The sequence below is a fragment of the Cucumis melo genome, chromosome 3, assembly GCF_025177605.1.
Source record: "Cucumis melo cultivar AY chromosome 3, USDA_Cmelo_AY_1.0, whole genome shotgun sequence".
NCBI lineage: Eukaryota > Viridiplantae > Streptophyta > Magnoliopsida > Cucurbitales > Cucurbitaceae > Cucumis > Cucumis melo.
In genome coordinates this window covers 23,806,524-23,950,158 of record NC_066859.1, presented here as the reverse complement: position 1 = coordinate 23,950,158, position 143,635 = coordinate 23,806,524, and the positions used below count along the sequence as shown (strand labels likewise).

General features: G+C 32.5%; 13 protein-coding genes, 2 non-coding genes and 1 pseudogene across 17 annotated transcripts; 9 read left to right on the top strand and 7 right to left on the bottom strand.

The window, feature by feature from the left end:
* Nucleotides 1-15,146: 15,146 nt before the first annotated feature.
* On the top strand, nt 15,147-21,659 carry LOC127148697 (formin-like protein 3). The gene is made up of 4 exons (XM_051082898.1): nt 15,147-15,298; nt 15,384-15,488; nt 19,648-19,927; nt 21,651-21,659. The coding sequence occupies exons 1-4, from the start codon at nt 15,147-15,149 to the stop codon at nt 21,657-21,659; spliced, it is 546 nt and encodes a 181-aa protein (XP_050938855.1).
* Nucleotides 21,660-30,651: 8,992 nt separating this feature from the next.
* Nucleotides 30,652-36,340, bottom strand: LOC103496401 (protein NRT1/ PTR FAMILY 4.6-like). The gene is made up of 5 exons (XM_008458236.3): nt 36,207-36,340; nt 35,988-36,102; nt 35,680-35,897; nt 32,349-32,771; nt 30,652-31,696 (listed from the first exon to the last, which is right to left on the bottom strand). Exons 1-5 carry the CDS (start codon nt 36,207-36,209, stop codon nt 30,731-30,733), a joined length of 1,725 nt encoding a protein of 574 aa, XP_008456458.2. The 5' UTR covers nt 36,210-36,340; the 3' UTR covers nt 30,652-30,730.
* Nucleotides 36,341-50,545: 14,205 nt separating this feature from the next.
* TRNAL-AAG (transfer RNA leucine (anticodon AAG)) lies at nt 50,546-50,626 on the top strand. The gene has a single exon. It is a non-coding gene; the product is annotated as a tRNA-Leu (tRNA).
* Nucleotides 50,627-57,537: 6,911 nt separating this feature from the next.
* LOC103496402 (pectate lyase-like) lies at nt 57,538-59,830 on the bottom strand. Its single transcript, XM_008458237.3, has 4 exons — nt 59,364-59,830; nt 58,624-59,275; nt 58,293-58,535; nt 57,538-58,200 (listed from the first exon to the last, which is right to left on the bottom strand). The coding sequence occupies exons 1-4, from the start codon at nt 59,540-59,542 to the stop codon at nt 57,970-57,972; spliced, it is 1,305 nt and encodes a 434-aa protein (XP_008456459.2). The 5' UTR covers nt 59,543-59,830; the 3' UTR covers nt 57,538-57,969.
* Nucleotides 59,831-69,096: 9,266 nt separating this feature from the next.
* On the top strand, nt 69,097-72,362 carry LOC103496403 (mitochondrial outer membrane protein porin of 36 kDa-like). The gene is made up of 6 exons (XM_008458238.3): nt 69,097-69,302; nt 69,393-69,460; nt 70,381-70,491; nt 70,693-70,779; nt 71,101-71,309; nt 71,792-72,362. The coding sequence occupies exons 1-6, from the start codon at nt 69,254-69,256 to the stop codon at nt 72,096-72,098; spliced, it is 831 nt and encodes a 276-aa protein (XP_008456460.1). The 5' UTR covers nt 69,097-69,253; the 3' UTR covers nt 72,099-72,362.
* Nucleotides 72,363-73,268: 906 nt separating this feature from the next.
* Nucleotides 73,269-79,399, top strand: LOC103496404 (U4/U6 small nuclear ribonucleoprotein PRP4-like protein; annotated as a pseudogene).
* A 1,818-nt stretch (nt 79,400-81,217) lies between these two features.
* On the top strand, nt 81,218-85,858 carry LOC103496405 (probable serine/threonine-protein kinase PBL3). The gene is made up of 6 exons (XM_008458239.3): nt 81,218-81,429; nt 83,243-83,580; nt 83,676-83,811; nt 84,454-84,590; nt 84,684-84,807; nt 85,212-85,858. Exons 1-6 carry the CDS (start codon nt 81,366-81,368, stop codon nt 85,598-85,600), a joined length of 1,188 nt encoding a protein of 395 aa, XP_008456461.2. The 5' UTR covers nt 81,218-81,365; the 3' UTR covers nt 85,601-85,858.
* Nucleotides 85,859-86,697: 839 nt separating this feature from the next.
* Nucleotides 86,698-92,855, top strand: LOC103496409 (xylulose kinase 2). Its single transcript, XM_008458240.3, has 11 exons — nt 86,698-86,950; nt 87,090-87,744; nt 87,856-87,944; nt 89,376-89,440; nt 89,937-89,992; nt 90,846-90,966; nt 91,047-91,121; nt 91,200-91,253; nt 91,386-91,480; nt 91,590-91,764; nt 92,441-92,855. Exons 1-11 carry the CDS (start codon nt 86,892-86,894, stop codon nt 92,671-92,673), a joined length of 1,677 nt encoding a protein of 558 aa, XP_008456462.2. The 5' UTR covers nt 86,698-86,891; the 3' UTR covers nt 92,674-92,855.
* Nucleotides 92,856-96,401: 3,546 nt separating this feature from the next.
* Nucleotides 96,402-97,733, bottom strand: LOC103503223 (transcription factor PRE6-like). Its single transcript, XM_008467365.3, has 2 exons — nt 97,528-97,733; nt 96,402-96,830 (listed from the first exon to the last, which is right to left on the bottom strand). The coding sequence occupies exons 1-2, from the start codon at nt 97,663-97,665 to the stop codon at nt 96,678-96,680; spliced, it is 291 nt and encodes a 96-aa protein (XP_008465587.1). The 5' UTR covers nt 97,666-97,733; the 3' UTR covers nt 96,402-96,677.
* Nucleotides 97,734-101,256: 3,523 nt separating this feature from the next.
* Nucleotides 101,257-101,375, bottom strand: LOC127148730 (5S ribosomal RNA). The gene has a single exon (XR_007819805.1). It is a non-coding gene; the product is annotated as a 5S ribosomal RNA (ribosomal RNA).
* A 9,355-nt stretch (nt 101,376-110,730) lies between these two features.
* On the bottom strand, nt 110,731-115,924 carry LOC103496410 (hypersensitive-induced response protein 1). 3 transcript variants are annotated; one of them, XM_008458242.2, is made up of 6 exons: nt 115,652-115,924; nt 112,508-112,709; nt 112,245-112,365; nt 111,594-111,685; nt 111,410-111,506; nt 110,731-111,311 (listed from the first exon to the last, which is right to left on the bottom strand). In XM_008458242.2, the coding sequence occupies exons 2-6, from the start codon at nt 112,694-112,696 to the stop codon at nt 110,953-110,955; spliced, it is 858 nt and encodes a 285-aa protein (XP_008456464.1). In that variant the 5' UTR covers nt 112,697-112,709; nt 115,652-115,924; the 3' UTR covers nt 110,731-110,952. The 3 variants fall into 3 exon arrangements, with proteins under 3 accessions (XP_008456464.1, XP_008456463.1, XP_008456466.1); XM_008458241.3 differs by lacking the exon at nt 115,652-115,924 and adding an exon at nt 114,997-115,612; XM_008458244.3 differs by lacking the exon at nt 115,652-115,924 and adding an exon at nt 114,873-114,971.
* An 848-nt stretch (nt 115,925-116,772) lies between these two features.
* LOC103496411 (putative pentatricopeptide repeat-containing protein At3g49142) lies at nt 116,773-119,963 on the bottom strand. The gene is made up of 2 exons (XM_008458245.3): nt 119,485-119,963; nt 116,773-119,230 (listed from the first exon to the last, which is right to left on the bottom strand). The coding sequence occupies exons 1-2, from the start codon at nt 119,542-119,544 to the stop codon at nt 117,167-117,169; spliced, it is 2,124 nt and encodes a 707-aa protein (XP_008456467.2). The 5' UTR covers nt 119,545-119,963; the 3' UTR covers nt 116,773-117,166.
* A 3,786-nt stretch (nt 119,964-123,749) lies between these two features.
* Nucleotides 123,750-126,911, top strand: LOC103496412 (single-stranded DNA-binding protein WHY1, chloroplastic-like). The gene is made up of 7 exons (XM_008458246.3): nt 123,750-124,201; nt 124,385-124,488; nt 124,589-124,681; nt 125,177-125,271; nt 125,609-125,682; nt 126,346-126,434; nt 126,631-126,911. Exons 1-7 carry the CDS (start codon nt 123,958-123,960, stop codon nt 126,751-126,753), a joined length of 822 nt encoding a protein of 273 aa, XP_008456468.1. The 5' UTR covers nt 123,750-123,957; the 3' UTR covers nt 126,754-126,911.
* A 162-nt stretch (nt 126,912-127,073) lies between these two features.
* On the bottom strand, nt 127,074-129,317 carry LOC103496413 (formin-like protein 4). The gene is made up of 2 exons (XM_008458247.3): nt 128,470-129,317; nt 127,074-128,384 (listed from the first exon to the last, which is right to left on the bottom strand). The coding sequence occupies exons 1-2, from the start codon at nt 129,315-129,317 to the stop codon at nt 127,139-127,141; spliced, it is 2,094 nt and encodes a 697-aa protein (XP_008456469.2). The 3' UTR covers nt 127,074-127,138.
* Nucleotides 129,318-132,666: 3,349 nt separating this feature from the next.
* On the top strand, nt 132,667-137,302 carry LOC103496639 (AP2-like ethylene-responsive transcription factor At1g79700). The gene is made up of 8 exons (XM_008458577.2): nt 132,667-132,866; nt 133,086-133,168; nt 133,313-133,321; nt 133,431-133,519; nt 135,062-135,135; nt 135,322-135,372; nt 136,000-136,076; nt 136,764-137,302. The coding sequence occupies exons 1-8, from the start codon at nt 132,667-132,669 to the stop codon at nt 137,300-137,302; spliced, it is 1,122 nt and encodes a 373-aa protein (XP_008456799.2).
* Nucleotides 137,303-138,563: 1,261 nt separating this feature from the next.
* Nucleotides 138,564-139,416, top strand: LOC103496414 (germin-like protein subfamily 1 member 1). Its single transcript, XM_008458248.2, has one exon. The coding sequence runs from the start codon at nt 138,594-138,596 to the stop codon at nt 139,260-139,262; it is 669 nt and encodes a 222-aa protein (XP_008456470.1). The 5' UTR covers nt 138,564-138,593; the 3' UTR covers nt 139,263-139,416.
* Nucleotides 139,417-143,635: the final 4,219 nt, after the last annotated feature.

Here is a 143,635-nt window from a genome sequence, read left to right as displayed (position 1 = left end):
GTTTGATTATTTAGTATGAAGTAGTTATGTTTTGGTTGTAGAGAAAGGTTCATGAACATAGGTTTAGATTTGAAGTTTAAATTTGTTTTCTTGAATGTGGGATGAAATATAGTTTTTTTTTTTTTTAAGTTGTTTTTGTTTTTGATATGGTTTTGGTTATGTAAAGTTGGATTAAGGAGTTTTTAGTAGATGTAAATTGTTATGTTTTGGTATGTAGAGAAAAGTTTATGAACATAGGTTTAGATTTGTTTTTCTGAATGTGGGATGACAAAATGTAAGATGGTTGTCATTGTTTTGGTTATGTAAAGTTGGATTAAGGAGTTTAGTAGATGTAAGTTGTTATGTTTTGGTATATAGAGAAAGGTTTATGAACATAGGTTTATATTTTGAGTTTAAATTTGTTTTTTTGAATGTGGGATGAGAAAATGTAAGATGATTGTCATTGTTATTGTAAGTTATTATTGATTTGGGTAAAGTTTGATTATTTAGTATGAAGTAGTTATGTTTTGGTTGTAGAAAAAAGTTCATGAACATGGATTTAGATTTGTTTTTTCGGATGTGGGATGAAATATAGTTTTCTTTTTGTAAGTTATTGTTGTTTTTGTTATTGTTATTATTTTGGTTATGTAAAGTTTGATTATTTAGTATGTAATTGTTATTGTTTTAGTTGTGGAGAAAAATATGCAACTTGTTATTCTAAGTTTGTTTTTCAAGAAATTAAAGTATGTAAAGTTTTTGTGTATACATAGATGTATATGTAAAGTGTAAATTATACTTAGTTTATTAAATATATTTCTATTGTTTTTTTTTATTTGTTTTTCAGGTTCACCTTTCAATGGGGATCACTTCTATCAAATTAAAAGTTTATGTAGTTTTATATATTGTTGTAATTTTGGACAAATTTACTATTTTGGCTTATATTAATTGTGTAAGAAACAATTGTAACTTTTGTTGAAACATTAAATGAATTTTAGTATTTTCTATTTCTATAGTTTAAATTGTGTTTAGGTACAAACCAAAAGAATTGTGGAAAAACAATAAAAATGTCAAATATATATTTAAAAAAAAAAAAAGCTTCTGCCCACAACATTATTTTAAACCGTTGGCATTTCATGGATTTGTCGACGAAAATTATAACTGTCGGCGTAATAAATCAACACCGTCGGCTATAAATGTCGTTGACAATACGAGGATATACCGATGACATTCTTACACCGTCGACGTAATAAATGTCGACGAAATACTTTTTCCATCGGTGAATACCCCTTTCGCCAACGGTTAATTTCTAGTGTCGGTATAGCTCTGTTGGTTCCATTCCGTCGACGATTTCAGTATTTACCGACGGTCTCTTTTTTGTCGTTGGCGTAGAATCTTCCGACGGACCTACACCGCGATTTGTGCCGACGGCTGAAAATCGTTGGCAAAAGAAAAACCGACGGTTTTTTGGAGATATGCCGATGATTTTTGTCATCGGCAAAAGGTGAATTTCTTGAAGTGGAAGAAAAGAGAAAAGAGAGGTAAAATTTTTAAATCACCCATTATATGGTGGTATACATAGACTCAATCCATCCGTGTGTGTTTTTCTGTTACAGTAATGGTTCGTGCTGAATTTCACTGACCTAACACTTACTCGGTTTGTTGAGTATCAAATGCTCACCATGTGGAAGGAGTTCAAGGGACAAAACCACTGCCATTTCAAAAAGTTTGATGATCTTGGACATGCTCGTGCCAATCCACCCCCAGATTGAGAAATCGGGTGCAAGATTGGCACTTCCTTTGCGTCCACTACCTCACTCGACAATTTCAGGTGATTTAACTTTTAATGTTCTCGAAATGGTACTTCATTTGTTTTTTTTTATTTAACATTTTGATTGTTTGCATGTAGGAGGTAATATATTTAAACTTAATTTCGTGTCATTGTAGGTTTGAAGGCATGGAAAACTTTCGTGGGACACTGACGCTTAGATTATGTGTTTATGTTTCTGTTTTTAGTTTTCATTATTCATGTAAATTCTGAACTACGAACGTGCATTTTTTAATTAATTTTAATATAAATTTCATTTGATATTTTATTAAATTTACGTTAATCATTTTTAGTATGAATGAATTTAAGTCGAATTTGATTTTGATTTTTTAAAAAGAAGTTAAAAAAAAAATATTATAATAAGGTTTTCTCGATGCACCTTATGTGTTACAAATGGTTGTTCTGTCGACGCGTTGTCGTCAGAAGGTCGACGTCACGTTGTGGTTAATGTATGCTGACGTAGTTGGTGACGTCTGCAGTAACCATTCACGACACCTTTACTAAACGTCGATAGTGGGGAAATGTCGATGTATTGACCATGTCGGTGAACATGGTGTCGATAGTAAACCTTTGCCGATGTCATCCTGTTTGAATATTGAGAGTGCCTTTCACAATGCGTCACTCATGACACCCTTGTCGACGTCTTTTTCTGTGTCGGTGTAGTCTCTCCCAACGCAATCCTGACTTATGTGTCGACAGACCCCCTACTTCTTGTAGTGCATGCATAAGTACGTTAGGAATGTCTCGAGAGATATGTCGTCTATCGGGAAAAAAGTTGTCGTTTGCCGTTGGGGTCCTTCGTCGCTCCCGCCCCCACTGTCCTATTACACCACTGTCGCTCGTCATTCCGATAAGTTCTTTAGTTGTTTTTTTATGTTTTGTTTTAAAGAAATGTATGTTTAAAATTTATATCGAATGTTTAGAGGTTTAGAGTTGAAATTGTTGAATTTGTTGAAATATTTCAAATTATTGAGAATGGGCTATTAGCTTATAATGAATTAAGAAATTTTTTATTTGTTGGAAGTATTAGTTAAAGCATTTTAATTGCTTTGTTCTAACTATCTTACAGTTATGGTAGCCTTTAGTTTTTAATTTGTTAGTATGTTTTGTTTGTTGAAATTGTTGGAGGGGGCTACAATGGTAAAAGTGGGCCTATGATGGATAAGTTTATTGGAGGTGTTAGGTGTCACAATCGTAACCTTTCAAACACGATTGAGTGGCACTTGTTCTGTTCGATCAACAAGTCATCCGTTCAATATTCCAAATCTACAGACAAATTCGCGGTGTGATGTAGCCTCCCTCTACGTTCTCGGGAAAATGTTTTTATAAAACGGGAGAGAGAAAGTAAATTGTTGAAAACATCATAAAAGAAAGCATTGAAGACTGTCAATTGCAAGGAAAATAGCTTAGATTGCAAATAGTGCGACAAGGTTTGGATGGGGGTCGGACTACTCAGGTACTCTCTATAGTACATATTGAGATTTTTGGCATTGGCAGGCTTGCATATGAAAATGCCGAAATGTCACACTGTAGCTTGGCGACACGAAAATGAAAGAAATAACCTAGACTACTTATAAGACGTAAACACAAAGCGATTTAGGGGTGTTCAGGCATACGACCATAGGTAAACAACACCTTGAACAAGTATGCCTGTGACATTCTCCCCCACCTAAATGGTTGACGTCCCTGTCAACCGACGAAGCTGGAGTTCTTCGGTCTTCTGCTTTCACGCTTCAAGACCTTCGACATGTTCTCCGCTTGTTACCTCCACGAGGTGGTTCTTCCACTACACTAGGAATTTATGTATCAACCTCGTGGGTCTTCTTCCTTCCCTTACTCTATCAGTAAGGACTTCTTTGACTCCTCTATGTTCTTCCTGTTCCAGGTTGACAGATAATCGCATGACGTTGTTGCACCGTTGATCGATAGCTTGGTCATCCACTCGAATTCAATGGGGCATCGCTTTTGATCGACCCTCTCTTCCATCGGCCTTGAAGCTTCTTCTAAGCACACTCGGGCCATGTCAGCCATCTGCTTCCATTCTTTTTCAACTCTGTGAACTTGAGGGTTGTTCCCTACATAAGGGTCATCAGTGACTGGCGGCAAAACAAAATGTCTACTACCTTTAATCTCAAACTGACTTCTCTTGATCAGCGAATCTATTTGAGAACTGTGACCGAATTGGGCTACATTCAGCAGCGGAACCCAATTCTTTTGTCTGCCATCAACGAAATGATGCAGATTTTCTCCGAGCATACAGTTGAATTGCTCAGCTTCAATTTTGGGAGACTTGATCGCATCGGCCACCCCAAGACTTGGCCCCTCAATTGTGACTTGCTTTAGACCATCAAAGGCGGCCTGACACTCGAGGTTCCCACCCCACTGAATGTCTTCTTCTTCCAACCAATCAGTCCGCGAGCTTGCTCTTGTTAAGAATCCCTTCATGGACTGCCTGTTACTATTGATCGATTAGGAGCATGAGCGTAATATTGTGACTAATTTCGGTATTCTCCCCTCACACGTTGCGGCAATCTTCCTCTTTCCTACCTTAATTTGGTGAAACTCCACCACATGACCCAGCACATTTATCTGTCTTTGCACAGAACAACACTTTCCTTCCTTGGCATCAGTAAGACTAGATGGCGCCACGAGGAACTCGTATGCTCTAAGTCCAGTGACACAAGTTGTCTCAAGTCCCTCTGCCTCCATTGCTCTTACTCGATAGTACCTCGGTCGAATGTCTGACTTCGGAAAATACTTCACCCCACGTGAGCGATCAAACATGTTGGGGAGTAGGGAAAATGGATATTTGCGGCTAGCGGTGAGCTTATTCCGGATATTGCGCTTGATACGCTGTTGTGAATTTCTGTCCTTCTTCTTCAAGGAAAGGACTAGAGCTCCATATGGAGCTTGTACAGGTTTACTAAATCCTGTACTCAACAATTTCTTTAACTATTTTTGAAGTACAGCTAACTTTGGGGCATTGTGCGATAAGCATTCTTCGCAGGCGCTTTTGCCTCTGACGACGACTGTATCCCATGGTCGGTCCTCCTTCGCATCGACAAGGACTTGGGCCAACTATTTGGCATCACACCATGACACTTCTCAGGGACACAAAAAGTATCTTTAGGGTCTGTCTCCCCCAGTTTTCCCAATGCCCCAAGTAGGATCGCCGTGAATGGTGGTTCTTCTTGGACGGGACCCTTGTTTAGTTGCATGATCGATATCATTTTAAACCTGTTAGGCTGACGAATATCCGTTTGCACGATGGTGGGGAAAGATTCAGTAATCACTAGACATTTGGCTGAGGGCATTGGTATGACCTGATGTTCAGGAGGAACCCCATTCCAAGTACTACATCGAAGTCGTCCATCTTTACGACCACAAAGTTTACAGGGCCCTTCCATCCTTCCAACTTTATCATCGTTTGTTTCATTAGTCCGACGACAGGTAGGACAACAGAATTCACGACTTTCATTCTTCCTGAATCCTTCTCCCAACGGAGTCTTAGACGTCTGACCTCTGCCTCTGTTATAAAGTTATGAGTTGCACCGAGATCAACCATAGTGCTTTTTGTCTGTTTTTGGTTGATCCATGTGTCAACATACAATAAGCCCATTTTTGTTGGTACGTTTCTCTCCCCTGACTTTTTCTGGAGAGACGACAGGTATTTTATGGCCCTTATTCGAGTCTTCCTGCCTCCTTCTATCTGGCCCACTTCATCCTCAGCTTGATTCGACTTATCATCTGAATCCAGGATTAATGTGGCCTGAAACACATGGAAGTCAACTTTATTCGAACATTCTCTTGCCAGATGTGGCCCCTCGCATATGAAATAACTGAGGGGACACTTGGGTGGGCTTCGATTATTCAACCTTCGGCAAGTGTTCACTGTGTTTGATTGGTAAGCTTTGCGGTCTCTACTGGAATCTTTGCCTCCTCTCAGAGAGCTCGATTGACTAATCCTGTTTCTTCCAAGTGAGGAACTTTGATGACGTCTCACATCTTGAGAGTCACTGGTCAGATCGAACAATCGTTCGACTGCTGCATACACTGACGTGAGGTCTTGGACCCTTTGTTCATATAACTTGGTCTTGGCCCACGGTTTCAGCCCTTTACAAAATAGAAAACTTTGTCTTTCTTTGACATATCGCGAATGTCTAACATCAAGCCTGCAAACTGTTTCACGTACTCTTGAATGTTGCCAGTGTGTTTCAGGTCACGCAATTTTCGTCGAGCTAGAATTTCCACATTCTCGGGGAAGAATTGCGAGCAGAGTTCTTTCTTCAGGATGTCCCAAGTATCTATTGTGCAACCCTTTTCTGTATGTCCATGTATCGGGACCTCCACCACAATTTAGCATCCTCACACAGATACATCATCGTCAATGTCACTTTGGCTTCTTCGGTGATTGTGTTTGCGGCTTTGAAGTATTATTCGAAATCAAATATGAAGTTCTCTAAGGCCTTTGCATCCCTCACCCCACAGAAGGGCTTGGGTTTCAGAACCTTCACCTTAGTAATAGGAACTACTTCTCCTCTTGGTTTGCCATTGCTTGCATTGTGAGATTCAGTCTTGTGTTCACATCTGCGATTTTGTTCCTAACGACATCGAGGGTAGCTCGAAAATCCTCTGACATGTCGTTTATCATCTCCAAAAGCATCTTCTGAGAGCTATCTAGCTAGTTAACACGCTCCTCCATGTGGGCAACAATGCCCGACGAACTGTCTCCATATTCTAGTTAACACTTCTTCCAACATTTGCTTCTAGGGTGTCGACTCTTGCCAATAACTCTTGTATCGGTAACCCTTCGACACGGCCAGCTACCGTATCGATTGTATCAGTTTTCTCAGCAATCGCTTTGAGACGGGACTCCAAGAAGCGGATGGAGTCAGAAACTTCAGCTAGATAGAGCATCTGCTCCTCTAGCTCTACCAGTCGGTCTCTCTAGGCCTTGCCCGATGGATTCGCTGACGACATATTTCGGTCTTATTATCAACTAGTCGATTTGACTCTGATACCACTTGTCATAATCGTAACCTTTCAAACACGATTGTGCGGCATTTGTTCTGCTTGGTCAACAAGTCGATCGTTCAATATTTGAAATCTGTGGACAAACTCGCGGTATGATGTATCCTCCCTCCACGTTCTTGGGAAAATGTTTTTGTAAAATGGGAGAGAGAAAGTAAATTGTTGAAAATGTCATAAAAGAAAGCATTGAAGACTGTCAATTGCAAGGAAAATAGCTTAGATTGCAAAGAGTGCGACAAGGCTTGGGCGGGGGTCAGACTACTCAAGTACCCCCTATAGTACATATTGAGATTTTTGGCCTTGGCAGACTTGCATATGAAAAAGCCAAAATGTCACACTGTGGCTCAATAACACGAAAACGAAAGAAATAACCTAGACTACTTATAAGACGTAAAGACAAAGCGATTTAGGGATATTCGGGCATACGGCCATAGGTAAACAACACCTTGGACAAGTATGCCCGTGACATTAGACAACTTGTATAGATTTAAGTAACTTGTGGTTAGTTTGGCTGGCTATCTTGTAGTTATGATAGTCTCTTTAGTTTAAACTTAGCTTTAGTGAAAGTTTGGAGATTGAGTACTTATGAGATGTAGCTTATTCATGGAGTAAGTTTGAACATTTTACCAGAGCTAGGAATATAAGACTAATGAAACCTATTATGTTTTAGGTCTTTAACGATGTATAAGGATTAGATGAAACTTAGGAATTCTCAGTTGAGTATAGGGAGGGAGTGTCTCAATTTTAGAGTTTGCAAAGTTTCACGTCGATGATTATGAGCGAATAAGGTATCTATGCAAGAGATGTATAAACTCAAATTGGGACTCATTAGAGAGTGTGGAGCAACGTCTATTAACAGTTGGAATATCCTCATTCTGTATAGACGGGGTGTACCCTGAATGACTTTCATAGAGGTCACTACAAGAAAAGTGACTTTCCATGACACTTCTAAAGAAGAAAAATTGAGAGGAGAGAAGAAACAATTGTCATAATATGTGAAAATGCGCTTTTTTGGCAGGAAAAGACGTTGTTTTCAGAAAATATTTTCTGTGACAGTTATTTGGTGTCATAAAAGGGTTTAGGATTTATTAAAATAAAAAATCCCCAAATTTATTAAATTAATTAATTAAAACATAAAATCCCTAATTTCTCAACCCCTCCCATTTGCGCGGCCGCCTGTCTCCTTCTATCTTCTACGTCCGACTCACGCAATTCCGACCTGATTTGTCTTCTGCCCCAGGTCGAAGTTCTGTGCGCCAGCCCCGATTTCTCTTCTACCACGATTTGTCTTTCGCCCACGGTCGAAGTTCCACGCGTCCATCCCAATCTTCCACTGACGGTCATCCTTTCGCGCGTCCAGTCCAATCTTCTGTCGGTCGTCCTTCAGCGCACCCAACCTAATCTTCCATCGGTCGTCCTTCCGCGTACCCAGCCCAATCTTCCGCCTGTCGTCCTTCTGCACGCGATCATCATTCTGCCCACGGTTGGAGTTCCGTGCCCAGCCCAGCCCCAATTTCTCTTCTACCCACAGTTGGAGTTCCGCGCCCCCAGCCCCAATTCTCTTCCGTCCACGCAGTCAAACTTCCACCGATCGTCTGTCTTCCGCCCACGGTTCGTCGTCGGCCCACTATTTTACCTCTGTCCAATCTTCTGACAACACCCACGCTTTAACCGGTGAGTTCTCAACCCCTCCCACTCCTCCTCACAAATTTTTGTTCATTTAACGTTAGCATATGGTCACTGATCATGTAATAGTGTGTAGTTTGTATGCAATATTTGACCATTAAGATGCAAAAATATAGTAGGATTGCATAACATCGATGGGTTGAGATAACTATGCATATGATGAGCTACAAATTGTCAATATGTCCTTTAATTGTTGTTTGTATGCAATATTTGACCATATTTGACCATTGAGATGCAAATTGTCAATGTCCTTCAAAGTGTCTATTTTGTATGCAATATTTGACCATTGAGATGCAAAAAGACAATATATGGGGTGTTTTAGTTAAGAACAGGATTATCATTTTATCAATTGGCTTAAATGAAAATAATTCTAAGTACAATCATTGTGTCCTTATTCAAATTAAATTTAGTTTAGAATATATAGAATTTACATTAATTTGATATGTTGCCTATTAAATTTAGCTTATTTAAAGTCACTAAATTCCTTTTAATGCAACCTCGTTATTAATGCAATCATTATTCTGCGTGCTCTTCTATTTTGTAGTGGGTTCTATATGAAATATGTGTATAATAGGATGTAGTTACTGATACTCTTCCTTGAGTTGTCATCCATCTCTTTTGTAACCCAGGTTTGTTTAGAGGGCAATTATAGAAGATTTGGTGTTTGTAACACTACAGAATGGACAAATCATGGATGATAGAAAATAGGATGTCTAGAGAATATGATGTAGGAGTTGAAAGTTTTATTCAATTTGGTTTGTCTCATGCCAAAGGTTCTAATTCGATAAGATGTCCATGTCTGAAATGCGTGAATCGTTTACTTAAGGATGTCTCAATAGTTTGGTATCATTTGTATGTCAATGGAATTGATAAAAGTTACAAGATATGGTTCTGACATGGTGAAGATTTGAACTCAGAGACCGTTAGCAGTAAAATGAAAAATACGGTCGAGAAAAATATGAACACGACGATTTGTTTAATACAGTAAACATGTTTCAATCCGCTCATGACGAATCTTGTAATAGATCCAATACAATTGATGCTATATTTGATGATGCAAAGAAACTCTTATACCCAGGATGTAAGAAATTCACGAAGTTGTCAGCCCTCGTGAGACTGTACAACTTAAAGGTTAGATATGGTTGGAGTAACACTAGCTTCTCTGAATTGTTGTCCATAATAAGTGATCTCCTACCTGACAACAACGAAATACCAACTTCTTTATACGAAGCAAAGAAAACACTAGGTGCCTTAGGACTAAGTTACTAAAAAAGTGATGCATGTCCTAATGATTGTTGTTTGTATAGAAAAGAGTATGCAAACTCGACAAAGTGTCCTAAGTGTGGTTTGTCAAGGTGGAAGATCAATAAAAACTCAACAAAGGAAAACAGTGGAGTGACCAGTTATTACTACAATATACAATCTTCCACCATGGTTGTGTATGAGAAGGAAACATTTGATGTTGAAAACGTTAATATCAGGTCCGAAGCAACCGAGATATGATATCAACACCTATTTAGCACCCTTAATTGATGATCTCAAAATTTTATGGGAAGAAGGGGTTCAGTGTTTTGATGCGTATAAAGAAGAATATTTCACTTTGCGAGCTGTCTTATTGTGGACTATCAATGATTTCCCTACATACGGTAATTTATGTGGGTATAGTGTCAAAGGTTTTAAGGCTTGTCCAATATGTAAAGAAGAGACTACGACAATCAGATTACAACATGGAAAAAATGCATACATGGGACACGGGAAATACTTACTAAGACATTATCCTTATAAAATACAGAAAAAGAATTTTGATGGTAAGCAAGAGCATGGAAATCCTCCACAACCCTTGTCAGGAGAGGCCATCTGCTTTAAACTCAAAGAAATGATATTTTCATGTGGGAAGAAGTGTGGCAGGAATAATAACGAAGGTGACAATGACTATTGGAAAAGAAGATCAGACTTCTTCGAACTACCATATTGAAAGAACTTGCATGTACGACATTGTCTGGACGTAATGCATATTGAGAAGAATGTATGCATGAATATAGTAGGAAAATTTCTTGATATACCAAGCAAAAGTAAAGATGAGATGAATAGTAGACTTGATCTAATGGAGATGAATATAAGACCAGAATTGGCACCAATGGTTATAGGTAATAGAACTTACATACCTGCAGCATGTTATACATTGTCAAGAGAAAAGAAGTATCGGTTTTGTAAGACTTTGTCTGAAATTAAAGTTCCAGAAGGATATTCATCAAATATTAGAAGTCTTGTCTCTTTGGATAACTTAAAACTTAATGGCCTTAAATCGCATGACTGTCACATTTTAATGCAACAATTGCTTCCAACTACAATATGTTCAATCCTAGTGAAGAATGTGAGATACACTATAAGTAGACTGTGTTTTTTCTTCAATGCGATTTGCGCTAGAAGTTCTCCGTATCAGAGCTTGATGCATTGCAAGAAGATATAGTTATGACTTTATGTAATCTTGAGAAGTATTTTCCACCCTCTTTTTTTCACAATTATGGTTCATCTTGTGAAAGAAGTAAAACTTTATGGTCCTGTATATTTGCGGTGGATGTACCCATTTGAAAGATACATGAAAGTGTTGAAAAGTTTTGTTTGTAATAGAAATCGACCTGAAGGATGCATTGCAGAAGCACAAGTATGTGAAGATGCTGTTCAATTCTGTTTGATCTTCCTTTCTGGATTAGATCCAATTGGTCTTGGATCACCAAATTCAAGAAAAGACAAACAAACTGATAGACCGCTGTCAGCGGAAACCTATGTCCGCCTTGATAGACAACAATTGAAGCAAGTACATCTTCACATTTTATAGAACACTTAAGAAGTACATCCATATATAGAGTATGCTTTCTTATCATCATACACTAACACCATTAAATTACCATTCACAACACATAATTTATATTTATTACCTATTTTGTAGAGAACATATGAACCATCTCAAAATTGAAAATCCAATAAGAGAAAAAAATGAACAATGGCTACAATGTTGAACATAATCGATCATTTGGTGCATGGATATGAGATAAAGGTGAATGAATACTTCAAATCATCCATGTTGTTTTATTATTATTGGTTTCTAGTCTCAACATGTAACTCTTTTTTTGAATAGGTGATGTGTGAATTACACAAAAGAAAGGTAGTCTCGAACACAATATGATGGCTTGCACATGGCCCCAATTGTGGTGTAATGATGTATGAAGGGTATATGATTAACGGATGTTCTTACCACACTAAGTCCCGTGATGGCCATCGAACTATTCAAAATAGTGGGGTTATATTAGTGGCAATGACAATGCAGGTGTCTAGTGCGAAGGACAAAAATCCAGTGATTGGTGACATGTCTTTCTATGGGATCATTGAAGACATTTGGGAAGTTAGTTACAATACGTTCAGTATTGTTCTTTTCAAATGCAAATGGGTTGAAAATAAGACTGGTGTTCGAACAGATGATCTTCATTTCATGTTGGTTGACCTTAGCCAATTGGACATTCTTCAGATTCCTTTATTATTGCCACAGACGGAAAACAAGAATTTTATGTCTCAGATCCTGTTGATGCAAGATGGTCGATTGTTGTAATGCCACCACAAAAAGACTTTTCGTACAAATGTGCTAATGATGACCTTAGAGATATGTTGTCGCACTACCCCCCAGTCTCAAAATGGAATACAACAAGTGACATTGATGAAAGTGGGGATACATACACTAGACTTGACTGTGAAGACATATGGGTTACTACTTGACTTTCATAGGTATGTAAAGTAATTAAAGTTTCTTTGGATGTCCGTTTTTGGTTATGTTTAATGATAATGATCGTCGTTGTTTATTTGCAGAACAAAGTCAGTTCGAGATATGAACCCTACTGTTATGAAGCAAAATTATTTCCTGTTGAAGACTTTTTTTTCAACTTCGAACATTATTAAGTCTTTTATTTGCCATATTTAAAGTACTATGTGTTCTATTATTGTTAGTATGAGTTAATCATGGTGTTAGCGTTTGTAAAAACAATTTGTTACTTATTTCACAACCAACATTTGAGATCTTTTGAACTATGAACTTCCTTTTGCGGTTTTGAATCTAATTTTTTTCGTACTATTACATTAGTATTGTAGATATGGTTATTAACCGTTTCTTCTTTTACTATTACATCAGTATTGTAGATATGGTTGATTCGCAGGATGTTGCTACACCGAAGGAAAGAGGAGAAAGTAGTACACACAAAAAAACGTGGTCCAACTGAAATAAAGGAAATAACTCGTGCTAGGAGTGAGGGTCAAAGATTAGTGATTGAGTACAATGAGTTGGGTCAAGCAATTGGTCAAAATGCAACGAAACTGAAGAGTTTTATAGGAACGACTGTAAGGTTCTATGTTCCCATTACATACTCTGATTGGCCTACAGTGCCAAAAGAAATAAAGGACAAAATATTTGAACTAATAAAGGTAACAATTACCATCAACATTTGAAGTTTCGTAAACTATCCATTTCTTTTGCTATGTAACATGTTATGTGAATATTATGTAGGCTGGATTTGTGGTAGACCCTCGATCAAAGAAGACTATCATCCAGAACGCTAGCGTATGCTTTCGTCAATTCAAGTACAGATTGACGACAATATATGTCTTGCCATTTTTGGACAATGTTGAAAAACTGAAATTCCCGTCGAATGAGTACTCCTTCATAGATCAACAACATTGGACTGAGTTTGTTGCATCTCGGTTGAAGGAAGACTTCAAAGTAAGTATAACAATTCCGACCCTTCTTTAAACTTGAATTGCAATTTTATAAGCTCCATATGCTAATTGATTAAATTTGTATAATGAAATGTAAAGAAAAAGAATGAAACTGGGAAGGAGAAGCGGAATAAACATAAGTACAACCATAGAACCTCTAGGAAAGGGTATGCAAATCTTATAGAGGAGTTGGTAAGTTGATTTTCTTTAACGTTCTTTTTCTTCTTCTATAAGTTGTTGTAGGATTATATAGAGTTGGTAAACTAATTGGTAAACTAATTGGTAAACTAACTTCTATAAGATGTTGTAGGATTATATGTGATTCTAAATATCTTATTGTGTTATAGTTACTCTTTTGCCACATCTTTAACATTCGCTTCGTGTTTGAACTATAAATAGAAAGCATCATCATTGGATCAAATTGATCGATCCATAGTTTGGAAACAAGCTCGAATGGATCATAAGGGACAAATTCCGGATGAAGAGACGAAGAAAGTGGTGAATCTTATAGTAAGTACTTGCATTTTTTTCTACTTTTTTTTGTATAAGAAACTACTAATTTCCATTCTTCTCACTTTTGTAGGATGAACTTGTAGCCACCCAAAAGACAACTAATGCTTTCGGTGAAGAGGATATTTTAACAAGGACTTTGGGTGGTAAGGATTGTCCTGGAATAGTCTGCGGTATGGGAAAGTATGTCACAAAGAAAAAGTACTTCGATACCGCAACACAACAAAAAACAAATGAAAAAGAGGATGAGAAGGCCACTTCTAAAGAACACGACCAAATGGCAAAAAGAATAAAAGAGTTGGAGGAAGAATTGTTGAAAATGAAAGAGAAAGATGATTGCCTAGGCGACTTAAAAGAAGAACCAGGTATGGGTTCTAAAGAAAAATCATCCATGGAAGGGGCTGAAAATCTGAACGATTTTGAAGATCTATCAAATGATTTAGAATCACAAAAAGACGTAGAGGATGTTGTTGAATTGAATGAAGAAATAAAGGTATGTTTTTCTAAAAACCTTTAATCCATAAGGTTACATGTTCTATGTGTATACTGTCCTTACCATTGACTTGGATTCGTAAAGGTCAACATAGTGAAGGACGATGAGCAGGTGGAAGGTATGACGTTAGAGAAAATGAAGGTTAGTGAATCAAAAGTTTAACTTCATTTAGTAATTAAAATTTTGTGAGGTATACATATTTGACAAAGTCTTCTAAATAGGTTGGAACCCATGCAAGTTGGCGTTTGAAACGAAAGATCATGTCGTTACATGGGGGACCACATTTGATTCAGATGTAGAAGGTGACAATGTTAAAGTCGCAGTAGATGTCGTGGTGGATGGGGATTGAGCAATTCCCATTCCTTCAGGGCAAGGGATGTACAAAATGTCCCAGGAAGTTGGTTCACACATATTGTGGTCATGACATCTTGTCATTACTGACAATATAAAGGTAATGAATTTTTCATTGAAGGATATACATGTCGCATTTTGTATTAACCCTAATTGCAATATCTTTTGTGGATGGACTATGGGGAATTTACAAAGGATATGACCACATTCGCACCGACACCAATTCAAAATGCTCCAGCTACACTTCGATTCTTACTATGAATGGTTGAACATATGGGATCAACAATTCAAATCACCACACCATATGACGTATTTGGAGTCCGAAGAAAATATTACATAATGATAGAGTCGTTGAAGAATTTCACATTTATGCGACCAATAGCTATCGCTTGCCTTGATGTGTACATGATGTAAGATATGTTATTACAGTGTTACTCTTTAGTAAGTTTGTTTGAAATTTATCTTCTTTCAATGTCTTTGTAATGAACTCGTAGGTATCTATACACACGTATGGAATCGTCAAGAACTTTGAATCTATACAAGTTCGTTGACGCTGGTTCGATTAGTTGTGGGAGTTTTAAAGAAGAACGAGCTCAATTGTTGACTGCACGATTACTTAGAACAGATTACGATCAACTCTTACTGATTCCTTACAATTTCGGGTATGTCTATAACCTAAAGTAAAGGATTCAAATTGTGCTTACAGTAGTCTAAGATGTAGTATTATTGTTTCACACATACATTTAGGAATCATTGGACTTTGGTTGTAATAAACCTTAAGAAGGGTGTTGCCTTTTGGATAGACCATTTGAAAAATCGTATTGACCCAGATGTAACCGAAGTAGTTGAAAGGTATGTCATACTTACTTTTACCTTTACTTCTTTTTTTTCTTAATGAGACAATAGTTTAAGTAGTTCAAACTCCGATATTCTTTTGTAGGTCATTCAACATAATGAAGAAGAAAAAATGAAATTGGAGGATCGTGAACGTATGTGAATATCTATGTTGCTATGGGTTGTAAATTAATTCATATTTCTAACATAGGTCAAGTCATTTGTGTGTGTATCTCTAGTGTCCTAAGCAATCAGGAGTAGTAGAATGTGGTTATTACGTGATGTGGTTCATGCGTGACATCATATTGTTAAGGAGTACTTCTATCATACACATAGTAAGCACAACAGTTATAAAACTAGCGTGTATATATACTTTTTGTGAATGAAACTCATTTAGAACCACTTTATTGTCTACAGATGAAAGATTCACCCCGTGCTTACACACAGAATGACATTGATTGTATAAGGTCTGAGTGGGCTGAGTTTGTAGGGAAGCACGTACATTGTGCTTAGGATAAGATATTTTGTCACATATTTTTTCATATATTTTGTCACATATTTTTGTGTTCAAGCTGCCATGGAAAATACAGCTGTCATGTTCAATATCAATGAGGTAAGGTTATCTTAGAACTTACTAAAATGCAGTTTTTGAAGTTCATCAAATTATATACTTGCATATGTTGTTGATTAAAATGTCCATTGATTTAGTATCTGTAACTTGAATACACTTTTTGCTAAGATGAGACACTCTGTTTTACTTGCCAGATGCTAAAAGTTGATCTCAGCCTTCTACTTCAAATCCCAACACTTCATAATCCATTTTCATTCAAAAGGTTGTTTTTCTCTCCTTTTGTACTTTGTGCTAGTGCATCGTTTGATCAATTTTTTTACTTTTAGCCATTGATATGCTTGTAGGTGTTTTAGTTTTGAGTTTTCACTAGTACAAATTTGGGTTTTAACAACACTAAAAATCAAAACATTGTGTCGTTAAAAATAAAAAAGAGGTAGGGTAGGAGTAAAATGTGTCATTGAAAATAAAAGTGACACATTATTCCTTGACACAATTCTATTATCACAATTTAATTTTTCTTGACACATTTAAAGTGTCGTTAATTAACGACAAATGCTTTGTGTCATTAAATAAATTTTGAAATAAAAAATTCAAAAATTCAAAAATTTTCAATTCCCTCTTCGCGCGACATTAAAAAAGAGTTTTACAATTTGCTCAACATTCTCTCTCTCTCCCTACCAAAAAACGAGAAACAATGCAACTCATCTCCAAATCTAAGAGATTGTCGTCAAACCCACTAATCTCACACCATCGAACAAACAAACACCGTCAAACAAGCAAACACCGTCGAACAAACAAACATTGTTTAAGGGACTACCGTCGAACCTACAAATCTAAGAGACTGCCTCCGAAGAATCTTGGCCGCTTTGATTTCTCTTCTCCCCCGGCTACTAGAAAATTGGGTTTTAATGACACTACTAATCAAGGTATTGTGTCGTTGAAAATAAAAAAGATGGGGTGAGGTACAATTCTGTCGTTGAAAATTATTTACTAACACAATTCTATTGACACAATTTAATTTTTCTTGACACATTTAAAGCGTTGTTAATTATCAACAAATTTTTTGTGTCATTTAAAAAATTTCGAAATAAAACAACCTCAAATTTCAAAATTTGTTAATTTCCTCTCTCACACAATTAAAATTATATGACAATAGCATATTTTATCTCTCTACAAAAAATGCGAAAGCCTAGGCTCTCTCTACCTATATCATGCATATATTCATTATTTTCATAATTTTATACAGAATTAGAATCTAGACTCTATTACGAACCCAATGCAATGAAAAACACTTAAAACAAAGTCTGAACAAACAAAAACGGATAAATCGAAGATCAGAGACCAATTGGTAAATAACCAAAAAGATTCAATACTTCCACGCGCGTAAACACCTCAAGGTCGTGAGTTCGAATCCCAGCCAAGCGTATTCCTTTATTCCCCATTTTCGAAAGACTTCAGGTGCGCACCTTCCCCACTGTTCAGCCAATTTACGCATGCCACGTGTCGTCTTCTCCTCACGCGGGCGCCTTTGATGTCCTGTGTTCGAATCTCATAGCCTGAAAATCATTTTTTCTCATATATTTTCAATGGCAATCTTGTAAATATATAACAACTTTCCGAAAATCCTCTCCTTTTCGTCAAATTGAGCGCGCGCCTGGCCCTGAAGTTATGAGTTGGAAACCCATGAAGCGGTTATTTTCATTTCTTTTCTATATATAACTCATTTTTCTGTAAATCTTAATCGATTTTCAGTTATATTTGATCCATTCATAAATCCAACTCCAATTTTCACCCAAATTCTCTTTAAATATCATTTTTTCAGAAACTCTCCTATCTCATTCTGTCATTTTTTTTCTAAAAAAAATACTCCATCAATCTTTTATTCCAATAGAGGGGTAATCTTCTAAGAGGTAAGAGGATCATGGTTATTCAATTTATTTGAGAGTTTCTTCCATTTTTCTTCTAATTTAGCATGTTGATTAGCATGTTGATTCTTTAATTTTTGTTCAAGAACGAATTCAATTCCATGTGATCTCCATGAAACAATCTTTTAATTTGCTCTTGATTGTTTAATTAGTATGCAAGATACTTTTTGTTTAGAAAATTAAAGTGCAAAATTCAATTGAATATCTTTGTAAAATATTTTTTGATCCAATAGAGGGGTAATCTTCTAATAAGTTGTAGATACAACATTTTGTCCTTTATTTATTATTTTATTTCATTTATTTACTTTATTTTTATTTTATTTTGAAAGTTGGATCTGAATTTGAATTTAATTAACTTTTTCTTTTTTTAAAAAAAAAAAATGAGTATCAGACTCTTCCCTATTTTCCATCAACTCACCCAATTTTCTCTCTCACTCTCACCTTCTCCACTCTCTTCTGTATTTCCCTCAACTCACCCAATTTTCTCTCCACTCTCTTCCCTATTTTCCCTCAACTAACCCAATTTTCTGTCTCACTCCACCTTCTCCACTATAAAAACAAAGGAATGTTTTTTTGAAGAGTACGTTTGAGATCAATTGGAAGGGTAAAAAAAAAAAAGCTAAGGAAACTATTCTGTCAAAGGTATTTTTTTTTTAATTTCCCCTGTTTCCCTTATTAGAGTTGAAAAAAAAACTAAGTAAAACTATTCTGTCAAATTGGTCTTCAAATGTATTTTTTTTTTAATTTCCTCCATTTCCCTTCCCTTTTGAGAGTATGATCAATTACAACGATGTATTTTCAAATTTGTTTTTGTTGTAATTTCGTTAATTAATTTTAAAGTGACTTTAATTTTGTTAGGGTTAGGCTGGTAGGCTTAGGCCAATTGGGTTTACTATGCTTTGTTACTTCAAATTTAGGCCAATTGGGTTTATGTGCTTTTATTATGTGCTTTTATTATTTGCTTTTATTGTTAGTTCAAATTTAGGTCAATTGAATTTATTGTTGTTTAGGTTAATTAATTTCAACGTGCTTCGAATTTGTTAGATTTAGGTCATTTGAAGTTTTACTTTTGTTAGGTTTAGGTATGGTTGCTTCTAATTTAGTAGATTTAGGTCATTTTATTCTATATTTTTTAAATTTTTTATGTTTAAGCCAATTGATTTAATTTGGCTATTGTTAATTTTTTGGTTTACTGTTTATTAATTGATCAGATTTGTATGTAAAAGATAGAATAGTTTGTTAGGTTTGATATTTATTTCGTATTATTTCTCAACTTGTATATTACATTAGATATATTATTTTATATTATATTAGATATATTATTTTATATTATATAAGATATATTATTTTATATTATATCCGATATATTATTTTATATTATATCCGATATATACTACTACTACTGCTACTGCTACTGCTACTGCTACTGCTCCTGCTATTGCTCCTGCTACTGCTCCTGCTCCTGCTCCTGCTCCTGCTCCTGCTGCTACTGCTGCTGCTGCTACTGCTACTGCTGCTGCTGCTACTGCTGCTGCTGCTCTTGCTGCTGCTGCTGCTGCTCCTCCTACTACTACTGTTGCTGCTGCTGCTGCTGCTGCTGCTCCTCCTCCTCCTACTACTGCTGCTGCTCCTACTACTACTACTACTGCTGCTGCTGCTGCCGCTGCTACTGCTGCTGCAGCTCCTCCTGCTGCTGCTGCTGCTCCGCTGCTACTGCTGCTGCAGCTCCTCCTGCTCCTGCTCCTCCTCCTGCTCCTGCTCCTCCTCCTGCTCCTGCTCCTCCTCCTCCTCCTGCTCCTTCTCCTCCTCCTCCTGCTCCTACTCCTCCTCCTGCTCCTACTCCTCCTACTGCTGCTCCTACTACTACTGCTACTACTGCTGCTGCTCCTACTCCTCCTACTGCTGCTCCTACTACTACTGCTACTGCTGCTGCTCCTGCTGCTCCTCCTCCTCCTGCTGCTGCTCCTCCTCCTCCTCCTCCTCCTCCTCCTCCTCCTCCTTCTCCTGCTCCTCCTCCTCCTCCTCCTCCTCCTCCTCCTCCTCCTCCTCCTCCTCCTCCTCTGCTGCTGCTGCTGCTGCTGCTCCTGCTCCTCCTTCTCCTCCTCCTCCTCCTCCTCCTCCTCCTCCTCCTCCTCCTGCTGCTGCTACTCCTCCTCCTCCTCCTCCTCCTGCTGCTGCTGCTCCTGCTCCTCCTCCTCCTCCTCCTCCTGCTGCTGCTGCTACTCCTCCTCCTCCTCCTCCTCCTCCTCCTCCTGAGCAGCTGCTGCTGTTGCTGCTGCTGCTCCTCCTCCTACTGCTACTCCTACTCCTACTACTCCTACTCCTACTCCTACTCCTACTCCTCCTACTACTCCTACTACTCCTACTCCTCCTCCTATACTCCTACTACTACTCCTCCTACTCCTCCTACTACTCCTACTACTCCTCCTACTACTCCTACTACTCCTACTACTACTACTACTACTACTACTACTACTACTACTACTACTACTACTACTACTACTACTACTACTACTACTACTACTACTACTACTATTTTTCCTCACTTAGATGACTTTTTTTACTTTTTCGAACTTCTGTCAATCTATGAAGTCTCATGCTATATAAGTTTCATTATCTTCTAATTTTAAAATTTACAAATAGTGATAGACTAAATTAAAAACTATAAGCGGATAAGATTCAAAACCAGGACTTTTCAATTTAAGCCATTAAAGATTCTACTACTACTACTACTACTACTACTACTACTACTACTACTACTACTACTACTAGTATATTACATTTTTCAATTAGTAAAAAAAATTCATTTTTCCTCACTTAGATGACTTTTTTTACTTTTTCGAACTTCTGTCAATCTATGAAGTCTCATGCTATATAAGTTTCATTATCTTCTAATTTTAAAATTTACAAATAGTGATAGACTAAATTAAAAACTATAAGCGGATAAGATTCAAAACCAGGACTTTTCAATTTAAGCCATTAAAGATTTGCTTATGTGTTGAATGTCAATGATGATGTTTTCTTGTTTTATGGTTCCCAGGAAAAAAACAAGGATTATTTAGATCAATATATTGTCTACTCGATTTTTTGGATTGAATTTGATAGAAGAGGAACTCCAAGAGATCTTTGATAGCAACACTTCCCAATCTTCATGGTAAGAAAGTTTTGAAACTTACTTATTTTGTAATTGGATTTTATACATTATTTGGATTTTTTTAGTATGTATAATTTTAAAGTGTTTGTTATTTGTTACATTGTTTGTTGTTTTCTCATAACATTGGTTGCAACTTTTGTTCTTGGAATAACTTTGAGAATGATGTTAACTTAATTTATCATGAACTCCGTTAGGAATCAAATAATGAGTTAATATATTGCATATGAAACAATAATTGTATAACTTACGTAGTTTTCTATTCATTATTAGGGCTTCCGAACTTGCAAGAAAGAAGAAGCCTCTGTGGAGGGTAATCAAGATATGGGGGTGAAGATTTAGTAAAACAAAGAGGTAAGCGTACTTTATGTTTTATAACGTAACTTAACTATTTTATTTTAGGAATGTTGCTTTGACTATCCTGCAGTGGTAGCGAGAATCTATTTTGTGCGATCCGCTTAGACATATGTTTTAGGAATCATGTTGACACGTACTTAGGAACTTGATACTTTGTTGTGTTAACTATTCTACAGTTATGGTAGTCATTGAAAAACTATTTCGTTCAATCCGCTTAAACATATGTTATAGAAATCATGTTGTTCTGTATTTACTTTGGAGGAGGGGGGCTAAGGGTAAGTTTATGCTAAGTTTCAATTTGATGCAAACCAGAACATTGATTGGTCTGCAAAGATTGAATCCAAGCTTACATTTGCAACATTTATATACTATGCTTATGTAGTCGGTGTTTTTTTTTAATCTTTTTCATTCCTTATGGGTCTTTTATTAAAAAGATTGGTTGTATGAACTTTGGACGCTTATTCTGAAAAGTTTATTGGTCTGCTTATTAAGAAGGTGATTTTTGTTTGGCATGTACTTAATGTTTATGTTTATGCTTATGCTTATGCATATTCCGTAATGAATGTTGGCTAAGGTTCATTTTCTTCAAATTTGCAGGTAGTTGAAGAATCCATGGACCATGGTATCGATCAAGTTCTCATTTATGCGTCAATTTGATTAAATTAGGTCACACATACATGTAATATTACAGTAAATTTATCTTTTGGATTATTGTAAAATCTTTACCGATAATGTAAGTTATATTTTTTATTATCAATATAAATATCTTTCCAAACATATGTGGGTAATGCTGAAATTTAGTATTTAATTTTTTTGAAAGAAGAAATATATGACAGAAAAATATGTGTTGCGAAAATGAAGAATAACGGCACCAAACATGTGTCGACATATAAGCCTTTATTAAACAGAAACAGTGTCGTTAAAACACATTTCTTGACAACAATTTTGTATAACGAATTATTTACAACGAAAATATATTGGTGTCAAGTTATATTGAAAGGTGACACACTTAAAACGTTGTTATAAGAGTATTAATGACAATATATTGGTGTCGAGTAATAGATAACGGTGACTCATTTAAATTGTCAATGTAATAGTATTAATGACAATATATTTGTGTCGAGTGACAGATTACAGTGACACATTTAAAGTGTCAATGTAAGGGTATTAATGACAATATATTTGTGTTAAGGTATAGATAACGGTGCATATTTAAAGCTTCAATAAAAGGTTATTAATGACAATAAATTCGTGTCAAGTAATAGATAACAGTGACACATTTAAAATGTCAATCTAAGAGTATTAATGACAATATATTGGTGTCAAGGTATAGATAACGGTCACACATAATTTGCGTCAATATAAGGGTATTGATGACAATATATTAGTGTCGAGTTATAGATAACAGTGACATATTTATTGTGTCAAGGTAAAGGTATTATTGACTTAATTTTGGTGTCATCTAAGCATATTTAATGACACATTTTTCAAAGTGTCGTTAAATAGCATTTCTTGACAGTGGCTTCAATGACGCGAAAAATTGTGTCGTTGAAAGTCTTTATGACGCAAAACTTGTGTCGTTAAAACCCATATTTGTAGTAGTGTTTGTTATTCGCTGTTGGTTTTGACATTTTTGTGAAGTTCCATAATGAATTTAGCTAAGTTTGTGGGTTGAATTTGGTGTTTGCAATTATGTGTTCTTGAAGTGTGTATATAATTGAGGTAAGTTTGTGGGCTGAATGTGGTGTTTGCGATTATGTGTTCTTGAAGTGTGTGTGTAATTTAGCTAAGTTTGTGAGCTGAATTTAGCTAAGCTTAAAAGTTATTATTCTTGAAGTGTGTATGTGCTCTATGTTGTTGAAGTGTGTTGTTGATCATGAAGTGAATGTGATGTGTTCATGTGGGTGATTGTGTTGTCTTGTTGAATCATTTTTTTTCCTTTTCTTTTCTTACTGGGTTTTGCCACAATCCATTGGAGCAATGAAGCCATATTTACGCCAATTCATTGATGTATAGGCTTTTTTGTAGGTTTGGTAGGAAACATTTTTGCTTAAATGTAGTTATTTAAATAGTTTGTTCATACCAGAACACATTTGTACCAACAATTAAAGCAATATTACAAAGTGTATGTTTCTTTCTATTAAAGCGTTCACCGTTTTTCCATATGTGATTGTATTGGTCTGTGTAATGGCAGGGCGACAAGAAATACATGATTCAATAAAAAAGAGGGTTGTTCAAAACAGTGACTAAAAACAAAACTATGAAATTTAAATTGAAAAATAAAACTGTTATCGAAAAAGTTTTCTTGACAGTTAATTAAAGTCATGGTAAGTAAAATGATGATAGTTAAAAAGTGTCATAAATGATAAATAATGACATTTAATATCTGTCATACAATATTACCAATGACAGTTATCATCTGTCATAAAATGTAAACTATGACAATTATAAGCTGTCATAAAATATAAACAATGATAGTTATTAACTGTCATCGAAAATAAATAATGACAGTTATAATCTGTCATAAAATATTTAATTTGTGACATTTATTATATGTCATGAAAACCACATTTCGTGACAGTTTTATACAACTGTCATAAAATACTTTCCATGACTGCTGCATCAATGACTGCAAAAAACTGTCACGAAAACCTCCAATGACAGCATTTAACTGTCATTGTAGGCCCTTTTTTTACTAATGGGTATAGAAAGATTTGATGAAGGAACTAGCAGTAACCTTTTTCCTAAAGAAAATGAAATGTTGGACCTGCTTAATAATACAAGCTTTGATTGAACATGAAGAAGAAACGAAGGAAGGTTTCGAGAATGAGATGCCGTTTAATATTGGTGTAGAACAAGAAACAACAAACTTATTTCAGATGTAGTTGATTGAAGCACGGAATGAGTTATACCCCGATTGTTCAGAATTTTCCTCCCTAAACTTTTTCGTTAAGTTGATGCACATCAATTAGGTTCTCAACGGTTGGAGTAACAAATTCTTCGTCATGTTATTAGAACTATTAAAAGCATCGCTTTCAATGGGTACAACTATCCCTAGTTCATTCTACGAAGCTAAACAAAAATTGCGTGACTTAGGCCTGAGATACGAGATTATTCATGATTGTAAGTACGACTGTGTAATATGTTGACAATATAAAAGTTACATATATGGTGTGACAATAAATATATGTCGTGATAGAACATTTGTTGACATAAAATATTTGTCATGGTTCAAATATTCTTGACAATGAAATGTCATGAATTTCCTTATTCTCAACAAGAAAAAGTGTCACTATTTTTCCGTTAAATTTTTTTTTTTTGAACTATTTAGTTAAGATTTTCATTAATTTTCATTGGTGAGGAAATTTTCCCATTTCTTGTTAAATTTAAAAAGTGAAGAAACTTAACAGGAAAAAGGAATAGTTATCAAACACAATCAAATTTCTTGTTCTAAAAAAAGTACAAGGAACGCAAAAGAGGAAATGAGAAACAATAAATAATAAACAGGAAACATGGAACATTTATCAAATATATAATTCCGTTTCTAAAAAGAAGAAACATATAACGAGAAACATGAAACAGGATATGGAAACAATAATCATTATCAAACAAAGTCTCGTTTCTTGTTCTAAAAAAAAGACAAGGAATAATGACAAACAGGGAGTAAGAAACAAGAACAAACAAAAATAACTCAAACATAGTCCTATTTCTTGTTTAAAAAAAAAAGAAGAAACAAGGAGCGAGAAACAGAAAATAAAAAACAGAAAATAGGAAACAAGAAACAAGAAATAGCAAAATAGAAAACAAAAACAAAAAAAATCAGGAAAAGAAAAACAAAAAACAAAAAACGAAAAATAAAAAACAGGAAACGAGAAATAGAAAACAGGAGACAGAAAATGAGAAACAGAAAACAAACAGGAAACATGAAATAGGGAACGTGAAACAGGAAACAGGAAATGCCTGTTTGGTAACATTTTTTGTTTTTTGTTTTTTGTTTTTGTTTCTCATTTTTTGAGAAACATATTTGTTTGATAATCGTTTCAGTTTCTCTTTCACAAATTTTAAGCAATGTTTCTGAAAATTGTGCGAAAATTGTTTCTCCTAGTTGTGTCCCCATTTTATTTGATTCAAGCTCTTCATTTAATTATAATTCATAGATGGTAGGAAGACATGCCTAAAACCATTTCTATCCTTCAAGTCATGGATTCAACTCCCAACATTGATGATTTAGTATTTTTTTTTCCTTCTTTTATTAATTTTTCATATGTTTAATATTTGTTTCCTTTCTTTATTACTTTTCATATAAATATGTTTAGTTTAATTTCGAATTATAATTTTTGTGTTTAAGAGGTTTAGAATTATATGTTTATTTGAATTGATTTATTTTGGTAGACATAACTTATTTTGCTAATGATAACAATCTTTTTTACATAATTTGCTGTTGTTGAATATTTATTTTAGAGTTATGAGTATTTTAAAAAGTTATTCTAGCAACCAGCCTAATTGAGATTTGAGAAAACAAAGATTTAATTAACTTTGATATCTTATGTTAACACCGATGGAAAGCATATAATCATAGCAAAAACATGATCATTACCCTAATTGCAACTAAACTTAATTTAGTGATTAACATGCATAAAGCACAACTCTAATTACACTAGATTAGGGTTAAAAGAAACACTTATCTTTGAAGCTTTCGGTGCTTCATATCTTCTCACGATCACGAATCTGGGACCACCACTAGAGTTGACCCGATATACTCCGGACATAGAATTGAGTTGTGGGACCCGTTTAATGAAGAAAATAAAGAAAGATGGATGAAAATTGGAGAAAGAATTTTAGTGTTTGAGATTTGGAAGAGAAAAACTTTAGGTTAATTTGTAATTCAAAATTACAAAATGGCAAAAATCTTCTTCAATTTGAAAATTGCCCCTTAAATAGACTAATTACATGCAAAATTTGCATGTAATTGAATCACCAAAGCCCAACACAATCCACTAACCATTAGTGGATTTATTCACCATTCCATTTTCTCCTAGTGGGCTTGGTGTTATCATCATGAGCTTCCACTTAGCCCACTAAGAGTTAGTGGAATTAAGTGGAATTATCCAACACAATGTTGTATTTTTCCACTAACTTTGGTTAAGGGACAAAATGGTCATTTAACCATTCTAGTCAAAGTCAAACTTTGACTTTTCAAGTCAAAAGTCAACATTTTGATTTTTTTTTACCATTTTATCCATCTTGACTAATTCCGACCTCCCGAGCATGAATCCACATTCATTTTCCTGAAATTCCAATCACATTTGAATATAAAGTCAGTCAAAGTTTGACTTTTCAAAGTCAAAAGTTAACATTGACTTTTTACAACTTTGACCATTTCCATCAATTTCGAGTTTCCGAATATGAATCCATATTCATATTTTTAACATTTAAATCACATTTATACATAAAGCCCTATAACCGACGACTATATCACATATATTCGTCGAATTTTCTCTTTCTACCTAATTCGAACAATTCAAATTATTCCAACATCTTGTTCTAAGTTAATTCCATATAAGCTAGCAAGGGAACCTAATGTCATTCCACTAACGGGTCATTCCACTAAAGTCCCATAGTTGCACTCCCCTCACTATAGATATATTTGTGTTCATTTGATATAGCCATGATCAGTAAGTTAATCCTTCATAAGTTGTTTGTAACCTCGGCTTGGTCAAAATACCGTTTTATCCCTGAGACTACATCTTGTTCCTAAGTTCCACTAATCCACTATTGGACATTTGGTTTAAGGTCCAACCTATAAACCGAATCCCTCTAGGGCCAATGAGATGGTGAGATCCCTTGTTCAAGACTTGGATTCAATCTTTAAAGAAACAATCTATCTACTAACCCTAAAGCGGGTAGGAGTGAAATCCATCTTGCACCCTATGTCCTTAGCCATCTAACCAGTCTTACCCTTGAAATGGGAGGCTTATTGGGCTAACGTCATTGAGCTACCCTCACCTATGCAGATCTAAGGATAATACCGATTGAAGAGAAGTTCATAGCTAGCTCAGGATTAAGATTTAGTTACTTAGGTCATCATAAACAAAATAGTCAGTTTATATAGTCAACAATGTTATAACTTAAAAGTGACTATTTCATGGTTCCAGTCTTATGCAAAACTCTTTACATAGGATGCCCCCACTCTCATATCTCTACATGAACAATTAAGGATCACGTTTTTTGTACTAACTACAAAGCAGGCTGCATCCATAGTTTTATCGAAAAAAGGCGCCCAACCTTATTCATACACTATAGACTGTTTGGGCTATGAACTCGAACTTGATCCATATTTATGTCTCTACATAAAGTTTAAGTCTATACTAGATAGTCTCCGGACCTTAGTTAATTGATTCAAGATTATAATATTCTATTTTCACTAATAAGTCCTCAATAACCACTTCATTAAATAGAATATAATTTTAACTACAAACTACGAGTTTTAGGACATAAATTCCAACAAACACTTGTGTTAATAATTAAAGGAACTCAAGAGACACAAAGTAAGAACAAATATAACGCCAGACATTGATAATCCAGTTCAATGACACGATATCTACATTTGGGGGTCCTTGACCCATGATAAGATATCATATATTGCTTTGTAAAATATTTCATGTTTAAAATGTTATCACTTATAGTACAGACATCACTACTGAAAGGATGTTTTTTTTTAGGTAAGTCGTTATCAAAATGATAGGTTGTTATGGATGTAAGTATGCAAAACAAAAATTTATTCCTAGTCTAAAATAAAAGAATACAAGAATAGAGAAAGACTAGATGAAATATGAGGGTTAGGGATTACCTCAATTACCTTTCAAAGTTATCTTTTTAACCCTTCTTACCTTTGTGGAAATTGAGAGCAGTATGGGGAAGAAGGTTGTTGAACCCTAGAGAGAACTTAAGATTCAAAACTTCAAGATTCACAAACAAGATCAATTAGTAGCTTCAGGATCTAAAAGAAAATTAGAAACACAAAAAGGGAGGTTTGTGGAAGTAATTTTTGAACTATAGTAAAGAACAAGCATTAAGGAATGATTAGTGATAACAAGTAATTCAAGTAAAGTTTTTCTTTCGAGTTTAGTAAAAGAATTTTTTCTCGGGCAATTACCATGTTTCTTATCATTGAAAAAGAAAGAAGATCAATTAATCTTTTCTTGAATATGCAAGAATGATTTTTTTACAAAAAGAAAGTAACCAAATCTCTATTAAAACATGATCAATTTCAGCAATCAAAGCATGTTCAAATTGAGGCAAAATTCATCCTATTCAAGATTTGCTAAGGAGGGGATAGCCACTACCCTTAGCAAAATTAATGCCCATTTCAAACTTGTCATGCAAGAATCAATTAATAGAAAATTAAAGATAATCTCAACAATTAATTCATCATAACAAACCATTGCAAATCAAAATTTAAGTTCAACACTTTAAGAGTTTGTAAAGAAATTTCAATGAAAAATTGATGGGGAAAACTTATTTGTTTTATTGAAATTTCAAAAGAAATTGCAAAGGAAAACAAGCAATCAAATAAAAAATTGAAAAGATATAGAAAGGAATTTAATTCTCAAAGAAAACATGGTAATTTAACCCAAGAAAAAGTCTCAAAAGATTACCTTAGCCCATGAATATTGATGAAATTCTTGAAGAGATGTTGAGGAAAGAATCTATTTGTTTGACAAAAGTAATATTTTATTGATAAAATTTCAAGAATTTGCTACAAGAATGAGAAAGAGGATTATTTTACATTGGAATTTCTTATCTCTCTCCCAAAAAAATATGAGGGATTTTATAGAGGGAAAAATGGGAGAAAAAAGTGGAATTAGGTTAAAAACTGCCATTTTGTAGTTAATTTTGGGGAAGATGATGAACTGGGTTACAAATGGGCTTGGATCGAGTCTTGGGTTGACCCAATTGAAGAGAAAAATAAAAAAAGGGAATGTGGCTGCTGAGATTCGAACTCACGACAGGGGAGAGGAGCGCGCGAACAAGGGATCGACACGTGGCGGACGCGTGGGTCGCGAACCGGTTCACGGATCGGGTTTTCGGGTTGTGTGAAAATGAAAGGAAAGTTAGGGGCGCGTTTGGGTTTCGAACACGCAACTTTGAGGCAGACGCGTGGCGTGATCTGGTGGTGCCACGTGGTGCGATCTAGTTCGTCCGATCTTTTCCGATTTTCCGGTTTTGCCCTTGAACTTATTTTTGACCGTTCTTTTTCGTTATAACTCCGATTTAAGTGATTTCAGTGGCGTTGAACTCGTATCGGAGTGAAGTTTCATATTCTGCATAAAAATGACATTTTAGTGAGTAAATGGATAAAGGTTGGAAAAAATTAGTCTAATAATGTTAGGCTAAAATAGCCCTAACAATTACATATCTCTAACATGCTATATATAAACTAATATAAATATTAGAACACAGATTATTCATTATCGATGTCATAAACAATAGGAGAGTTACTCCCCCTTAATTAGAAGTCACCATGCATGCAATAGAACTATCAAGGTCTCTTGATATTTACTAGTCTCTTGTTCAGACAGAACTCATCCTAATCTACACATCATCATTTTTTTTTTAGAACTGATCACAACTTGATTTAAGGCTTTCAAACACACCAGTCGTCAAAGGACACACTCGGTAGAGAAAACCTTGAATAATCACACACCCTACTCATAGGCAACAAACAACACTGAAATAAAGATCCCAATAACCAGACGCCCAACTAACCACGAGTAAAACGTATACAATCTTAACAGCCAATTGAAATCCAAACAAAAGAGTAATAAAATAAAAAGAAGTGGGACCACAGAACCCAACAAGATTAATTTAAACTTAAGTTATGGAAGTTCTTTTATGCCGTAAAATGTGTTTGATATTGAAGAGGTACATGTTTCACTTGTTTTCTTAATCGTCTATCTGATAAATATATATACTCATATATAAAATTGACATCTAATACTGGATTACTACATTCTTACAAATTTTAAAAAATAACTACAGTATTACAAATCAAAACAAGTTGAATGAACTGTATTATTATTTTCATATAAGTCTAGACACTGAAACTGTTTTTTTGACCGTTTTTATATATTGATAAATCCTAAAATGCACACAAAGAACAAAAAAAGAAAAAAATAACGCAAAGGTAACTTATATATAATATTTGAAACACTAGGTTATATTGACATGATAGAATAACATATGTTTATACATATCATTTGTTCCCTTGGGTGGATCGATATTTATACTTCAGAGCCCAAAAAAGGTAGTGCAAGAAATTGAAGCCACTAAGAACACACATAACCCAATAGAAGTTAGAAAGACGGTAGTGATTAATGTTGTGACCAGACAGCCAAGGCCTATGCCAAGCTTTGGCGCTCACATGGTTCACAACCGATACAATGACCGAACTTAAATAATACCCAACAGCCAACGAAGCCCATGAAAGAGCCGTAGCCAAAGACCGCATAGTAGCCGGAGCCTCCGTGAAGAAAAACTCCAACAAACCCGCTAACGTAAACAAATCCGCCGACCCCAAAAACAAGTACTGGAATGCGATCCAAAGGAACGTAATGGGCAGTGGGCCTTGCACATCTGGGTTGGCATCAGCCACGGCCTTACGTTTAGTCTCGACGAGTGCAGCGACAGCCATGGCAAGGACGGAGAGGAGGAGGCCGACGCCAATGCGTTGGAGGTGGGTGATGCCAGCTTCAGTGCGAGTGAGGGATCGAGCGAAGGGGATGATGAGATGGTCGTAGAGAGGGGCAAGGACGATGATGAAGAGGACGGGGAAGACTGGGAGGGAGGCTGGGGGGATTTTGAGGGAGGAGATTTTGGTGTTCATTGTGGCGGCTTGTTCTATGGAGAATGTGGAGAGTTGAGCTAAGCATGAGTTGAGTATTATGGTGCATGCAAAGATTGGGAGGACTTTTATGACTATTTTTACGTCTTCTAGTTGTTGGGTTGTGCATTTTACCGATGGGTGGAAAGGTGGGTTTTGTACTGCTTTGTTTAGGAATTTGAGGCTTTGAGTTGGAGTAGTTGTATTGCTTTCTGTTAGGTCTTTATTGATTAGTGGCTTTGGGGTTGAGGTGGTTGATGGGCTTCTTGCAAGGCTTGCCACTGCGTTTGTTGCTGGTTTTTTGTTGCTCCTACGGTTCAATGTTGCTGCTACTAGTACCTAATTATCATCATTCATATAATTAAATGTTATATTCATCTTGGTCGATTGTAAATATAGTAATCAAACTCAAATGTTAACAAACATGGTATAAATAAATTTTTTTTAAGTATAGTAAAGCTTAGATTCAACTTTTAGCGTTTATCAGTAACAAGAGTTTTTCTATTGTCGATCTAGCTAGTTTATTATTGATAGGAGTACTGGGTTGGCAATAGATAGAATTGTTATCCATTGTAATTATCCTATAAAAAAATGTTTTGGTACAACTCGGCCTGCATTCACTTTTCTACGCAACACTCTTTAACACCCGATCATCGATGGCACCTAGGAAATTTTTTAAAAAAAGAAACATATTTTAATACTTCTAAAAATATAGATATATATATATATTTTTCTTTTTCTGATTGAGTGAATGCATGAAGCCGTTAAACTTTGGGGCCACACCCAAAAATCAATACTTTGATGTCTAGTTTATATTCATTTCTATGCATTCTGTTTGATCACAAAGTAACGCGATATGGAAAATTTTGTTTTTAAAAATTAAAAGTATTAGCCACTTATGTGACAATATTTTGTAATTAATTATACACACTTTGGATGAAATGCATAAAAGTAAATGCATACCTAGATGTGGGGGAAGAAAAATAAATACCTTGAGAATGGTGGTAAGGGGACTACCAGTGGGGATTTTGTTACGATAAAAAGGAGAACCAGCAAAGAACAAAGGAATAGATAGAAAAATGCTGATAGTTGAGATTCCAAATCCCCATTGCCACCCCAAGTTGTCTTCAACCCAAACCACGAATGTCACTGCAACAAGGGCTCCACACGACAGACTAAACACAAAGTAGTTGAAGAAACTAGACCTCCTCTTCCTCCCTTGTGTGGTGCTTTCGTCGAACTGCTCCGCCCCGTGCGCTGGCAGCGACCCCTTTATTCCACCGACCCCCAGCGCCACCAAGTACAGCCCTATGAACAACACCGCCACCTCTTTCCCCCCTACTTCCTTGCACCCCTTTGTCCCCGCCTCGCATGATGAACTCACCTTTGATTGCACTGTCAGCATCACTAACCCCTATATTAGCACCGATAGGTTACAAAATCAACAAATAAGAAAAATAGAAAATCAACACATAGACACATGTGATTCATTAACCGCATGTCACTTTCTTGATAAATAGAGAGAACAATTTTATTCGATAAAATGTTACAAAATACGAAATAATTAGTACCACTCGAGTTAGATAATTTATAGAATGCACTTCTCTAAATTTTGTGTATGTTTATTTAAATAGCCATATAACATATTCAAATTACTTTTAACTAGCATACACACTAAGATATTGTTTATTTTTAGAGAATCTCAACTCCATCTATACATGCATCCATATATATTATCATCGGTACATTATTTTCCACTGTCAATTCATTAATAGTAACAGGAGCACAAAAGAACAAAAACAAGCAGACCGAAAGTAGATGAAAAGACAATGACGTATTACATAAAAAGCAACTAAATTAAGGAAAAAAAAATAGTGGTTGGAGTGTAGTTCTGTAAAGAGTTTTGATGGATGAGAAAGAAAGTCACGAAAATAAATAAAATTACTTTGAAAACTGTCAAACTATATTATCAAGTTTGCTTTGAAAATTCTCTTTAAAACGATGCAATTAAATGTACGTAGATGTATATATAATCTGAATATATGCTCCGGTCTTCCCATTTTTGAGCATTTTGTTATCTCATATATGAGTAACCCTTCATATATTATTCTCCCTTTTATCTCATCAATTATAATTCTATTAAATTAATAAATAGACATTAACACTAAACACAACAGAAAAAAAAAACGAACGTTTAGTAAAAAGTTATCTAGGCCATAATGAAAGACTAAGAAAGAGATAGTGTCTCGAGCAATAATTAGGTGCAATTTAGACTACATGTAATCTCAAACTTTCCTCTCCTTTACATCCAAGTGAAAAAAGAAAAGAAGAGAAAGTCATTCTTTAACAAAGAAGAAAAAAAAGTCTAATTAACACATTTTTATTGGATGCTAACGAGACCGTATTGACCGCTCTAAGTTTTTCTTCTTTTTTGGACAAAAAGAGGTTGATTGGAAGGGATGTAAAAGAGAGAAGATATGTAGGGTTGTGCTCTACTACTTGCAATAAAAGTACTAATAATATTAGTAAAGAAATGGAAAACGACAAGTTGAGAAGTTGGGTTAGTGGAGGTGAGAAAACGAGATAAAAAGAAAGAAAAAAAAGCTTTATTTGGTTTGACGCAAACGGATGAGTTCCAATGTCGTAACACACACACACACACACACACACACACTCATCACTCATCCATATCACAAATTACAATTCACTCCAACATGGGTCCCTTCTACTTTCTTTTTTATTACTATTTTTTCCATTCCTCTCTCTTTCTCTTTCATATTTTATCATTTTCTTCCATAACTATGCATCATTCAATTCATTCTATAATCATTGAACTTTGTTGTATATAAAAAATTAAAAAAAAAAAAAAACAAAATTTATCTACTAGGCTCTATAAAACAACTTCAAAGGATTAGTTTTATAATTTTTCTATTAAGGTTAATAAATTTTTCTTTTTTTTTTTTTAAAGGTATGATTTAAAATTTTAAAAATATTTAAAGTTATGTATGTTTTCATGGATTTTCCTTTTACTTTTTATCAACTCAATAAATACTTTTCATACTTATATATACCAATATTGGTATATATTTGACAATAAGACTTTTCATTAATGACCTTCTATTTGTATATATTTGACAATAAGACTTTATTCTCATTATTCCCAAATTACAATCTTAGAATCTTAGACATATCAAGATTTTTTGTATTATTTTTTTCTCATTCAACTTGATCAACTTGTTGAGTAGGAATTTAGTTGAAAATTCTTTAAAGTTACCGACTTTTGAATATGTGTTTGATCATTTAGCTTTGGAATATTAAAAAAGAAAACGGAATTAATTAAGTTTTTTTGACGTTTAGGTATATTAAAGTTTGACAAAGATACCAATTAATTAAATTGTTTTTCTCATGTGTGACGTAAAATATATGTGTATATATGTTGACGATAGCGTCCATAGTAACTTTAATATGATATTAATACTATATATATATTTTTTAATAACAAAGTCTTTTATTGTTGGGATTTGTGTCATTATCTTCGGGAAAAAACGGATGCCTACGTTGTTTTTTGGTTGTGGGACAAATTCCCATTCTATTCATTCCACTTTTTTCAACTCAATATAACAAAACTAAGAAAATAATTGATCAGAGATAATGGAAGGGGAAAAAACCATCCAATTTGGTAATTATTTTGACTAATAACCTTTTTATTTTTGTTTTTGGTTTTTTAAAAATTTACAAAATATATTATCATATAAATTGAAATAAACGACTTTGAACAAAACCGACTATAAAAGTTCAAAATTTTCGAAATAATAAATAAAATTATTCCAAAAATCTTCATGGCCGATCACATGGTTCTCATAAATCATGGCAGAGAATAAATTTTTAAAATAAAAGAGAAGCAACTTAGAGAAGAAAATAGGCCAAAGAAAAAAAAAAGATTTTAACTTATTTTGGTTCTCACCATTTCTTCTAAAAATATATTCAAGTTAATGCTAAAAAATACAAGAAAAACATTGAAAAATCGTTTTAATCTAAGCATAATTTAGTGGTAATAATGCAAAAATTAACCTTCTAAAGCATCAGTTTAATTTCGTATTAACAAGACACCCATGTTTGTTTGTTTTGGTTTGAATCTCTTACCCAATTCTCTTAGTTCTCTGTTTTAGCATTTTTTTTTATATGGAATATTTACTACATAAAAACACTACTCTATTTTACAAATAATATTTATATTTTTTTAATTTTTATGAATGAAATAAAAAAAAATAAATAGAGATAATAAAAAAAAAACATAGAAAAAGGAGTGAAATAATACGAACCAGGAACTCAAGGAAGGAGGAGAAAAGGAAGACGTAATAAGTTGTGAAGAAGGCATCCGATAAGAAACCACCAAGAAGTGCAAGAAGAAACGCCGTTCCCATAAACGTCGTAACATGGTTTGCCGATTTCGCCGGTGAAAATCCCATATATTTCCTCAAATACATCACCAAATTACTTGCATTTGCCAAGAACGCCAAATTCTCCAACACTTCAACTCCTGCAAATACATATATACCAAATTTAACTCACTAAAAATAGCTAGTGATTAACATATGTACATAAGTTATAGAATTATATATGCACCAACCTAATACGAATCCAGCCGCTAGCATTCCGCCATGCCGGCCTTTAACTGCAGGCCTCTTCCGCCAATCCACATACCCTTCCCATATGCTCCCATCGCTCTCCTCCTTCACGGCTTCCTACAATCCAAGCAATTTAATTCAATAAGGGTATTTGAAAATTTTATGACCCTGGCTTAGCTACAATGATTTTCATAAAGGAGTATAGGGATGAAGATACATACCATTTTTATTTTTTGAATGGATCGAAGTTATGGGGTGGATGAATAATTGGTATATTTATAGAGTTTAGAACAAAATATATATGAAGAGAGAGAATATTCTAAGGACGAGAGAGAATGGTTTAAGGGAAAGAAACGTTCTTTCCCTTTTAACAAATCTCAATTATTCCTTTTATTTTGATACCGGACAAAAACAACTTTAACCATATAGGGTTTTTTTTCCAAGCATTTACACGCATATAATTTTGACGCAATTATTAGTATATTTTATATATATATAAAATTTATAATGTCTTCTTATGCCATACATGCATTTTTTTTTTAATTGAAAATTATTGAGATGAGTCGAATTTGTTATTTTGTGTTATGTTAAATCTAGTAGGACGTAGATGTGTTATTAAGTTAAAAGTGATTAAAGTAAATTTGATTGTATGGGGCTAAATTTGTAATTAAGAAACATGCAAAATGAAGAAAAAAGAAGAAGAAGAGAGCATGATTGGAGTCTTGAATTTCAAAATTAAGATATTTGAGACGTTATGGGAAAAGCTTGTTTTAAGGCATAGATATGTGATGGATGGAAGAGAGGATTTGTTTTTATATAAAGGAGCTAGCTGTTACTTGAATTTTGTTAGAGGAGGATGATAGGTTGTTTGTGTACTTAATATTTATTCATGAACAAAATGCTTTTAAAGGTAATTTGTTGGATTTGTTATAATTCATTATTATAACATTGAGTCTTCAAAGAATCATATATATGGATCGAAGTTTAATGTATCTCCTAACTCTCATTGCATGCACTTGAGGATTATTTTCACATAGAGTAAAAAACATATATATCAAAGTAGAAACTATAATCGGCGCTTAGTCATTTATTTGAAAATTATGCTTTGCTTTACATGGTGTCCGCCTTAATTGTTCTTATGTAATTTTAGGCTTTGAGAGATAAAAAAAATAAAGCAAAGCAAAATTTTAAAAATCAATATTAGGAAGATTTTTTTATACTATTAGAAGTATATATGGAATTTTATGGAGATATTTCAACTAAGTTAGACACACTCTTATCATATCCTAAAGCTAAACGTGATGCATTATTAATCAAAATAAATGATAGGAGTTGGATAGGTCTATAATAGAAGCAGTTGTAATTGCGAGAGATCAATAGACAACACCATAGAAACAACTACATTGAGAAAATGGTATCTTAATTAATAAAAAGTATGATAGATTAACTTAGTGTGTCCGAGGTATTTACACCCTTGAACCCTTGCAATCTTAAGAGATACTTTCAATCTCTAATTGTGTTCGTTCCACAAATTATTGCTTACCTTCCTCCTCCCACGATTACTCTTCTCAACCAAACTTTTGTTTTTTGCAAAGGTGTTGAATAATATATAATTAATGCATGGAGGGAAAAAATTGAACTTAACTCTAAGTTCAAAGTCGATAATATAAACATTATCGTTTCTACACCACTGAAAGTAATAATTTAAAGAAATGTAGTAATTTAAATCGTTTTTGTGAGTGTGACCATTGTCATATAACATCCGTGGATCATTATTGGTAAAAATTTCCAATTACCTCTAAGATGCATGGTCCACCATTAACTCTAGCTATAATATCAAACCACTTATTTCATAAGTAAATGAAACAAAAATTGAAATTAAATGATGTAATTATTAATTTATTTGTTAGAGATATCGAGTTCAAATAAAATTAAAGTTAATTGATTTACAAAATTATTTTATATTTATCAATATAATTAATGTTTTTTGGATTCTTTTGCATGTGTTGTTGACGGTTTGAGTATTAAATGCAAAGTTAAGTGATTGCTTCATCATGCAAATGCATATATAATATAAATTTATATACATAAATATATGTGAGAGATAACATTATATTTGGTATGCATGTATTTATTTCTCTGTTTTCTTTATTCAGTAAAACAACAAGCATTTATAACAAATTGGAGCTAATTCTTTTATTATATTTAATTTCACCCCCCAATTGAGGTCGACTTGTCCACTTTCACTTCCTCCTACTTTAATTATCACTTTAAGTTTATTAAACCCCAAAATAATGTTTTTATTTTTCTTCATTCAAAACCTTCAACTAAATGGGTGCATTATTATCGAGTTTATATGGTGAAGTTTAATTTAATTATTTAATTTAAAACTAATTGTTTAAATTTAATTTTAAATTAATTCAGGCATCAAGAGTAAAAAAGAGAACTTTTAACTTTTGTTTTTCTAAACAAAAGTCAAAAGTCATATGTTGACTTATGGCACTTTGAAAGTCCAAAGTTGATCACTTTGACCATGCATGAGTTAGTGAAATTATCCCAAATTAGGTGAATAAATTACTTATATTACGCTTCATGTGTTGTGCTTCAAGCAAGTTATCCACTAAATCCATTTAGTTAGTGTAAGTTTAGTGTCAAATAATTAATTTGCAGATGGAATTTTATTGTGACTTGCCTATATATATAATTACACAATTTGATCGTGTAATAGAAGGAATGGACAAAGTGAATTTTATGCTAGAAAACTCTAGTGTTCATTAACTCCCTAATTAGCTCACTACGAATCTTAAAACTAATGACGAATTTGGTCTTGCAATCTTGTTCTAAGGCTTGAGAATAGTAGAGAAGTCTTAGGCAGTTGTCTTCGATAGATTTGTGATCAACAAACAACTTCAAACAAGTATAGATTTTAAATTTTTTTTTTTGTTGGTTTAGAAAGCATGTTTACTTCTTAAATTAATGTAATTAAGAGGGCTTTGGTAGAAAAAGTGACAAATATTTAAGTGATTAAATATGGGTTTTTTTTTTAAGTTGAGGGCAGAATGGTAATTATGCCTAATGACATTTTTGCAAATATATCCATCTTCTTTATTTTAGGTTAAAAAGAAAAGAAAAGAAGGTTGCACGGTCAGGAGAGGGGGCAGCCGCAAACACACAGTATAGAGAAAGAAAAGAGAGAATTTTTCTTACACACACAAAGGTGAACACGACGGAAAGAGATTGACAGCGGTCAGCGACGTAGTCCTTGTTCGACGTTCTCGGTGCGTTTCGGTAACGTTTTCCGGCGTCCTCACGACGAGTTTTGACGGGCGTTGGGTTTTGGTGTTCGGGCAGAGACACTGACGTTGGGGGTACAGCAGGGTTCTTGGCATCCTCACGGTGTGGTTCGACGACCATTTTTCCGACGGGTTACGGCAGTTTTTGGGGCAGTTTTCGACGTGTTTGGGTCTTGTTTTTGGGGTATTTTCGAAGTTTTTCGATCTCAGATTCAGAGGTATATTTCAGCACGTGTGTCTCTCATTTTCTTTGGTGTTTGATCGACGGTAAAGTCGTATACAGCGGTAAAATTACAAATTACATATTGTTGTGTTGATTTCTGTAATTGTTCTTCGAATTGCTCTTAATAAAATCCCTCCAAGTTGGTTATCAAAGTGGATGTAGACCGAATTGGTCGAACCATTATAGATCTTTGTGTCGTTTATTGTTTTATCTCTCTTTGTGATTATCTGGCTATTGCGTTTATGTTGGTTGTTCCACTGTGTTCTCTGATTTAGTGCAAGAATTCATAAAAAGTGGTATCAGAGCTCCATTCGATCTAAAAGAGCTTTGGGTTTTGTGTAGTAGTTGCAGTTTACATAGCTTGGTTAAATCAATTTTTTGTAAGGATGGCTTCGACGCGATTTGAAGTGTCCTAAGTTTAACGGGAATGGAGCTTTCGCTCTTTGGAGAAAAAAGATTAGAGCTATTTTGGTTCAACATAAAGTAACTAAAATCTTAAATGAAGAGAGACTCCCAGCAAATATTACAGAAAGTGAAAAATGAGATATGGATGAAATGGCCTATTCAACTATTCTTCTGTATCTGTTAGATGAAGTTCTTAGGCTAGTAGATGAGGCTACTACTACAGGGAGTTGTGGAAAAAGCTAGAGAGCCTTTACTTAACAAAGTCCTTGCCAAATAAGATATATATAAAAGAGAAATTCTTTGAATATAAGATAGACCAAAGTAAAAGTTTAGAAGAGAACCTGAATGAATTTTAGAAGATTGTAGTTGATCTCAATAACATTAGTAAGAAGATGTCGGATGAGAATCAAGCAATTATTCTTTTAAATTCATTACCAGAAACATATCGAGATGTTAAGGCAGCTATTAAATATAGTCGAGATTCATTGACCATGAGTATAATGTTGGATGCCTTGAAGACTAGAAATCTCGAAATTAAGAAAGAACGCAAGGATGGAGAGTTACTTATGGCTAGAGGAAGAAGTGACAAAAAGAACTGGAAAGGCAAAGAGAAGAGTTCCAGGATGAATTCGAATGGGGAAGCTAGAAAGTGTTTCCTTTGTCATAAAGAAGGACACTTTAAGAAAAATTGCCCTTTGATTAAGAGTAAAGAAGCATAAAGTAGCAAGCATGCAGAGAGTGAAGCGAATGTTACTGATGGGTATGATACAGGATATGATTCAGTAGAGGCCTTGATGGTGTCTCACAGGGATATACAAAATGCTTGGATCATGGATTCAGGTTGCACATATCACATGATTCCTAATCGAGATTTTTTGATTAACTTTAAGAAAAGTGATGGGGGAAAAGTCTTATTGGGTGATAATGTTACCTGTGAAGTAAAGGGAACTGGTTCAGTTCTAATTGCAACACATGACGAGATGATTAGAATGCTTATAAATGTAAGGTATGTTCCAGAACTCAAACGTAATCTAATATCTGTTGGTGAATTAGATAGATCAGGTTATACCATAAAATTTGAGAATGGAATTATGAAAGTTACCAAGGGTTCTTTGGTTAAATTGAGGGGAACATTGAGGAATGGTCTGTATGTGTTGGAGAGTACTGCAGTTTCAGGTAGTCTAAGGCATTAAAGCAACAGAAACAGCAGATAGTTGATCATGTTGTGACAGATATCATAATTGATGGTGTACAGTCATCAGGCAAAGGTTCAGATATATCTAGTGATCAATCACCACTAGTTTCACAAATAGAGGCTACAGAGCAGTCTGAATTTGATGGTGTACAGTCTCAACATGAGAGGACTTTGATTGATGAGTGAGTTTGCAGTGACAGTATTGCATCTGATTTGAAGAAACAACAGAAAGATGCTATGGAAGCGGAGTTGTTTATTTTGCGAAAGAATCAGACATGGTCATTGGTTACAAAGCCTCCTATTCAGAAACTTATTCAACCAAAGTGGTTTAACCAAGGAGGTGACAATAAGCCTAGGTATAAGGCTAGGTTGGAAGCAAGGTTCTTCCAGCTCATAGGTTTAAATATCGATCAGATGACCTGAAGGTTAATTTTGGATGATAGGGTGATTGGGATAATCAGTTTGGTGACTTAAATAGTTTGTCACGAGGGAGATTCGTAGAAAAAGTGACAAATATTTAAGTGGTTAAATATGAGTTTTTTTTTTTTAAGTTGAGGGTAGAATGGTAATTATGCCTAATGGCATTTTTGCAAATATATCCATCTTTTTTATTTTAGGTTAAAAAGAAAAGAAAAGAAGATTGCACGGTTAGGAGGGGGCAACCGCAAACACACAGTATAGAGAAAGAAAAGAGAGAATTTTTCTTACACACACAAAGGTGAACACGACGGAAAGAGATTGACAGCGGTCAGCGGTGCAGTCCTTGTTCGACGTTCTCGGTGCGTTTCGACAGCGTTTTTCAACATCCTCACAACGAGGTTTGACGGGCGTTGGGTTTTGGTGTTCGGGCAGAGACAGTGACGTTGGGGGTACAGCAGGGTTCTTGGCATCCTCGCGGTGTGGTTCGACAACCATTTTTCCGATGGGTTACGACAGTCTTTGGGGTAGTTTTCGACGTGTTTGGGTCTTGTTTTTGGGGTATTTTCGATGTTTTTCGGTCTCAGATTCAGAGGTATATTTCAGCACGTGTCTCTCATATTCTTTGGTGTTTGATTGACGGTAAAGTCGTATACGGCGGTAAAATTACAGATTACATATTTGTGTTGATTTCTGTAATTGTTCTTCGAATTGCTCTTAATAAAATCCCTCCAAGTTGGTTCTCAAAGTGGATGTAGAACGAATTGGTTGACCCACTATAGATCTTCGTGTCGTTTACTATTTTATCGCTCTTTGTGATTATCTGGCTATTGCGGTATGATTGGTGGTTCCGCTGCGTTCTCTGGTTTAGTGCAGGAATTCATAATAGTTTTTTAATCCAATTACTTCCTTTATATGCTAACTATACATCCTTCGTCAAAGAGAGAATTCAAAATGGAATCTAAAACTCACTAGATGCCCAATAATTTTGACTTGTCAATGCATCTCATATTTACCACAAATAATCGAGTTAATTGTCCATTCATGAGAATCTTGAATGATCCACAATCCCATTGCATCTTTTCTAAAGAAAAGTACTTATGCGCATCTTTTCAATTATTAATCAATCAACATATCACGTATAAATTTTTGTTTATCTTTTCAAAAATATATATGCAACTAAAAAGATCAATGCAACTTAGATTGTACTCATGAAAAATACTATCTTTTTTAATCAACGAAAGCACATATTAATATGTTTAGCGTCTCATTTAATATGATAATCAAGGGGTCTGTATTGATTGATTTTTTAAAAAAAAATTAAAAAAAAAAACACATTTTCATATATTTAAATCTTTGAATGAAAATTGTTTAAAATACATTCCAAAAACTATTAATTTGAGTTGGTTGGAATACAATAAAATTTTATAACATGACTGATGTTTTAAAATTAAAACACTTCAAAACATATTACTAACGCACCTTAAGACATTTAAAACGTATGCATTACATAGTGGTTGGAACGGAAGAAAAAGCATATTATAACTTATAAGAATTCCTCTACATCGATATTGTCTTCGAGTATACACTTTTATTATTTCATTTTTTTTTTTTTTACTGTAATAGAACAATGACAGAGATGAAATGTCAAATTTCCTAACTTTAAAGGTGGACTACATGTTCTAACTTAAAATTCATTTTAATAATTTAGAAAAGTAATTCATAATTTTAAGTAAGACTTTGTAATAGATCAAAGTAAATATCTATTATTGATACTAATAAATGTTTGTCATTTCTATTATTAATAAAATTTATAATTTTGTCATATTTGTAATGCTCTACCAATATTATATTTTATAAAGACACTAATCATTTTCTAAAATTTGGAGTATATATATATATATAAAGGTTAAACTGAATTCCCCCATAAACACAATTTTAAGTGTAAGATTGATGTATTGGGTATAATATCAACATTAACACACAATTAATTCTATGTATAAAATAGTGGTGTATTATCGGTATATATCGATATTTCTTGAAATACGTTTGTTCGAGTATAAAATGATACATCAATATATAAAATGAAAGTGCTATTGATAATTTTTCAGTTTTATATATTATATATAAGGAGTATAAAGTTGAGATGAGGCTCGAACTCTTTTAAACCAATACTAAACTCGTCGGTACTAATAGATCTATTGCAACCTATTATAACTTTTCTATATTTGTAAATACTTGTAACTGTTTGCTACTTAAAACAAATTTTCTTCGCCCAATCTAAATTATTTGATAAAAGTTTTTAAAAAAGTAATTATCATAAAAAGATCTCTTTAAAATTAAAGAATATTGATCTGGAAAAGGATATATTATTATTATGGTCGTCGTCGTCATTTAAATTGACCAAGAAAATAGGAGTATTAGTATTAGAATTTAAAAAGCCGTATTATTCACATATTAACTAATTACTTGATTAGCAACTTAATAAAGGCAGATTAAGATTATTTTAATTCTAATTAAATCATATATTTTTTAATTCTCCTATCCTCAAAAGATCATAGTTGGGAACTTTTTTCTTTCTCCCAGTTAACCTTATACAAACTTCTCCGTACTAAATGGAGAATTCTAATGCTCCTTTGAAACAACGTATTCCTTGTGAAGATCTAAAACGATAATAATTATTTTTATCATATCTCTAATGACGACCTTTCAACTAGAGATTTCAACATTAACAAGCAGCACAATTCCTCCATCTCTCATCACCTTTCAAGTTTATGCCAATTATTTTCCAACGTAATTAACTTTGTACTAATTGTCAGAAGTAATTCCACAACAATTTGACAATTATATATGTGTGCATGCCTAGAGTATACAATGTCGATGAAACTTACCCAACTATAAATCTAAGGCATGTGAGATCTGCTCCAAAGTCCAAAGGACATAATTAATTAAAAAACTACAACTTGGTAAATGGTTGCTTTTTGCTCCATCGCAATTGCAAAAGTTCATTCTAAAATGCCAAACATCATAGCAACTATATGTTGTCAAAGCCTACTAGATAGTTCAAAGCTGTGTAAAGGATAATTCATCATATAATTGAGTCAAGAAGCCTCTAATAAAAAGGACACATTATTAATCCAAACTTAATTATTTGAATACATCTTACCATGTATATATACTTGCAATGTTACACACATTAAATGGGTAGGATATGTATTGATTTATCTATACTCTCTTCGAGATAGAATGCAATAAATGTCACTTAGATGCATCTGTTCAAGATGGAGGTGATTACACATGTTAAATGAATAGACAATTAATTTTAGTTTTCAGCTTTTTTAATTTTATACTTATGTTTAATTTCTTTCAAATTTCTAAAGAGATATTTAAAAAAAAATTAAATAGAAATAGTTTTTTCCTATTTTTTTTCCTTTTCAGATTTTGGCTTTTATTTTTTTAAAAAAATGTAATTAGGTGAAAACGTGGATAACTAAATGGAAAGTAATATTTATAAACTCAAAATTTTTCAAAGAATGTATTTACCAATTGGAGTTTAAGTCGACCTATTAATTACAAAGTTCATCATAAGTAGTTCTAAATAAAGTACAACGTGATATTGCGATAATAATAAGCCATGTCTTAACACTTTTCTCACAACTGATAATAAAGACCAGACATCAACGACTAAGAGCAAAGTTAAAGAATATTTTTAATAATTTCAACATTATTTCCAAAGGATCCATATCTATACATTTATACCACAAGAAGTAACATCAAGAATAACCTAAAGTTAGGTTAAAGCTAGCCAGCTAAAGTAAATTGAATTAATTAAAAGATTTTACTTTAATTTTTTATTGTTTGAACTCACAAATCTATATTAGGCTTTTCAAGTTGTCGGTGGTTATAATTTATAAGTTATTTTGATAACTACAATTTAGGTATAAATTAAATTTTTTATGATTTCTAGTATAAATTAGAGGAGAACGTACGTTTGAATCACAAATCTATTCACCGAACAGACGTGAATTAAGACAACATATTCAAATCAAACCGTCATATTTCTTCTTCCCTTTCAAATTTAATAAATCCTCTATCAAATTCAAAGAAAATCATGACCCTTCAATTATCTTAAATCTTAAATTTGGCTAAAAAATCAAAATTAAAGGGAGTATATAAAATTTTCCATATCATGACTATTTTAATTTAATTCACCTTAAATCTAAATTATTCAGTGTGTGTACCATTAAAATCTAGCAAAAAAAAAAGTAAATAATTTTTTTTAAAAAAAAAAAAAAGTCGGTTTTTCAAAAGGAAAATAAAATCCATTTTAACCTAAAAGTTTATCAATTTAGACCATGAATATCTAATTTTATCAATTAAGACTCCTAATTCACCTATTGATTTAGAAAACAAAACAATTAAAGCAAAACGAAAACGAAAATGGTGTAGAAATCTTCATAATGTTAATAGAATATAATTCTACAATAAAACAAATTTGACTATACTATTGAACAAATTTAACCAAAATAGCTTTGCTCAATTTCATAAATTTCAACAGAAAAAAAGAGATTTTTTTTCTTGACGATGTTTGGAGTGAGAATTTATTTAAGCTTAAGAGATTAATGTGATGATGTTGCAAGCTAGTTAAGATGTGTCCTTCTATTGATTCAACCTCCTCTAGTATTTTTCATTGAAAAAAGTTTAAGACTAAAATGGTAACATTTATAGGAATTTGAAGTATATATAGATGTTCTGGTGCACCAATAGACCAAGACATATATTTTCTCAAAAAGAAATTTAAGGTATACATCAATGAATTGAGAGTTTATGGTTAAAAATTATTTTTTCCCTTGTATCAAATATTCCAACTTGTTGAATCTTAAAAGAGATTTGAAAGAATAATAGCAAAACACATAGATTAGTATATTGATTTTGCAAATTTAGGAGTGATATTTGTTTAAGATTTTGCAAATAGCAGCAGAAAAAGTGTTGGATATTAAATATTAAAAATTGTTTATATCGATCGATTATTTAAAATAAAAATAAAAAGTAACTTCAAATTAAATATAAAAGATAGTTCCAACAAATTGATGGATTATCATAGTTACAAAAGAGAAAAAAGAAGACAAAGAAAAATGAATTTAGAACACCAACCAGTTGCAACAATAATGGTAACATTGGTAATGAAACCTTTTGTTTTGTCTTTGATCAAAAGATGGTTGTTTAGTTCAAGCCAAATATTCGAGAAGGTTGAGCCAAAAAAACTTCACTTGCTTTCTATAATATATATTTTGAATACATTATATTTGATATATATCAATCAAGATGATATACTGATCATATATAATTACCAATCAGTTGATATATACACACAATTTTAAAATAATTATATATACCTTAGTTAAGATACACTTTTCTTTTATAAAATACAATCGATCGTATAAATTTTATGTCAATTGAATGATGCTAAGGCAAGAACAAATTGGTGTAAAATAATGTATCTAATACTATTTAGGTATCCACGACTAGGGCAATTGCTAAGAATATATATACAGTTTTCATTTCTTTTTCTTTTTTATAGCTTTGTTAAATTCAAAGTATATTCAAATTTCAACTTCAATCTTTTTGTCCTTCATAGATTTTTATTTATTTATCTGATTTTCATTTATGATTTTTATATACACAACAAGAGGCTCATGGTTTCCATTTTTTAAGTTTGATGTTGGATGAGTATAGATAAATCTGGATTATCTACGAAGAAGTAAAAAGCTCAAATCTCTTAATTTATTGTTTTCTTGGGAAAAAAAAAAACAGCCAGCAAAAGCCGCCAACCGACTATCTCGTACCTTCTAAACGAGTTGTTAATTACCAGCCCCACTCCAGATCAATTGCACATGAGTCCACCCAAATTGCTTTGACTTACAACAAGTTGACACTAGCTCCTACTCCTGATAAATATTTTACAACCACCAAAGCTCATCTTGCCACCCGTTGTACTTTCTCCAACAAAGCCATAACAATATTTAGCTTCCATTGCCCTAGTTGGCATTAGGACCAAAAGTAGATATAGGAGAGGGGCACATTTGGAGAAGCTACATGGCCTCTACTCGAAACAAGCACAAGGATTAGGTCATCCCATCAATAGGAAAGATATCTTAATCTCGAGAAAAACAACGTCGAAAACTCGTTCCTAAAACAGACCTCGTTTCAAAGATTTCACAAACTCTAAAAATAATCAATACGCAATCCATGTTCTCTCCATAGCACGCACTCCTTGAGCAATCCCAACACACTCATTAATAATGGGCATCCATCTACTCTTGTGAACACCAAAAACCAACTAATTAGATTTATATCTTTTTAATCTTTTTGCACCCAATAAGGAGGGAGATGCAAAGGATGTCAATTGCATCTTGAAGAAGACGATCAAAACAAACTTCCTAGTTAAATTTAATTTTCATACTATCAAATAGGCAAATGTGATTGAAATATTAGCACTACGACCCACAACACACCTCATGTCCCTTTTTCAATCACTCCCATACATAATACTTTTCCATGCATGTATTGGAATGATTGTGGCCTAACTTTCCCTGCTTAAGGAAAACTAAGTTTTACAATTTCTATGTCTTCTATATATATGTGTGTAATCTTTTATTTTATTTTTTCAAAAACAAGTTTGTTTTGGATTTTTATTTAAATACTATTTCTAGGTTCTTTATTAATTAATGTTGCCAAGAAATATAAGAGAATAATATTTATATGTATGCAATTCATGCTTCCACTTATAGCAACCTGGTATAATATTTTTATTGTCGTATATCATTAATTAAAGTTGTCGCATTTAGAATATCTTAGACTAGATTTTATTTCTTTAATATATAATGACAATAGACTATCTCTAAAAAGATAGATAATAAATTACCGACAAATATCAGAGAATGTTGCATTTGTCTTCACATTGACAATGATAGTTAGAATTTAATGATTAACCATAACTATCCAAAAACTACTAGAATAAAAATTATATATGAGTTTTGGAAAGGAGACAGTTAATTGATCGAGTTTTAGAAAAATGTCAAAAGTTATTTATATGTATCATAATTACATCTTATTTTTCATCATTGGATGTGTCGTTATAGAATCTTACGTTCCATTCTGACTCACCTATCTTATAAAGAGTTAAAGAGTTCCCTTGGTTTTTGTAGTGTAACATACTCCCTCGAGATAAATGATGTCTCTTTTGAGTTTACAAGTATTGATTGGATCTCAATTTCTTCTTATTGAACCGAATACTCATTTGAGTTTTATAGCCTCTAATACCATATTTGATAGCATGAGGTTTCATTTTAAAATCAATTGACAATGAGAGAAGTAGTCATCTATCTTATAAAGAGTTTGAGTTCTCTTAGTTTTTATCCAATGTGAAATTCTCAATAATTAGATATGCAGTTTGCAAAAAGAAGATTCTCTACTTGCCAAGGTTTATTGACTCACACGATCCAATAATATTTAACGATTCAATCTCTTATACAAATTCTCTATATAAGATATCTCATTCACATGTCTTCACATAAATGATTTGGATTAAATTATTTGTAACAATAACAATACCTCATTCATATATATCATACATAATATTTTTTTATCACGTACATTAATAAACCATATAATAATTAAATACTTTCATTAATTACAAGATTTTAGGGATTCCAACATATGTTTAATAGATATATTTTTACGAAGTTTATAAAAGATATTTGATAGATGATTATTTTGTAACTCACGTTGGGACTTGGAGGTGTAATTTTAGGTAAGATTATACTGTGTGGTTTCCATATAGAGAAGACGCAAAGCTGCCACAAAAGAAGTGTACAATAGATATCAAAAAGTTAGTACCCACCGACCTTCAATCAAAATTAATTCACGGGTAAATATGAAAATTAGGGTTCAATTAACTACGTACAGATGTTGTTCACCAACATTTTCAATTATCTCATTCGTAATTTCAGTGTCCGTAGTTTTATTGCGGATGAGAAAATGATCGATCTCATTAACAATAATTGAGACATGATCATGAATTAATTAGGTCCATTAGGAATTAATGGAGTAATTTTGATTAGTGGAGGGAGGTAAAAGTGGGCACAGCAGATAGATCATAAGATGATGGGAGCAGCAGGGGGAAGAGAAATGGTGAGGTGCATCAAAAGTCTTGTCATGGTGATAGGACGTAGAGGCTGAGTTGAAAGTTGGAGAGCGGAGGAAAAAGAATGAGGGGGTAGTAAAGCAACACCATCCAGCCAAGTAGAGAGAAGAGAATTTTTAAAAGGATGATGATGGTGGTGGTACCCTTCTGTTTTTGTGTTCTCTCTTTAGCCACCCGTACCCCTTATTTTCTGCATCCATTAATATTGCTTCCTCACGTATTTGGACCCCACTCCCCTTCACTTACTCTACGCTACCTCCTCATGCAAATGCCACACTCATTGCTTGCATGACTCATTGGTTGTCATTATATATTATATATATTCTGGACTAGTCGTTTGTAAAGTTTTTGGAAAAACGTGTTTCGTGAACTTGAATTTATATTTACGTTGATTTGATGTAACGTGATTCGATCTTCACTATTTTGATGCATGTCTAAAGAACTCTAGCTTAAGGTGTTTGTATCTCTTTAGACTATTTGGAGTGTAAAATTTTCAATCCTTCGAATGAAAAGAAAGAAATCTTCTATTTGTAGAGTTATTCCATGGGTTTTGTATGCTTGGGCTTTTTGAAAATACCCCAAATATTAATATTGAACGTGGTGAAAAATAGTATTTATCAAGTTCAAGAAAATAGAATGAGGAAAGTATGTATGTGTGGAACTGAAATGTTAAAAAGTTAGCAAACGTAGTGATAAATATATAATTTATGAGCGAATTCAACTCAACACACATACACGCACGTGCATGTTTGTTGGACTCAAATTTTGCGATGTTGTGGTAAAGAATATTTAGTGTCATCTACCACACTGTATTATATGACGTTGAGATGGCCGAGTTGGTCTAAGGCGCCAGATTAAGGTTCTGGTCCGAAAGGGCGTGGGTTCAAATCCCACTCTCAACAATTAATTTTTTTTTTATTTTGCTCCATCTCAAATCTTCAAATACAATCACTCCTTCCATTTATATTCACCATAATTTCTTTGATTCTACTAACAAATTTAATGACATCAGATTTCATATATAGTGTATTTAATTGAGGAAGAAATTTTTTATTGAATTATTTTGATATCAACATCTCAATTCTGTATCTATATAGTCTGAATAAATATACACAATGTCAATTTTATAATTTGTTAATTTTATTATATGATCATACATACCCAATGTAGACAAAAATCTGAAAATTACCACCATCTTTTAATCTACTTTAATTAAACTTCATACGGTTTCTTTCTCTTAATATCACCATCATGGTCTTCCACTTCAAAAATTAGTTGAGTACTTTTGCATGCACCATTTTATTTTATTAGATATATAATTTGCAATTATCTAATTTTATTTTCTAACGGAAAAGTTCAAGAATCATTTTCTTGGATATGTATATTCGTTTTTACCCATTTGAACAATAAAAATTTATAAAGAAGAAGTTGCAAATAGGTTCTCTTAAATTTAGATGCAAATTTCCAAATTTTTGGTATAAGCAACACTTTGAATTTCGATATCGAAAATATGTCAATAAAAGGTCTTAATTTCACATAAATTATGATGAAAATATACCTAAAATATCCTCAAAATCACTTCGAAGAAGAAATATGCTAAAATGTGGATATGTTTGCCCACTTTATAAAATTCGTGTCATTGACGAGATGATCACCAACAACAGCATCTGAGAGAAAGAAATAATGTCTACTGTGAGGGAGAAAGTTGCTTCTTGAAAAATGATAGATGTTCAATTAATGCTAAAAATAATTTGGTTAATAAATAAACCAAAATTGTAAAAGTTGGGAAGTGGAGGTGTTTAAATAATCTCGACTATCCAATGTACACAAATAGTAAAACTTGGTTATGTTCGTTTTTATTTTGGATTGAGTTAGGTTGGGTTAAATCTTTTTATATATTTTTTTAAATATAAATTAAGTAAACTTAACCCAATTCAAATTTCTAATATTATTATAATATATGTATCATAACTTATAAATATATATTATAATTCATTTCATATTGTTGTTATGAATTAAGTTTGTAATAGATAGATTGAATTTTGACATTTGACATTTAAATTTTATGAAATTTTAGTTGTTAATATGAGTGGTAGACAAATTTAAATATTTTAAATTAATAAAAAAAATAATAATAATAATATAATTTACGACTCAACCCAAATTCTAAGGATAGTAAAAAAAGATCAATTCAATACAAATGATTTTTTAGAGGGAAATTTATGTATATTGAAATGGAAGATAATTAAACTTACAAAAGGAAACAAAAACTCACCGATACGAGAAAAATGTTTGGGAGAAGTTAGGAAGTGGGAAGAGAGAGGAGAGAGGAATATGAAGAAATGAAGACCATTTATATCAAATGTTTTCTTTTCATTGATATCTGTATTTAGTTTAAGTTTTCTCTTCTTATAATTAATCTTTCTCAATTAGTTTTTTTTTTTCTATAGCTAATTTAATTAGGAGGACAACAATCCATTTTTATGTTATACTTGTTAATATGTATATTAATTTTTACCTAATTGATCGATAAATTATCTAGTTAATTTTTTAATAAATATTTTGTCGGTTTTTTAAAAATAAATATTTAAGACCCCATTTAAGATATGGATGCAATTTTCCAAATTTAGGTGTCTAATTTTATAGAAATTTTTGATGATAAAATGTCGATTTCAATTCTTGAAAAATTATATAAACGATTAATAACCAAATATTTTATGATTTTTGTATAAGTTAACATGTATAGTAATTTTCTATTATATTTATATTAATGATATTTTTACTTATATTTTTTATGTTCCGCTGCTAAAAAAATGGATAATTAATTATTCGTTTACTTGATTTTTTTCAATGCGTCAAGTAATCTAGCGTAAAAAATAAGAGTTTTTTTTTATGGTAAAAAACGTAAAGTAATTTGAGATCAGTTGACATATTTCATTTATCAAAATTTGCTTATTCTTGACATGTTTTATGTGTCAAGAATTTGTTTGTTATTGACATGTATTATTTATCAAGAATAATTAATCTTGACACGTATTACGTGTCAAATGAAGTTTTCTTTTGACGCTAAAAAATTGACAACTAAGTTAATTTTTGACACGTTTTGCATGTCAATGTTTTCTTTAAACGAAAAATTGTACCATTTGAAATATTCATATGATTTATATTGCACCTATTTTGAAGTCCAACAATGACATTGAACATAATCAACTCGGATATAAGCAAGAATTTAAACTTTCCATCTGTTGAACCATTTAAGTTTCTTGAATCAACTAAACTTTCAATCAAATAACTAACAAGTTACATAATATATATCCTTGAACATACATATAGTTGGTCATTACATACTTACAACATAGGAACATCGTTTTTATTCATATTACAAAACGAGTTATGATCATCGTTCTTAATCATAAAACATAAAGCATATGTAATAACAAGAAACAGAGCCAACACCCTCCTCGAAGCACCACAATACTCTTAGATAATTCCAAACTCAAAGTCTCACTGATCGTTATCCTCAACTCCTTGAAATCTACAAAAAAAAAAAAAAAAAAAACTAAAGATAGCAGTAAACTAAGAACTTTGATAATAGAATTTTCATTCAAATAGAACAAAATGTAAAATATCCCTACGCAGAAACAAAATGTTTGGAGTTGCAAGTATAACAACTACCATACTTGCTCCATACTTTAATAGCGAATTGTGCAATCAAATGCAAGTATTCACCTTTTCAAACAAAACGACCTTCCAACTTGTGCAGGGTACAAATGACAGAATGCCAAATAATCGTGTCTCCCGTCTATTTCCCTGTGAGAACAAAGAAGCATAAAGCAGAACTGAACATTAACTTAAATGATAAAGTAAATTCAAAAGAACGAAAAAGGATCGATCCAAATAAAAATCCATCATAAAACCAAGGATTAGAGTATCTATCAATGTGTTACTATTCCTAAACACCAACTGCATAGCCCACATCCTCCAACCTGCTGATTCAGTTTACCTCAAAGCCATCATAACAATTCTAATTTACAGTTAAAAAACTTAACAAGGACAAAATTCATGTTACTATATTCCTAAACAGTATCGTTGCCATTCTTTATAAGTTGTACGTATAAAATTTGTGAATGTATGAGAGAGAGTATGAATGAAAATTGTTTCTGTTTGTAATATGAAGCTTTGCCCCTGTTGGTAGTCAGGTGCTGGTGCAATCTGTTTTCCTTCTCATGGGTTTAATCAGATCCCAGCTCTTATTTCTCTTATTTATAAATAGAAAAAACATATATATGTTTGTCCTAATAACGTATGATGTTTCGGCAACATTCTTAATAAATTCATCAGCCTCCTACTGTTTTTAACCCGTCAACTAATGTGCAAGTAAAAAGAAGAAATAAATCTAAACCTGATAATGCTAACTAAAGCGCTTGGCTCTTTTTACCTTTTGGGAAGACAAGAATCATATCTCTTCACTAATCTCGTATAAAAAAAACACACCGACAAATTAAAATATTGGGAGAGGGTTGCGGCGAGCAGGGGAAATCGGGGGACGGGTTGTGTGGGAGAAAGGGAGTCGGGAAGAAAAGGGAATCTGGAGGAAGGAAGAAAGCAAATTTTGGGATAAAATTTTGAGAGTAAAGAGGGAGAAATCATTTAGAAATGGATAATTTCAAGAAAAATGTCGAGTAATTTACACACCATGATTTAAACCTATCAAGTATCAAAGATTTTAAAAAATCATGTATTTTTCAGTTTTTTTGTTATTATGGATGTTTTTTTATTTTATTTAGAACTGTCAAGTATTTCAAAATGCAGACATAAAATAAACTCATTTTTGTACTAGATATGTTTATATTTTTTTGAAATATGAATTTATCTTCCATGTATATATCAACGCAAAAATGTTTAAAATGCAAAAAGTGATGGGAAGAAAGCATAGAAAGAATATAGAAACCTCTTTTAATTTGATTGGTTGCAATTAGTACTTGCACAAATTTCACTTTAATTTGCTTGGGGGGGGGGGGGGGGGGGAATTGTTGTAGACCATAAAAAAAATTAAAACTATTTATAAATATAGCAAAAATAAATTTAAATGGATAAGGAGGGTTGAATGAATTTTGTTATATTCTATAAATAGTTTCAATCTTTTAATATATACTAGTAAAAGATACATATATGGCACGTATAATGCGTAACTTTAGATTATAGTAAATATGCATGTACAATCCGTAGTTTTAGATTATAGTAAATATTGAATGTATATGTTTAGATTGTGCTAAATTTAAAAGTACAAAATTTAAAATCTAATAGAATTAGATGTATATGGGAAGAAGTTACAATAATTAAATTAAAATATAAGAATTTAAATGCAAGATTTGCATGTATCGAAAAATGATTTTTTTTATAAACAATATTTATTTTTTGTATAATTTGAAGGTAACTTATTGTCACCTATGGGCTTAATCTAAACTTTTGTTGTCTTCAATATTGAAATTCCTCTAGATAGTGCAATATAAAGTTGTCCATGATAAAACACATTTTTCAGGAAGATATATTACAACATTAGGAATTGTTTGTCCTTGTGCTTTGTTAATTGTCATTGCAAAGCATAAAGTAATGAAGAATTGTTTTCTCTTGAACTTGAATGAATATCTATTGTCATTTTGTGGGCTTAATGATATTCGTGGAAGAAAAACTTGTTTTCTTGCATGATCACTCATTGTTATTTCAACATTTATAATATTTTTGCTAAATGATAGACATATCAATCTTGTCTCATTACACAATCTATTGGATGGATCCAAATTTCTTAATAACAATATTGATAGAAAAAATCAAAGAAGTCTTTTATATATAGTAGAAAAAAGTTACAAAAACTTTTCAACTTTCAAGTGTTTAAAATTGTATTGTTAATTAGAATTAATAAGATATTTAATTTGTAACTAATTTCTAAAATATAAATAAAAAACCATTTGCATTCCAACTTTTCACATCCTATATACTTTGATTCCACTAACCTTAAAGATAATTAATTTAAAAAATAGTGAGAGAGGATGCATCTTTTATAATTATATATATATATATATATATTAAAAAAGTAAAATTTAAAATAAATTTATCATAAAACCAAAGAGTCATTTGAAACCTATTACTAAACTCAAACGTACAATGGAGACAAAAAAAGTTTATCTATGTTGAGGCTTTTATATATATTCTTATTTTACTTTCACCAGTTTTTTGTTTTAATATTTTACTTTAATTAGATTCCTTCTCCACTTTAAATATGAATTTATTGAACTTATGCATACATTATGATTAGATAATAGTAATAATATATACAAAAAGAGAACAATCCAACGGTGTTAATATTTTTAAAAGTTTTGGATTTTATTATAAATAAATATAAAAATATATCATTTTTTTCTGCTCTTTCTAATATCAAAACCATTTTCTAGAGCTAATTTAATAGAAAACTTTCAAACATATCCGTATATAAACCAAAATATTTATAAGATAGCAAAATGTTAATATAGTAAAATGTCAATCTATATCATACACTATTGAAAAAGATACGGATAGCTAGATATTCTTTTAGTATCTATTATTGATTATTGTCACATTTTCGTAATGTTGAAAGTTAAACCGTGTACTAACTTTTTCCATCTTAATGGAAAACTAAAGATATGTAGCTCATGCCCACATACAACAATGATTGTTCTTATTTTTAAACATACGTTTGAAAGTAATGGATGAGAATTGACAAAATGTTGGCTACTCACCGTTTGTGTCCATTTAAAGAGAAGAAAAAAGTTTAAATATTCATTGAATCTTTTTATTGGCAGCAACATATCAAACATATATATAAAGTTGTCGATCTAAGTTTCCATCAATTGTAATATCGTCACTTCTTCTTGAACACATAACCTCTATGAAGACACTTATTGACCCCATGGTTATAAACAAATAAGGAATAGAAATTGAAGGAACCATCAACATAATAGCGTCACAATATAATGTTCAACATTGTGACTTCAGGCTGAAGCATTTAGCCCACTATGTGCCACACAATGTTACACGAGTATTGACTTTATGGTAGAATATATCACAATGCTTTTTCTATTTTACAGCCTCAAGGATTTCAAGCGTCGTCTCACATAGCATTGTAAAAGCATTGCGACGCTTTTTGGATGACATGTTAAATCTCTTTTACTTTCTCATCGTGCCACAGTTTTGACCTCTCTAAGGCTCTTTTCGTCCTCATTTCTCCTTGGTCGTTAGCCCATTCTACTCTAAAAAATATCATTTCCCATATAAATTCAACAAATATAAGCAATAATAAAAATATTCAAATGATCAAATATAACCATAAAAACTGCATGATATGATTAAATGGTAGTAAAATTAACTTTGATTCTCCCATTAAAAACTTTACGATTCTACCATTAAACGCTTTCTTCGGTCAAACAAGAAGCAAAATCAATCCTTTCAATCTTTTTAGTTTATATACATTTTTATATATTATTAAATATACATTTAACCAAAGAAAAATTGGATATTCCGTATATCTATTTAGTTTTGCTTCTAATAAACAAAACAAATTAAACTCTCTACCAACTTTCATTTTATGTCCAATATTTAGTTAGGTGAGAACTTCAAGAATTTTAAAAATGAATCAAACTATTTATACACCATTAAAATAGACACAATAATACATATAAATATTGGTTATATATATATATATATATATATATATATATATATATATATATATATATATATATATATATATATATATTACTAAAAAAAATACAAGACATTAGGGATCAGCCATATTCGTAGTATTAATATGAGAAATTTAATACACAATAGTTTATTTGGACTCATTCCCTTTGATACTCCATTTTCTCCCACAAACTGAAAAGAACAAAAGAAGTGAAGAAGTGTGTGTGTAGAAAACAAAGGAATGCACAGAAGAAAAGGGGCTTTACAAAGACAAGAATATTTCTTCTTCTTCTTCTTCTTCTTCTTTCTTTCTTTCTTTCTTTCTTTCTTTTTTTTTCTTTTCTTTTTTTTTTTTTTTTGGTCTCTTCTTCCTTCTTCCCTGCACAGATTTGAGCGACGATAATGGAGAAGACTAATACCCTTTTCAAAATTCCGAAATTATTTATATCTAAAGGAAAATATAACAACATTTAGAAAAGAACAAAAAAAAAAAAAAAAAGGAAAGAAAAAAAGAAATTTTAATTTGCTAGCATGGTTTGCCTGGGGTGCATTCAAGTGTGCCAGAAAAGCGTGCAAGTCTCCTGACGTAGGTTCCTGGCTTGAAGGAAATCATATCATATCTTGATAAGCCTTTCTTCTTCCCTTTTGTTTGGTCACCTGATGGAATAAACACTGCTCCATTCATCAATTCATCTCCTTCTGATCTCCATGACCAATGCTTCCATTCGTCTTCCATTGCATATTCTCTCTTTGTTACCTACCAATATATACAAACTCAAATCCGTCATATTGCTAATACTTATAGTAGTGTTTTTTGGGCTTTCCGTTTTATGGTTGTAATTATATTACCTGTTTGGCGTTAGGGTTTGGAGGAGCGATGAAACGATTGCCTTGGCTAACAATGGTAGGATGTTGGCTACCGCCGATCGCGTACATAAGCCAATGAGTGTAGTCATTGTTAACAACATGGAAGAAACCCCATCTACACCTTGGCATCCTTTGCACCAATCCTCTCCCAAAGTGGTTGAATGCTAGGGTTACTTGCATAATTTCGTCTTCTGCGTAGCTATCGCTCGCTCCAAATAACATCACCTGTATGCATGCATACATGTGTGTGGACATACGTGTCTATATAATATATGATCATGAAAAAAAAAAAGTGTTTGTTGTTGTTAATTACCTCGTTGTGGTGAGTGAAATGACAATTGGAGATAGTGATTGCTGTGGAACCCATGATGGCGTCAATAAGACCATCTTCACAATTGGACATGGAAACGTGGTCGATCCAAACATGAGAAGAACCAAAGATGGAGATGCCATCGCCATCGCTTTGTGTTCTAAACCCATAATGATCCACTGAATCTCTAATCATTCCACCCGATTTGGATATAATGTCATGGATGTGAAGGTTATGAATGATTACATTGTTGACGAATTGAATGGTGAGACCAGCGCCAAAGGCAATGTGGACGTTAGCGCCACGAGCGTCGATGGTCTTGTCGCTTGAGATCATTAGCTCTTGACTCAGCCTAATGATCATGCTTCTCCCGAAGATGATCCAAAGTGGTCCTTTTTGGATCACACCATATCGTAGGGTTCCAGGTTTAGGGTTAACTAAGTCATCGTCAGACGCGTCTGTCACCACGTAGATTGGTCCTCTCTTTCCACCAATGGTTTGGTGGCCGAACCCCAATGGACATTCCGCTAGCTTCTTTCGGTTTTTAGCCCAATTTCGATCGCATCTCCAACATCTATCAATGGGGTTCGTCGCCAAGCATGGCCCTCTATACTTCTTCAGGCTCCTTCTCGTACTGTTGCGACCCACCATCGCTCTACCAAAACAAACCAACCATGATATACATGATACATCAGAGCCAAACATTTCATTTTCATTAAAAGAAAAAAAAAAAAAAAACTCACCGACTAACGGCGGCGTTCAAGTTATCGGTAACGATTTCAGGGTTAGGATTGAAGGCAGATTTTGCAACTTTCTTAGCTTCGGTGGCACGAGTATTCCAGTATTCATCTTCATCTACATTGGCGTTTGCTACCACAAAAAACAACAACGACCACACAAACAAGGTACTAAAGCCAGCCATTGTATGTTGTTTTTCTTTCTTTCTTTCTTTCTTTTGTGGGGGGGGGGGGGGGGGGGGGGGGGGGGGGGGGGGGGATTTTAATCTATTTAATTTATTTTTACCTTTTTTTTTTTGTTTTTTTGTTTTTTTTTTTTGGTATTCACAAGAAACCGACGAAATGGTGAGTTTTTAAACCATGAAAATAGACCGAAAACGGAAACCACCGGAAACTAAAGAAAAAAAAAAGAAGTAAAACTGAGTAGGCGAAACACAAAATGGTTCCGCCTTGAAGGTGGTGAAGGCAAAATTGTTGAGTTTAAATTATAATGGTGAGTTTCAAAGTCAATCGATTTTTAAGGTCCAAAAAAGGATAATGCCCACAAAAAATGGAGAGATCAGAATTTCAACCACTTACCATTTTCACCTAAAACCGTTAAAAACAACAATAATAATGAACTCCATGTTGCTAAATCAGTTGATTTTATTATGTAATTACTACTAATTTAATTAATTTTAGCCAACCAAAATTACTCTTTCTTTACACTTGGGTGGTTCAAATTTTAGTTAACCTTTTGGAGTTGTTTTATGAAATGACCTCTTCGATTATTTTGTTAACAGTATTTAAGTTAGAAGAAAATAAATAACTTATACTAATATAGATATATGTGAATATGCTTCAAATAAAATTTAGATTATAAAATTACTTAAACAAAACAATAATATATATAATATATAAAGTTGGAGTCAAAATTAATAAATAAGTGGAACGAAATCACCATTTCCATCCTCTCTTCGTTCCTCTAGCCGGAACCTAGCAGTGAGTTCGTACATCTCGTTTTGATTGTCGCTGCCGCCGGTTTTTCCCGGTGGAAACAATCCACATTTTGGGATCCGTTTGGAGTTCTTTTACCGGTAAGAATTCCAACTTTCCCTTTCGTTTCAAGTTTAAAAGATTAGTCAATAATATCCAACCAATAGTTGTACCAGTTTGTCACTATGCCTTTTTATTATAAAATGCAAAACATCCGTCGTCGAGTAAAACAATCTACTTTTTATAAATTTTATAGTAACATCGAGCTAATGGTCAAATATTTTTAGCAAGAATTAGTGTTGAAAGTAATAATACCTCAACAAGTTAAATATTATGAGACGTAAGTTTTATGGTTTTAATTTTCCCTCTCTCATCTTCACTCACATTCTCTTTTAGAAAGTATTTGATCCCAAAGATGAAGATGGTATTGCAAACACAACAAAGAAACATAGTTCTTCCTTCTTCAAAGCCTGAATCTACTCTTTCAAACAAAGTAGTTACAGCCACTGCAAAACCATATTCAAACACAATGACCAAATCCAATAGTAATAATTTTGAATCTTCCCCAACCTTTTCCTGAAAATTCTTTCTCTCCAGCCCCACCAATGTCGCTCTCCTAGATTGTTCCTAGATATTGCTAGGTAGAAAAAAAAAAAAGAAAAAGAATTCTTACTTGACCTGGACAAAAAGACAAGCAACACAAGATTTGTGATTTCGGAATATAGCTCTCGAAAAACTTATATTATTGTACTTTCTCTAGAGGAATTGTCCTGGCTGAAAAGATCAGCTTTCTCTGCTCTCATTAATACTCCAAAAAAACAACAAGTTCTTTATGGAAAATCGAGCTGATGGCCAATGCCTATGGCTAAGCAGAACATAGAACAAAAAGGGTCTTTTAGCTGAAATATTCAAAGTGGACAACAAAGGAAGAAAGAGTCTGATATCATAGAGTATAGAACTAACAGGGTGGAGATCATTCTTCAACATGCTGAACTACAAAGAAGTAGCAAAAAAATACCTCCCATCCTCCTCAAAAGGGCAAGCTAGCAGAGGAACTCATCTCTACCCCTCCTCATCGGAAACAAAAACAGAAGAGAAAAGTGCTAGAAAAAGATCATATGTAGAAGTTCTAACTTCCGAAAGTTCAAGTGATGAGAGCTCATCTGAAAATGAAAATGAAAAAACAAGATTTGGCCACTATGAAGAAATTCAAGATAGATTGGGAAAAATGGTGGTTATAACAAGAAGATACATGCATGACGATTGAGACCGTATCTTCGACAAGCTGTCAAAATAAATTGAAACAAACTTAACCTATCAGCCTTTCCATGTGGAGAAAGTGATCATTATTCTACAAGAAAAAGAGCAGGTTAAATTCCTTTGTATCAATAGAAAGTAGACCACAATAGGTAACTTTTGGACGGAAGATATACATGCTTGCCCAAAACTGGTACCAAGTTATGGAGGTTGGACAAGCTTCAAAGGACTCCCATTGAATGCATGGAACATGAACTCCTACCGACAGATAGAGGACGTATGCGGAGGGTTAGTAGAAGTTTTAAAATCAACAATGAGAAAGACAGATTTAGTTGAAGTCGGATTGAAGATCATGAATAGCTACACAGGCTTCATTCCAACACAAATCTACGGACAGTAAAGGTAACATTTTTATAGTTTAAATCAAGTCATATATTGAAGAAAGATGATTTAAGGAGAGAAACGCAAACATTCACGGTTCTTTTACGAGACAAGCTGCTCTAGAGTTCAATGAATTCGATTTTGAAGCTGAGAATTTTTCTTTCATAAGGTTCGTTGCCATTCTGCCGGAGAAAAAAGATAAAAAAGCAAAGGAATCCACACAAAGCACAATTGGAACAGTAACAAATGGCCAACCATTTCAAATTCTCCAAATGCAACTTCCAAGGCCATCATTATCTCTGACAACTCTGATGGAGTTAGGGGTAGTGATGGAAGGTTTAAGTCTGTCATTTCAGGGAAGATGGATAAAGGGAAGGGCATTATGGTATTTGCTGATCATCATGAGGAATTACAGAAGAACAAATTTCCAAAAAGGAAAGTAAGCTTCCCCTCACCAAAAAAACAAAACTTTCTTCTACAACCCCGAAAATGCCCCTGCAAAACCACTCCGAATTGAAAGCCTCACGTTCAAAGGAAGTCCCACAAGCAATAGAACTCCTAAACCTCTGAAAATCAGTCCACCAAAAGCTACTTTCATCCACAAGAAAAAGAAAAGTCCTCTGATGAATTATAAAGTTAAAAATAACAACAACAAGACAATTGAGCTCAATGCTAAACAAATTATGGACACAAAGAAGAAGGAGAAGGCCATAAACCTGATAGTGGAGTTGGGGACAATATCTCCCATTCATGAGGAAGTGGAAGTGGAACATATCTATAGCCCGAACTCTCCAATCATAACTCAAATTCAAATCTCCCCTACACAGTCAGAGATTATCAAAGATGGTCTGGTTACTCTGGTGGATAGTGAAGGAGAAAAAGAACAAAATGAAGGGTGGACTAGAAAGTGGGAGATAAGTAAGGAACTTTTCAAAAAATAGCTCATCAACTGGCTTAAGGATAACCACCTCAAGCTCACACTAGCTTTTTGACAACTGTGCTAGCACCTCCAAGATCAATATGGAAAATGAAAACAATGTTGAAATAGGCTATGAGCCTTCGGGATCAAACAGTTCTCCATGAAATGTCTAACATGGAATGTAAGAGGGATTAACTCTTCCCAAAAAAGAGCTCAAATAGAAAAAAAGAAATTTCTAGCTATGCCCCTAACTTTATATGCCTTACTGAAACTAAACTCAATGCTATTAACAACAGAATCATCAAATCTGTTTGGAGCTCTATAAGTATCAAATACCTCTATAAAAATGCTGAAGGTCACTTAGAAGAAGGAATCCTTATAATGTGGGATGATCTGAAATATAATGTTGTTAATTTTATAGAAGGGTCCTTTTCGATCTCTAATAATACTATAGAACATGATGGTTTTAATTGGTGGTTTTCTGTCGTGTATGGCCCTGCAAACAAAAAAAAAAGAAGCAAATAATGGGAGGAACTTAACAGATTAGCGGATCTTTGTGGTCTAAACTGGATCATAGGAGAAGACTTCAATGTGGTTAGATGGAGAACAAAAACATCATCCCCAAACCCAGCCAAATACACTATGAAAAAGTTCAATTCTTTCATCCTTAATTCCCTTCTCATTGACCCCCCCCCCCTCATCAATAAATCTTACACTTGGTCCAATATGAGAGATGATTCGGTGCTATCAAGATTAGATAGATTCCTTTATACCCAAACTGAAAATAGAGATTCTTTCATCACCAATGTAGGCGTCTCACAAAAATCACCTCAGATCACTATCCTATTATACTTGAAGCCCCCACACTTACTTGGGGTCCCTCTCCTTTTAGATTCAACAACCAATGGATTAAAGAAGACAACTTTAAAACAATCATAGTAAATTGGTTGGAGGACAAACAATCATACACTCTCAAAATTGACTTGCTCAATGCCACCATCAAAGAAGCCCAATATTGGGCTCGAAGAGCAAAAAGACTCTGGAAAAATGAAGGTGATGAAAACAAAAACTTTTTCCACAAAGTTTGTTCTGCTAGAAGAAGAAGAAATCAAATTTTTGGCATCTATGATAAAGATGACATCAATCATAGCAAAAATGAAGATATCCAAAAAAGGCTTTGTAGCTCACTTCAACAACATATATTCTTCCAAAAATAAGATCAGTTGCCTTATTGACAACCTTGAATGGAACTCATAGACAACACCTTTTCTGACAGCCTTATATCTCCCTTCACTGAGAAAGAAATTTGAAACTCAATTTTCTCCTTTGAAGGAAATAAAGCCCCAGGCCTAGACAGTTTCACCCTTGACTTTTTAAAAATATTTTGGAACATTTTTAAGCCTGACATAAAGGAAGTGTTCCAGGAGTTCTTTCAAAACACCAAGATCAGAAAGATCACAAATGAAACCTACATTGCTCTTATAGCCAAAAAGGAAATGAGCATCTATGTAGCTGACTACAAGCCAATTAGTCTGACCACTTCCTTATTCAAAATCATTGCCAAAGTTCTCTCATCAAGGCTCAAAGAAGTTCTACAAAGCACTATTTCAGAGAACCATATGGCTTTTGTCAAAGAAAGGCAGATCACTGATACTATTCTGGTTGCAAATTAAGTAATAGACTTGTGGAGAAAACAAAAAACCAAAGGCTTTGTCATCAAATTGATATTGAAAAAGCCTTCGATAAAATCAGTTGGGAGTTCATTGACTACATTTTGAAGAAGAAATATTTCTCATAAAAATGGAGGGATTGAATCAAAAGCTGCATCACAACGGTTCAATATTCAATTCTAATCAATGGCAAGCCGTGTGGAAAGATAAAGCCAAAGAGAGGCATCAGACAAGGAGATCTCATATCCCCTTTCATATTTGTTTTAGCTATGGATTATTTCAATTGCCTCCTAAAACATTTAGAGAATCTAAATAAGATCAAAGTAGTGATCATCAAAGATATAAACCTTACACATATGCTCTTTGCAGATGATATTCTGCCCTTTGTCCAAAATGATGATGAAAGCATTAGAATCTTCAGTTCGCAATTCATCTCTTTAAAGTTGCCTCTGGTCTTAACATCAACCTTACAATGACCTCTGTCACCCCTGTAAACGTCAACAAAGAAAGATTTGATAAGGTAGCTAATAGCTGAGGCATAAACACTCTTTTCCTCCCTATAACATACTTAGGGATGCCTCTTGGAGGCAAGCCGAGAACAAGCTCTTTTTGGGACAACATTACTGACAGGATTCACAAAAAACTGAATAACTGGAAATATGCTCTCATTTCTAAAGGTGGTAGACTAACCATGATCAACTCATCCTTAGCAAGCCTTCCTACATATCAGCTTTCAGTTTTCAAAGCTCCATAAATTTGCTACAAAAAAAATAGAAAAACACTGGAGAAATTTCTTTTAAAAAAACAATTTTTGGAAACATCTGCCTTAAAAGTACAGAGAAGAGGGCCTTAAATTCGGTCTCTTGGAAGATAGCAACCCTCACAAAGGAGAAAGGGAGCCTAGGCATCACCTCGGTTGAATCAACAAACTTTGCTCTCCTCAACAAATGGCTATGGAGATATCATAATGAGCCACAGGCAGTATGGAAAAAATTCATTGATGCTAAATATGAAAAAAAATCCACAAGGGAGAAGTGCCTACTCTAAGAAAATTTAGCAGCTCCATGCTCCATGGAGAGTCATCACAAGAAGGTACCATTGGTTCAATGAGAATTTAATTTGAAAAATTCAAAACTTCTGGAATCACAATTGGAATGGTAATGCTTCTCTAAAACCAAGATTCCCTAGGCTTTTTGCTCTCTCCAGATCAAAAGAAGGATCCATCAAAGATATATGGAACGAAAGAACCAAGGATTGAGATTTTGATCCAAGAAGACCTCTCAATGTTAGGGAACAGTAGCAATGGAGGGAGATCAAATCAGGCCTTCCTAGTTTTTCTGGAACATAATGGTAAAGATACCTCGGTATAGAGGTTAAATAACAATCAAAGTTTCTCTGTAAAATTAGTGAAATATGCTATTTGCAAGCATCCACCAACCCGCGCCCATAGCTTTAATCCACAAGCCTACATAAATCTTCGAAAAACAAAAGTCCCAAAAAAATGCGAAGTTTTTTATGGACTTTGATTAATGATGGAATTCTAACCATCGATAAAATCCATATATGAGGCTGAAATCTCTATGTCTGAATCCAAACTGGTGTGTATTGTGCAGGAAAGATAGTGAATCGGGAAGCCATGTTTTTCTATCTTGTCAGACAGCTTCTTATCTATGGCATAAGACAAATGCTATTCTAAGGAGAAATGAGAATTTTGACAGTCTAAGCTCCATGATAACCTTCATTATCAACTAGAGAACTAAGACAAAAAAAAAAAAAAGTCTTATCTCTTTCAACGTTATGGTGGCTCTCATATGGTCAATTTGTTTGGAAAGAAATAGAAGAATTTTCAAGGGATATTCGATAGACTCTGAAACAATCTAGGAATTTATCTACAACCATACAGCTATTTGGCTTTCTAAAGACAAGATCTTCAAGAATTATTCCTCTTCCTCAACTTTAAATTTACATGTTATATATAACTCTTAATTTGCTTAACTTAAGCCTCCTCTTTTCCATGTATTAGACTATTTGTCCATGTTTTATTTGAATATATTTACGGACTTGATGCAAGTTCTTTAGAGTTTTCTAAAGAATCTCAATGGTTTCTTTCTCAAAAAAAAAAAAAAAAAAAGAAAAAAAACTCCACCAAACTCCAAACATACTATTGTGTAATGTTGTCTATCAGCAAAAAAAGGTTGCTCGAGACAAAGAACATATTATTGTTGTTGTGACTCTCCAAGGACACTCCATACGAGAACAAAGACAACTGGCAAGAGAAGCTATTGACAACATCAAGTTAGTCTTTTGTTTTTGTAAAGTTGTACAAAGTAATTAATATTGGATTGTTATTATATACATCTAAGGAAATAAGACATGTTTATCAATGGTTTTAATATATGGATATGATAATAATTATAGAATAATTTGGATAGGCCTGAAACATTTTAGAGTGAGTTTCTTTCTCTAGTATGAAGTATATAAGTATATATTTTTCTTTAGTGACGTTTCCTCATATTTAAATTGCAATGAACATAAGTACTTGTAAAAAGAAGGACAAAATAGAATGTTTTTGTGCAAAGTTCTTGTGTGATTGTCCACTTCAAATTTGAGTGTGACAATCAATTCAAATGTTTAGTGATATATATATATTCCTCTGCTTGACAAAGTTTCATTGAGAGACATTTGGACAAAAATTCCCTTTAGAGTCCTTGTGTAGTTAATTAGTTTTGTTTAGTGTAAAAGGAAGGCTATGTGTTATATCTTAATCATTGTACTCAACCTTTCCTTTTCAATTATAGAGAACATCAACTTTGATGTATTTGAATATCATACTAATTTAAGCTTTTGAGTTCCTTAATTCTTTTTTTAATTGTAATATATATCTTTTGAAGTACTTTTCATAAGCTACTAATATTTAATTCTTTGGGTGCTTTTTAATTAATTAATTAACTCCACCTAATTTAGTTGACTTTGTTGATTTTTGTACTTTTTTTTTTTGTAATAATTATATGTTTTATTTTAAATTGTTAATCGGACCAAAAGATACAATCTTCAATGTATATATGAAGTGGAGTTTGATGGAGTAGCTTGAATCTATTTATAGACCTAAAGGTTTGTTAGCAATGAAGTGGTTTGATTAGTATATTTTAATTTTATTTTCTTAATGTGATGTTAGGACATATTTTATACATGTTGGATTTTACTTTTATGCTCTAAGTTCATGTGGTTTGTTTAATAAACTATTAGTTAATATTTAATAAATTAACTTGCTTTTTTATTTTGTATTTAATTTTGCATAAATTACTTCAATAAATAAACCCCAATATTATTTATAAAAGCTCTTATGAACGATATGAAGTTGATATGTATAGATGAATCGTGTTCAAGTAAGAATCTAAAAAGTCTATAATAATGAATAAAGTTAGGTATCTTTTCCTAAAGATATTATGATTTTGGTCCGTTTTTGTAATTGTTAAAACGACATGATGTGAATTGTGTTTGTGTAGAAACACATGTGAGGTAGAGGTATCATGTAGAAAGAGTTTGTACAAGATTGATCCGTAAAATAATTAAAACCAAGCTCTTACACATGGGTTTCATATATATCCTCTTCTATTTGCATGGATGTGAGTGTGGCTCAAGCCGTCAAACTTAAGTCTATACCATCAGGGACAGATTTATTAAGGAGCCAGTGGGGGCATGCTCGAACCCTCACATTATCGATTCTTGTATTTTAATATTAATTTTGAAGTGTCAAATTACAACATATACTAAATAAAGTTTAATTTTAAATAAAACATGATTATAGTGTAGTGATTGTGCTTCTAATCTTACTATTAGGTTGTGGGATCAAATTTACCTCTGCTGTAGATGTAAAACGCACGAAATTCATATAGACGAGCTTAAGAAAGAAAGGAGTATCTTTTTTTTTTTTTGTTTATTTATTTATTGAAGTGGTACAAAGAATGTTGACCTACAAACCTTTAGAAAAAAAAGTAGATATTCTATTATTTAATTTGTTAACTATTTTGTTTTGGAAAAGAATTTGTTAACTATTTTAAAGACTTGCTTGCTTGTTTTCAAAATAAAAGAAAATAAATAAAAAATATTCATTTATATAAACTTCCCACCATGAATTCTATGAGTCAGCAACTATTGTTGTAATCAATATGAATTATGGAATAAACATAGTGTTGTTGTAATCAAAAATGAGTCCAAAATTAGACATATCTTTCATCATCCCTCAAATTAGTTTAATATTTAATGTTTAATATTTTCATAACATATTTTGATTTTAAAAATAGTTAATTAATTGCATTGTCATAAATTTCTCATTATTTTTGTCTTAAAATATGACCTTACCGAATTTAATAAATGTAAAATTGCAATAATTCCATAATATTAATTCGGAAATTGAAAATGGAAACGCAGGGTTTGGAACAACGAATATGCGTGCTCAATGTCCCGATTCTCAAGGCCACGTTAGACCACAAATCGACGCCCACAAACCCCCCTCACACCGAATACAAAGATCCAACGGTTCAAATAAAATCTAACTTTTTTCCTTCCATCGGCCTTCTTTCTTTTCTTATTTCATTTCATCGTTAAACACTTCCAAGGGCCAGCCTACACCACGATTTCCTCTTTTCTTCCTCACCATCGAACTTCATCAATCTCGTCTTCCCGGAATACACATGGGAAAAGGTCCAGGTCTTTACTCCGACATTGGCAAGAAAGCTAGAGGTTCCTTCCTTTCTTCTTCATTCTCTGTTTCTCTATGTATTTCTTGTTCTTTAACTTGTTGAAATGACTTTTTTTCCCCTTTTTCCATAGATCTTCTCTACAAGGATTACCAGAGCGACCATAAATTCACCGTCACTACTTACACTGCCGGTGGAGTTGTGAGTTTCTGAATTATTCTTCTTTAGATTTTCAGTCGGATTTTGTTGTTTTGGCGGCTTCTTTATTGCAATCAACATATAGTTGTTCCTTCTTTGTGCTGTAATTTCTTTGTGTGTTTCTTGTGTTTGATTCTTGAGAAATGTTTGCAATGGAAAACTAAGTGACTCACTGACCTACGGACCGACTGACCTCGCTTATTTCTATGTAATTAGTGTTTCTTCTTTGGTTGGTAGGTCGGAGGGGTGTAATCCTTGTTTTCAAGATTCAAGAATTTATTTCTGTCGGTATTGTCATTTTCAGACCGGATATCGATATTGTTTTTTATCTTTATTTTACTAAGTGCTAAGGCAGAGGAATTAAGAGCTGGAGGATTCTTGGAATTCGTGTCAAGTGTGTTACGTAGTTTTTGTTGGAGATTGTTGAAGAAAGAATTGAAAATATTAAAAGGTTTTGCAATGTACATTCTTTTTTTCGTTATTTTGGACGGTTTAATATTTTATAATCAGACGTTTGTGATTGCGTTAAATAAGGTGCACCATTTTCTTAGATAACTTCAGCCGAAAGCAAATGTCTTAGCGAGCATTCCCAAGGAAAATCCTCTTTCTAGCTAACAATAAGAATTTTGATACACTGAAGCTCCCGTTTGTCTAAGCAACCTCTTACGCAAAACTTTAATTTCTTTTAATTCTCATTGAATCTAGCTTTTCTTATAATCGTTGTCGTTTTCATATGTAAAGTAATAGGCAGGTATGGTAAATGCCATAATGTAGTTTAGGACATAATGTATAACCGAATTTTATGAATTTGTTATGAAACTATCATTTGCTTATCTGATTTTTATATGATGCTGTATGTCACATCTTTCGTCTTTGTATTCTCTTATGTTGTAACTGAACTTTCTCTTTGTTTCACTTTTTAGGCTATCAGTTCCACTGGAGTTAAGAAAGGTGACATATTTTTGGCAGATGTAAGCACTCAGCTAAAGAACAACAATATCACAACTGATGTAAAAGTTGACACCCACTCCAATGTAAGTCTAAATGACTAAACATATCATAAGGTTTCCATATGTTTTGAAAATATAGTTTCACTGAATAAGTTTGTATTTTGAAATGCTCCCAGTGTTTGGTACGTGTAAATAGTTTCCTTTCTTTTGTGTTAGAAAAACTAGTTTGTGGTGTTGCTGGTGTGAAGACTTAAAGCTAAAGGTTTGTTTTTGCTTGAGCTGTAGGTTCACACTACTGTTACAATTGATGAACCAGCTCCAGGGTTGAAGACAATTTTTAGCTTTCGTGTTCCTGACCAGAGATCTGGCAAGGTAGTTACTTCTTAAATTGTGTAATGCTACTAGGACAAAAACAAATTGATTATCTTTTGTAGTTTGCTAATAATTGGTGGAGACTGGGATGACTTCTCCATTCCCCATTCTTGCCCCCAAAAATATTGCCCACCTTCTGTGAAAGTCTTCTTAAAATGAGGTGTTCATGACTCTTGTGGTTAATTTATTAGAATAAGATAGACTATATATAAAAAATATAAGCTATCAATCTATCGTGCAGCACTAATTATCAAACAATTTATACCCGTATGGGCACAGATTGATCTTCTTGTATCTGAGCATTTATGATAACTTGTTCAGGTTGAACTCCAATATCAACATGAATATGCTGGAATAAGCACTGGCATTGGTCTGACTGCCAGCCCCATTGTTAACTTCGCTGGTGTTATTGGAAATGAGAAACTCTCACTTGGAACAGATTTGTCATTTGACACTGCTTCAGGAAACATTACTAAATTGAATGCAGGCTTGAGTTACACTCACTCTGACCTTATTGCGGCACTTACCTTGTAAGGAAGCAAACTCTTTCTTTTTACTTCTTTTTTCATACCTTTGTTTATTTATGAGAATTTGACTTTCATCAAGAGAAAATGAAAGAATAAAAAAGGAGGCGACCTAAAAAAGTAGCCCGTAAAATGATTCCCTTCCAGCGGTTATTTTATGCTTATTCTCAAAACAATATTCTTTCAACAGAGTGACATAAATGTAGCACTTTTACTCTTAGTGAGAGAATTGTCGAGAAAGGAGAGAGCTCTTTACATTTCTCTCTGAAGATTTATACTCCAAAAGATTTAACTCTTAATTCAAATATCCTTAACTTCAGAATAAAGTTTTTATCTTATTTCATATTTATTACTGATTAAAACCACTTTGCATCTCGCATGTGTGCCATACAAAGAGGCCATAGCAAAAGAAACCAGTAGAACTTAAAGCCCTTCTATCATAGCCAATACCATACATATGATACTCAATCTGTGTTGCCAAATTACAGGAACGATAAAGGTGATGCTCTTACTGCATCCTACTACCACCTGGTTAGCCCATTGAGCAACACGGCCGTTGGTGCGGAGCTGTCGCACAGCTTTTCTAGCAATGAAAACACTCTCACTATAGGCACACAGCATGCTCTTGACCCCCTGACTTCAGTGAAGGCACGAGTGAACAACTATGGTCGGGCAAGCGCTCTAATCCAGCACGAATGGCGCCCAAAATCTTTGTTCACCATTTCAGGAGAAGTCGACACACGGGCCATTGATAAGAGCGCAAAGATCGGTCTAGCCCTGGCTCTCAAGCCTTAGGGGGAGATCTGGGTCGTCCCTGGAGGTTACCGTGGAGGGTAATAAGCTGTTTTTTTTTTAATCTAGCGTAGACTTTTTTTCTTCATATTTTCAAATTTTCCCTTCCCCAACTGGATCATTGATGTTTGCGGTATGTTTTCAATTGGTTGCATCTGTTGGAGGGTATTAGGGTTGTGAAAATAATTTGACTTCAACAATCAGTTTTCTTTTGGCTGATGTGAACTTTGCGGTGGTGTTCAAATTCATTTGAAATCATTCACTTTAGTTCGGACTACACACACTTCGGTGAAAAACGAGGGGTAATTGATTGGTCTTTTTATTTGTTTTTGATGTTGAAATTATTCAGTTTTGAAAAGGTTTTGTGTAGGGTTGCCTGTGACCGCTGATGAAGTAATGTTCGAAAAGGGAAGTGGAGAGAATTGGAGAGGAGAATATGGAAAATGAAAATAAAAAGGATGAATTACAAATTTACAATGGTTTCAACATTTAGAAAAGTTAATGTTTAATTCTTGTCTAAACTGGGATTCTAGGATTTTAATTTAATGTTTAATCATTGATTTTTTAGATTAAAAAGGAAACTTTAGAATTTAAGGATTTAAAACACGACGAGACACTTGTGAGTTAAAAGTTGTAATTTAACAATAATGTATAAATAGATTTTATAATTTTTTTTCTTAACGAAATAGTTAACAAAAGGTTTTAAGCAAGAAAAAAATGAAAAGAATTTAGAAAAGAAAAAATATAGGTCAGATTTGAAAAAGAAATTGTTGGTAGAAAAAAATAGGTTAATTGAAAATTAAAGTATTTTTCTTATATTATGTAAAATGAGAACAAATTAGGGTGTGACACGACTAAATCATTTTTAATCTACATATTCGTGTTAAAAATAGGATACGATGAAAATATTAACAAAAATACGTATTTTTTCTTCGATTTTATTTTTTATATTACTTTTAGAAAAACATATTATTTAAAAAATTTAAATATAACACTAAATAAATAATAAAAAATTAACAAATTAATTAAACTTCATAGGACAAGATTGAACCAAACCATTAGAATGATATGAATGGTATTTTGTCAAATAGTTTTATTTCTATCTAAAATTAAACATTAAAAACTGTTATATTTTTTACCTTTTCTTTTAAAAAATTAGAAACACTTCTAAAAAGAGATTACAAAATAAAGAAATGGATTACTTGCAATTAACGTTTATGCACTCGATTTTAAAAAAAATAAAAATAAAGGAAGACTTAGAGTAGGACTACTATTATTTGTTTGAGTAATGGTAATATATTAGTAAATATTTTAATTTTATATTTGAGGAAAATCAATAAAAAATGAGAATTAAATTAAAAAAAGAAAAACCTAGGTTAACCCGTACCCGCTCTTTTACTTTCTCACTCTCCGGGGACTATCTTTTCTTCACGCCGGTTCCCTTCCACCGCCGTCATCCCTAGTCCGCTTCAAAGTTCACCTTTTGACGACGGCAATCCTGTACCATCTCCGGCAGCTTTCAAATGTTTTGACGGTACGCATCCCTTGCTAGATCCGAATCTCCCTCCACTCCTCATTCTCTTTCTCCCGTAACTTTACTTATTTCATTTATCTATTTCTCTATTGATTGTCCTTTCCTGGTATGGTTCTTTTTTTCTTTTTTTTTCCCCCTGCTCGTGTTATTACTGCACTGCGAACATGATGGGAGAAATTAGTGTTTATGAAACTAAAGAGTCTCGAAAGTGTGTATTGAAGTGTCGAGTTCAGAGAAGAAAAGAGGGATTTTGTTTCTATTTTCTTGAATTGTATCTTTCTTCAAATGCCTATTCGATAATCTTTATAGGATCGGTGCTGCCTCAGAATATTACTTGCTGTTTGATTTTCTTGAATTGTTTGATTTTTTTTTCGTACTTTTGAAGGTCTCCTGTTAACAGTGAAATTCTCGTTTTACTATTAATACTCGACATTGTTTCTCATTTTTGTTATCTTAACTAAGTTTTAGGAGCTTGATTGTAGAGAAGAAATGAAAAGAGGAGCTTAATATCTAGGATAAGCTTGTGTTGATTAGAAACTTCATTTCCGAGCAAGCTGTCATGGAAATTGATGGTCAAAACCCTGCGTCAACTGCTGCGGAATCTCCTGAAACCCTTCCTGGTGGTGAAAATGAGGAACTTGATAATCCAGCCAAACCAACTCAACCTGCAGCTACATCAGTTATTCCACTTTCAATTGTCCCTGCCATTGCTCCTATGCCCCCTCCAATTATCCGTCCATTGGCTCCTCTTCCGAGCCGACCTCCCCTCTTTAGGCCCCCGTAACACAAAATGGTGAGTTGAGAACAAGTGACTCAGACTCGGAACATGATGAATTGGCTCCTTCCCGAACAGCTCCAGGTTCAACCGCAGAGTATGAAATCTCAGAAGAGAGCAGGCAGGCTAGGGAACGTCATGAAAAAGCCATGCAGGAATTTTTGATGAAACGTCGTGCTTCTGCTCTAGCAGTGCCTACTAATGACATGGCTATTCGAGCTCGTCTTCGATGCCTTGCTGAGCCCATAACTCATGAAAGCTCATGAAAGTTCATGAGGAAGAGGAGGCTGCAGCTACTGGTGGAACTGAGGAGGAGGTGCTTCAGTATCCCTTTTATACTGAGGGGTCCAAAGCTCTCTTGGATGCAAGAATTGATGTTGCATAGTATTCCATTCTAGGAGCATCTTCACACCTTGAGCGTGCAAAGAGGAAACGAGATGACCCTGATGAAGATGTGGAAGCAGAAATGGATTGGGCTCTGAGGCAGGCTGAAAGTTTGGTCCTGGACTGTAGTTAGATAGGAGATGATCGACCACTTTCTGGTTGTTCTTTTTCGTCTGATGGAAAATTTCTTGCCACTAGGTAAATCTTCTCAGTTTGCTGTTAATGATTTTTAGCTACTGTACCAGTTTCTCCTTTTCAATATCTACCCCCGTTTTACCTCTTGGTAGAAGGGGGAAAAAGAAAAAGAAAACATAATAGATCTTTGTGGCTATAGATTAGCTATTATCTTCCTACTTAGCTTTACTTCCTCAGTTGAACACGAGACCAAAGATAAAATAGAAGTGAATGTTTTTCCATTTTTCTTTCCAGTACGTGATAAGCTTTATAGGCTTTGTATTTAGCTTTCATTTACTACTGGCTTTGCATTTGATGGTTTCTGTATTTTTTTTTTCTTGTTTTATTTCTATAGTTCATTGAGTGGAGTTGCAAAATTGTGGAGCATGCCTCAAATAAGGAAAGTTTCCAACTTTAAGGGACACACAGAGCGTGTTACTGATGTAATGTTTTCTCCTGTGAATGAGTGTTTAGCAACTGCCTCTGCTGACCGAACTGCAAGGTTGTGGTCTGCCGGAAGGATCTCTACTTAAAACATTTGAGGGCCATCTAGACCGCCTTGCACGAATTGCCTTCCACCCGTCGGGCAAGTACTTGGGCACAACTAGCTTTGACAAGACCTGGAGATTATGGGATGTTGAAACTGGTGTAGAATTACTTCTTCAAGGTCAAGTAGAAGTGTCTATGGGATAGCCTTCCACCATGATGGATCCTTGGTATCATCTTGTGTCCTTGATGCACTTGCTTGCGTTTGGGATCTTCGAATTGGTAGAAGTGTTCTTGCCTTGGAAGGCCACGTCAAGCCAGTAAGCTCTCTCCTTTCTTTTGATGGGATTGTAGAACTTTTTCTTTTTTAATAAATTGGCTTGTTTGCTTCCTACTGATGCCTTGTTTTTCAATGGATGTCATATGTCTATGATGTTATAACCAGGTCCTTGGAGTTAGTTTTTCACCCAACGGTTATCATTTAGCTACTGGTGGAGAAGATAACACTTGTCGGAAATGGGATTTAAGGAAGAAAAAATCTCTTTGCATAATACCTGCGCATTCAAACCTAGTTTCACAGGTGAAATATGAACCTCAGGAGGGATATTTCTTGGTTACTGCATCATTTGATATGATAGCAAAGGTAATCTTGAATACTGCCAGAATGATATAATATTGTTCAAGTCTTAATATTTTCATTTGATTGTTGCTTAATCTCACTTGTTGTCTAAGGTTCAATTATCATATGCTCAATTCTTTTTTTTTTTCTTTCGCAGATTTGGTCTGCTCGAGATGTTAAGCCGGTGAAGTCACTCTCTGGTCACGAAGCAAAAGTTACATCGTTGGATATAATTTCAGGTTAGTTATGTAACAATTCTTAGGTCATTACTATTATTGCGTTGTTTACACAGATTACCACCTAGGTTATTGTGTACACCAATTTTGCATCCTTCTATGGTTTTTTCCACGCATGTCCTGCATTTAGCCTGGACTTGGGTTGATAGATATCAATAACAACTTGCCGGGGGGGGGGGGGGGGGATTGACAATCATGCAAGAGATTATAGCTTATGCTTTTGCTACCATGGAGCTGGTTCTTGTTGCTCTGTTATAAGGAATGGATAGCATAGACGTTACTCGTTAGTTGCATACTTGTTTTCTTTAAAGACTGAATGACAGTAGTAAAAATGAACTGATGTGCTTGAAATCATTTCTGACTGAAAGAATGATAACCCACCTGTTGGGTTTGAGGATGTATGCCCCTGCAGTCTACAAGATAGTGTGTGGCTCAGATTGAAAGATTGTAAGATCCCAACTCTTTGCTCTTGGAAGGTCATATCATATCACTGAAATCTTCCCTCCAGAACCTTCTTCATCTGTCCCCCATGAGAATGGCCTCCCCCTCCCCTGGAAATGGAAAACAAAACCTGGTCCCAAAATTTCTGAAAACCTGTCAGGTTCCAATTTTTCCAAAAACTAGTCATTAGTTTTAATTTGCTTTGAGGTTGTTCCTGCCTGTTCCCGGTGGTTTTGGATATTGAGTAGGTGTGTACAGGTTGGGTTGGTCTGGTTCGTTTAGAGTTTTCTTTTGGGACCATCTCGATCAATCCTATTCATTCTGACGCAACCCTACTCGTAAATTATTGTGTTCGGTTATCATGTTGGCCTTTTATCAAAAACAAATTTAACAACTTCATTTCGTATTACAACATTTGAAGAAGCTCAAAATAAGATCATTACGATGCTAAAGATTCGTAATTTTCACCGGTAATTAGCCTTATTTAGGCACAATCTCAGATTGAACTAATTTTTCGAGGTGGAACCATATTATGTCAAAGATGAGCTGGAATTTGGGATCCTATTTTATAAGCTCTAGCGGTGAAAATGGACAGCTTTTTCTTGGTCTAAAATTAAGTGCTCTTTCAAACATTATAGGTTATTGATTTTAGTTACTAGTTTGCAATCTCTTCTTTGATCACCTTTAGATTCTTGAAATGTCATCTTTATTTCATTTTGAAATATTCCTTTTACCCAAAAAAAAAAAGAGGTTCCGGACCTTTGGTGGCAGACGATGGCCATGTTAGCTCCAGTGAGAGAGAGCAAACGAGTGAGAGAGAAAGGGGACTAACCAATTAGTGGTACAACCAGTAGGGAAGGGGGAACTAAAACCGACTAGTGAGGGAGAGAAAAGGGGAAGAAGCACCTTTTGGTTCTATTGGGAGAATCGTTGAGTTCGAGTGAGAGGGAGATGAACAAAATGGTTGTCGACTGAAGTCTCTTTCTCTGCAATTTATGAAAGAGAGAAAAAAGGAAAGAAAGAATGACTTGAAGTCTTTAACCTTCAAAAAATTGTGTGCGTGTCTATATATTTAGATAGAAAGATAGGTATATGAGATTAATTCAGTTCAGGTTGAATCAAAGATCTTTTCAAGTATGCCCAATTCTTTTGTTTATTTTTGTGATCTTGTACAATTCACAGCGGAGTAACCAACCCAAGTTCTAATTACTCCACTTCTTTCCTCAACATAGATTGGAAGGTTTATATTGAAAGAAATGAAAGAATATACGAGGGAATTAAAAAAAAACGTGCAACAGAAATAGGGAATCAGCCAACTACGTGGACACCAGTCCAAATGAACAAGACCTAGGTCATAAATATGAAAAGATCTACTGATTGACGCCCACACAAGACCTAGGTCATAAGTACAAAAAGAACTACTCATTGACGCCCACAAAGACATGTTAAACCGTTCAAGAGATTTCATTGTAGCTTAGCTCTTTCTTCCGTTGTTTGGTGGCCTCTTCTTTGGCTACCTGTTGGGTGTTCTCAATTCAGAAGGTTAAAAATTCTAAAAAAGGTAAAAGAAATTTTGTGGCGAATTCCTAAAAGTAGTGCCAGTATGGTTGGACTATACCGTGGGAGAGGGGATCTAGAACACCTTTAGGGTGGTGTTCCTATGGTTTCGAACAAATTCTTTTTCCTGGATGATGGATGTTTAGTTCGATCCAAGGTTGTTAAATGATCTTTTGGGCAACTGAAAAGTATTTCAGTAATCCCTGTAATACGGTGTTGGTTTTTTTTTCCAATTTTCACCCTTACTGTAATATTTCATCCCATTATTGTTTATGTGAAATTTCAAGTTAGACCAACTCAACCAGAATATGGTTAAGGATTTAGGAAATCATTAAAGGATACTGAACTGTTTTTGTGACAAGTAGAACGTTGGAAGGTGTTTGAATGTAATTTGCTTGCCTTAAGGACGCAACCATAAAAGATAGTAGCCGTTTTTCTTTGGTTTTAATGTGAATAGTTACTGATACATCTTTAACACTAAGCTCTAAGTAAGTTTATGCATTGTATGCTCAAAATACTTTTTGGAGCTTCATTCTGCATATGTGCCTCTGATATCCTGATATTGTTCTTGTTCAGTGTATTGCAACCGTCTCACATGGTCATAAAGCTCTGGTCTGTTAATAGTAAAGACAAACAGACTATGGACATTGATTGACTTTTCATAGTACCAACATGGGGAATGACAGGTTCTGTTCTATAAATTGTACATCTATGTCCTTGAGTTCTAAAGAGACATGAGAGATGTTTTGAAACTTTGCGGCCTGAGGTGATAAAGAGCTTGGATCAGACGATCTCCCTTTCTAATTATGTATCATCATGTATCTGATTGAATTTTGAATAGTGAGTAATTTTTAAACTTTTAACTTTTGTTTTTTTCTAGAAAAGAAAAGGAAGGATTATATCAGTGGAAGACATAGAAAAAAAGGGAGATGAGATATTTCCCGCATGTTTGAGATTAAAAATGCACCAAAATTAGAGGTAAGAATGGATATGTAAATGACATGTAGTTTTCTTTAGATTTCCTTTTGGTTAGAAATGGTTTGTGGCACCGATTACCATAGTGATTAAGGATGTCAAAATTATTTGGTTAAAATACAATTTTAATGGACTCTAACCACATCTATAAATTTATCAATTGTGGTTATGTCTAGTTGGATAAGCCTATGTTTGTGACAAGGGATGCATTAACATTATTTTCAAATTTTAATTTAGGGACGTAATATTTTTTTAATTAACTCTAAATTGAGTAAGTTGGTTGTTAAGATAATCTCCAGCTCTGATCAACACATACCACCACATTTCACCACATTCCCTATTTGGATGATTGTGTAGTAACTAGTAAGGTTGTGCACGGTTCTCGAAAATCTTAGTTTTGTTGAATTGAAAAAACTGAAAAATATATCGATTTGGTTTTGAAGAGAATTGTTCTTTTTGTATTCGATTCAGTTGTAACAGTATGGATAAACAATCTAGAATTTTCATTTCAATATGTAATGGCAACCCAAAATTTTCATTTCAGAACGAAATTACAAGTAAATGAAAGAAGAAATACATACGAGTTGATAAGTGATGAGAACAAGAAAAAGAAATTGAAGAGAGAGAGAGGTTGGGAAAAAGAAATTGAAATCGTCTTTTGTTTCTAATGGCAAACCCCAAACACGTGCATAGAAATTGATCAAACTCCTATGTGGATGCGTAGATGTGATTTAGTCAAACAAGACACACAATGAAAAAGGAAGTATACAAATATTTGTACACAAAGTTCTTTAATATATTGCGCTACTTGACACAAAAATAACTACAAAGATTAGGTAGATTTAAAATAATATATTGTTTATTGACATGTGAGTTGTTAAACGAAGTTAGAGGTAAAGAGTCATATAAACTTTTATAACTTGCGATTTTAAAGTATTAACATAAATAATAATATTTTAAAAAAATTATAGATATAATAAAATTTGTTAGAGTTCATCAATAACAAAATTTTATCACTGATACACATATTGCAAATTTTGGTCACGATAGATTCTGCTATATTTACAAAAAAAGAAAAAAAATTCATATTTAATATGTTTATAAACTTGAAAGAAATTTGACAAGTCATTAACCTTTGCATCTCGTATTTGACAAATCTTTTAACTTAAAAATTTGTCAAATAAATAGTTCTTACAAACTTATTTAAAATTTTACACAAACATACACATATATATAGAATTCAAATGTTTACCAAAGAATTACGATATTAAATGTTACTTAATATTTTTTGCTTTATTTGTTTCGTTATACATCTTGTTTTCAAAAATTAGGTCAAGTTTCAAAACAATCTCCTTCAGAATTCAACTAAGTGTTTAAGTAAGAAAAATGATAATCACAATAATAAAGGAGAATTTTCAAATAGAGAAAAATGAGCTTTACAAAATATAGTAAAATTTCATATCGGTTTATCATTGATAGAATTTGATATATTTTGTAAGTATTTTCACAAGTATTGTTGTTTACAATACTTCTCCTAATAATATGTTATAAAAAGAAAACAAGTACGATTTTCAAATACTTATATGCATCTTATGTTGTGACAGTCTATTTAAGTATACAATTATCGGTTATCAAATAACACACTTTTTTTTCCTCGTGATTTATTCCTAATCATTAACCCTTTAAAAACTCAAATAGTTATAACTTGAACAATTATGGTTAAAAATTAGACATTTTGAATAGTTTAAAGAAAGAAAAACAAAAAGTCGAAGATATGTTATTTCTTTCTATGAAATACACAAAAATAGGTATTTTCAGAGATCACAAGACAAAAGGAAACCAAGTGGAAATGCGAAGATATTTAATAACTTCAGGAATTGACATTACGGAAATTATTGAATTGACATATTGGAGGAGGCAATGACTTGCATGAAGGCAACAAGACTTACTCAACCCTTCATATTCTTCTTCCTTCTTCCTCAAATGGGAAGGGAACCCCAACTTTCTCTTTTTACTTTTTCCCCATTTCTCTCTTCCCTTTCCCTTCCATTTTCTCCCAACTTTCTTCCTTTCCATTCTTCCCACCCCAATGGGGAACTGCTTAGCTTCTTCTGCTAAAGTTCAAAATGCCCACACCTCCCAAGGAACTCACGGTAACACTCGTATCTCCATTTCTATCTATGAATCTCTTACTCTTTTCTTCTCTTATTATTTATTTTTTTGCTCTTTTTTGACCTTGTGGTTTCTGGGTTTTCCTTGGATTTTTCATTGCTTTGATCTTCTGTTTGGTTTGGTTACTTGGAATTTTTGGTGGATTGTGCTGTTTCCTGTTGTTTTCTTTTTTCCCTCTTTTCTTTCTGGTTTTAGCATATTTGAGAAAAGGCTGCTGGTTTTATGATATTGTGTATTGGTTGAAGTTTCAAATTGTTTATTCTGTTTGGAAAGAAAAAAAGATTTAGAGACAAATGTAATTTATTTAAGTCAATGGGATTAATTATTTTTTATTTGGAGCTTTATGAGAAAAGGGAAGAAGGTAATGAGTTTACTATCGTAAGCTTTCTAACCTTGATTAATTAATTGAAAATTAAGTATGACAAAGTTGAATTAGAAATTTGTTTCAATTGTCCTAACTTCTAAGAAATCAACCATTGCCAAAAGTGAGCGTAGCATATACTAATACAATGTGTTCAAATCTACCACTCCCTACCTAACTATTGTATTGAAAAAATCAACCATTTTAATCACATATTCTTGAAAAAATAAAAACAAGATCTGAAATTCATGAGGTAACAAAAAAATAATTCATTTGAAATTTTACAAATTTTTCTGGAAATGAACAACCATGATAACCACTTACTTTTTAGTTCTTTGGCTTTTTAAAGTTAAAGTTAATCCTATAAACACTGTTTTGGATTTTGGTTCAAACGTCTGTTTAGTTCTAATTTCTCATGTTTTAAAAAGTTTTAAATCCACTTCTTTGTAGTTTCTAATAAGTTATTAAACTTTTAATTTTTTGTTTTATAGATTCTTATATTAAATTTGTTAGTTTTTGACCCATTTGGTAACCACTTCAAATTTTGAAGTTACGTCTATAAACACCACTTTTACCGTACCAATAAGCTTATTTGTTTTATTATGTACTTTCTCTGGTATTTTAAAAAAACCAAGTCAAGTTTTGGAAATTGAAAAAAAAAAATTCAAAAACTTGTTTTTGATTTTAGAATTTGACAAGAAATTTAAATGTTTCCTTAGGAGGAAAACCATAGTTAAAAATTTAGGAGTTAACAATAAGAAATTAGAAAATAGAAAACTAAAAGGAAATTGTTATCAAACACGACCTTAATAATTATGCCTAAATATTGTACTGTGAAACTTGCTTGGAATTAGTTACAAGGGACGAGTGAAAAGGAATGAACCGTCTTAAGTTATAAAGTTTTACAAAAGTAAAGATGTTAATTTTTTTTCCTTTTGATTTGCCACTCTAAATTTCCAAAATTAAAAGATTATATATAAAACTTAGAAGGTAAAAGGTTTTCTATGGTTATGATATTTTTAAATCATTGTGGCCGTGTCCGATGCAAGCATTAAAGGACATAATTAACAACAGAAACCTATTAAATATATACATATGTGTGTATTTAAAAGTTTATAGACTTATTAATAACTTTTTGAAGTACAGTGCCCAAAAGGATGCAACTTTAAGAATTTAGAAATATTTTGGAAACTATTTGAAGTTACACAAGGAGTAGGCACCTATTAGATAGATACGTAATTAAAAGTTCAATGATTTATTTATTTCTTGTAGTACAGTGTCAAAAAGATGCAACCTTAAAAATTGGGAGCTATTTTAGAAACTTTTTAGTAATAGATAAATTAAATTGATATTAGATACAACTTTAGTTTCAAGGATTAAATAGATATAACTAATGAATCCCTGAAGTTGTCTTGTATTCCTTTATGGATCAGAGATCTCCCAAAATTCAAGCAAGCGACATCCATTAGTGCCTTCCAACCTTCCTAACTCATTGTTGGATAGGAATAAAAATGTACCAAGTCTTCCCACACCAAAAACAGAAGGTGAAATACTGTCATCTTCGAATTTGAAGCCTTTCTCTTTCAATGAGCTCAGGAATGCTACTAGAAATTTTCGACCCGACAGCCTGCTAGGTGAAGGGGGATTTGGTTATGTTTTCAAAGGATGGATTGATGAAAACACATGGGCCGCAGCAAGGCCGGGATTAGGAATGGTTGTTGCAGTCAAGAAGCTTAAGCCCGAAGCATCCCAAGGCCACAAAGAGTGGTTGGTGCGTATAGCCTAATTGATGCTATTTTCTTTTTCACTTTTCATGTGTTCCTTCTGTCATATGCTTGTCTTCAACTAACTGCAATTAAAATTCAGACAGAAGTTAATTATTTGGGCAAATTTCATCATCCAAATCTAGTTAAGCTGATTGGGTATTGCTTGGAAGGCGAGAACCGATTATTGGTATACGAGTTTATGCCAAGAGGGAGCTTGGAGAATCATCTCTTCAGAAGTAAGTTCTGTAAACTTTACATGTACATAGTGGAAAAAACGCCTTTACCTGGCTTCTGTTCTATAGATGCTCCATATAGTTGACTCTGCTGCTTGGACTCATACAATGCCATTGACTCTGTTTCTTGAATATTCTTCTACGAAATATGTCTGCCTCTCTCTCAAATGCTCTAATTATCAGTTGTCACATTGTAAAGATAGTTAATAGTTCATTTGTGTACCCTGATATGAACTGGATTAGGAGCACTCAAAGGGGGTGTTTGAGGTACTGAATTAAGTTACGAAGTCTAGAGTTAATATGTTAGAATTAGGAAGGGGGCAGAGTTGTAAGATGGAGTTTCTTGATAATTGTGCAAACTTTAATAATTTTATTATTGAAGTTGAGTTAATTAATACTAACTTATGAAGTTGGTGGGGCAAGCACTTCTAAAGTGTTTAAAATGGCTGCTTTTGCATCTTGAGGACTGTTTACATATGACCCTCTTTATAAACTTTTCTCTCTTTTGAACAGTTTTATAGTGAAAAATTTGCTTTTATGTGAGTTTTGATATGATATGAATAAAATATCATGTGAAACCCCCATTTTATTTCGACTTGTAATAGATGTAATTCAACAAGCTCACATGCTAAGTTCTGTGTGCAGGGGGTTCCCAACCTCTTTCTTGGGCATTGAGGATCAAAGTGGCTATAGCTGCTGCCAGAGGGCTTTCCTTTCTCCATGAAGCCGAATCGCCTGTTATATATCGCGATTTTAAGGCATCTAACATCCTACTTGATGCGGTAAGAAAGCGATTCTTGTAGATAAAAACACCCACATCCGTTCTGCACAAATGCTATACAACCTTGTTACAAGAACTGTTGTTTGTAATGCAGGAATTTAATGCAAAGCTTTCTGATTTTGGTTTGGCGAAGGCTGGTCCAACTGGAGATAGAACTCATGTAACTACTCAAGTTATGGGGACCCGTGGCTATGCTGCACCCGAATATATTGCTACAGGTTCGTAACACACCAACATACATTGTACTTTTGCAAAGTGTTGGTGGTTCTCTTTTATTTACATAAACTGAAATAAGTGCAGCTAAATTTGAAAGGATAAGGCATAATTTGATAAACCATTTAGTTTTAGAATATTGAACTTATAAATACCACTTCAACCGATGAATTTGTTTGATTTGTTATCTATGTTTGAAACATCTACGTCAAATTTTGAAAGCGAAGTACGTAGACCTGGTTTGATAACAATTCAGTTTTTAGAAAATGTTCACATAACAGATTCCTAGCTTTTACACTACACACTACCCATTATCCATGCAATTTATTTCATTGAGGTTTTTGCTTTATGGTGTATTTTTATTTTCCATATCGTGGCAATTAACCGTTTAACATCCTCTTCTGTCTAGGTCGACTAACATCCAAAAGTGATGTTTATAGCTTTGGAGTTGTGTTGCTCGAATTGTTGTCAGGTCAACGTGCTGAGGACAATCTTGTTGACTGGGCAAGCCCGTATTTGGGTGATAAAAGAAGGTTATTCCGAATTATGGACACCAAACTCGAAGGACGATATTCTAAAAAAGGAGCTTATGTAGCTGCAAATTTAGCTTCACAATGCCTTAGGAATGAACCAAGGGCCCGACCTCGAATGGCAGAAGTTTTGGGTGCATTGGAGGAACTTGAATCCCCCAAAACTCCAGCTAGAATCTCACATTCAGTTCAACATACTCCTACTTTGTCAAACTCAAACACCGATGGGTCTCTTTCGACACCGCATCAGAAGTCACCACAACAATAATAATGAAGATGTATTGAATAGAGCCTTCTAAGATTTGAGCTGGGTAAAAATCTTTCATAACGTCCGTGCTACTGCCAAATATTGATTAATTTTTGTTTATATTATGATTTTAGTTAACGAAACATAGAGGAAATTGAATAGTTTCTTAAGTAAGTTTAGAGTATCAACATGTATAACACAATACAAAATTGCAGACTAATATAGTTCCTTTTGTAATTCTTTAAAAATGATGCAATATACGCAATTATTAATCTTAAATCTGCTTTGACTTAAACCTTACCCATCATATTACTATTCTTTTTTGAATCATTGTGTGAAATATACTTGAAAATGTTTCCTTTTTTTAGAACAATGGTGTTGAACTTCTAAGTGAAAAACTCACGTTAACAATTTTTTTTCTGAAATGAACACAAAAATGATATACATACAGATGAGAAATACATATCCAAAGCTATAATTTTTTTAAAATTTTTGGGCTTATCTAGCAGAAGAAGGATTGTCCAATGCGAGAGATACACTCAAATAATATCATCTTGCATGCCCTAAAATTTCATAAGTTTAATTCTAGTTTGTTTTAGTTTGAAGTTCATTTAGAAACAACTCCTTTGAAAGTTCTTTTTTTCTTGTTAAGTTTATGGATGAAAAAGTTTGTATTGTTTAGTTGTTGTATATGTCAACAAATAAACATAAAGCTATAAGTAATTTTGAATTTAGGTTAAAGGAAAAAAAAAAAAAGAACACTATAAACACAACAACCGAAAATTAGAGATTGCAACATCTCATTTATTTGGATTTACTTTGTTAAGGCAATCAATCACTCTATGTTTTTTAAATAAACTTCACATTTCAAGATTAAAATAAAAAAAAATGATGTATTGTATACCAATACATTTAGATAATTTTAAGAAAAAATATTTTGAATAATAAAACTTATAAAATTTAAAAAAAAAAATAAAATTGTTTAATAGATTGTATATTTTCAAAGTTGAAGTAAATAAGTGAAATGATTGGCAAAAATATCAGCAACGGATCTCGTAACGATTTAGAGATATTTTAAAATTTAAAGTATATTTGAAGTTCCGTTTTAGTTTAAATTTAGAGTTTATCCCAAAATCTTGACCTTACCTGACTTTCCATATTAAGATTCTGCACTGAAGTAGGAATGGACCTCGTTGCTTAGTTCTATGTATATCCAAACAATTCATATATATATATATATATATATATATATATATAAAGAACGCTCCTCTAACCTTAATTGCCCTCTTGATTGGAAGATTTTTGGATTTCAATGGAGCATTTATCTCTACCCGATAACTCTTACTTTCTCGGATTCGACAGTTCTACACAGTATGCTTTTGCCAACAATTGAGATTCTACGTTTCTTCTATGGATTCAATTTTGATTTCGTTTAGACTTTTGAATCACTAGTTGTGTACCCTTTTTTTTTTTTTTTTAATCTTTTTCACTGAACTGATTTTTCTGTTAGGTCTCTGAAAGCAACTGTGTTAGATTCCAATCTCAACATTGTTGCCTCAGAATTAGTTCATTTTGATTCAGAACTGTCCCATTACAAAACCCAAGATGGAGTTTACCGTGATTCTTCTATCAATGGTCGAATCGTTTCCCCCACATCCATGTGGGTGGAAGCTTTGGATCTCATGCTTCAAAAGCTAGCCAAGTCCAATTTGGATTTCGCTAAAATTGCTGCAATCTCCGGGAGTGGACAACAACATGGTAGTGTTTATTGGAAAACTGGAAGTTCTACAATCTTATCTTCATTGGATCCTCAGAAGCCATTAGTGGGTCAGCTTGTGGATGCCTTTTCCATTAAAGAATCACCCATATGGATGGATAGTAGCACTACTGCACAATGTCGGCAGATTGAGGAAGCTGTTGGGGGAGCTTTAGAATTGTCTACACTTACTGGATCGCGAGCTTATGAAAGATTTACTGGACCCCAGATCAAGAAGATATATGAAACTCAGCCTGAAGTTTATCAAAATACTGAAAGGATTTCCCTTGTCAGTTCTTTTGTGGCGTCTCTTCTCATTGGAGGTTATGCCTCCATTGATGAAACTGACGGTGCAGGAATGAATTTGATGGATATTAAGCAAAGGTCCTGGTCTAAGAAAGTGTTAGAGGTACAATTTGCTGAAACTATGATTATGCAATGAATATTAGCTGTTAAATTACAATAACCCTATTCGCAATCTTGTTTCTTGATTTTATTCTTAATTCTACCAATACCATAGGCCACTGCCCCTGGTCTGGAGGAGAAACTCGGGAAGCTAGCCCCTGCATATGGAGTGGCTGGTTACATTGCTCCATATTTTGTTAAGAGGTTAGTCTTCTTCCTAAGACCTGCATAAAGAAAGGTGATAAAATTCTTTTTTTTTATTATTCTTGTATCTAATGTCTCTTACACAAGAGCGTAGTACATAGAATGTAACCTGTTCGGTATATCCTAACATACAATGCAGTACAAAAATGTTCCACAACATGCTTTTAATATTACGTCAACATTAACATAGGAGAGTTAGTCATATGGACGTCTGTATCTAGTAAAGGATTAGCAAAATGAAACATTTTGTTCTATCATCAACCATTTTATTCATTTTATATGCATGATCTTTTAGTGAGTTTTTGAGAATTCTGTGTATTTCTCTCTTTGGGGTTTTGTCCTAACTTGACCAATAGGGAAACGACAAATGTGGCCTCTCTTCCCTCCTTACTTGAGGGGAGGAGAGATGCTCGTGCTTAGATTCCTAATCCTAGTCAGGTATTTTCTTGTAATTCTCTATTTGGTCGGTTGTTGGATCTTGCCCCCTAAGGAGTTGGTCTTCCATGTGGTTTAGAGGATTAAGATTCCTAAGAGTCGGGCCTTTTTGTTGTTTGATGTGTCGGATGGCGGAGGAAGATCTTGATCACCTATTTTGGGATTGCCATCTAGATGAGTGTTAGAGCTACGATTGAGGAGTTCCTTCCCCATCTGCCTTTCAGGATAAGGGAGGCTTTTTATGGTGGGCTGAGGTGTGCGCGATTATTTAGGATATTTGGAGCAAAAAGGGGTAAAGAGAGGGGATATACTGAGATTTGGTCTTTGGTTAGATATCACTTTGGGCTTTGTAACTATTTTATAGGTAACATTTTACTTAGTTTGTCCTCCTTCCTTTAATGGGATGGTTTTGTGAGCTGGTATTTTTTGTGTCGTTATATTCTTTCAAATTTTCTCAATGAAAAATATGCATTGTTTATACATATTAATCCAGCACAACTTTGTCAAGGATAATTGATCAAATTAGTGGAAACTAGAATGAAAACTAATTTTCGTCCCTCGATTGCCCTATAAAAATTCATAATTTGAAAATAAAAAATATGACATGAGTATGTAATAGGGAATCTCTTTCCATAAACAAAGGTTGCGTCTCATAATTTCCATATTAGGTGCGCTATGTGTGGGAGTGCTCTCCTTCAAAATCTTCATGCTTTGAGTGACATAAAATGCTTTTACCAAAAGTCAAATTTTGTGAATAATATGCTTGGAAACTGCAAAGTAATTTTATCTCATGATCTTGAGGCATATCAAAAACATTTTCAAAAATGTAGAACAAATATCAAAGTGATTTCTTTTCATACTTTTCACTTAAGTTTTTAAAATTGAAGTGTTTTGCTAAAAGTACTTATCCTAGAAACATTGACAAAACTTGCTGTTTTATTAAAAAGTACTTACTAGTTAGTTCAACTGCTGATAATTTTACAAATCTTGGTGTAGATATAACTTTAATCAGAATTGCTTGGTTGTTCAGTGGTCAGGAGACAATCCCAACAGCCTTGCAGGTGCTTAACATCATCTTTTCCTTCTGTAACTTCCCTCCCTACGTGCACGATATTTCTTTCTCTGCTTAATACAAGAAGATACGAATGACTTCTGTTGAAACATATAAGTTCTTGCTTTGTTATCCTGGTTTGGTCTGGATATATGACATTAAATTTCTCTGATTTCAGTAGTTCTCTAGTTACCCCAATTCATAATTAGTTCAATTTACTTTCTAGATTTAAATGCTATTAGCTTGGGTTTGGACTTAGTAAATAAAGGTGTTGGAACTTAAAAGCTGATCTGGTGCAATTTAAACCATTTCCTCTTTTTCTTGATTAAGTGTAAAGGAACAAAAAGGAATCTTATTATGATGCTAGGTTACCAATATTTCAAGGTTCTCAACTATTGGGGTAAAAATATTAATGGCTTCGAGTCTAGTCCAAATTTTGTATATTTTTCTTGTATATTTTTCTCTTTTAACTATATTTTGTTTTCCCTTATTTTTGGAACACGCAGGTCTAACTCTTAATACTCCTGGGGATCTTGCAATTAGTCTTGGCACAAGTGACACTGTGAGTTCATCTGTTCTTTTAGTAAATTCATAATATGAGATTGTAGTTTGAGTTCAACTGGACTGGGGGCTGGCTGGCAAAGGACCAATGTAATAAGTGCTCTACTTTATTTCAAGCTGGTAAAGTCAATGGGAGAATATCAAAAGAGTGTTTGGAGTTTTTTTAAAAAACTTCCTTTTAAACCAAATCAAATTTTCTATAGTGCCTTTAGAAAAATAATAATATAAGGGAATATTTGGGAGTGAGTTTTAAAAAGATTAAAGTAGCTTTTTTCATGTTCAAAATAATTTTGAAACATCTTTAATCTTTCAAAATCAGTTTAGTATTTGATTTTATACTGTTAAACCCAAATTTTATAGCATTAGAACTGATGTTAGTCATTAAAAATATGTTTTGGAGTGATTTTGAATATCAAAAATTGATTCTAACAATTTAAAAAACACCACATACATGCACCAAGTATATTTGGTATGGCTTATTGAGTGGTTTGGAGGATTGTTTTTTTTAATTGTACTAAATAAAAACCACTTCAGAAAATTGTTAATTCGATAACAACTTTTGAAGCAACACCTTGAGAGGTAGATCATCAAAAATTGACTTTAAATGATTGATGAAAATCCTTCAAGCATTTCTTTTTTATATAACCACTTTTGGATGGCAATAAAAGATACTGTTCTTTAAAACACTTTTAAAGATAATTTATCGATTGAAAATAATTCTTTTTTAAAAAAGGTGCTTAAACTAGAAGGTATTGCAAACACACCCAATACATTTCCTTTTATTAATGTATAAAAGCTTTTACAAGTCTTACTCAATTTTTGTAGTTTGTAATCAGTTTGTGCCTATTATTTAGGTATTTGGGATTACTAGCGATCCACAACCCAGGTTAGAGGGACATGTTTTTCCAAACCCAGTAGACCCGGAGAGCTACATGGTAATGTTGGTTTACAAGAACGGATCATTAACACGCGAAGGTGATGCAATTTCCTTTGCCTTTATTGTAAATTGTTTTGTATAATTGTACCATCTAAATTTAATGAAAATTTTTCTTCAGATATTCGCAACCGCTATGCAGAGAAGTCTTGGGATACATTCAATAAATTTCTGCAGCAAACGCCTCCTCTAAATGGTTTAAGACGATCCCATTTTTTCAACTTGTAATATTTGTGGTTTCATTTATTTTTCCTTATCTTGAGCTGTAATGTAGGTGGAAAGCTTGGATTTTACTATAAGGAACATGAAATTCTTCCACCCCTTCCAGGTAGAACTCCCTTTATTGCTCACACTTTTACTTCGATTGCTAAGACAACAGCATATGGATGTGTTGAATCCAACTCCAATGTGATCATGAATCTAAAATTGTAGCTGACGAGGTAATTACTTTTGGTTTCAGTCGGTGTTCATCGATATAGCCTTGAAAATTTCAAGGGTAACACTATGGAGGGAGTGACCGAAAATGAGGTGGAGGAATTTGATTCTCCTTCAGAGGTTAGGAGGATTACTAAGAGAAAGATCTTTGTTTGTTTGCACAAATTCAATTGTCTTGATGTCTTACTGAAAAGAACTAAATAAAATAACAAATTAACTAATATATCAGGTACGAGCATTGATTGAAGGCCAATTCCTGTCAATGCGAGCTCATGCTGAAAGATTTGGGATGCCTTTGCCTCCAAATCGGATCATTGCAACTGGAGGAGCTTCGGCGAATGAGACCATTCTTTCCTCCATAGCTTCAATCTTTGGCAGTGATGTCTATACAGTTCAAAGATCTGGTATGTTGTCTTATATATCATCTCTATAATGACATTTTCTAACTAGTAATATCGGCTCAGTCTATTTTGGAAGATTAATAAAAATTTCATGTTTGGCTATATGATCAAAGATGATTTTGAAAAAGTTGAAAATACTTATCATGAATTTAGGATGACTACTATTAACCTGTGTTTTTAGAATTTCAAATTTTTTAGTTGATTATTCAAGTCAATGCTACGTAAATTTTGAAAAAAGCTTTGGTTGGTCAAAAAGCAATTTTCATCCTTCAAAATCATCCAAAATTCAGAAAATGCAACTTTGAGCATTTCTCCTGGCTGTGTTTATAGAAAACATACTCTTCAAATTTGTTTCAAACTTACTTTTAGCACTTAGAAAGTCAATTTGAATAGGCCCTTATTCTTGAGGAATAAACGCAGATGTTAGAATTTTCATAGTTACTTTTTTTTTATCTAATCAAACACAAAAAAATTTTCAAAAAATTGCTTTAAACGATTTCAAAGTACTTTTCACCATTCCGCAAGTGATATGTATGGCTCTTCAACAGTATGCTCTTTTGTTGCATTCTTTTCAATCTCAGAATAATGAACTGGGATATAGTTCTACAAATATTTCAGCTCTAAGTCTCACTCAAAAACGTAATATTTATGTGGACTTTTCTTTTGGCTTCCTTTCCAGATTCGGCTTCGCTCGGGGCAGCATTGAGGGCTGCTCATGGTTGGTTGTGCAACAAGAAGGGGAGTTTTGTACCCATCTCCACCATGTACAAGGACAAGTTAGAGAAGACATCTCTGGCTTGCAAGCTCTCAGTGGCTGCTGGAGATCAGGATCTGGTTTCCAAATATGCTGTTTTGATGAAGAAGAGAATCGAAATCGAGAACCGTCTTGTTCTCAAGTTTGGACGATGCTGAAACTATGGAAGGCTGCTGCACATTCTTGTTTATAGATTAATGATGAATAGAGCCGTAATAATATAATGTCTCCCATTGGACCGTAGGAATAATATCAACCGAACTGAGCAATTTGAACAGTGGGAATGAATAAAAGCTTAGTATTTACTTCAATGGTAAATAAAATAATGCCTTTTTTGGAATTTTGAGACTAATGATTGGTTTCTCATTCAGTTATTTATGTTAAGTGCTTTATTACCTATCTCTCTGGATTTGTGAGGTGTAATACACTTGAAAAGATGTATTTGGCTTGCAAGTTCGGAATCCGAAGTCTCCTGTTTATGAGGGGCTCTAATTCTGAAGCGTATGTTAGTTTTTAAAACTGAGATTTATTTGGATAGTTCTCACCTGATAGATCAGCATTTAATCTATTCATTTGTAAGTAAAAATTATACTTTCGTTGATTTAATAACATTGCCTATTAAAAGAACATACATTTAATGTTACACAAACTTCTTTGATGTTAGTCAATAAGGGTGAACCAATATTGAAGAAGGTGTGGCGACAACTGACATCGAAGGTGACTAACAATAAACACCTTTAAGAACAACTTCCTTACACCTTTAAGAACAACTTCCTTCGATATTAGGTCTGACATCGTATCCCTATCACGTTGGTTCTCAACTGGTATTGTAACTCAATTTTTGTAGCAGTGACATGCTTCTTAATTCGGTTTCAAGAAAATAGTAAGCAATTATGTTTCAATTAAAAAAAATTGTTATTGAAAGAAAAATTCTGATTAGAGTTTATTAGTTATAATTATCAAGTTAGATTATATAGATATGCTCACCAAAACTATTATGTAAAAGAACCTTCAAGAAATTCAAGATGCTTTTGAAAATTACAAATGAAGGAGTGTTTAAATGTAATTTGTAAGTTCCAATTTGTCCTTTTTGAGTTCTTCAACATGTGATTTTTTGAAGTATATATGTACAAGATTATCTTCTTGAGATATCCATTTTAGAAGAAATAAATATGTATAAAGGTAGAGTAAATTTGGTCATTAAACCACGAATTCTCTCTATAGACTCGAATCGATACCCTCCCCAGTACTGTCAAAACGTACTCCTTACAAAAAGTTATTTCATAATTCTCTTACCTTCTAAACTTTAGCCTATTTATACTCCAATTCTTCCAACATGGAGACCGAAACACTTAAGTGAATGAAGTTGACACTTTTAAATATCACGATCAAATTGAAGAAAAATCATTCATATGATGTAAAAAAAAAACATATAATTTCATCTTAAACACAACACAATATCATCCTTGTAAAAGATAGATAAAATAGTTTGTTTCTGTAACGAGAGAGAGAGAGAGAGGAAAAAGTATAGATTTATGATAATTAAGGTGATTAAGAGCTTAATTTGCCAAGTAAAGAAACAAAGATGGTTTAGTTTAGTTGGGCAATTAATTAAATTAAATACACAGAGAGAAAAGGCAGATTTTGGAGTTTGTTGTGTGTTTCGTTTTTCTTTTGAAAGAGAAAGTGAATTGAAAGACGAAGGACGGTTAGCTTTTGAGGTTTTCATGGCGGCGACTTAGGAAATACCAAAACAAATATATAATATATATATATATATATAATAACGCAAATTTCTCGCCATGTCTTTGGGATTTAATTTAGGGTTTTCGAATTTCTATTTCTTTTAAACAATATTATCTTCAAAAATTCAGTCAACATTGCGGCCTCTACACACTGCCAAACCTTTCACCTAAATCTAATCTCCACTCTCTAAATTAATTAACCTTTAAATTCATACAAGTCTCAACTATTTGACCATCAAACTTCCATAGTTACAGACATTAAACCCACAAAATATTTAATGATAAAAATTAAACTATCAAAAAATAATACTTTAGGTACATTTTGGATGTACCTGTTTTTAAGTTGTGCATCTCATTCTCATCACTTTCATTGTACAAATATTGAAAATATTTCATAAAATAAACAAGAAGAATATTTGAAATTCAAATTTGTTAATGGTTAAAAGGTTATAATAAAGGAACATAGAAAAAATATCAATTTTTATTACTAAACCTTGAGTATCCTTAAACTAATAATTACTAAATTTGGAGTTGTACAAATTTAAATCTTAAATTAATAATCGTACAAATTTAAACCTCAAACATTCATAACTTAAATCTTTTGTTATATATTTGATCATACTTACATGTTCAAAATCTAAATTGATACGATTATTAAAGTTTAAATTAGTTGATAGAATATTATATGAAGAGATACACGTGTGTAGTAGGTTAATTAGTGATGATATGAAATAATAAAATGAATTAGGTATTAATTAGTAGTGCATTGCCTTGAGGGATAAGGCATGAGAGAGAGAGAATTATGAAAGGGTTTGTTTTTTTGTATTTGGTAAGTGATATATCCAAAGGGATTCTGTGGGGTTTTCTTCTCTTATGAGTCCGTGAGATTTTTGTTTCTTAATTTTTCAAATGGATTTTAAATTCATTGTATCATCAAATTAAAATCTATACATCTTTTCATCTCTAAATTAAATTAAATTAATTACCCAAACACAATATATATATATATATATATATATATATATATATATATATATATATATATATATATATATATATATATGTCATGAGACACATCACCACCCCCACCTCTCTCACATAAACATCTTTATGTATATATCTATATATATCTTTCATCAATTTTTGTTTTGAATAATATATAATCACTCTTTAACTTTCTACTTTTATAAATTAATTGAGTTTTGTTTTCATTAATCCAATTTCAAGTCATTGTCTAATAACAATTCTTCAAATTAAACATCAAATACTCGCATTTATGGTATGGTGTTAATGCTCATGTTGGTCATATTCGACGACATTAACTTTAAGTTCATTAATTTAAAGTATTTTATATGAATTGAAAATTTATAATTAACATTAGTAGGAATGAAAATATGATAAAAAGAACTAATTATTTATAATTCTTGGATATTTTTTACAACTAAATTAAAAATTTTAAGTGTGTATTTAGTAACAAAATAGAACCTAAAAATATTAAAATTTGAAATAATACTCCAATATAAAACCTAAAAAATGTAAGATTTCAAACCTTAAAATTAAAATAGAAAAGAATTAAATTTAAAATTTAGGAGTAAAAGTAAAAGATTCTAAAACTTGGAAGGAATATACATTTATTAAAACTTTTATATATTTGATAATTTAATTGAAGACAAAAAACTAGAAGCAAAATTGTCCTTTCATTCATTGTTGGCTCCACCACACATTCATATATACCCTATACTATATTTAACAAAAGGATATATAGGAGAAACTACCTCCATCCATTTTGCTCTTTTTATTCATTTATTATAATCCTTTTTTTAAAAACAGTTCCATTATTTATTGTTTTTATTCCCTTAAATTAAATACATAAATAACACACCATAGATGCATATATTTTATTATTATTGAATATATAATAATTTATAAGCATATGAGATCATCACACAACACACTCTTATCCATGATTATTTTCAAACATACAAAAACATGTGCATGTCACGTGAACGACAACCACCAATTGAATAATTTGAAAAGCAAACATTGATCGATATATATATATATATATATGTGTGTGTGTGTGTGTTTTTGAGTTCATAGAATAATAATATTATATAAAGTCAAAGGTACTACAAACTCTCTGCTCAAAAGAGGTGTTATATTATGCATAAAATATCACACACCCTCCTGTGTAGTGGCCTAATACATTGGCCAAAAAAGCCCTACCTAAATAATAATTTAAATATCATACACATATTATATTATATTATATTATATTATATTATATTATATTATATAATATAATATAATGTTATATTATATATAAATATAAAGAGAGGAGAATGAAAAAGGGAAATTAACGACGTCGTAGTAATTAATTTATGGGTAGGGAAACTGTGGTTATTTAAATGGGTTCTTTACAGAAATAAACTCCTAATAATGGCAGCCTCGGCGCTGTCGTTTTCAGTTGCTGCCAAAAGTTGTGACAATCGCTCACTTAAATCATCCACTTCTCTGTGTAAGTTCCTTATGTAGTTGCATGTTTCTTGTAACACTCTTGAAGCCGACACCTACACTCGTAAAATTAAATATATCATTACAAGATTTTTTACAACAGGTGAAAGCTATAATTAATTTTCCAAACTAATATTTTAGTCGCATTTAATTTTTCTTTTTCTAAAACCACACATCAGTTTAAGTACACTTTAGTTCTAGAGAGTTTTAATGTGATCTTGTGCAAGTCAAGATGCACAAAAGTATTTTTTTTTTAAGTCATTTATGTGACAGAGATTTTACAGTACTAGAAATAAAAAGTAGAAAACCTTTGTAAGAAAGAGATCATTATATTGAGAGACTGCCAGAATGTAGCTCGTGAGAGATTTATCCATCATTCAAACTATTATCTTAGTAAGTTTTTTCATTTATTATTATCAGAAGTGGATAGATTTTGAAATCTATATGGGAACGGATATCATTAAAATATATATGAGGGAGTGATTGAAATAGTAGGAAAGGGTATATATGAAGAAGAATAATGAATTGAAATAATGGGATGGTGTGTGGAGGGGGGAATTTGGAGTATCCCAGATGCATTGGCAGTGGAAGGAGGGAACAATATGAGACCCACAACCCGACATGTGGGGAGACAATATTTAATAACCCTTTTGGAAACACAAAGAAGAAGATTATAAACAAAAACCAAATTAAAGATGATTAACAAATATATTCTTTTATGCTAGTTGAAGTATGCTCATGTTTTAAATTTACCTTGTGGGAGGCACGGGGATTACGAAGCTCGGGTATGAGACGTTGCAACTTAGAAACAAGATCAGCGATTTGATCGTCGGAGATTAATGGAGAAGAAGCTGAGGAGTTTCTGGAGCGAGAAGATCTTCTTGAAGACATGATGAAAAAAATTGTTGTGATGAAGGCAATAAGAGAAGTTTTTAGGGAGCTGAGAGAAATTAAAGGACAACGTTATGGGGATGAAGGGAGAAAGATATGGGATGGAGATCTATATATAGAGAGAAATATGGAGGGAGGGAGAGAGAGAGAGAGAGAGAGAGAGAGAGAGAGAGAGAGAGAGAGAGAGAGAGAGAGAGAGAGAGAAATAATGGGTTTGGTTTGGTCATCTGCTGGGGTTGAAGCGGACAATTGCATGGGAGAAAGCAGTGGGCGATTTTGGCTTGCTTTTTTTCCCTTTTTCTTTTGTCACACACACATATTATTCAACCTAACTACCCTTCTTCATTAATTATTATTAATTACTCTAAATCATCATTTATTTATGAAAAATTATTGTGAATGAAAAAATATTGTAAAATTAATTTTTACAAAATACAGTAAAATCTCATGTTCTATTATTTATTTTTCTATATTTAAAAAATGCATATTTTAATCTTTATTTATTAGTTCCATAACAAAATTACATATCTTCATCTATTAATAAACGCTCAATCAAATCAATCAAAATCGATAATCTCTCCCGTAAATGATAACGCGAATATAGAGCTTGTCAAGTTGCCAATTCTTGGAAGTAAACCTTTATCTAAGGGTTTTTTTGGAAAGATTTCTGAGAAGATAAAACTTATTAGATAATGTGTTTTATTTTAATTGTTTGACCTTGTATCTCTATATAGGCTCTTATTATTAGATTTTGGGATATAACGAGGATGTTACGTGTGTCAATCTCATTAAAATGTTTGAATGTGTTCAATAATGTAATTGGTTTGTATGGGAATAAAGACAAGGTTTTAACTAAAAACCAAATAATAATAAAAAAAATAAATTTTGAGTAAAAAAGGTGAGTATCTTTTCCTATCTTTTTCGACATGGGTTCCACAACATGAAATGTCGAAAGTTCTACATTTGGACAAATAGTAACTCTGTCTAACATTTCAAATTTTTCAAGTTTTGTTTACTCTAACCACTTCATGAAAGTTTTAAATTAAAGCCATTGTTCAGTTAGTCAATATATATATTCTACAAATTTATAATTGGAATATTATGTTTTCAAATTTATATAGGGTGATTCTATCGATTAGAAATTTGGACAAAATTGAAGAAAGTAATCATGGATATAAGTAAAAACAATAATTTCTATTGGTGTAAAATTTTTTTGGGTGGAGCCAAAAGCAAAGAACATGAGAGTTTATGTTCAAAAGTGGACAACAATGTCATGTTATCATGGAAATATGTGGAGGTCCACATGATGTGTCCTTATTAGTTGGTATCAAAGCCTTGGTCTAAATTTAAGAGTGGATAGAACCCTCATATTTAGAATAATTAAAGAAATTTAGTCACTTTTGTTCTCGTTCTATCTAGGTGATAAAATAAGAGCATGTGTGTGATTCGTGATAGTGCTCATGCTCGAGTGAGCAAGTGACCTAAGATGAATAGAGAGGACCTTGGGATTTACAACACGTGCTCTCACTGTTGAGAGTGAAAACTGATTCGTTTAAAGGGAGACTCAAAATGATACTAACAAAGTTATTAGGGCTTATGTATGCCTAAAATAATTAACAATATCATACCTTTGTAGGTATGTATAGAAGCACCTTGTCCTTTTAACTATTACTACATTGATTCAAAGGATAGATAGGAGTTGGATAAAACCAAATCGTTGTAAGTTCAAAAATCACACTCATAATTAACTTAACCTCCAAACATATAACTAATCAATTTTAAGCTAAGCTTCCCAAAAAGCACTACGCTGGAATGCTCTAACTCTGCTACATTGCACTTCAAAGGGATAATAAAATGAAAATATAACTATGGAGAAAATGATTGTGGCGACGTGGAAACCCTATTAAATGGATAATAAAAGGAGTTAATATAATATATGTGAAACAAAGAATTTAATATGAAGACTGAGACTAGATTAGAGAGAGAGAGAGAGAGAAATAGGCAAGTGAATCATCTTCCATACTGTCAACTTCTGAGGCTGTCGCCAAATTGGGGCAAGACTTCAAGTGGGTTAAGGAAAATATGCTTCTCTATCTCCCTACTTAAAGGCCCTCTTTGTGTCACTCTCCCCAGCAAACCCATGTTACCCTTTCCAACTTCCTATCTCTCTCTCTCTCTATCTCTCTTTTTTCAGTTTCCTTTTCTCTATAATATATTAATATATGTGTCTCGAGGACTACTCGAACCTCAAGATGTGCTCTTATAATTATAAGATAGACGTGTTATTCTAATTCTCTTGTGGCTAGTTTATTTGTATTGAATTTAATAATATGTTATCTAATATGGTATCAAAACTTATACAACACTTCAAACATGTTTCTAGTATCTATTGAAAAGAAAAAGAAGTAATGATCGAAACATAAGACACGTGTTATTCTTATCATTGTCAATCAGTTTTGAGACGAAACTAATATAAATCATCTAATAATTTTTTTTTAAAAACTCTTCTTCTCCAGCTTTTCATTTTCCAATCTTAATTATTTTAAAAATTATATTTCTAAAATTAATTATGTGTCTACTATGTATAAATTGAAAGTAGTTTTTTAGGTATTTTGGTCAAATTATTATTGGGTTGGAGGCTTGGAGTTGTAGAACTATATAGTATATCTTGTTTTGTATATACTTATTATAAAAAAAAAAACATTATATATTATTGTAATTCATATGATTTGGAACAAAAAAATTGTGTCAAAGTATAGGAAGTAAAAATTCAAGAACTTTGGGTTATATATTTACTCTTTCTTTTGGTTTAAAGAGCTTCACTAGATTGTAACTTTTGGATTTTGGTTAATTTTTCTATAATATCCTTCTTAATTATTACCTAGATGTTAATTTTATTTGATTTGTTATGTGACATGGTTTAGTTTATTTATTTATTTTTGTGTTAATTCAAACACAAAAATTGTTTATTAGGTTATACTAAATTTAGAAAAATCATTCAAATTCCAATTTTTGAATATGAACAAATGAGAATTTACTAGATAGCTGTTTTAAATTTTTTTATAATCATTTTCGATTAATCACTTAGTACAATCACTTTCTTTTATTCTATAATAATAGTATATATAATAAAAGCTAAAGCAGTTAGAGTGTTTTTGTCATTAATAATTATAGATTGGAATGATTTTTGTAGTACATTACATTAATTACAACTTGAATGCATATAATACAATACTTATTCACTTATTTTCAAATAAGTAGGTATGATTATATAGTCATGTGACATAATAATTTAAAGTAAAGCTTGACTCCATCAAACTAAAAATTCAAATAATGAAGTGTATGAAAAGAGAAGTAAAAGTTGAGTATGATATTTTATTTTTTATAACTAAAAGTTGAGTATGATTATTTTAGTTTTTATGTCTTTATATATTTTTTTTATACTTTAATTTGCCTTGTACATCCAACATGGATGTAAAAGAACACCAAGAACTTAAGAACAAAAATAATTCAAAAAGGAAATTAGAATCAACCTAAATAGGATAATTTTCAAGTTAATTTTTTTAAAATTTGAGAGCATGTGGTAGTTAAGGGGTGCAACACGAGGACTTCCCAAGTGGTCACCCAACTTAGTACTACTCTCGCCCAAGCACGCTTAACTGCGGAGTTCTGATGGGATCCGGTGCATTAGTGCTGCTTTGATCGCACCCAAGAGCATGTGGTAGTTAAGATGCATAAATAATAAAATATACAAAATTACACCGACTATTGATATAAAGAAAGAACTTGAATCGAACAAGATATTGACGTAGACTATAGAGAAAATCTACGGAGAAACATGAATCTCACATTAGTGCATCCTAGTTTACTAAGATTTATGCTAGTTGCAAAATTCTTGGTAATACCCTCAAACATGACATGACAATATAGCTTCCTGCAAGCTCAATCGAATCAAACAAGAGAAAACATATCTTTATAACAAACATAACATCATCATTCTATTGAAATCATGAACATTATTAATGGATCCAATAACGACATCGTTGTCATTAAGAAATGTTAAACAAGAATTCAACTTGAATGAATCTTTTGATGAGACTGACAAAATGACAAGATCTAAGGCGTCACATGTCACAGATTAGAAAACGAATAACAACCTAAAAAATTGACCATTTGTAGTGTATAATATCAAATAGGATCTAAATCGGTAGAGTTGTCGTATCTTAAAAGTAGGATTGTACATAACTGTGTAAGACAACCAGAGCAATTAACCAAAAAAAAAAAAAATCCTTAAGCCTCACAAAGTCTTTTAAAAAAGAAAACCAACCTCAAAGTAATTATCATATCTAAAAGAGATAACCATAACTAGGGGGTCATAAAAACCAAATATGTTTACTTCCCTTGGGTAGTCAAGAGGCACATGCATGAATAATACTAGAGATTTAGAGGTGCAAGGAAAATAATAATAATCAGTGATGGAGCACTTAATCGGAGTTAATTTGTTTTCTTTTTTCTATGTATTGATCATTATTTTTATGTCAACATATATATAGTATAAGAAAACCTCGTATATATACACTCAAATTTTAATTATACAGTATAAATACTAATTTGGGATTATATCACTTATTAATTTACTTGATGCCTTATGACATTAAAATTGGTATGTTCAAAACTTTGCAGAGGTATATCATGTCTCTCGACTTTTATCAAATATTTAACAACATAATTAATTGTGAACTAGATTTGGGTGTATATATATATATATATATATTTTAAGACTTCAAAGCATAATAATAATAATGGAAGAATGAGCCACCTAAACCTAAGGCTAGATTACTAAAAATCCATTTATTTAAAAATTAATCATTCCCTAGTATTTTATTTTTATTTTTTAGTTTTTAAAATTTAGGTTTGTTTTTTTCTCCATCCTTCCTTTACTCTGATTTTTATTTATTTTTAATTAAAAGAGTTTGAACTCAAAGATAACTTTTAAAAATAAAAAACATATTTTCTTTAGACTTTTTAAATTTTTTATTTTCTCAAATTTGACCTGGTTTTATAATATGGGATGAAAGTAAAACAACAAAGTTGTAAAAAATTATTGGTAATTAATAAAAATGTTTATAGACATCCTTTTCAAAATTAATTAAAAATAACAAACTAAATAATCATCCGACTTAACTTAAATTGTTAATTAAATAGTTATGAGTTTTTTTAATCAATAATCAGGTTAAAAGATAGTTATTTATTGGAAAAGAAAAAAAAAGAAAAGAAAATCTATATCTACCCTAATTTATAGTTTTACATATATTATTGTATGTTTTTTAGCTATAAATTCTTAATTAAAAAATTAAGTAAGAAAAAAATTTCAACATTTTAAAATATAATAAAATAAACTAAAATATTGATATATAATATATATTAAAATTTTAGATTCTATCGATAATAAACATTAATAGTCTTTCATTACTATTATATATCAATATGATAGATAGAAGCATATCAATTATAGATATACAATTTTAAATTTTGCTATATTTTCTAATATTTTGCTAAATTTATCTTTTATTACAATTTTCAAAATGTATTTATTTTTATATAATTTATAACTTAAAATTAAATCTAGATTTTATATGACTAATAAGGTAAGACTGTTAACATTTTATCTCTTGACATCTAAATTCTATATGAGTAAGTTTCAAAGTTCTACAAAATTAAGTATTGTGGAAGAAATTAACACTAAAGGGAAAAAAAAAAAGAAAATAGAGAATTCATCTTGAAAGAGAAAGTTTTAGAATACTTTTTCACTATTTCAACACAGATTCATTCACTTTTCTCTTCTTTTTTTTTTTTTTCTTGTTCGTTTTTTAGGTGTTCTATAAGGAGTCATGACTTTTCTATTTATAGACATCAGATCCTTTGCACCACTTGGGTAAAAAAAAAATTTATAGATTATATTTGTATTATATGAATATTTTAAGTATCTCCTTATCCAAAGGAATTTTTTTTTGAGTTTAAAGACATCTAGGATATTTGTAGTTAAAATTTTTCTTTAAAATATATATTCACCCACTACTAGATATCCAAAGATATCTTATAGTCATATCTACATTATTAAGGCTATATATAAATATACTTCAACAAGTTTCTAGATAGTTAGAATTGTTTGGATTTTGAAAAACAAAGCTATTTATTTTAAATTGTTGTTAAATTTTTAAATTCCGTCTAAAATAATATATTTTTTAAAATTGAATATTTGAAGATGTATTTTGAGTTAGTATGGTTGGTTGAATAAGGGATTTAGAGAGTAAATATTGCAAGAAATTAGGAACAAAAGAAGGATGATATTTTATAGAAGAATCACATTTTGAAACTTTGGGGATTGTGAAATTCCTTCCTGATAAGAAAGACATGAAATTTGAAGAAGAAAGGGGTAAGAGAAAAGAAATTAGGGTTTGTGAAAGAGGGGGATGGAGGTAGAACCACAAGGTTGACCGGTCAGAATATGATTATATTATTATTATTATTGTTATTATTTTAGGTATTTGAATGGAAATGATATCGATGTCTCGTGTCACGACACCGCACGTGTCGTCTTGTGAACTCTGCACAAAATCCAACCTTTACCTTATTTTGTGCAACGACGCCGTGTTCCTTTTAACATTATCAAACTCTTAATTCAACAATTCAACTTTTACCTAATTTCCTAATTTCTTTCTTCTGCTTTTTGCTACTTAAATCTTCCATTTTCCTTTTCCTTTTCCTTTTTTTTTTTTCTCTTTTTTTTTGCAAAAAGAAATACTATATTACCTCATTTTGTTAGGATAGTTTTTTCTTTGTCCATCTCCCTCCAGATTGATTATTGAGATTTGTATAAGTTAATGTTTTTAACCTATATTCAAACAATCTATTCTTTTCGATCTTTTTAGTGAATCTCAGTCAAAATTATGATATGATTGATAAAATAATTCGCATAATTTTTTCAAATCGTTCGAAAAATTAAAAATCCCACTCTCAATATTATGAAATTTTGGAAAGATAATTGACAATTCTCTTTATATGATGGGTAAATAAATTTAATAGTGGAAACATACATTAGGGGTACGATTTGCAAGATCGTATAAGACTATATGAGATTTGGAAAAGGATTACAAGAGTAAGAATTGGTATAAAATTTGAAAAGATAACATATATTATGAAAAAAAATATGTGAATGTAAGTTAATCTCCGGCAAAATTTTATCAAGAAGCTCAAAATTATCGTTTCTTTTGTCTTTTTCAATGCAATTTTATCCTAAATGAACACCAAGATCAAGCTTTTTTTTTTTTTTCTTTTTTCTTTTTGTTAAAATTTCATCCAAGATGAAAGGTTATCCAATTAGTTTTTTCAAAATATTTTTGCAACAATATTTTGTTTTTAATATCTATATGTTTTGCTTTCTTTCATTACAATTTTTCAATAATGGGGTTCTGCTTTGTTAAAGAATGTACTTAATTCCAAGACAAATATTAAGACTATTATAAACTATATATTTATTATGGTTAATTATTAGCAACCATTTCTACTTGGTAGACTATTTTTGTGTCTATTTCAATGATAATTATTAATAGATGTTTTCTATAACAGTCACAATGTATCATAAATATATTAGTCCGGACATACACTTGCGAATATTAAAAAATTGTATATATAACGTCAATGTTACATAGTCGTTTTCGTTTTGTTATTAATACTAAGTTTATCAATAATTTACTATTTTTAAAATTTTGATATAATATTTCTTTGGATGGAACAAATGAGCATGAAATTAAAAAAGAAAACATTAATTAATTTGTGAAATTAACATAATTTTTTGTGATAATTGATTCATCCTTTTCTAATAGACTAAAATGATATTTAATCCAAAATATTTTATAACCTTTTGCGAAACATTTAAACCATTGGTGTGATAGGGACAGAAAATAGGGTACTAAAGGTGAAATTAAGTGTGAGATTCGAAGAAATTGCCAAATTGGATAGCAAGTTACAAACTTCAATTTTCAACTCTTTCAGAAAAAAAAACGTACAAAATAAACAATCTTTCAGAATTTACCTGACAAACTATATACATATATGTATATAACAACTCATTCTTTTGTACCCCTACCTCCCTCTTCTTTTCCTTTCCACTTCAAATTGTGTGTGTGAATACGCAGGAGTGTATAGAGAATTCAATGCACAAATTAGAATATGGTCTTTTCCTTTCTGAGTCTACGTTTATCTGAGTGGAAACGTAATAGATCGATGAAGGTTAATCTAATTATATTATTTGTAATTCCTAGTTTATTACGATTACCATCTCCATCCTAATCTAATTTCATTTTCTTTTTATCTCTATAATTTTAGCTGCCTTTGCATGTGTAAAAGTATCAAGTTAACTTTATAAAAGTGCAAATATTCTTTTTAATCAGATTAGACAAATATTAAAAAGTATTTTGGAATATGGATCACAGTAGAACGAAATTGAAACTATGAAGATATATCAAAACAATATTTTATTAGAAGCATTTTCAAATATAATTACAAAATAAACTAAAATATTTACAATACAACACATATTCGTGTCTAACAATGTTTATTATTGAGAAAATCTAAAATGTTGCTATATTATATAAATAATTTATAAAATTTGCTATTTTTTTTTTTTTTATAAATTCCCATTTGAATATATATTTAAAATTTTAATTTGTTCGTCATTATTAATTTCAAACATAGTTGGATTAGTAAGGGTTCTCTTTGATTAACAGGAGATTAGAGAGAGGTAGTAGTACTGATTGTTATTAATTAGGATCAGAGGAAGGGTGGCGGGTGAAAGAGCTGGGCATGCATATGTATTTTTAACAAGTTTGAATTTCTCGCTTTTCCATGTTCAAACCAACCATACAAAATAACAAAATATAATGACTTCAATGGTGTGTGAACATGAGTAAAGGTAAATTGGGTAAATTGAATTGAATTTGGGGGTACATAATATTTAATATTTAATATTTAAGGAAATAAGGTTATAGAAGAAGGGTCGTTCAAGGACAAGAAAAAAGAAATAATGTACTAACAATTGAATATTCACATAATATTCAACTGCATTTTAGGGTTGTAACTTTATAGATTTTAGATTTTTCAGTACTACTTGGCAGTGTAGAAAAATTAGTAGAAGGTAAGGGCCACATCCTGATTATTATTGCTCCCTTTCTACATCTTTGGATGTATATAGTGAAACCACATCATGGTGTTTTTCGTTTCTTTTTTCCCAATATGCAATGGTGTGTTTGTTAAATTAAAATTTCTCAACTTGACAGAATAACAAATTATTAAGTTTGAAACACTAATTATAAAGCGATTTGGATATATATATATGTATGTATGTATGTATACTAGAGAGTTCAATAATAGTGTTGTGTTTTCATTATTGTTGCTATTTTGATTCTGTCACACCCATGAAAATCAACTTACCCATATAAGAATGTGTGTAGAGTGAGGATTTACCTTTGTGAAAGGTTGAATTCATCCTAAAAGGACCTCTTTAGTAAAGTTTTATGTTTCATTTTCTTCATTTCTTAGCATTAATTCTTTGAAGTTGTTTGAATTAAATTTACACTTTTTAAATCTATGACATTTGAATATAATTAATGAAGTTTATTCGGCTTTCTCAATTATTTATGGGCTAATTTTTCTAAGGGGGATTTCGTTCGTGTGAATACCTTAAGGATAATATGGTTTATAAGCCCAATAATGCAACCACATTACTACCACACTTTCTATTTCGTTTGTTGAACTTAATGATATCTTCTTATATTAGATTTGTGATTTGAGTTTGGGTGCTAGTTGAATCTTAATGTTAATGCTATAAAGGTTAAGATTAAGGAAACACTGACATACGACTGGCTAAAAGACTAGATATATAGGTTGTCATTGTTCATTACAACATAAAATACATCATAGAACTAAAAGATTATTGGTGACGATCAAAATATTGAAAGCAATGCGACTTTTTTGAATTTGGTATAAAACATGCATCAATTTGTCATTTGAACTTTAATAAAAATTAAAACTCTAGATTTTCAAAAGTGATTATATGGCAACCCAATCATCCAAAAATATGGAAGTTACCTCTCATCATTCAATCCTAACGAAAATGACCAAAATATGCCAAGACTAAAATACATGTCTTTTTTTTTTTTTTTTTTTTAGTTTATAGTCCAAAATAGAACAATCTATGAATTTTAAAGACCAAAATAGGATCTAAACCAAAATTAAAAAGTAAGATAACATATTAAGAGATACATTAATTTTTTTTTTCAAGAAATCAACAAAAATAAAGATGAATAGAAAACCAAAAACAAAGAATCTATAAAATTACTAGACTTAAATTGTTACAATAAAATATTTAAACCCAACATGAAGTTCAACACGAGTTCTTTAACATATATTTTTTTCCTTATTCACATGCTAATTAGAAATATTTATATAGAACGTCATTCAACTTGGAATTGTTAAACATGCTAAGTTTGAAAAATGTTTTTATGTCTTTGCTAACCACATATATTTAATTAAATAATTAACGCTATCACTTATTTTAAATTACAGTTGGTTTTACATGATAATTAATTTGAATTTAAAGAATAAATTACTAAATTTTGGCATAAAAATTAATCAATTTGTTAGTAGAAATAAATAAGTATAAATTAAATTATCCCCATCTTTAATCTAAATTTAAATATTTTCGTATCCGGACCGATAAACAATCAATCTTTAAATATAAATATAACAAATAAAAATTAACCAGGGTGGAATGAGAAATGGGCTGAGGAATGTATTCCTTGTCCCTGTCCTCGTTTAGCTCATAGGAAAATTTTTTCCTCCACTCCCTCCCCCAAAAAATGAGAAATCACTACTTGATTTTGGGGAGAGCAATCCACGCGAGGTCCGTCTCCATAGAAAAACTAGACAAATCTACCTTTAAGTTTAGTAGGAGAGCTTAACTATAAAAACTATTTTAGATGACAAAATTATAATAGACTACTACATGTGTCTGTCGCGACACGTATTGTTGTAGTCTACAGTAATTTATCACAATCCATAACTAATAGAAAGTAAAATTTTATTATATTAGTAACTTTTTTAGATTATTTTGTTATATTTGAAAACAATTTTTCACCGACCGTATATATGTCTCACATTTTCTTTCTAAACGTAGGATGATATTTATTGCATGGGGCTGTAGATTCTAAATTAGTGTGTTATGTTTTCCAAAAATGGTAAGCTTTTGTTTGTATATGACATATTTAAACCTGCAATTAATGTCTACGTTATTATTGCACATTTTTGTTACCAACTTGACGTGGATATATATCAACTTTACATCACATTTTTTCACCACAACAAAAGGGTTATTACGGAGAGAACACTATGACAATAAACTTACATGTCTTTTAGGAATATACACAATATGTCATTCAATATAGAAGAATTTCAAGTTAAGGAAAGAGGCAAAAGGAATGTGCACTTTGTTTGATATCTTTGCTAACCACATATATTTAAATATCCTCAATATCTCTTTGATTAACGTATGATCTAATTAAAATTTAGAGTGTTTTAAACATTAACAAGCTACATTATATATTTGATGGGAGTTAGGTACATCCACAGATATATATATAGATAGGATGGTGAGAGAATAATTCAGATAAGACATTTGGAGAAAGAAAGAGGGGCATAGAATTACCATAATTATTTAGGAGACAAAAGGCAGGGGAAGAACGTGGTAACATTCACAACACAACAAAGAGGCTCTTGAAGAAGGGATATAAAATTAATGAGAGGGGACACCCCCAAAAAAATGTTAAAAAAATTGTTTTTATTATTTTGGAAGGAAAAGAAATTGGTGAAATTTTGTAATTGGTTCATTTAATTCATTGCATATACCAAAAAAAAAAAAAAAAAAAGGGAAAAGAAAAGAAAAGAAGAAAAAAACAGGTCTCCCAAGTGAAAACCCTAAAAGAGAAGCAAAGGAATGTGAGTTGAAAATTGACGACCACCGTTTTTAATGTGTGTGTTTTGTTTTGGGGGAATGGTCATGTGGTCGTGTTTTTGACAATATTATTATTATTCGGTTCGGTCGGTGTTTCTCCAACTTATATACTCCGTTTTCTAAACTCTCTCCCCTTTGCTTCTTTTGTCACTATTTCCTTACATTTTTGGCTTCTTTCATTCTTTCATTCATTCATTCGTTCTTTCTTTCTTTCTTTCTTTCTTTCTTTCTTTCTTTCTTTCTTTCTTTCTTTCTTTCTTTCTTTCTTTCTTTCCCTTTCTATGAACTCATATGTTGGTGATGATGAAGTAAGAGCTACTCACGTGCCATGTTAACCAATAATAATAATAATGTTGTCTATATTTTACAACTTTATAGATTTATTTTTAAATGCAAAATATAATAATAATAATAATAATAATAATAATAATAATAATAATAATAATAATAAATTATTAATTAAACTAAAATGATTAATAACGGATCATATAAATTAATCCATACAAAGTTTAGAAATTTAAAAAAGAAAAATCGGTGTGGTCTCCTTTAAACTTTTTTTATCAAGAATTTAACCAATTGAGTTGGCTCTCTCATGTTGATGCTCCTTCATTAGTGTTAGTGTTGACTCTCTCGGGTGGATACTCCTACATTTAATTTATATTGTTTAATTAGAACGATTTAATGTGCTATCTTCTTATAAAATTTTCAATTGGTTTTAACGTCAAATTATGTATTTATTTTATAATACATGATTGTATAAGAAGGTTAAAAGAAACTTTAATTCACAACAATGCAATCAAATTATCATCATATATCAAACTTTATAGGTTTTTAAGAATTTATTAAAGTTAGAATACAAATATCTAATACGTTAATCTATTTTTGCTATTTTGGGACTGATTTTGGCTACCTTGAAGCTTGTTGGCGATCATTAGTGTCTAAAGTAAGCCTCTAGCTCGTAGGAAGAAACAAAATTGTATTTTGGTAGGGAGAGATTTGAAATTTAAGAAAGGCTTATTATTAAAATCACTTGATTAAGAGAGTGACTATTTATTTAGAGCACTATTCATTTAAAAGATAACTATATGTATCAGTCGTAACACAGAACATAAATTTGCAAATTAAACAAAACAACCAAACCCATACACAAACAAATATCATATTCTACACACTTAATATATATACCATCTTCACAAGTATCTTCAATCTTGACCCATCTACTGAGTTTGGCTTGCTTGAAGAAGACCATCCCTGATCTGTGAAGCAATATCTTTAACTGCACCAGGTCCATGTGGAATGAACACAGAATTAGACTTTGATGACGCTCCAATCTCCTTCATCGTGTCGAAGTATTGAGTCACAAGAACCATGTCCATGACATCCTTAGACGTCGTTCCAGGGACGTTTTCAGCAAATGCTAGTACACTGTCTCTGAGCCCGTCAACAATGGCTTGACGCTGCCGTGCAATACCAAGCCCGGCCAGATACTTGGATTCGGCATCTCCTTCAGCTCTCTTAATCTGCAATATCTTCTCTGCCTCAGCTTTCTCAGTTGCAGCAACTCTCAGTCTCGCAGCTGTTTATACAATCACCCAGAAATCAAAGATTTGCATTTGTAGTAACCAAGGCTGACAAACAAGCATTTATCACTAATTGGGTAGAGTATTTCATTACCTGCATTTATTTCATTCATTGCTCGCTTTACATGCTCATCTGGCTCAATGTCCACAATTAGAGTTTGAACTATCTCGTATCCATAAGCTGACATGGCCTACATGATCAAAATATCATAAAGATTAAGATTTACATTCTTAAGCTGGTTAATTATGGATCATGAAAAGAGAGAGAAACAATGTACCTTCTCCAGCTCATCTTCGACGGCCTTTGCAATATCATTCTTCTGTTCGAAAGTAGAATCTAGGTCCAACTTTGGAACACTTGCCCTAATAACTAAAACAACAAAATGATGCAACATCTACTTTAGTTACTGCTCAACAAATTTATAACCAAATTACGGTCAATTTTAATGACAAAAGTTTAAATCAAAACGGGAACTGCTGAAAGAAACCTTGGTGCCATATCTTCTTAATCATAGTTTTATTAACGTTTTTGAAAGGTTAGCCCAACTCCAAAAAATGGATTAAAATAGAATACATAACATAAGATATTGTCTTAAAAGAATTCTTTGGAAAAAAATGCAAGCCTTAAAAAAATTTTAACAAGATAGAGCAATTGCCTATTAAAGTTTCCTAACAAGATACAGTAATAAACTAAAGATGATTGTACTATACTTCAAACATTATTTATGATAATCATAATTTCATTCCCTGGTAAATCACTATTTATTCCATCCCATTGGTCAGATATTGCACCTAAAACAAAATGTTTTCTGGCAGTACTGGTGTACTACTCATCAAGCCGTAGGTGGGGAAAGGAGAACCATCACAATAAAAACCACATGAAATTAAGTTCCTACTAAAGTATTAAACAAAAGAACTTCAAAGTATACCATCAAAAACGTATGCCTGGATCTGTTCTCTTGTATTACTAAGCTTATAAAAAGCATCTGAAGCCTTGTCTGCTAGGGCTCGGTATTGAATAGAGGCAACGACAGTGACAAAAACATTGTCCTGAAAAAAGATCAGAAAATAAATTAACATTAAGAACGGTAACTTATAAACCTTGATTGCTCTGAATCTCTAGCTTAAGGTGCTTCTTATTTCCTCTTCTAGAAATAAAACAACCAATTGTTAATGATTTGCAGAAACAAACCTTTGTCTTTGTCTCACAGCGAACATCAAGCTGCTGGAGACGTAAAGAAAGATGACCAGCTATCTGGCTCCCAAGGCACCATGGTAGACAATGGCAACCAGGTTGAAGCACATCGTCAAATTTCCCAAACGTTTCTCTGATTGCTACAGTTGACTGGTCGACTTGAATGCAACCTAAGGCTTGACCCATTCTGAGTTATCAACTGTTCAAACAAGAGAAGTACATGATCGTCAAACGAAGAACAAACTAATAGCAAAAAACAACAACAACAACAAAAAAAAAATCATTTTCAACCTGTATCTTGTTCAAGAAAATATGCCGTTTAACTAAAATCATCAACGTGTGAAAGTCAACAAATAATTACAATACTTCTTTTGACGCTCAGGGCACAATAAATGAAGTATGTTCTAACCTCTTACAATATATTATATAATTGATAAAACGTTTAACGTCTATAAATCTGATAGAAGTCATTGCTTGCCCTTTGAAAACACTGAACAAATCACCAACTTAGATAGCTCAAAGTTCAGTCACTTTTTCTACATCTTCTCTGTTTCATTAAAAGCTTCAAAACAGAAAATCCATAAGCAAACTCCCTTTCGTTGAAGCCTCTTTCCACACCAATTTTCTTTATTTTTCTTCTCAAATATCTTCCTTTTCCGTTAATTTCTAATAAGTGATCTGATTGAGAAATTACCATACTTTCTTTGCTCTCCATTCCTCAGTCTCCAATTTATCAGCTTTCCAAGCAAGTCCTGTAGGCAAGTTCCATGAGTCTAATTCATCCTAAAATCCTTTGAGCAACCTTCTTTGTCCAGTTAACATTCTGAAAATTCTGTAAAAAAAGATTCTCATAGTCTAACGCTCAATGCACTGATTTCCCAAAAGGATATTGCCATCCTAAAGCCTAGCCTCAAAGCTGAAAACATCTCAACTAATTGTCTGACATTGGAAATTAACCACCATAAACTGGAAAAACTTCATTTCTCATCACTTTTTCCCTCCTTTCTGGAGAGGCCATTTTCATATTTGCCTCCTACCAATTAACAGTAAAGCTCAATCTTCCCTTGGAAAGCCTCCAAATCCACTTAACCTGGAGAGCCTAATTGCCACTACCACACACCCTGAAATATTCTGTCTCACTAATGTATAACCAAATTCTCCAACTCCCTTCTCAAAGGCAAAAGATGAAATGGCCATAAGTTATGACAGAAAGGCTGTCAGCACCAGATAAACCCATGATATTTTTTTTTTCCTCCTTGTATAATTCTATGTTTCTTCATCTTCAAACTCTCCCTCATATCGTATCTTTTCCTATTTTTTCCTATTTTTCCACTAAGACGCCACTTCCATTCACTTATGTCGCGCCCATCCTAAATTGTCGGTCAAGTTCTTTAATGTTTCCCTCTCGATATCTCTGCCAAAAGTTTTAGTTCTATCTAAGTTAGCCTTCAACTTGAGGCTGTTTCAAAAACCTTAAGTATAAGGAACAAATATTGTAGCTCTAGGCAATTAGCAACTTAAGTGCCTTGCTTCAAAGAAGCAAGATGCATGCAGCAACACACCTCAGTATGCTTTCTAGTTTTCATTTTTTTTTTTTTAAGAAATAAAATGGTTGTTTAAAAATCCTCATTTCTGCAAACAAACTTATACAAGTGCATCAATCTTGTACATGCTTGAAGTTAGTCTTACAGTGCCAAAATCTCAGCTATGCTTGTTTTATCTGGTATGAGGAAGATGAATGTTTAGTTTTAGAGCAGTTGTACGACCTATAGAGTAGACCTTGTTCAAGTAAAGTCATTTAGATGACAAATACTTGATCTAAAAACTCAAATAACCCTTACCTCTCTTAAAAGATCAACACTTTCACGTCAAAATTTGGGTACTTTTATATTTATTTAGAAACTTTTTTAAAAAAAAATTGAAAAGAAAAGGTATCGGATGCTAAACAATTAAAGAAGATTGAAACCAGAAAACAAGTAAAAACCTCATCACAGGAAAGGAAAAAGAAAACGTAGAGCATGTTTTAAATTAGATGATCATAAGATAATATTCATGTTATAGCCGTATACTGATGAATAAGAGGCCTCATCTCAAAGAGAGAAGCCAGCAGATAAAGCTCAACTAGCTAAAGTGTTAGCTATTACATCCTATGCCATTACAAAAAGAACTCAGCAGAAGTCTAGACATGTCACCGAGAGATTGATGAACATAACAAGGAATAATATTCCCTATAAACACCCTAGAATCCACAACTCTAGAATAAATAGGAAAATATTTAGATTTTCTATAGAATGGCTTCATAACTAAAACATAAAACAACAACAAATTGCAACATTGAATTAAATGAAAAAACAGTCCATACGGATTCAAGAACCTCCTTTTGCAATCAAGAGCAAGAAAATTCTAATTGAAACAAGAAACCGCACACAAGTCAACAAACACAGCTAACAACAGGAAACAGTACAAAGGATTAAAGCAACACTCACCAAAAATCACTGTTGATGTCCAGAAAAGAAATCGAATAAATCAAAATTTAGGTCTGGAACAACCTTTTGCCGCAGTTGCAAGGAGTTGAAATAATTGAATAAGCAAAAGTTAAGTCAAACTAAAGATATTTTTAACAATTTATCTAATGATTTCAGTGAATACTTCGTATTTTTGATTTGGATGAAAAACGATAGCTATCAAATATTTGGTCCCACCGCAGAATATGATCGATAGATATTAGAAGATAAGCCAAAAGGTAGTGGTAAACCACTTATTGGTTCCTTTGAACAGGTCATGCAACTGAGTAAAGTCAAGAGCATTAGAAAAGTAAGCGTCACTTGTTTTCCCAAATTGATATTAAAGAATTCCACCCATAGGCTTATGTATCGCATATTGCATAATACAATGGGAAAAAGAAAGAAAGTTTCAAGATTTCACTTCAAATCATCCACAAAAAATAAAGCCCCCGGGCCCCCACCATCAATTGTTCTACAAGTAAGCTCAAAACACCATGCCCATATCTCAAATAAACTAATATCAGTGACTCAAAACTCAAAATGAACATAACCCAAATTCTTAATCATTGGAAAATTTTCAAAAACCCCCTACTGGTAGCAAAAAATGAAAGGAAATGTGAAAGTTGTTAACAGTTACCTGTCAAACGTTGAGCAGAAAATCAAAAGATGAACACGAAGAAGATTGAAGTGGATCCTTATGAAATAGAAGGAAGGACGGAAAGAGAGAAGTGATTGCGTCGAAGAAACAAACAGAAAACGACGGGCTTTCGCTTTTGTAATTAGCAGCGGTGATTATACTTTTCGTTCAATCCGTTGGGCAGAGAAAATGGTTGATTTGCTTTGCGCGTTTGGCTTTGGACTTTTCAATGTTCCAAATTCTTCTCCTTCTTTTTTTTTTTTAGAAAAGCAACGTTGAGAAATAGATAACACCGTTTTGGCTTCGAATATTCTAAATATGGTTTCAAATGTTATTACCTAAGCTAAACACTCTTTTCTACAATAAATTAATAATAATCATATCAACTATATATATATATATATATATATATATATATATATATATATATATATATATATATATTCTTCTTTTCTTATATAAAAAATATAATTTAGTGTCAAAAGCGAACGAACGACAGTTTGACCACTAGACCTAACTTTTGATATTAGAATTATTTTAGTTTTTATATATATATATAAAGAGTATAAAGTTGAGGAAGATTCATAAAAAGACTATACTAAATTCATCAGTAGTGTGAGATTCGAATCTTGAATATGAATGTTATATTTTTTTTGTTGACGATAACTTTATCATTTTAACTCATATAATAAAGCGAGATGAGATATTATTAGACTAAATTTGATGTAACGAAAATAGATGTTTTTCATTTTAAAAGTACTTAATTGTACTAAAAAATACTTGAGTGGTCTCTGTTGCATAGAGTTTTCATTAATGAGTCCATGTGAAATGGGTTGTCTACCGATTACTAATTATAGTCCTCAAAAGGTGTCCATGTCAAATAATGCATTGTTGATTTGTGTATTGATAGAGTTGCAATATCAAACACTTAGGTTGGAAGCGAACATATTGACGTCCTTGGTTGGTTGCATTTTTCATGGTTTCTATAGTTACTTTTTGCATAAATACCCATGGAAAGTATGAAATTACAAAAGGTTAGGAAGAAAATCAAACCCCAAGCCTAATAAGTTCAAAAATTATTCCCAAAAAATAAAATAAAATTGTTTATTGGGCACAAAAGGTAACGATATTTGTCAAATATATATATATAGATAATTGTATTAATGTTATTATACATTAAGTTCTTCAAATAATTTAAATGCTACAAAACTTTGTCCTAAACAAAGTTTATGGGCAAAATGTCCTCTCCGCTTATCGTTGAAGCATCAAACTCTTAAAGCATCTTTATCTCTTTCAGAAGAAGAAAAATAGAAGCACCAAAAAAGTGAAGGAAGATCGAAATTAAATATATAAATTCTCACAGTTCACACTAAAAATGAAAATGGAAACTATGAGAATAAATAATCAAAGAAGAAAATTATATAACCTAAAGCTTCAAATGCAACGATAATGGTGACAACACAAGCTTGTCCATCTCCCGAACGATCTCTTTCAATAATTAAACATCTAGGAGGCTTACCAGTAATCGCCACATGAGCATATTCCATTACTGAAATGGTGAAAACGATTGCAATCTCTAACAATAATGTCACGTGACGCTATTTTGGATATAAGTTTAATAGCAAAATGGCAATCCCCACAAACACGAAGGTTCTTCGTAATTCGAATCGGTGTACCTTGTTTCGTGTTTAAGATAGCAAAGACAATGGCCAACTTTTCACTATGAATAGCTAGATGACATTCTTTATCCTCGACCTCCACATCATGGAGAGCAGACTCAGTTTGAGGAATGTAACCCAACTCCTTCATTTTCCCGACTAATACATCCAATTCTTCGTATATGTTCTTGGCTTGTGGATGATATTGATCACCAGCAAGAAATGTATGAACTTGACCATTAAGTTCAACATTACTAATGCCAGGCACTTTTTTAATTCCCATCTTCTTCATTGCATATCGAACATTCATTACATCTTTCCACATACCAGCCTTTGCATAAATGTTTGATAACAAGACATAGTAGCCTGATTGCTTAGGGGCCAATTGGAAAAGACGATCAGCAGCTACAAGTCCAATATCCATCTTCAAGTGCACTCGACAAGCACTCAAAAGAGCACCCCACACTCTTTCATTTGGCTCCATTGGCATCTGCTTGACGAAACTATATGCTTCTTCGACTTCACCAGCTCGTCCGAATAGATCTACCATGCAAGCAAAGTGCTCTATCCTAGGAACTATCCCATATTGTTCTGTCATCATACGGAAGTAATGACGCCCCTGGTCCAACAATCCTGTATGACTACAAGCAGAGAGTACAGAAACAAAAGCAATGGAGTCCGGAATTTGACCCGAGTCTAGCATTTTTGCAAATAGTGCCACTGCATCATAGCCTTGACCACTTCTTCCATATGCAGACATCATTGATGTCCATGACACAACATCTCGCAATTTCATTTTATCAAATACATCCCTAGCTTCTTCTAAACATCCACACTTAGCATACATGTCAAGTAATGCATTCTCAAGTAATAAATTTGGCCGAAGATTTCCCTTCTCAATATATTTATGTAGACGCCTTCCAAGAAATAGGGCTGAAAGGTCCCCACAAGCAGGAAGAAGGCTTGCAATTGTAACTGCATCTGGTTTCATCCCACATTCCTCCATTTGCAAAAATAAACTAACGGCTTCATTTGGCATAGAATTATTCACATATATTGCTATCATCACGTTCCATGAAACCAAATTCTTCTTAGCCATCCTCTCAAACATGCTATGAATATACTGAACATTTTCCAATGATGTATAACACACAACAGGTGAAAGGCTAGCCATTGTACCTGCATCATGATTTAGATTTAGAGAATCCATTTCCTTGCAAATTTCCAATGCATCATCAAATTGCCCACTTTGAGCGTACCCTGCAACCATTGAATTCCAAGAAACCACATCTCTATATGGCATTTGATCAAGGACTTTTCGAGCCTCCCTTAAACAACCGCATTTACCATACATGGCTACTAAAGCATTACCAATAAATAAGTTTGAGTCAAGACCAACTTTCAATATTGCATCATGAACTTGCAACCCAACCCTCAAGTTATCCAATCCAGAACATGCCTTCAAAACGCAAGGGAATGTGTAATGATCAGGATTAAAAGCACAGCTTAACATGACTTGAAAAATGGAAAGAGCTTCAAAATACAAGTTGTTGTTCACATAACTTCTTATCATGACATTAAAAAACACAACATTCTTTTCAAGACTTCTATCAAAGATGTAACGAGCAACACTTGTTTCCCCACAAGCAGAGTAAGCTCTCATAAGCTTAATAGCAAGAGTTGGGTCAATCCGAAGATGTTCATTAACAACAATCTTGGAGTGGAGTTTATTCAATGTTTTGATGCCAGGATATTGGTCCAATATTATCTCACACACTTCTTTAGAAAAGACTTCAACTTTTAAACGGTCAAAATGTATGCGGGTCGAAGAAACGATGCCTCGAAACTTATTGGAAGTCAAGATTTGTCGAGTACAAAAAATTATTGCCTTCATGGACAATATGTACCAACATAACAGTACCTGAAAAGTGGAGTTAGAACGTGTGAATTAATTTATCAATGTGATCATGCTAGTTTCTCATCTTAAACTATACTACATTTACAATAATCAAAGAGTTGTATTATCAATGAAAATATAATATATTGTTTCCCTGCGTTGTAAATATTCAACCTTTCTCCTATTTGAAGACTGCATATATTATGATTGAATTACTGTAATACAAAAATATTGTAATTCCATCTAAACTAAAATAGTTTCAGAGCGGTAGATCTAACCTTGAGGAGAAACGATAATTTTTCTAGCACTGCAGAACCCAAGTTGCTCGCTGCTATCATTGCCGTCGCCGGTACTCTAGCCGCCGTCTAAAGTAGCGCACCCTACTTCCGGTGTGGTACTTCAACGATTCCGACATGTCGAACACTCGCAGAACCGCAGCCAGCTTCCGCACAATTCGTTGCTTCCACAGTTTCAGAGGATCGGGTTTTTCATTCGCCGTCCGTCCGAAAACCATCGCCGTCAGTTGAGAAATCGTCCTTGGATTGTGTCTGGAGACTATAATGCCTGAAGCCAGTGAGTCCGAGGTCAATTTGCGATGCCGGTTGCCGTCTCAACTGCCGCGCCTGGTGTTCGCACACCGTCTGGGACTTCCTTGTTCGACAGTTTCTTTATGAAGGTGTATTTTCGCTTCAACCTAAGGGTACGATCCGGTTCGGTCGGTTCTCAAGTGGATTACTTGATTCAGTAGTTCTTTCTTTGGTATTGGATTTATATTTTAGGGCAAACTATATTTTTTTGTAGAGTTTGTATGAATTGATGAATTCGGTCTTCCCATTATCTAATAGGGGTTTTAATCTTTTTGTTGGGAAATTGCCAAAAATAGGTTAAAAAAGAGCTTTAAATGAATTTTAGGACAAGTTTTCAAAAGAAAGACTTTTAGGACAATTTGGGTGTGAATGGACAAGAATGCCCTTCATTAAATTTCTATCGCTCTCTGTTGATTTTTCGCCTACCCACGTTCGCTTTCCCTTCTCTTTCGCATAGAACACCTGAAGTAAAAAAAAAAAAACATCTCCTTTCGTTGGCTTTTGAAATTTCCCGCTCTGCTCTTCGAAGATACTCCGACTGTTCGTCTGTCGTCGGTCCTCCAGTGCATTTCGTCGCTTCTCCTTTTCGAACCTAAGAATCAACTTTGAGCGTGTTCTCTTATTTCAGTGAGTTTTATCTGTAACCCATTTTAAATATATTTGCTGGAATTTGTTCCTTTTTCTTCAGGCTTCAATCATGACATCAACTTCGACATCGACCGACGGACCCTTGTACAAGATTAATCCTTCCCATCATTTTTATTCCCTAGTAAGTTGTTTGTCTCATTTGGAAAAGACAACACATAATATTAAGGCCAAACTCAAACCCGATCAATTAGCCTTATTTAGGAAAACAAAGTTTGGGCACTTTTTGGACCTAAATATTGTCTTTAATGGGCCACTCATCCACTACTTACTGTTAAGGGAGGTGGAAGATGAAGGAAAGGATTCTATAAGTTTCTTACTAGGGGGCGTTGTTTGTACTTTCAGTAGGAGAGAGTTTAACATCATAATTGGACTATGGGGTCCTAAAGAGGACTATATTCAGTTGGTTGGGAATAGTCGACTGTTGGAGAAGTTTTTCAAAGACAAGGAGTGTGTTTATGTTAGCGACTTAGAGGATATATTTTTGGAATACGAGGGTGATGACGATGATATTGTGAAATTAGCTTTAGTCTACTTTATAGAGATATCTTTGTTGGGAAAAGATAGGCGAACCAAAGTGGACATTGGTTTTTTCAAGATTGCTAATGATTGAAATACATTTAATAATTATGATTGGGGTCGAATTGTTTTTGTACGCACGCTAAGTGCCTTGAAAAGAGCCTTGGACAAGCAATATGCCAAGGGAAAGAAGAAATCAACACAGACAAAAAAATATACTATCAATGGATTTCCGCATGCATTACAGGTATGTGACTTCTTACTTCTTACTTCAAAACTTTAAAACGATCGTTTAGTTATTTTAAACGATAGTTTAGTTATTTAAACGATCGTTTAGTTGTTTTAAACGATCGTTTAGTTGTTGTTTTAACGATCGTTTAGTTATGTTAAACGATCGTATAGTTGTTTTTTTAACGATCGTTTAGTTATGTTAAATGATCGTATAGTTGTTTTCAAACGATTGTATAACCACTTGTTTATATATCTATATATATCTTGTGGCACTTCCTAAACTTGTTTGTCAAATGTCGAATAGGTTTGGGCATATGAGTCTATACCAACCATCATTGGATGTGGTGTAGATAAAGTAAACGATTATGCCATACCACGAATGCTGAGGTGGGTGTGCCAACAATCACCAAAGTCCCAAACTATAAGCCAGGTGTTTGACTCGCCAATGGTAAGTAGCAAGCAATAGTAACTTACTTAAGGATCGCATGATTTTGTGCTTATTTCTTTGTCCTAAATACATTTGCCTTTTTCTATTTGCAGTTTATAATTAAGGCGGTCATTGAGATGACACCTGAAGAGGAGCAGTTGAAAATTGCTTCAGGTGAACTTTTTGAAAACTTCCGCTCATCTACCATTATTCAATCGAAGAATGGTGGTTCAAAAAGAGTAAGAGAAGTTGTTAATGATGAAGATGACTTCAAAAAGAGTAAGAAACAGAAGTCCAAGATTAAGATGAAAAAGGCTATTCGGAATCTCCAAGATTGAGTAGCGGTTGTTGAAGGGCAACTTAATAGTATAAAATCAGATATTGACGAATTGAAGGGCATGATGTCAACCATATTGAAGCACATTGGACTTCAAAGAAAGGTTAGGAATGAAACTGTTAAGTGTATTGACGTTAGTTGTTTCATATTTGGTCATTACTCATACGTTAAGTTGCATGAGGGCCTAAGAGAGTTACTAAACATGCAAAGAATAGCTCTAAATGGATTATAAGGTGTACCAAGTTGATTTTGAAATAAATAGTGAAAGTTTGGAACGTGCGAGATACGTGCGAGATAGGTGCGAGATAAAAAAAAATACGTGCGAGATAAAAAAAAACCTTCATTCCTTCTATTCCTATTGCTTACTCCTCCTCTATTTGATCCAACTAAATCTTCATCCTCTAGTTCAATTCATTTTTCACTACCCATTGAACTTTCTAAGAACCTAAAACCAAACTTTGACTAAACTAATTTACGGCAAATAAGTCCAATTCCAAAAACCAGACAATTACGGATGAAAATAGCACTAAATACCCCAACCAAACATTTACTTACAGCAGATAAATTGAAAATCGGTTAGACATGAAACTCACCCAAATAAGAGAAAACGCTCGAAGTTGATTGAATGGTCCGAATAGGAGCGACGAAATGCACTGGACAACGACCGACGAAGGGCAAGCGGCGAAGGGCAAGCAATGAAGGGCAAACGATGATGGGCAAGCGACGATGGGCAAGTGACGATGGGCAAGAGACGATGGCCGGAGTAGGTTCAGGTGTTCTACGTGAAAGAAAAGAGAAGGGAAAGGGAACTATACGCGAAAGAGAAGGAATCGATCGTGGAGAGAAGGGAAAGCAAACGTGGAAGAGAGAAAGGAAAGGAAGGGCATTTTTGTCCATTCACACCCAAATTGTCCTAAAAGTCTTTCTTTTGAAAACTTGTCCCAAAATTCATTTAAATCTCTTTTTTTAACCTATTTTTGGCAATTTCCCCTTTTTGTTTTGTTTTGTTTTGTTTTAACCTTTTCCTCTTATTCCTTTTATTCAATGCTTATTATTTGTATAGTTTAGATCGTTGAATTTATAAAAAATTATTTTAAATGATAAAATGTTTGAAAATATTTATAAATATAGAAAAATATCATAATTTATCTATAATAAATCAATATAGATTTTTGTATGTGTCTATCATGACATAGATTTATACAAGGATTAGTCTATCATAGCCTATCGCACACATAGATGATGATATTTTGGTTCATTTTGCTATATTAAAAAATCACACTAAAAATTAAACAATTTACTAGTTTCATAATAAATGCTTAAAAGATAGTTGGAAAATTGTAAAGGGTGTAATTTAATAATAGAATATTTAAAGTGTGTTACACTTTTTTTCCGTTTTGCAAAAATGTCACATTTAGAGTGTATGACGCGTATCAAGTATATAAAATATATATTAATAATGTATCAAATGTGTATCGATAGTTTATCAAAAGTGTATTAGATGTATCGATTGTTTCAAGTTGTGAGCAACCCTATTACATAGAGTTATAATGAAAACTCCCAATCAATAAGAAGAATAATAACACTTACATTTTGAAATTAGTACTCTATTTAGATTGAGCGTAAAAGAGTAACTTGTAATAGCTTTTCCAATCATTTCAACATCAATCTCTACGATACACTCACTTCTGCATCCAACCGACCATCCTAATAAGTTGTTGGCTTAAAAATAACTTAAGGCTTAACTTCGAACATAAATTTAGTTGAAAACCACCTCCAACTTCCAAAATCAAACCCAAATAGTTGCAATCTCAATATCCTTTAGTTTGAGTCTTTGAGGTTGATGAATGATAAAAATGTTGTGGGATACCCATACCATACCATACCATAGCATACGATACTCATAAATAATTGTGCTTCCAAAAGGAAATAGACTTTGTAGGGCCACGGGTTTGGAGTAGTTCCACTCTCCAATCCTCACCCGGAACACAAAATAGCCCAAACCATGCTCCGTCTTCAATGGCTTTCTTCTTCCTTGCTTCCCACATTCAACCCCGAACTCTCCCCGGAAACCTTATCCAACCCCAGACTTTGTAGTCTCAACTTCCGTCGCCCACTCCTCACTCTCACTACTACACGCAAACCTTCTCCAAAATGCCAATACTCCTGGAACACGCACCAGCACCAACAATCATCCTTCGAACCGGCCTCTCAGACCGATTCCTTTTCCCCACAGTCCCGCGCCGGAGGTACTTCCTTCTCTCTTTCACTTTGTTTGACCCTGTATGGACTTCATTGTTTTTACCTTGTTCTCTTCTTCAAAGGGCTTCTCCTAATTCAAGGGTTTTTTTTTCTTAGGTTCTTTGTTTCTTTTGTGTTCGTTGTTTTTTATTTATTGGGTTCTGAAGTATTATGGTTTGGCTTGTTACTAGCTGCTGCTGCATTGCCTCCGAGGTTTTTTGTTGGTCATTCGATATACAAAGGGAAGGCTGCTCTTACAGTTGAGCCTAGGCCACCAGAGTTTACACCTCTAGATGTATGTTTGACTTGAATTCTTAGCTTTGTTGTACTTCATGATATGCTATTTTTCTCTACAGTTAATTTTTTGAAGTTATTAATCGTTTAAAATTTGTCAGTCAGGAGCGTTCAAAATATCCAGGGAAGGATTGGTTATGCTTCAATTTGCTCCTGCAGCTGGTGTTCGTCAATATGATTGGAGCAGAAAACAGGTGTTTCAATACGAACTGATAGCTAACTCCTCTTGTTATGCATGCTTCTGAAATCTGAATTAATGAGTTAAACTGAAGTTCTAGGTTAATGTTGCTGACTACTATTCCAAAAGCACCATATTTGGCATCTTAGAGGTGTGGAAAAGTAGTATCATTTCCTTGATGGAGTAGATGGTATTGAAAGTACCAATGCATGTTCGTGGAGCTGTTTACAACAATCATTTTTCTGTTTTCTAAAATCAAACTATTTGTAAGAAGGAAGAACGATAATTGGATGATGTGTTGTAAAGGTTAAGATCATTACGCATGTGAAATCACTTTTTTATTATTTGTTTTTGAAATCAGAACAATTTGAGTCGTTCTCAATAAAATGTTACTACAAGAATAAACTAAATCAGACACAGAGATGAATTTTTGTTGAATTTCTTAGGTTGGCTTTTTATAATCATTATTTGATACCTCACCGAATTAGATTACACTTTGTTTTGTATATAGGTATTCTCATTATCAGTGACAGAATTGGGAAGTCTCATTGCCCTTGGCCCACGTGAGGCTTGTGAATTTTTTCACGACCCCTATAAGGGAAAAAGGTATTATTTTTTACAAGTACAATCAAAATTTAAACCTTTAGTTGTGCCATTTTCATTGTCTGTGTTTTGTGCATCTTTGGCTACCACAAACATCTATACCATCGTCTGGCCAAGTATGCTTTCTCATATCTGAGAATTGCATGATTGTGTTGCACCAAACATGGAAAACATTGATGTCTTGATCCTTTTGGTAGCCATATACCCACATCTATCTTGCATGTACATGCTGCCAAGTAAAATGTTTTTTACGTCATAAGTTGTTTGTAAACAAAGCTTTGCAGGTTTGAAAACATAGTATATTATGATAACAAGAGACGGCAAAATATTTGTTCTGTAGTGATGAAGGGAAGGTCAGAAAGATACTAAAAGTGGAGCCTCTTCCGGATGGTTCTGGTCATTTCTTCAATCTCAGTAAGTCTTGTATTGAACCGTTTATGATCTATTTGACACTAAATGTAAATGCTGAAGTCTGTCTCGTAGGTCTTCAGTTGAAGAAAGCGTATATGTTGCCTCCAACAGAATTTAATCAGTTGGAAGCATTTGTGTCTCATTTACATGTGTCATTTTATTTTCGAAACCCCTTGATAATATCACCATTGTTTTTCCCCTTAACCTTCCATTTGTATCTTCAATTATGATGATGGTTTTTAATAGATTAATAAACTTCCTATCAAATACACGTGCTCTAGAAGAGGCGAGAGAATTAGTGTATGATAAGTTAGTATCCATTATTCATGAGGGGGTGCATCTTTAGTACAGATGGAGCCGTGTGTGCTGCGTCATTAGAATGATTTGTTGATTATCTTTGATTATATTTAATTCAATGGATTTTCAATTTCAATTGTCCTGCTTTAGTCTGATTCTTTATTAGATATCTGAAATAGTCTTGAGAGATTTACCTTTTGGTTTGCTTATTTCAAAGTTCAATAAACAATCTACACGCAACGGGACTTGATTTTTTCTTTTTTTAAGTTCTTTCTTCGGATAGCATTGATCCTTTGAACAGCAATGCTATTAGAGAAAGTCTACTGTTTCTTACCTCCTTAACTTTTCTGTTCTATTTTGCTGCACAAGGCGTTCAGAACAAGCTAATCAACGTGGACGAGAGCATTTATATTCCCATCACCAAAGCAGAGTATACTGTACTTGTTGAGGCTTTCAAGGTATAGTCCTTCCCCGTTCACATTCTCACTCACTTCTTCTAAACCCCCTTTGTTATATTCATGTACATTTATACCACTAGGCCAATCTACGAAGGTTGACATCAACCTTGTTTTTCCTCCAAATTGTGTGACTATAACTCGTTAATGGGATGTTTAAAGATACGTTTCTGATACGCGCGAATTCATTATTCTGTAGTTTATCTTGCCGCACCTCATGGGTTGGCATACAATTGCAAACACCATGACGAAGCCTGAAGATAGCAGCCGAGGAAATACCGCCAATCCCAGATATGGAGGTGACTTTGAATGGAACAGATAGTCTCTACTTTTTCTAGGCTGAAGATGATTGTTGTGCTTATTTCAGTTATCCTGATCAAAATAGTTAGCTAATCACCTTTTGTAATCTATGGGTCCACGTTTTTTAATATATCTCTAAACCTTAAATATACATATATGGAAGTTACATTAGTTATTGCACCCACAGAGTTTAGTTTCATTCTAAGTTCTCCATCATAATTTAAATCATTATTCACTACTTTATTCATAATGTCAGACAAAGGTAAATTTTAATTTGAAAAATTGCTACCAATGAATATACAAATCGTATCAATAATATACATAAACATTTCATTATGAATAGACGTAAAATACTAAAATTCATCATAAATTCTCATTTATCGTACAAAGTAAAGGCAGAATCCAAGTCAGAAGCTGTCATCCGTAAAATCGCTTGAAAAACTACGACACATGAAATGCTCTGCCAAACATGGAAACCTCGAGCTCAAAGAGCTCTTCAATGGCGGACATGCATTCAAATTTCCCATCTTACTCTTTCCCTTTAGATTCTCACCTATTTCAATACACACCTGATTAACCATGCTCACAAAATCGCTCACTATTACAAATATTCCCAGTGGATTTTCTATATCACCTGTTTCATAGTACTCATTCGTCTTCTTCACAATCTCCATCACCCTTTTTTGTTCTCTTCTTGCTGTCTCAAGTTCTTCCTCTGCTGATTTGACAAAATCTATCATATTCCGCTTGTATTCACCTCCTTCCTTTGATAGAAGCTTTCGTATTTTTGAAATTTGGGTCAAGAGGTTGGGGCAACTGGCAATGAAGGCTTCGTAGTCGATTGTGGATGCTTTCTTGACGTTGGAGAGCTCTGAGGTGAGTGATTCCATGGCTGATAATCCGAGTATGGTGTATTCGTTTTCTCTTTCCTTCTCCGATATGGGTGTTTTTGAATTTGTGTTTGAGAATCGTTTTTTCCCTTCGGATTTGATTACTTCTTCCACAACGAAGTGAAGCAATGTGGTTTTTCCGCCTGTGCTTTTTACATCTGAGAGTTTTAAGAGTGAATTGAGATTGAAAGCTTGTGCATCTCCTCTTGTTGTTCCTGAATTCAATCGGTTTCCAGCTTTGAGAGTTGCTTCTAATAGTTTTGTAAATAACCCTTTTTTCTTTAGCTCTTCGCAACCTTCACAAAGTATCTGTGAAAAGTCTTTGAGACGAATAAGCTCTGACTTGAAGTTTGATCTGAAAAGCATGGCGTTTAGACGAGTGAAGGCTGTTGGAACAGCCTTGAGAAGGTGGAAAATGAAGGATTCTGCATCCGCAAGCTTTAATGGATTGCCATCAAATTCGAGGATTTTGGATTGTTGTTCTTGGTTTGGAGTGATCTTCACAAGCTTCTCCAGTGTGTCCAAGTCCAGGCCATGCCCTTCCATGAGAGCATCAAGAAGTTCTTGCCGAGATATATTCAGGGATTTAAGGATTATTGCAATGTTTCTCGACCTTCTGGAATCTAGGATTGAGATTTGTTCTCGCCTGCCATTGTTGGGGCCTGATGATTCTGTTTGCTCATGATTGCCACTCTGCTTTGGTGGCGATTTCTTGTTTGTGGCTACGTATCCGAACAGAGCTTCCATAAGGTCGCCATTAAACCTGAAGAACAAAGATGAGATCAACGTAAAAAAACCACGGAAGCTAATTCAAAATGAGATATCTTCCAAATTCAATTATGATTTACCTGAAAGAACCTCCATCAATCTTGTCCCACACCATTGCATGATCTACATTTGTATTAACCTTATCCCAATGTAATGGCTTCAATCTAGTCTGATCATTCCTTGCTGAAGATGGTCCCGAATTGGCAACTGCCTTTGGTGGTGGCGGTGGTGGGGGTTTCCTCAGAGGCGCTGGTGAAGGTGGAGGGAGCCATGGCAATGTTTGTGAATTAGAGAGAGAGTGATCACGAGCCTTCATTTTTATCGAAGACGTGAGCAAAGGAGTTTCTTGGACTCTCTCTTTTACAAAATCCATATCTTCATCTTCCTCATTTTTCTTCGACTTTCTCCTTTCAGGGTTCTTCCAATAGATCACATCTAGACCATTTTCTTCAAGAATGAACCCATTAAAGTTACCATTGAATCTTGTAAATTCTTTCTGACTCACCAAAGCCTGACCTTCCCGTGATTGTGAACTTCTGCCATCTTGTTCTTCCTTGTGTTCTGCAAGAACGCATCCTCGGATGTAAAAGAAGAGACACAAAGAAAGTAGGAGGGTAGCCGCTGCAGTTGAAACCACCACCGTTATAATGGTGGCTTTCTTGGACACGTGCTTTGTTATCGGCTTTGGTTGTAGCTGCACAGCTTCTTGTGGTGGTGGACGTGATGGCGGTGGCGGCGATGGGCGCCGAGAGATGGTTGATAGATTGTCTGAAGTATTGTTGGTGAGTGGGACATGAAATGGCAATGGAAAAGGATAAGAAGTTTCAATATTCTGAGGGGAAATGGACTGAGAGCAACAAAGAGGTATGAAAATGAAACAAAGAATGTAGTTTCGAAGAAATGGGGATGGCCAAAGCATTGCAGCCATGGCAGATTTCCAAGAATTGCAAAGAGAACTGAGATTGAGTTTGTGCTGTTTTTTTGTTTCTTCCTTTGCCATTGGTTGAAGAGGATTTGGTGCTAAGTCTTGCAGTCAGAAATTTGAAATTTTAGGTAGAGGAGCAGTTTTATGGATTAGGCCAACTTTATAAAAGAAAAAGAAAGAAAAAAAATCATTGGTTCTTTTGTAAAATTAATTTAATTTTGAATTCTTGCCTAAATAATATGTCCATAAAAAAGTTGGAGGTTCGATCCCTTAAGAGTAAAGTTCTTAACATCCGTCTATGCAACTAGAAGATATTACTTATTAACCAAATTTTAATATAAATATATAAATTTATTAATTTAACGGGAACACGTGCCCCTAACTTTGTTAGATTTGTCTTTCATAGCCATAAAATGAGATTAGTTTTTTAAAAAAGTAATTAATCTAGTTAAGATATTATGTTCATTGTTGATTTGTGATTCAAATTCACTATTTTGTCTAATAATATGTTGAAAAGGAAGAAAAAGAATGATAGATTGTATTAGTTAAAATCATATTTTCAAAACTTTAAAATTTGATACATAATGTGCCATGCAAAAACAAATATAATCTTAGTCTACAACTTGTTGCTTCATTCAAACTAACATTGTTACAATGAAATTCAAAATATCATTATTAGTGTTTGAAATTTAAATATTTTTAATGGCCAAAACATATGCAACAAAACAAAATGCACAAAGACTCCATCATGATAACGAGTGAAAAGTTGACCCAAAGTTTAGTTTCTCTCAACAAGTTTCACCTATGCCATGAGTCTTACTTTAAACATGTGTATATTTTTATCTACCCATACACATCTCTTTTGTAGATCTATGCATATCCCATGGTCTTACTCGACTAAGAAAATCTACAAATCTAGTATGAGATGAAGTGCATCGACTTTTCGTGTATTTATAATTCTGATTTAGCAATCCTTATACCTTTAAATTTGTCATTGAATAAGTCATTACAAAGGTTGAGTTATCTCATAATTGATCTCTTACTTCATCAAGGAAGGTCTGTAACGAAAATATCAACACTATTTAACCTTTGTAAAGATTTTGTACTCTTTTACTCGACGTTCTTTATAAAATTAATATTCTTCATACAAACACCCTATTTATTTAGATGGCATGAAACAATAAATAATCACAAAATACTCCAAATTAAACATATAATAAACTCGTTTTACTTGATCATATTGGTACAGTACTCCCTTGACAAATGATATGTGTACATATACTAATATATGACTAGGTAAAGATGGACAAAGTGGAGAGGATATCCTCTCCTTCCACAATGTTATTACTTCTCTGGTTAGCTCTACTTTCTAATTTAAAACTAATTAAAACAATTCACATACTCCCTTTTAACTTCTTTTCATTAACACATTTACACCAATATAACTAATTAAGAGATAACAGGTTCAATCTAAGGTGATCACCTACCTAAGAATTAATTTGCTACGAAATATTTAAATGTTGTAGGATCATGTAGTTTATTTCGTGAGATTAGTCGAGATGCGCATAAACTGAGTTCAGACATTCACAATTATAAAAAAGAAATTAACAATTGAACCAATGAAGTCAAGGTTTTGTTTTTATTATTGTTGTTATTATGATTATTTTAAGGATAGATTACACGTACCTATTTGCTATTGCTATCTATATCACCAAACAAGGGGGATAAAAGCAAATAAACAAAGAAAGTTTGAGTTTTGCATAGATGAATGAGAAATTGGGATTTGGCTTAGGGTAAAATAGATAAGAGTATAGACAAATTGGTTCAGTATTTAGTGTAAGTACACGACAACCTTTTTAAACATGTTCCCTTGTCATGTGTTGTAGTGTAATTTTAAGTTGTTTATGGCTACAACATTGGATTCTTCAATCCAATCAGAGATTGAGTGTTTTTGTGTGTAATTTATAAATTGTTTTTTGATAATGATCTACAATTGATTTTTGCTTAAATTAATTAACTCTAAGACGCTATTTCCTATGCTAATATATCTGACATAGTCCTTCCAAATAACACTACTTTGGACCTTTCTCTCTATACAAAATAATTGTTTCTTTTAACTTCATCTCTTCCCAGAAGATAGAAGAAGTCCTTGTTTGATTATTACTTTGTTTCCTTTGATATTAATATTTGGATATACTAATTAAGTTGGTTGTAATCTCTACTCACTTTTTTTTTTGTTTACTTTTGAATATGTTTTTAACTACAAAATTATCCTTTACCATTTTTACATGTTGATGTTAGAAAACTGTCATTAACACTTGTTATGGGTGGATTCAAGAACCAACGAGAATTTGAACATCAATATAGTACTTGCACCACACCTGTATTCGATCTCTAAGTTAGTAAGAGACTTTAGATTGTAACAAGAGTTTTGAGGGAAGAGAATGAATTTACTTTTTCTAAAGTCATAACGATGTATTTATAGTGAAATTCTAATTAAAGGCATCTATATCAAGGTTGTTTGGTTGTTGTAGGTTAATTATCAAACCAAATGGGGTAGAACATGCACTTTAGCATGACCTTAGTCTCCGTTTCTCTTATGAAAAGGGTACGTTAGTCTTTGACCTCATCCTTGTCCAAGGTCAACGCTTAGGAGATCCTTTTGACTTCTAACCCCTACTATTTTCTTCTCAAAGCCCAAATAGGTTATAATAACATGCTCCGTTCAATTAAATAGGAGGTTAGCCTCGATCTCTTCCTTAGTTGAGGCCGAGGTGGAGCAAGCGAATTTGGTTGTGACCTAAACTCCCCCTTCCCAGGCTTAATTGGGCTCTTGGGTGCGGTTTTGTAGCTCAAGTTTTACCATTTAATTTTCTTAATCGGATAGAATGCAAGCTTCATAAAGTCGACTATGGGTCCATTTACCCATATCAGTAACAATCATGAAAGTTCACACATTGCTCTCTTTTATGGGAAAATAAGTATCTTGAAACAAAGAAAAAACAGTTGAGATCATCAAATCATCAAAATCATTGGTCACATCGTAGAATAAAAGCAGCAGCCAAGAAACAAACTATACTAATTTGGACACAAAAATCACATTACATAAGACAGAATTGGAATATCAGCTGCCTAATTATGTTAAAAGACAACCATAAACTCTGTGTTTGAATGACATTGCAATCATCGGAATCATCAAAAAAACAAATTAGGCTTGAAGACAAACCTAATAATTATGAACGATCATCAGCCAAAAACCTATATAAGCCCCCAAATACTTTTCCAAATTTTGCTTATGGAACACAAAACTCAAAGCTGAGGGAACACAAAATTGAATATTTAACTAATTAAAATGGACCTTGCAGTTCTAAATTCAGAATTGTGCTCTCTCAAAAGTGATTCCATGGCCGCCGTCAAGGGGGTCAAGAGACGGCGGAGAAATGCTTCTTCTTCCTCCACAGTTGGTGATGGTGGAGATGGTCAACCACACAAGTCAATGCCAAATCAATCCACTGCCACAAAGAGAAGCTCCAAGTTTCGTGGAGTTAGCAGGTAAATACTCATAATATTTCCACAATTTTTAATTTTCTTGTTCGCTTTTCTCTCAAATGTTCACTTGTCTTTTATGTATTTAATTACTATATATATCTTTTTACGTAATTTAATTACAAACTTAATTTAAGGTCTTTTATGGTCTCTAACCATGATCTGGTGAGAGCATAAAATCATGATTTATATATCCTTGAGAATAAGCAAATAAAAAATAAACAGACACCGATGGACAGGACGATTTGAAGCTCATTTATGGGACAAAGGGTCTTGGAATCCAACACAAAGGAAGAAAGGGAAACAAGGTAATGAATTTTCATATATTACATATATTTGGTGTTTGTGGAATGACAAATTTTAATTAAAGCTCATGATTTTGACTTGTTTGTGTTATTGTGATATATCTGTGATGATGATCGACCCATTGACAATTGTGATAAATGGAGCAGTTTATTTAGGTATGTTTTGTGAATATAATAAATTGAAATTGTGTAGTACATGATAAAATATAAATTAAGTAAATGATAAATATGATGATAAATGTGTGTTTAAATGGAAAATTAATAGGAGCTTATGATGAAGAAGAATCAGCAGCTAGAGCATATGACTTGGCTGCACTTAAGTACTGGGGAACATCAACTTTCACTAATTTTCCGGTACCCTTTTCATTGTTATTCTATTTGTTTCACTAATTATACCTGGATTCTGCTTTTTTTTTTTTTTTTTTTTTTTTTGAGATAAACACTAATGTGCCAAATGGTTTTTTTTAAAGGAAAAAAAAATGAAGTAAGAGGGTGTTTGAAGAAATGAAAGAAAATAAGAGTATTTTTTTAAAACGGTATTTCGGAATTTTTTTTAAAGATTTTGGTTGATTTTGACGCAAAACTCAAATGCTCTTTCATCCCGATATTTTTAAATAATTAGTGTAAATATTTTAATTAGACAATAAGTAAACTTTTATAAATGTAACCAAACACCAAAATGTTTACCGTTTGTATAACAAATCGCATGAACTTAGTCATTTTTTAAATATTTCAGATTTGGCTTTCAATCTTTGATTTTTTTCTTCTTCACGCGGTCTTTCTTCTTTTCCTTTTTCTTTTCTAGTGTGATTTTTTTCCATCGTCTTTCTTCTTTTCTGATTTTTTTTACGTTGTTTAATCTTTTCATCCTATTTCTTCTTTATTTTTTTGCTGTGATTTCTTTGCATCGTTTTTCTTCTTTTCTTTTTACGTCGTTTAAATTTGGATAACTAAATCTAAACGATCGTATACAAAAAAAATAGCAGAATCTATAAAGAATTTTGAAAAAAAAAATCATTTACATTGGAGTAGCCAAATGTAAACAATCGTGTAAAAAAATAAATTAGAATGTATCAAAAAAAATTAAAAACCGTTGTACCAAATTTTGAAAAAAAAAATCGTTTAGATTTGAGAAATGATCAAATCTAAACGATGGTGTAACTAAATTTAAATGTAACAAAATTAAATGATAAAATTGAAAAGATAAATTGTAGCTATATCTAAACGATCGCATACCAAATAATAATTAAATCTAAACGATCACAAATATATTATGATATTTTATACGATGGGCCTCTAGACTTTTTCTGAGACCCATGCAATAATATAGTTATAAAAGATTATCTAAATTTAAATATTCAATTTTTTTTTTTTTATGTTTTCTTAATCGAATTTTTAATTTAAATTTATAATTGATTGCATTAAAATGCAAATTGAAAATTTTAAAACAGTTAAAAGAAAATTAAAAATTGTAAAAAAAAAAAAAATTAAAACCATTAAATTGTGAATTTATAATATTAAAAAAATATATAATACAATAAATAAGTTAAAAAATTAAAAAAATCTTAGAATTATTAAATTTCTGGCGTTCTCCAATTTCTTTAGATTTCTCTACACTCCATCAAATGTCACTATTTACAAACAACTTAATAAATAAGATATTTACAAACAACTTAATAAATAAGATATGACATTACATGACCGCTGAAAAACCATGTTTGCTTGATAGATGACATAAGTGTGGGATGTTTAATAAATATTTAAATATTAAGACATATCTCTTAATGGGCATATCTATATAATCTAATATTTGTAATACATTCTGTATTTTGTTTTAATTTAAGCCATTATTTAATTGTCTGATTTGTTCATATATTGGTGATTAATTTTGTGCAGATATCCGATTATGAGAATGAGATTAAGATAATGAAAACTGTGACAAAAGAGGAATACTTGGCCTCTTTAAGAAGGTAATAATTATCCATTTTGTTTGATTTCTAATTTTAATATTTGCAAATTAAACATATAAACAATATTTCTCCTTTAGATTTTTCAATTCACTTTATTTATGTAAAAAAAAAAATATATGAAAAATCATTGTACAACGTTGCAAAAGTCTAGCTTTAACGTTTTTGGCTTCCATTTATTCTTGGTAGGAGAAGTAGCGGTTTCTCAAGAGGTGTATCGAGATATCGAGGAGTCGCGAGGTAATGCATGTGTCACTTAAATTAAATGTTTATTAAACAATGTATACGGTGGAAAATTCTACCTTCTAGTCAATGATATCAATTTATACTTATACGAGTCAAATCGTACTCATATTGACTTCACTTTCCTTTATTGTCATCTTTGGGAATGATGATAAATTTATAGTTTAAATAAAGTATTTTATAATTAGAAGCTAGACTTTGTTTTATTTTTCACTGTTTTTAGTAATTAGGCCTACTAATTCAAATTTCTTCTATTATTATTGTCATCCGTCATTGTTATTGTATCATTCGTTTTGGCAATATGTAAAATTGGGACATATCTCACACCCTTTATACCCATTTAATTCACATAGATTAAAAGCTTTAATTTAATTAACCCATATGCATGATTAGGAGTGTTTGAGAATTGTCCAAATCACTTTTGACATCTTCGAAATGGCTCCCAAACACACATTTTACACTTTCAAACACAAATTTGATATCGTCGCAACTAATTTTGAATAATTAATTAAAAGCATGATTTCAAAAATGTCTTTTCTTATATATATTACTGCCATTTTTAGAGCTGTTATATTTATATTGAGAGAGGTATTGAGAGAATTGATATTGAAATTGTATATGTAGACACCATCACAATGGGAGGTGGGAAGCAAGAATTGGGAGAGTTTTTGGCAACAAGTATCTGTACCTTGGAACATACAGTGAGTATGCATATACTTCTACTCAGTATTTTATAATTCACTTCCATCTTCCAATGATTCAGCTTAAATATATATTGTTTTTCAACAGAGTATGTATCAAAATTTCAAGAAATACTAAATTTGTATATATACTAATCTATTCCATTGATCGTAAAGTTTTCAAAGGTATGAGAGACGTGTTGAACACAATATTAATACATTTATTAAACCTAAAAAGTGAACAATTTGTTTTTTTTTTTTTAATCACGACTCCATTAGCTAATGTGTTTTTCCTGGTTTTGTTATTTAAAAACAAAAATCATATATATTTGTAATCAATTTGTTTTTTTTTTTTTTCAATTTTGAAAACAAAATGTTTCTTTTTTTGTAAAGCTTCTTTATTTCATTTTCAATTTTTCTTAGTAATTTTAAAAGCAAGTTTCTTGTTTTTTTTAAAAAAACTTGAATCAATTACCAGACACACATATTTTTTAAAAATTAATTAAAAAGAAAAAAAATAACTGAGTTACCAAACAAACTTTATATTTTTCTACTTTTTAAATTTTAGCTCGATTGTTTAAAACCGTGAATAGAAAGTTTGATAACGGTTAAAGTGGTGTTTAATATAAATGTAATTTTCCAAAAAAAAGAACAAAAGATTACAAAACAAGGACTAAAATCGAAGAACTAAACACAATAACTGCGTAGGTACACAAGAGGAAGCCGCAAGAGCATATGACATAGCCGCAATAGAATACAGAGGCATAAATGCAGTGACCAACTTCGATTTGAACACATACATAAGATGGCTTAAACCTCAAACAAACCCAAATCAAAATCCAAATCCAAAACAACAGCTTTCTCCACCAATTATTTCCTCTTTGTTTCCAATTGATTATAACACAGACAATACCCTAAAATCTTCGAACAAGGATCTTCGTTTTCCTATCTTCCAATCCATCAATAATGATCATGATAATGATGTTATTATTCCCACTACCCCACAAACTTCCCCTCGCACAGCCCTTGGCCTCCTCCTAAAATCCTCCCTTTTCAAACACCTTGTGGAGAAGAACATTGTGAATGCTAATAATGAAGAAGAGGATCCTAAAGATAATGAAGTTAGAGGGCTACTTGACTTTGTTGATGATTCTAATAATCCTTACTTCAATTTGCATTATCCATGTCAAGGAACCACCAATTTATCACTATCTACTACCCCTTTCCATTTCTCCACTTTGATTTGATCCCATATATATCTTTCTTTTTCTTTTTTTAGTTGTTGGAGAGCGTATACACTTAGTTTTATAGATGTCGGTAAATGTAAGATGGCCGATTTGAAATGATTTTTCTTAAGTACTTACATATTTCAGTACTTGAAAAAGTCATTCCAAATTAAGTGCTACTTGTTTGATATGTTAATATCAAGGATCTTGAATTTGGACAATTTGTATTCAATATATAATAGTTATTCAGACAAGCTTGATTTCATTTTTTTTTTTTTATTAGTTGTTTGGGGAGTATATATTTGTTTGAAATGATGCTTTAAGTGCATAAAGATGTGTTTTTTAAGTATTTGATTGAGGTTGATGCGTGCTTTTTTTTTTCTTCTTTCAATCGATGATAATTATAAAAGAAATTTACTTTACTTGAAACAAATCAACATTTGACACAACATCATATTTTGTCACATCAGAAACAGAGTTTGTCATCTACATGCAAAAAACATTATGAATGATAGAGCTAGCCACAAGGTTCAATGTTGTTCACGGTCTCGTGTTCTTCTTCTTCTCGAAAAGTTTTGTTTTGAAGAAAATATTTGTATAATTTTAATTTCATCTCAGATTATTTATATTAATTCTCTCGACACCTCTCAATTTTTAAATTTAATTAGTTTTTTCCTTTACTCTAATCACAACTAAGTATACTACTTTTCAAAGTATTTGAAATCTCTATTCACGTCTAGAAACATGCGATGCCTTTCACTCTACTTACTCAAACGTTGTTCCATAAATTTCTCTCTCGGATGAAAATGGTCTTTTTTTTCGAAAGAAAAACTAAACAAAATAAACAAGTGGTCATTTTTTAAAAAATTGCATAATTTAATTAAAAAATTCATTAAGAACTATAAAAATATATTGGTGAAAATGTATTATATTATATGTTATTTTTTCTATTTTTTTTTTACAAAAGCGTTGGATTAATCAAAAGACACACGTATATACATACATACATACATACATACATACATACATATATATATATATATAAATAATCAAAAGCATCAACCTTAACTTAATTAATCTCAATATAAAATATAGTTTTAGCTTGCCTTAGGGTATACTTAGTTGTCTCCCTCTTTTAGTTCCTCAATGCTCTAAAGCTACTCAAAACCTTCCCCACCTTCCACCACTAACCAAAATTACTCACTCTCCAAAATTCTTAATTAAACATAATATCATCTTCTCATTCACACACACATATATATAACACGGCCATATGATCAAACTTAACTTCTATATTTAATTTCTTTTTCCAATGGCAACTCCATCTTTCTTTCTCTTATTACTTCTTCTTCATTTGTCTTCCAAATTCGACTTTGCTCGTTCGGATCCCGATCCCCTTCAAGATTTCTGCGTAGCCGATCAAAAAGCTTCCACATCTTCCTTTTTCAATGGCATCCCTTGCATCAACCCAAATTTAGCAACAGTCGATCACTTCAAAACATCAGCCTTATCCCTCCCAGGAAACACCAAATCCAATCGTTTTGGGTTCAGCGTTACACTTACAAACCCCCAAAATCTACCTGGAATCAACACGTTGGGCTTAACCTTGGCTCGAATCGACCTTGACCCCAGAGGGCTCGTGCCACTTCATTCGCACCCACGAGCCTCAGAGGTCACCATTTGCTTGATTGGCCAAATGGTCGTGGGCTTTGTGGACACATCCAACCGTGTGTTCACTAAGAAAATTGGACCTGGGGAGTCGTTTGTTTTTCCAAAGGGATTGCTCCATTTTATGTATAATGAAGATTTTAAGAAGTCTGCTGTTGCTGTTTCTGGGCTTAATAGCCAAAACCCTGGTGCTCAATTGTCGGCTTTGGCTGCCTTCACTTCTAAACCTGAAATTCCTCAAGAAGTATTGAAGAAATCTTTTCAAATTAGTGAATGTGAGATCGCCCATATCCGTAAGAGTCTTGGAGGTTGAATTAAATGTTTGGTGTTTGTATATTATGTTTGTCTGACTTGACTCACACATGTAATTTTAAGTAATTTATGTATGTATATTGTGTAAAAAGATTCTTATTATATACAAAGAATCTAAAATTATCAATCGTTTTCTATTTCTGTTTCTTGTTTAATTATATTGTTTTGAGATTCGATAGTCACCGACGTCTTCAAAATGGTTAGTTTTAAAATAGAATACGAGTCGCCACCAATCCTTTTTAGGGTATGATTGAACGCCAAAATAAAGTAAACAATTTTAAATAAATTAAAAAATGGTCTAAGAAAACTAGAGTTGAGTTCGGAAGTCATTTGTGTATGAGAAAAGTGTTAGCACCTCACAACACCCGTTTAGAGAACAGTGACCAAATTTCAAATATTGAATTGAAAATATTCTTTAATTTCTTAAAAAAAATAATACCTTATTTTACCTCTCATTACTTCAATATTTGAAGTTATGATCTTATAAAATAAGTGAAGACCATTCTATCAATTAGATTATATTAAATAAAATCTTCTCACCTCAAAATATTGAGAAAGTAGTACAATTTCTCAAAATCCATCATAGTGATAGCCTTCTAATAAAAAGATTTTCTAAAAATCATTAATTAAAATCCTTTTTTCTTGGGATCAAATCTTGGACTACCAAATACATGATCCATCACCTCAAAAATTCTAGGAAATTAGACTCCCGAATTTTTTAGATTACACGATATGATTTTATTTAAGAAAAACGATATAAGTTATTAGAAAAGATTGATTAAGAATTCTTATGAAATTATAGATTAAATTTTGAACGTTTAAAAAACATAAAAAAGAATTATAACTTTAAAAGAAAAAATATTCTAAATGATTTAAAAAGAAATAGTTTTGTGAAAGATTTTAAAACTTTGAGAACTTTAAAATAGAAGGATTTTAAAACATTGAAAATTTTAATTAGAAAGAATTGAAAATTTTAAATAGGAAACAAAATGCGGCTTAATATAAAAATTAGATGAGTAGAAACAAGAGGAAAGAAGTACCATAATAAAAGATGCAAACATAAAATAACATATTGAGATTTTAATAAAAACATATTGGAGATCAATCTCGAATATCCAAAATAATCGATTTCCTCACCTCAAGAATTTTAAGAAATCGGATTTCAAAATTTTCTAGATTCCATCGTTGGATGTTTTTTAAGAAAAATAATTTAAAATATTAACAAATTTAAACAATCATTAGCAATAATATATTAAATTGACAAAAAAATGAAAAACAATATTTAAATAACATATAAAAGACAAGAACATACTAAAGAAGCAATAATCAAGATAAGAAAAATATTAAATAAGCAATAATCAGTGCTATAAAAAATTAAATAAATAAAAATGCTAATTAAATATATATATATATATATATATATAGATAGATAGATAGATATATAAAAAAGTAAAGATACAATATAGAGAGAATAAAGTTTAAGAATAAATTAACAAAGGAACAACATAATATTGAATAAAAAAAGAGATAACAAAGTGGTATGAAGAAATATGTAATAAATAAAAAAAACTATAAAAGAGAAGCATACACAATAATAAATAAATAATTATAAGAGAAAGTAAAGTAAAGAAATAAGAGTAAGAATAAGAGTAATAAGTAAATATTTAATCCTTTAATATTATTTATTTATTTTTAATTTTTTATGAAAGAAAAGATAAATAAAATAACGAGAGTAGTAAGAATAAGAAAAAAAAAAGAACTTTGAGAAAAAAATAAACAAAATAAGAAGAATAAAGAAAAGAAAGAAATATTGAAATTCCAACATACTAAACTCACTTTGTTTAAGGTGTGGATCATTGACACCAAAACTCTACCATACACCTCCAACTAAGTTAGATTATTTTTGTATGTTGGATTCTTGACATTGTAGGGAGAAAGATAAAAATTTAGGAGTTGTTAGAAGAGAAAATAAAATGGTTTTTGAAAAGATAAAGAGAAATAGAGGTTAGAGATTTAGATAAAGAAGAGAATATGTAAAAGTTGTAAAAATTTCTAGGGTTTTTTGTGTGGCCTTTTCTTTATGTTTTGTTGTGTGTCCCATGAACGAAGAAGAAGGGATTATTTATAGCCAAAAATGCTTCTCCAAATGGCTAGTAATTAGGTGGTTAAGATAAGTTTGAGACACTAAAACTATTATTGTTTAGGGATATTATGATAATCACTATTTGGATACAAATAAATTTTCAGACGCCGTAACAAAAAGAAAAAGAAAGGATATAAGTTAGAAAATTGTTAAGGGACTATATACGCATATTTGCTATGTGAGTTAATTAATATACATACACCAAATTTAGAGAGGTAAAAATGTATATCCTTTCAAATGATATAATTGAAGTATAACTAATTCAAAATATATCCAAATTATAATAACTTTAGTGTCTTATAGTATATTATTATTGTTGGTTCAGAACGAAGAAATAGCAAAAATCTGTTTGGATTGATTTTTAAAGTGTTTAATTTTTTAAAATAATTTATTATAAGCTAAATTGAGGTGTTTGACATTTGTTTGAAATATTTTTCAGAAGAATGAAATTATGAAATAAATCATTTTAGGGAAAACATATGCAACTAAATTTTAGAACAAATGTTTATGTGATGTTTAATGAAGAATCCCTCCCAAATATTTATTTATTTTATTCCTTTTTACTATCTATTTTTCACTCAATTCTTTTTTCTTTTCTATTTTTAAATATTTTGAATATTTTTTTTCAATGTATATGAACACACATTTAAATATAGAGATTATCAAATGTTTCTCTCTCTCTGCGCCAAATCTACCTCACCTTAACATCTGTGAAAGAAATCAGGAGGACATCAATGAAGAACATGATTATTCGGTTCGTGAAATAAATATGAATGAAGAACGTGATCGAATTGCACGTCTTTTTATCTAGTTGATATTATATTGTCTTGAAAAAACTATTTGTCTTATTTATATTTTGTTGATGGAAATAATTTTTTTTTCTATGATTATGTGTTTACATTTCAACGTATTTGTGCTTCTAAAATTGAATTGGCGTATTGATAATATATCAATACAAAAGTCAATGTAAAATTAATTTCCTTTATAGTATTGATGTGTTACTTCTTAAAATATATTTGTTCAATACTTTAAATCAATGTACTTTTAAAATTCAATTTCAAAATTGGTCTATCAATAATCAAAAAGCATATAATTAGAAAAGAGTTATCAACATAACAAATTGAATCATTATAAATTGAGGATGACGTGCTACAAAAGTTACACTCTAAAATACATTAGTTAGTAATGACAATTCAAATTAGGTTTACGAACAATAACAAGATACATAATACTTTGTTAATAAATAAATATTACCCCGAATACGAATATATCTTTCTAAAATAAAATAGTACTATTTTTTTTTTATTGATAATATTTATTTTAATTATAAAATATATAAAGAACAGAAGAGTATGTATAAAATTAAAAAAGTGGATGGTATATTAAAGTAAAACAAGTACAAAGATGATGCCCTCGACCAAAACGTGTTCTTCCATACCTTCATTGTTCGAGAATCTTAGACTATTCCTTTAATGAGCATATCTTTAATTAACATCTACCAAAGTTTTAGACGTTAAATATTCGATTCATACTTTAACATTGTTAGAAAAGAAAATGTCTATTTTTCTTATTAATGAAAATAATATCTCATTTATGTTGAAAGGAGTGTGAGTTCCTTTAATCATTTCAAAGTGAGATTTAATATAGTATCGATGTCTACCATAGATGTAATATAAAATTTTACTATACTTTTTACTACATTTAAAAATGTTTTTAAAAAAGTAAACTAAATATTCACACCAAATTATTAAAACTATTTAAACTAAAAGGTATTAACAAAAAAAAAAATATGAAATTTGTTTTTAGAATATAAAAATGGTAATCAATGTCGTCAAACAGCCCTCCAAAAATTGAAGGAATCAAAATGGAATATAATCCACGATTTAAGGGCAAATATCAATTTACATTGATAAACTTTATGTTTGTAAGGATTTTTTCTAGTACAGTCAATTTCTATAAATTTGATTTTATTACAAAAAGTTTAAAATCTCTATTCAGTCAACTATTGGATTTTCATGAACACACCAAAGCTTTAGGGTTGACTTCTTTTTCAAATTTTAATTATGAATTAAGCGTGGTCATGTAAGTTTTACAAAATATAAATACATCCGCGAACATTCAATTATAAAAATGTGATATAAAATTAGATTCTCATTATTTGAATCATTATAGAAATTAGGTTCATAAATGAGAAAAAATTGAACCTTTACAATTTATTCAATTTTAATAAG

Coding starts and splice junctions, on each gene's coding strand:
- LOC127148697 (XM_051082898.1), top strand. CDS start 15,147: ATGGAATCGTCAAGAACTTTGAATCTATACAAGTTCGTTGACGCTGGT. Junction 15,299..15,383: donor CTGATTCCTTACAATTTCGG/GTATGTCTATAA, acceptor ACATACATTTAG/GAATCATTGGACTTTGGTTG. Junction 15,489..19,647: donor GTAACCGAAGTAGTTGAAAG/GTATGTCATACT, acceptor CTGCTGCTGCAG/CTCCTCCTGCTGCTGCTGCT.
- LOC103496401 (XM_008458236.3), bottom strand. Junction 35,898..35,987: donor AGCGGCTGGATTCGTATTAG/GTTGGTGCATAT, acceptor ATGTATTTGCAG/GAGTTGAAGTGTTGGAGAAT. Junction 32,772..35,679: donor CCTCCTTCCTTGAGTTCCTG/GTTCGTATTATT, acceptor GTGCTAATATAG/GGGTTAGTGATGCTGACAGT.
- LOC103496402 (XM_008458237.3), bottom strand. CDS start 59,542: ATGGCTGGCTTTAGTACCTTGTTTGTGTGGTCGTTGTTGTTTTTTGTG. Junction 59,276..59,363: donor TTGAACGCCGCCGTTAGTCG/GTGAGTTTTTTT, acceptor TTGTTTTGGTAG/AGCGATGGTGGGTCGCAACA. Junction 58,536..58,623: donor ATTTCACTCACCACAACGAG/GTAATTAACAAC, acceptor GCATGCATACAG/GTGATGTTATTTGGAGCGAG.
- LOC103496403 (XM_008458238.3), top strand. CDS start 69,254: ATGGGAAAAGGTCCAGGTCTTTACTCCGACATTGGCAAGAAAGCTAGA. Junction 69,303..69,392: donor CATTGGCAAGAAAGCTAGAG/GTTCCTTCCTTT, acceptor CTTTTTCCATAG/ATCTTCTCTACAAGGATTAC. Junction 70,492..70,692: donor AAGTTGACACCCACTCCAAT/GTAAGTCTAAAT, acceptor CTTGAGCTGTAG/GTTCACACTACTGTTACAAT.
- LOC103496405 (XM_008458239.3), top strand. CDS start 81,366: ATGGGGAACTGCTTAGCTTCTTCTGCTAAAGTTCAAAATGCCCACACC. Junction 83,581..83,675: donor AAGGCCACAAAGAGTGGTTG/GTGCGTATAGCC, acceptor ATTAAAATTCAG/ACAGAAGTTAATTATTTGGG. Junction 84,808..85,211: donor ACCCGAATATATTGCTACAG/GTTCGTAACACA, acceptor TCTTCTGTCTAG/GTCGACTAACATCCAAAAGT.
- LOC103496409 (XM_008458240.3), top strand. CDS start 86,892: ATGGAGCATTTATCTCTACCCGATAACTCTTACTTTCTCGGATTCGAC. Junction 86,951..87,089: donor GGATTCGACAGTTCTACACA/GTATGCTTTTGC, acceptor TTTTTCTGTTAG/GTCTCTGAAAGCAACTGTGT. Junction 87,945..89,375: donor GCTCCATATTTTGTTAAGAG/GTTAGTCTTCTT, acceptor ATCTTGGTGTAG/ATATAACTTTAATCAGAATT.
- LOC103503223 (XM_008467365.3), bottom strand. CDS start 97,665: ATGTCTTCAAGAAGATCTTCTCGCTCCAGAAACTCCTCAGCTTCTTCT. Junction 96,831..97,527: donor ATCCCCGTGCCTCCCACAAG/GTAAATTTAAAA, acceptor TTACGAGTGTAG/GTGTCGGCTTCAAGAGTGTT.
- LOC103496410 (XM_008458242.2), bottom strand. CDS start 112,696: ATGGGTCAAGCCTTAGGTTGCATTCAAGTCGACCAGTCAACTGTAGCA. Junction 111,686..112,244: donor CCAGGCATACGTTTTTGATG/GTATACTTTGAA, acceptor TTGTTGTTTTAG/TTATTAGGGCAAGTGTTCCA. Junction 111,312..111,409: donor AATGAATGAAATAAATGCAG/GTAATGAAATAC, acceptor TTGTATAAACAG/CTGCGAGACTGAGAGTTGCT.
- LOC103496411 (XM_008458245.3), bottom strand. CDS start 119,544: ATGATAGCAGCGAGCAACTTGGGTTCTGCAGTGCTAGAAAAATTATCG. Junction 119,231..119,484: donor AATTATCGTTTCTCCTCAAG/GTTAGATCTACC, acceptor TCCACTTTTCAG/GTACTGTTATGTTGGTACAT.
- LOC103496412 (XM_008458246.3), top strand. CDS start 123,958: ATGCTCCGTCTTCAATGGCTTTCTTCTTCCTTGCTTCCCACATTCAAC. Junction 124,489..124,588: donor CAGAGTTTACACCTCTAGAT/GTATGTTTGACT, acceptor AAAATTTGTCAG/TCAGGAGCGTTCAAAATATC. Junction 124,682..125,176: donor ATGATTGGAGCAGAAAACAG/GTGTTTCAATAC, acceptor TTTTGTATATAG/GTATTCTCATTATCAGTGAC.
- LOC103496413 (XM_008458247.3), bottom strand. CDS start 129,317: ATGGCTGCAATGCTTTGGCCATCCCCATTTCTTCGAAACTACATTCTT. Junction 128,385..128,469: donor ATTGATGGAGGTTCTTTCAG/GTAAATCATAAT, acceptor TTTGTTCTTCAG/GTTTAATGGCGACCTTATGG.
- LOC103496639 (XM_008458577.2), top strand. CDS start 132,667: ATGGACCTTGCAGTTCTAAATTCAGAATTGTGCTCTCTCAAAAGTGAT. Junction 132,867..133,085: donor AAGTTTCGTGGAGTTAGCAG/GTAAATACTCAT, acceptor AAAAATAAACAG/ACACCGATGGACAGGACGAT. Junction 135,136..135,321: donor TACTTGGCCTCTTTAAGAAG/GTAATAATTATC, acceptor TATTCTTGGTAG/GAGAAGTAGCGGTTTCTCAA.
- LOC103496414 (XM_008458248.2), top strand. CDS start 138,594: ATGGCAACTCCATCTTTCTTTCTCTTATTACTTCTTCTTCATTTGTCT.